This window comes from Budorcas taxicolor, chromosome 2, assembly GCF_023091745.1.
Source record: "Budorcas taxicolor isolate Tak-1 chromosome 2, Takin1.1, whole genome shotgun sequence".
NCBI lineage: Eukaryota > Metazoa > Chordata > Mammalia > Artiodactyla > Bovidae > Budorcas > Budorcas taxicolor.
The window spans coordinates 71,418,658-71,540,870 of NC_068911.1; the positions used below are offsets into that span (position 1 = coordinate 71,418,658).

The following is a 122,213-nucleotide window of genomic DNA, read 5'->3' on the forward strand; positions in this document are numbered from 1 at the left end:
AATTTAAATAATGGATAGTTGATTATGGTAAATAGTTTTTATTAATTTTGCAGATATGATATGGTATTAGAGTTATCAATAAAGGAGCTCATATCATTTATGTTAATTACTGAATTTTAATGGATGAAATAATATGATATCTGGGAGTTATTTCAAAATACCATGGAAGGAGTGAATGAGGGTGTGGCCGGGCCAGTAGTTGTAAGTTGATGGTGGAGTGAGTGATGGGTACATGGGCCTTCAGGATACTAATTTGTCTACTTTTATGTATGTTTGAAATATCCCATTATAAAAAGTTGAAAACATGATATAACCACATTTTGTTATTTATATAAAGTTTTTTGGCAAATTTTTAAATTAAGCAAATTAAAAAGCAAGACTTACTTTGAGATATATAACATATCTCTTTTATCAGTGTTTCCATGAATTAAAGTTCAAAACTGAAATAAAGCATTGCAGAAAACGGGACCATACTGAGATTAGCTTCTGGTCTTATAACCTGTGCCTGAGATGAATATCTTGTTAAGAACAGACTGCCCACCTATTGGAAAGCATAGTTTTGTTGTAGGCTTTTTACATTCTAAATGTGATTTCAAATTTTCTCTGCTCCTTTGTCATAATGTTAAAAAGTAAGATACCTCATTACTATTTTACAAAATGCATCAAAAGCTTTCCCTATAATGGAATTGAGCCTGTATTTGCTAGCCAACAGCACCCAATGTCAATTCAAATGTTTTTGATATTAATCAAGGAAATCAGTCTGGCCTCATGTATTTCTTATCCAAAATGCTTTCCCAGCTGTTATGGGAAATACAAATATTAATAATATGGAACACAAACTTGACCATCAACAAGTTTGCGATGTCTGGAACAATCATTGTTTTTAAACATAAATATCTTTATCTTCTAGATGCATCTGGATTCATTTAGTTTGCAATATATATTGACACCATTACATTGACTGAAATCTGTGAAATGTTTGCTAGCCTTTCTGCTTTTCTGAATATAATGTTCATGTCCCGCTTGAATGCAATGAAGTAAACCTGGCATTTTGATGGTTGCTTATTTTAAAACGTGAATTATTAGCTTGAAAGCAAACTGCTGATAAACTAATTGGAATTCAAAGCATCACGTGATGGGAATGGCAATATTGTTAATGAAGCCGACCTGCTTATGCAGAGCCTGTAGTGATTAGGACTAATGTGTTTAGGACTCTGGGCTTCCTCTGCAGCGGGCTTGGCTTTGATCCCTGGTTGTGGACCTAAGAGCCCATATGCCTTGACAGGGCCAAAAAAAAAAAGTGAAAGCTTATAGTCTTTAAATCTTTTCTGCGCATTGATGCTGCTCTGGGCATGTGCTCGGCTTTCTAGATTCCCTGGTACCCTTAGGAGTTTTTCAAAGCCTTTATTCCCCAGAATCTCACTACACAGCCTTTTTTTCCTTTTATCATGTTTATTGCTTCCTTCAACTGTTGATTTTCATCCCAGGTGGCAGCAGCTTGTTCCTTTGGCTGCCAGTATTTTTGAGGAACATCCTTCACCCTGAGGGCATTGCAAGACAGGTGAAACAAAGGCAAGCTCCTTGTGGTGGTTCTTCAGGGAACTCACAGATACGTCAAAACAAGTGTGAATCCTTGGGAACAAGGTTTTTTCTACTCTCTCCAATATCATGCATTCATACTTGGAATTCAAATTGCCATCTTGAAGAATACCATGTGTGAGGGGGTAAAGCTAAGTTAAAATGTTACAGATTCTCTTATTATGTTTTAGTGGCCTTCTGCTTAAATGTTTAGTGGGTTACTGTAAAGCTTTGTTTATCTTCCAGTGTTCCAATAAGGTTGATCCTTACAGGACCGTTACTCTCTACTCCTCTGACCCCCGAGTAAATGAGTAAATGTTTAAAAATGAAAATTAGATCCTATTATTCCTTTGCTGGGCCAGAACTCATGAATGTGGTTTTCAAGGTCCTGCACGATCAACCTTCCCCTACCCATCCAGCCACAGGCCACACCACTCTCTCCCTTTCTTAGGCCATCCTCTCCAAAAGCCTCAGTCTAAGTTAAATCCCTCTTCTCAAAAACCTCTTGAACATTTTCTTAATAGACTTTATGAAATTTGTCATCATTTCTATGGTTACTTGTATAATTATTTATTTATTATTGGTTCTCCTTTGGATTATAAATTTCATGAGACTGTTGCAGGAAGGCAGACCCCTTCTAGGGCCCGAAACTGGGCTCTTGTCTAATACTCAGAAATGAATTGTCCGAGGAGACACATGTGCTGACAAAGCAAGAGATTTTATTGGGAAAATGCACCCGGGTGGAGAGCAGTAGGGTAAGGGAACCCAGGAGAACAGCTGTGCCGTGTGGCTCACAGTCTCAAGTTTTATGGTGATGGGATTAGTTTCTGGGTGGTCTTTGGCCAATCATTCTAATTCAGTCTTTCCTGGTGGCGCACACATCGCTCAGCCATGATGGATGCTAGCGAGAGGGATTCTGGGAAGTGGACGGACATGCGGTGTCTCCTTTTGACCTTTCCCGAACTCTTCCGGTTGGTGGTGGCTTATTAGTTCCGTATTCCTTATCAGGATCCCCTGTCATAAAACAACTCATGCAAATGGTTACTATGGTGCCTGGCCAGGGTGGGCGGTTTCAATCAGTGTGCTTCCCCTGACAAGACTATGTCTGTTTCGCTCGTCATCTCTATCCATAGTGCCTATCATGATACTGAGCTAATAGTCGATGATAAATGAATATTTGTTGAGTTAATAAATGAAAGAAAGAGCAGATTTGGGATCAGAAGCAGTCTATTGTGATTTTTTTCCAGGGGCAACAGCATTAAGTGTCTCCTGGGCACCTGTCTACATGCTAGCAATGGGAGCAAACTCTCCTTTTCCCCTGTTCCCCCTTATATGTGTCAGGAGTATGATCCAGTTTGTTCAAGGACTGCTCTGGGATGAAGGAACTGAATGCCAAGATGAGCCAGGGGCAAGAGCAGAATTTTTATGTTCAAGATGAACTAGGAATTACCAATGAAGAAGGAGAGAAGCTAAACCCATTAGATTAAAAAAAAATTCTATTATTAAAGTATTTACAGTTGAAGTTGATTTACAATGTTGGGTTAATCACAGCAAAGTGATTCAGTTCTATTTATATACACACACATATATATGTATATGTAGATATATATATATGTGTGTGTGTGTGTATGTATGTATATATATATATATTCTTTTACAGATTCTTTCCCCTTATAGGCTATTACAAAATAGTATAGTTCCCTATGCTATATAGTAGGTCCTTGTTGGCCACCTTACACACTGCTATACTCAGTAGTGTGTGTGTTAATCACAAACTCCTAATTTATCCCTTCCCCCATCTTTCCTCTTTGAAGTTCAAAAGGCCATTAGTTTATGAAGACATATTTCTCATCAATGTTATGATGATATAAATAAAACAAAAATGTGGGCAAAAGACATTGGAGTTATGGTAAAATCTAACAGCTGTGTCAAAAAACACAGCTGCAGGCCCTTCCAAGGGGAAATTTAAAAATGTGAATCCAGTGGAATGTGAAGAAAAGAGGAAGCAGGTTCTCACTGTTGGGAGTTAAAAGTAGTTAAGGGGCTTAAAGATTTGAAGGTGAAAATTGAGAGGCAACATTGGAAATTATGAAGAAAGATATATATACTTTAAGATTGCTGTGAATTTTAGCCTGATTATAAAAGTTAAATATGAATGTTATGAAACTTAGGATATTGTAGGGGAAACAAATGGAGTTTCATGCTTGGAAAGGGTGTAGGTGTTTTTAATAATTGTTTAGTTGTTGTTAGTTGCGTAGTCACATCTGACTCTTTGCTTCCCCGTGGGCTGTAGCCCACCAGGCTCCTCCATGGGATTTCTTGGCAAGAATACTGGAGTGGGTTGCCATTTCTATACATTATCTTTTTATTGAAATACCAGTCCAATCACACATGACCAAGAATATTCAAATAATAAACCAAATATAATCAGATGTTAAAGATCAGTCCTTAAACATTGTAGTCAATCATGCCAGGCTTACCTGTGATTTCACTTATATAAAGCCATGGCCATACCTCACTAGCCACTGCACTATTTGGCACAGTCTTCTTAACTGTGAGCTATTTGCAGCGACCAGTTTGAGCACTGCTGATGATTTTTTCAGGTTCGAAGTAGTTGTAGAAGTCTCAGCAGAGGTTGGAGAAGCCAGCTTCATCGTAAGGTCTGAGGCCAAGATGTGGCTAACCCAGGCTTTGAGTAAGTCATAGCACCATTTATTAGCACTAGAGCCTTCTCAGTGAGATTACGGACAAACTGTCACCTTTAACAGTTGACTGAATTAGGTATAGGTAGTTTACAAGGCTGATAAGAATAAGGGGATCCAGGAAGCAGGAGTGTGGAGGAGAGCAGAGCTTAATGTTTTGCCAGTGTATCTGAGCTGGCAGTGACACGTCAGGAATAGGGCTGAGGGAGGAGAGGGAAGTCAGTAATCATTTAGGTGGGGGCTCACTCAGAGAGGCCATCAGACGTTGTTGGAATGAAGATTTGAGGTGAATCATTGCAGAGTCACTTAGTTGGGCTGTCTCTTCCTCTTTTTTTTCCTTCTTCTTTTCTTGTGCCATTTTCTGAATTCCCTCTGATCAAATCTTCAGAATGTATAAAATGGTATACCTGTGTCTATGTGTATTTGCCTATATCTCCTTGAGAAATAATAATGCAATTTAATTTCTGGAGCTATCTAGGAATGTAAGAGGATCTGTTAGCTTGTGTCCAGCTGGATGTGCAAGAATATCCTGGTAGTAGTGGCTTAAATAAGAAGAGCAATGATGTCACAGTACATGAAATCTGGAGGTATTTGGTTCCAGGGTTGGTTCAGTGGTTCAATTATGTCATCAAAGCCCAGACTCTTTATCTCTCCACCCTGTTGTCCCAGCATGTGACTCTTCATTTTTTTTAAGTATGTCATGTATCTCATGATCACCAGATATAATTTCTTAAGTTCTGACTTAGAGGCAAAAGCTCCAACTTAGAATATGATAGATACATTGTGAGATTTGTTTCTGCTTGGTATACATGTGTGTAGGCACACACACATACATTCATTGATACCAAAAATAAAGACTTAAAGAGCAGTCCATGGAGGGGTGGTGGTGGAAACAACTAGTGACTGTCCTTAGAATATGCCCATAAGGAACATGTGAAATCTTGAAATGAATTCCTGAGAATGCAAGCAATCACCCTTCCACGCCCAATAAAGAAGTATGTGCACGCTCAGTCACGTCTGACTCTTTGCAAGCCCATGGACTATATAGCCTGCCAGGCTCCTCTGTCCATGGGATTTCCCAGGCAAGAATACTGGAGTGGGTTGCCACTTCCTTCTCCAGGGGACCTTCCCAATCCAGGGATCGAACCCACGTCTCCTGCACCGGCAGGCGGAATCTTTACAACTGAGCCACGTGGGGATCCCGATAAAGAAGTTCATGCTCAATCATTTCAGTTGTGTCCATCTCTTTGTGACTCAAGGTACTGTAGCCCACAAGGCTCTTCTGTCCATGGGATTCTCCTAGCAAGAATACTGGAGTGGGGTGCCATTTCCCAGTCCAGGGGACAAAGAAATGAGGATGTGGCAAACAAGCAAGTATGGGGTGGGCTGTGGTTTAAAGAGAAGGACACCTGACTACAGCCCAGGATAGAAGAGGGCTCTGGGAGCCCAGGATGGGCTCTGACATACGGTCTGCTGAAACCCTTGGGCTGGATGAGAAGACAGTCTCTAGAGTAATGGCAGCTGACTCGACTTCTCCGTCAGAGTTGGCTACAAGTTGAACGTGGCTGCAAGTCCTCTATTTGGCCACATCTCAGTTTGAGGTTTGATGATCATGACCAGGGGCCCCTGGTTAATCACTCTTCATCATTTCTGTTTAAAATTGTGACATTCATAGTTCCAGAGAATAGCAAGGAGAGATAAGAAAGACTTCCTCAGCGATCAATGCAAAGAAACAGAGGAAAACAACAGAACGGGAAGGACTAGAGATCTCTTCAAGAAAATTAGAGATACCAAGGGAACATTCCATGCAAAGATGGGCTCGATAAAGGACAGAAATGGTATGGACATAACCGCAGCAGAAGATATTAAGAAGAGGTGGCAAGAATACACAGAAGAACTGTACAAAAAATATCTTCATGACCAAGATAATAATGATGGTGTGATCACTCACCTAGAGCCAGACATCTTGGAATGTGAAGTCAAGTGGGCCTTAGAAAGCATCACTATGAACAAAGCTAGTGGAGGTGATGGAATTCCAGTTGAGCTCTTTCAAATCCTGAAAGATGATGCTGCGAAAGTGCTGCACTCAATATGCCAGCAAATTAGGAAAACTCAGCAGTGGCCACAGGACTGGAAAAAGTCAGTTTTCATTCCAATCCCAAAGAAAGGCAATGCCAAAGAATGCTCAAACTACCGCACAATTGCACTCATTTCACACGCAAGGAAGGTAATGCTCAAAATTTTCCAAGCCAGGCTTCAGCAATACGTGAACCGTGAACTCCCTGATGTTCAAGCTGGTTTTAGAAAAGGCAGAGGAACCAGAGAACAAATTGCCAACATCCACTGAATCATGGAAAAAGAAAGAGAGTTCCAGAAAAACATCTATTTCTGCTTTATTGACTATGCCAAAGCCTTTGACTGTATGGATCACAATAGACTGTGGAAAATTCTTCAAGAGATGGGAATACCAGACCGCCTGACCTGCCTCTTGAGAAACCTATATGCAGGTCAGGTAGCAACAGTTAGAACTGGACATGGAACAACAGACTGGTTCCAAAGAGGAAAAGGAGTACGTCAAGGCTGTATATTGTCATCCTGCTTGTTTAACTTATATGCAGAATACATCATATATGTAGAGTACATACTTATACGCAGAGAAACGCTGGGCTGGAATAAGCACAAGCTGGAATCGAGATTGCTGGGAGAAATCTCAATAACCTCAGATATGCAGATGACACCACCCTTATGGCAGAAAGTGAAAAGTGGAAGTGAAAGTGAAAGTGAAGTCATTTCTGACTCTTTGTGACCCCATGGACTGTAACCTACCAGGCTTCTCCGTCCATGGGATTCTCCAGGCAAGAATACTGGAGTGGGTTGCCATTTCCTTCTCCAGGCAATCTTTCCCAACCCAGGGATTGAACCTGGGTCTCCCGCCTTGCAGGTAGATGCTTTAACCTCTGAGCCACCAGGGAAGCCCATGGCAGAAAGTGAAGAGGAACTAAAAAGCCTCTTGAAGAAAGTGAAAGAGGAGAGTGAAAAGGTTGGCTTAAAGCTCAACATTCAGAAAACTAAGATCATGACATCTGGTCCCATCACTTCATGGGAAATAGATGGGGAAACAGTGAGAACAGTGTCAGACTTTATCTTTTGGGGCTCCAAAATCACTGCAGATGGTGACTGCAGCCATGAAATTAAAAGACACCTTCTCCTTGGAAGGGAAGTTATGACCAACCTAGATAGCATATTCAAAAGCAGAGACATTACTTTGCCAACAAAGATCCGTCTAGTCAAGGCTATTGTTTTTCCAGTGGTCACGTATGGATGTGAGAGTTGGACTGTGAAGAAGGCTGAGCACCGAAGAATTGATGCTTTTGAACTGTGGTGTTGGAGAATACTCTTGAGAGTCTGTTGGACTGCAAAGAGGTCCAACCAGTCCATCCTAAAGGAGATCAGTCCTGGGTGTTCTCTGGAAGGACTGATGCTGAAGCTGTAACTCCAATACTTTGGCCACCTGACGGGAAGAGGTGACTCACTGGAAAAGACTCTGATGCTGGGAGGGATTGGGGGCAGGAGGAGAAGGGAACGACAGAGGATGAGATGGCTGGATGGCATCACTGACTCGATGGACATGAGTTTGAGTGAACTTCGGGAGTTGGTGGTGGACAGGGAGGCCTGGTGTGCTGCAATTCATGGGGTCGCAAAGAGTCGGACACGACTGAGTGACTGAACTGAACTGAACTGAACTGAACATGTGCCTGGACAAGTGTCATCGAGAAGCCATGAACTGGTGAATCATGTCTAGATAGCTCATCGTTTTAGAGAAGTGTTTCAAAGCTAAGTTTCCTGTTGTCATAAGGCATTGCCTAGAGTCAGTAAGAATGGAACTGGGGAGCCTTCAACAGTAATTTACAACATACAATAAAAATAATGTTCCTGCCTTCACTCTTTCACTGGTAAGAATGCTAGTTTACAACATCCACCTGGATTGAAAAGCTTATATAGAGAATTGTATCTTGGTCATATGAGACTATTGGATTGCTGTCCAAAGGTATGATTGACTGATTTGGTAAGACTGGTTCCTTGTTGCCAAGTTATGCTACCTGAAGGATGAATTGCCTTGCTTTAAGCTAGGAAGTAGTATATAACCACTCACACCTTATTTATAACCACTTGGCATAGATTACTGTGAATTATGACTGATGATTACCTACTGCCCATGCCTTACCAACCCCACCCCCTTAGATCCCAGCAAAGGAATGGTTTTCAGGACTGATAGATCACTTTAAGAAGAGAACTGTCCCACGTAAAGTCAAGACAGGAAAAGCCAATTCACCCAAGCTTCAGGCAGTCTTGCCCCTCTCCAGTGAGAAAGGCATTCATTTAACAGTTCAAGTGACTACTCAGCACCAAAGGCACAGCCACTTGTTTAAGATTTTTGTTCTGTAGCAGAAGTCTTTCTGATTTCTTTCTTCTTTATTTTTAAAAAACCCTCTGTTTTCATTTATTTAATGATTATTGAGATTGACCTTGTTTAATGCTTGTTTTTTGTTGTTGTTTTGTTTTTTAAAAATTTTTGGCCACATCTCTTGGCATGTGAGATACTAGTTCCCTAACCAGGGATCAGACTTGTACCTCCTTGGATTGTAAGGCAGAATCTTGACCACTAGACTGCCAGAGAAGTCCCTTTTTCTTTTTTATTAATTTTAGCTATTCTTCTCTCTTTTCAAATTACTGATTTTCCCTTGTAATTTTTATAACTATGTGTGCAATGATGAGCCTTTGGGGAAAGGCAAGAACTACCATACTCAAAAGCATGAAAAAGATGTGCTCATGAATGAAGTCTATATTTTTTTCTGCCAGCTTTCTTCATTAGAAAGGGAAACAAAAATAGAAATTCTGACCAAGTACTGAGTACTGAAAAGGATAAATATCTGTGGAGTTCAAAGAATTTCTTTCAGATAATTGTAAGTTACAACTTGCTTAGGGAGCATAAAACATCCAGAAATATGTTGAGGTCACTCAACTCACTGCTTGTGGTTCCCATGATCATTTCAAAGGAAGCATGATTTGAAGGCCATCCTGAAGGGTGGTATGTGTCAAGTGTTTTACTCTAGATGACCAAACAGGTAGAGCCTGAAGGAGTTCCAGGAGCCAAGGCCAGATGTGACAGATGGCTGGGACAGGCTGTCCACGGAGCCAAAGGGGATGCCAAGCATTGTTCAGATTAGAGCCAGCTTGTGGGAGAAGTGGGCCCAGGTGAGAGTTCTGGAGGGGGTTGGAGCTACCTACAGGTTTAAGACCATTAGGCCATACCACTGAGTAACAGCTTCGGACACCACCACACTGGGCTAGTCTACATAAGGATAAACCAAGATTGTGATGCAGACAAAGACCTAGAATCCACAGAACGCTTGCCTGTGATGTCCAGATGAAGGCCCCCATTTTTCTGCAGAGGCTAGAGTCTCTAGGGCAGAGAAGTAAAGATTGAACTGCAACTAGTATCTGGAGAGCACCCAGAGTTTCTAGATATATTTTCAAAACATCATTCTTAGTATACATTTTATTAAACATCCTTTTAGAGATTGCCTCTTGCCATATAGTTTATTCTTTTAATATAATAACTTGCATATTACAGATAGGAAGTTTTCTCTTATTGTATACAATTCAGAAGATACAGAAAAGCACAAGGCAGAATCTAAAACTCACCCATGTTCACATTTTTATAGCTTACAGATAATCACTTTTATATTTTCTTGTATTTTCTTCAGGTCACTTTTATATGTCTATAAATATACTAATTTGGATAGATACAAATTTTACCTCACTGCCTGCCTGGGGGTGAGTCATAGGATAAAAGAAGTGGAAGAGGAAAAATGGATGGGTTACTGGTTCACAGTGTTATGCTTTCATGCTGATCTCCAATCATCCCCGCACAGCCATGGATATCTTGACTTCTTGGGAAGGGCTTCTACTTCATGACTATCAATACCATATCTGGGTGTCAATCATGGGAACCCTTGACTAGTCAAAATAGGATTGAGAAACTTCATTAAAAAATTTTCAAACATATATTTTTCACGGCACAGCTAGTTGTAGGATGTGATTAAGGAGGGTGCCTAATTGGTGGCTTGGGGGATGTTGGTGTATACATCCACATGCCAGCCAGATAGATTAACATCTCAGGCTCTACACTAAAATTTCCGAATCTTTAAGTGTAGTCTCTAGGAGTCAGATAAACTTGGTGGTACCCATGCTGGAGGAGAAACTGCTCTGCCCCTAGATCCAAAACACTTTCTTTTCAAAGTCCAGCATATTTGCTCAGGATCTATGGCACAGGGAAGTTCAGACAGGCTTTGTCATCTTATGAAGGTGGTATTACCACTCCCATTCTACAGATGAAGGAACTGAGGTTAATAGAGATTAAATAATGTGCCCAAAGTCACTCGGCTAGTGTGTGAACTCAAATCATTGTGTTTCTAAAGCCTATGTCTTGAGATCGGTTAGCTTTTAACCAAATCTCCTGTGCCCACAGCTAGACTTCATCTCCCAGTCTCTCTGGCAGTAGGTATGGCCATGTGACAGAAAGCCCTGGCCAATGAAGTGTGGTGGAAGTGATGGCTGCCTCTTCCAGGCTTGTCCATGGCGACTGCCCACACATAATGTTCCATATTTTCTCTTCCCTTCGTGTGATGGCTGGATGCCAATGTACAAGGAGACCTTGGAATCCACATGTGGAGGATGGTGGTGCCTTGTCAGCTTGGGGCCCTGAATGACTTGTGGAGCAGAGCACCTTCCCCTGCCACCAATTTTCCTTCACTCGAAACCTATTGGACTTCATATGAGTCCACGTATCATTAGCAGCTGTCATTCAGTTCAGTTCAGTCGTTCAGTCGTGTCCGACTCTTTGTGACCCCATGAACCGCAGCACGCCAGGCCTCCCTGTCCATCACCATCTCCCAGAGTCCACCCAAACCCAAGTCCATTGAGTCGGTGATGCCATCCAGCCATCTCATCCTCTGTTGTCCCCTTCTCCTGCCTTCAATCTTTCCCAGCATCAGGGTCTTTTCAAATGAGTCAGCTCTTCATATCAGGGGGCCAAATTTTTGGAGTTTCAGCTTCAGCATCAGTCCTTCCAATGAACATCCAGGACTGATTTCCTTTAGGATGGACTGGTTGGATTTCCTTGCAGTCCAAGGGACTCTCAAGAGTCTTATCTGACACCATAGTTCAAAAGCATCAGTTCTTCGGTGCTCAGCTTTCTTTATAGCCCAATTCTCACATCCATACATGACTACTGGAAAAACCATAGCCTTGACTAGATGGACTTTTGTTGACAAAGTAATGTCTCTGCTTTTTAACCTGTCTAGGTTGGTCATAACTTTCCTATCAAGGAGAAGGCATCTTTTAATTTCATGGCTGCAATCACCATCTGCAGTGATTTTGGAGCCCAGAAAAATAGTCAGCCACTGTTTCCACTATTTCCCCATCTATTTGCCATCAAGTGATGGTACTGGATGCCATGATCTTAGTTTTCTGAATGCTGAGCTTTAAGCAAACTTTTTCACTCTCCTCTTTCACTTTCATCAAGAGGCTCTTCTTCACTTTCTGCCATAAGGGTGGTGTCATCTGCATATCTGAGGTTATTGAGATTTCTCCCTCCAATCTTGATTCCAGCTTGTGCTTCTTCCAGCCCAGCATTTCTCATGATGTACTCTGCATATAAGTTAAATAAACAGGGTGACAATATACAGCCTTGACGGACTCCTTTTCCTATTTGGAACCGGTCTGTTGTTCCATGTCCAATTCTAACTGTTGCTTCCTGACCTGCATACAGATTTCTCAAGAGGCAGGTCAGGTGGTCTGGTATTCCCATCTCCTTCAAAATTTTCCATAGTTTATTGTGATCCACCTTAACTAAATCATATAGCAGGTAGGTAGCAGAACCAGAACACTAACTTGGGTCTTGTGGCTCCATTAACCTGTGCTTTTTTCACAGTACCATTTTGCCTCCTTCTGGAATGAACAAACTACAGAAATTATACCCTTCTGGGGGAATTCCCTGGCAGTCCAGTGGTCAGGACTCCATGCTTTATTTGCAGGCAGCAAGGTTTGATCCCTTGTCAAGGAACCAAGATCATGCAAGCTGCATGATGTGGCCAAAAAAAAAAAAAAAAAAGTATTCTCCCAACAGCTGGCTTTAAGAACACAGAGCTACCCAAGGAAGCTCTAATCTAGCCATTTTTCTCTCTGCTAATCTCTGTGCCACAAAAACACAGCCAATTATGTGTTAACTGATTCAAGTTGTCTTTTTGCAGTTTATATTGGTTTTCAGGGTGGTAATGACCAAGCAAAAGAGTGCGTCATTTGTGTACATGTGCAAGCTCCCCTGGACTGAAATTTCAGTCTTACCTTGGCTGTAACTCAGCCTGTCAGCACTGAAAACCCTTCTTTACCTGTCTTTCCCTACTTAAACTAGACATCACTGTTTGCCAAGAAAACACCATTTTCTAATCTCTTCACTCAGTAGACATCTGGTCCTTCTTAATGCTGCCTGCATGTGTTCTAAGACCTTGAAGAAGTGAAAGTGTTAGTCACTCTCTTCCAACACTCTTTTTCTGATGACTCCTGTCCTGACTGAGATGTCACATTTTAAATACTTGAGAGATGCACTGAACATTTGACCTTTAATGCTATTTAATTTATATTCCTTAATTGCTTTTTACGTGAAACCTAATCTTCCTTTTAAGATTTAAACATTCTCAGGGACAACTTAATGTTGTCCCTGGACGACCAAGTTAATGTTTACAAGTTGGAAATCAGCAGAACACCCAACATGGTGTCACGTAAATAAATTTTTTAAAATTATTTATTTATTTATTTTTGGCTGTGCTGAGTCTTCATTGCTGCGCGCAGACCTTCTCTAGTTGCGGAGCCTGGGGCCTGCCCTTTAGTTGTGGTGGCTTCTCTTGTTGTGGAGCATGGGCTCTAGGCCCTCAAGCTTCCATATTTGCTGCCTGTGAGCCCAGCAGTTGTGGCTCGTGGGCTCCAGAGCCCAGGCTCAGTAGTTGTGGTGTACTGGCTTCATTGCCCTGCAGCATGTGAGATCCTCCCAGACCAGGGATTAAACTGGTGTCTTGCATTGCAAGGCAGATTCTTAACCACTGGACCACCAGGGGATCCCAATAATTTGTTTTTGAATGGTGTAAGGAAGGAAAGCAATGCAGCTTCTTTTATTTCTTCCATAGTGGGTGCCCATAATGATCTGCAACACAAGTTTTTAAACAATCGTTGGCCAAATTCTTCCTTGAGGCAGTTTGAGGCGTGATTTTGAAATGTCCAAGTTGGTCTACTGTGACTTCTGAGGCTCTACAATAGGGGTTCTCAAGCTTCAGTATGCCAGGGGCCACCCCCAGAATTCCTGACTCAGTAGGCCTGAGTAGAGCCCAGGTTTTCTGTTTCTAACGGCTGCTGCTGCTGCTGCTGGTCTAGCCCTCGCAGCCTGAGAAGCTCTGCGTACTTCCAGCACACGGATGCCGTCTGTTACTGCTTCCCCTGCTCGCCCTACTCCACACGCTCCCCTGCGCCAGGGCTTCTGCGTTTACTGTTTTCCCAGACACTCCTGCACTTTCTTCCTTATCTCAGGTCATTCCTTATACGTCATCTTTCCATTCACCTGATTTCAAATGACAACACTCTCTGCCCCCTCTCCCACCTGCCACACACACACACACATGCACACACACACGCGCACATGCTCACACATACACACTCCTTTTCAAATCCCTTTCCTGATGTTTTCCTCCATAGGATTTATCACAACCTGACATATATGTTTTCTTTGTTTTCTGTCTACCTCCTGTCCACACCAGACCATAAGATTGCTGAGGACAAGGATTCTCATTCATTCCTGTGTCTCAGAGGAATGAACAGTGTTTGGCATATAGTAAGCACTCAAACAGTAGTTGATGTTTTAACTGGAGGACAGCAGGGACTATAACCCTATAGTCTTCAGACCATGAACCATAAAGAAAACACACCTACTGCTGAAACAAAACAGGAATGATTAACATGGCATTCACTCTGCCCGGGCTGAGTTAGTCGAGGGGCTAGAGTTGAAGGAGCAAAGGAAGACACCATTAGCCCTCCCAGAAGCCCTGGACAGGTCACTGTCCTGTCCTTACTTCTTATCTATAGGATGAGGGGGTTGGATGAGGTGTCTGCAATCTTGTTTTCTGCTCTAAAACTCCAGGCTTTATCTTCCTCCAGGTCTACACGCCCCACAAAGGGAAGTTTAGGACCGAGGGACCAGTGAGAAGCTTGCTCAGTTTTCTCCTGAGCATTTTCATCCTTTGGCTTCTGTCAACAATTTCACCAAAACAAAGTTAGCAAAATTCTGCTGAGAATCTCCTCCCAATCAAAAGTATGATCCCACAGCAGTGCTGCCTTTTTGGTTTTATGTCAAGTTTTTTCTCCTGTGTCCTAGCAGAGACATTACTTTCCTGACTAAGGTCCATCTAGTCAAGGCTATGGTTTTTCCAGTAGTCATGTATGGTTGTGAGAGTTGGACTGTGAAGAAGGCTGAGTGCCGAAGAATTGATGCTTTTGAACTGTGGTGTTGGAGAAGACTCTTGAGAGTCCCTTGGACTGCAAGGAGATCCAACCAGTCCATTCTGAAGGAGATCAGCCCTGGGATTTCTTTGGAAAGAATGATGCTATAGCTGAAACTCTAGTACTTTGGCCACCTCATGCGAAGAGTTGACTCATTGGAAAAGACTGTGATGCTGGGAGGGATTGGGGGCAGGAGGAGAAGGGGACGACAGAGGATGAGATGGCTGGATGGCATCACGGACTCGATGGACATGAGTCTGAGTGAGCTCCGGGAGTTGGTGTTGGACAGGGAGGCCTGGCGTGCTGCGATTCATGGGGTCGCAAAGAGTCAGACACGACTGAGTGACTGAACTGAACTGAACTGATGCCACACCCAACATTATTCTAGCTTCATTGCCTCAGAAGTCAACCCACTCCTGGGATTCTCAAACCAGTTCAGATAGGGGAACATCAAGAAATCTTTCTCATCTTTGCTGACCTTGATATATTGAGACTTTAACACCTAAATATAATAATCCACAGAATTTGGGGCTAAATCACAAACTGTCTTATATATAAAATCCAGTAGAGACAAACAGTAGTGGAAGCTGAATTACAAAGCAAGGCTTATGGCAGAAAAATTTGTAATGTAAAAATTTTGATATTATCATTTATGTTGATCTTACTTTCTGCAAACTGAGAAGCACTGGTTGGCCCACAGCATTTCAGAGTATGGGATCAAAGAGGGTTAGCTTAGAAGGGTGAGGAGCATAGGTTCTGAAGCCACTGGTTATAAGAACTTGTGTGGATTATTCATCTCTCTGAGTTTTAGTTTCCTCCACTATGAAGTGGGGATGCCGATGACAGCACCTAACTCCTATGGTTGTGGAGAAGTCCAAATAAGGTGGTACTCTTCAACTCTTAAACAGAGCCAGGTACTCAGTAAGGGGATGACTAACGTTGGCTGTTACTATTCATTTCTGAGGATCATAGTGAGACATGTTTAGGAAAGGGTTTGCTCAGGAGAGGGAGAGAGAAGAAATGAGAGCCTTTGAGAAGATGGAAGGACCAACAAGAAGGGAGAGGAACAGATATGGGTGGCAGCACAAAGCTGTTGGAGAAGCTATATGTATTGATTTGACTTGGTTTTCCATTCGTTTAAAACTTTAAAAACGAAAGCCTTACACAGGGCTTCATTTGGCAGGTAGAGCCTGAGGTTATTGACTGTTCAGACCAGGGTGCAAGGGTCATCTGAGCACTCAGAGTTTTGAGCAAAAGTCTGTTTCAGGTGTTCTTTGAGATTATCTGTTTCCACGAAACTCTGGGCTTGGGGGACAGTAATATCAGGGCCCTGCACAAGGATTTTCCAAGAGTGATCTTTCAAATTGAAGAGGAAAAGTTTCAAGGTATTTTTTTTTCTGCCTTGTTACATTTTTAAGTAACTTTTCAAATATAATGATCTATAAGAGAAGACTTGGACGTAGCCAGAATCAGTGCTCTCCCTGGGCACTCCAGCTCCCTTCCTTTGAAGCCAAGTCAACACAGTCCAAAGCCAGTTGGCACTGTCAGAAAGCTTCCCAAGAACATTGTGTTTGTGGTTATTATTTTGAATGCATTCAACTTTTCCTCAGGTGTCACTGAACTCTGCTCAGTCTGGCCTTCGGGGCATTGACCCTTAAGCAAATAGATAGTGTTTTCAAAAAAGCTTGAATTCTGTTCAGGGCTTTAAATGAGGAAAACTGGAGCTGAAACAGGTTGGAAAACCTTTTGATTCTCTACAGTGGAGTCCATTGTTTCTTCTGGTTTCTTCAAGTTCATGTTCCCAGGTAAGTGACTTATACTGTCTAGAGGATTTGAAGATTATGTCTGCAAGCCCATTTCCTTTAAGTCTTACTTTGTGGGGTGTTGTGTTTCTGACTCATAAAGGCTGGCATCTTGTTATACACGAACAATGGTACAAGGCTTGGATAGGAACTTGCAGAATACATTAATGATTTCATAATATCTATGATATATATGATACAGATGACTATTGTTTTCTATCTCATTTATAGTACTGCTTATAGTAATGCTTTTTATGCATCAATTCTCTTGAGAGTGTGTGTGTGTGTGTGTGTGTGTGTGTGTGTGTGTGTGGTGTGTTGGGGAGTGGTATATGGGAGTATGTGATGGGTGAACAGATAATAATCTGCCCAAAGTATAAATGCTAGCAAACTTTTTAAACTTGGCTTTATGAAAATGCAGTTGTGTTTTTCACTGACCACCACAAAATCTTACCCCAGAAAGCTGCTGCTGCTTTAATCAGAACTATACCAACTCCATTCTCCTAGTTTTCAGTAATTTAGATGCTGAGCTCTGGATTCATGGCTAGAAGCGGAAATGTTGGATTCTAGAATCTAATTTCCATTTTTCAGTTTCCCTAGCCAGTAGAAATCACAGGTTGCTGATGATTTGAACACATTGATCAAATATCATTTACTTTAAGACTGAGTATGAAGTGAGGCATTTCTGAACATTTTGAGGGGGGAAGAGCCTTCTAGACATTTTGGAGACAAATTATAACGATTATCCTTAGAACTCTTAATATTGGAAACTGATAGTGGTTATTATTAAACTTTTGAAGTATTGACTTATTTACAGGCTTATGCTTAACAGAAGTTCTTGCTGTGTGCATCCACCCTCATCCCTACCCCCCAAACTCCAGACTTATACTCTGCCCTGTAACACTCCGGTAGTTATCTGTTTCAAGCTTCCATCTCCCTGCCTAGGGGATTACACTCCCCTCCCCACCCCACCCCACTCAGTTATAAGCCCTTGAATAATTAGCGTATCCTACTACTAGAGTGACAGTGACCGATATTTGACGATGAATGCTGGAAGTGGATTGGAAGCAATTTAGGAAGAAAACATTGCCCACTTTGTGGTTTTAGAAGACCTTGAAATTGCTAGAAAATGCCAAGTCCCATTTCGGTAACCAAGCATTAGGGTTATGTTGCTTTATGAAGGTGAAAGAACTATGCATGTAGAGTGCTGGGAGGAACTTTGGTGTTAAATCCTATTTTCCTCAAGAGCAGTTCATTAGTTCTTCATCTGAACTGTGACTCTGTGAAGCAGGGCTACCCATGTGCACCTCAAGAATCACTGTGTATTTCTTTCCCTTCTCCATGGGCTGTAGCCTCCAGGGCAGAAGGTCCTCAGTCTCATTATCCCTGGACTGTGTCTTTATTGACACACACGGTCACCCCACAACTTTTTTATCCGCAAGACAGTATTTTTCTATTTTTCTTGCTTTTCAGTATAAATCAACATTTCTTTCCTCCTCTGATGATCCTTGGGGAAAGAAATCATTGGCTGGGTTTGATAATAACAAAGGGTGCCCTTCCTACATCACTATGTGTCAGCAGTGAAAGACATTCCAAGGGCTCCTTTAAAAAATTAGAATTTGTGGTTTCAAAGGGGACTTGAAAATTCACCAGGAGCAGGAGCAGCTCTGGTCTCTGAGCAGCTCAGGGCAGGGGAGATCATGGTTCTAGTGGCCTTGAATGGTCTTACAGAAGGGAGGACTTTATAAGAGAAAAGCCAAGGCCCATGTTCATGCTGGGATATGGGGTGAAGGAGGCCACGTCTCACATCTCCTCACTCCCCACCACCCCACGCCTCAGCTCTGCAGTGGCTGCAAGCGTGTTTAGATCTTCCTAAACATTGAAGCCTAAATGTGGAAAAACCTTTGCTTTTTCCTCCTGAGCTCAGTCTAGGCAAGATCAACATGTTTCAAAAATAGTATTCTGAAGAAAATGAACGCAGAACAAATCTCCCTGAAGAAAATTCAAAGCCAAGAATAGTGGCAGAGTTCAGAAGCCATGTCCTAAATTGACAAGAGCCGGGCCCCGTTGGCTCGGCTGTCCCACCACACAGCCTATTTCCTTTGGCCACCTCAGGCCGGGTTGCCTGGGAGGGAGGTGACCCGTGTATGCTCTTGGCCTGGTAAGTGAGGGGGCACCACTGCTGGCTCTGGGGGATTTCTATCCTTCCCAACCTGCTCTCTTACTCTAAGAGTATGGACTTATCAGAGTGTTATGGGTTTTTTTGAAAGTATAAATATGATTGTATGCTTCCTTTGCCTAAAAGTCCTTATTAAAGGCCTAAGTCCTCAGCATTACTAAGGAGTTTGATGTCCTGAGGAATGAGGCAGCCACGTTCTCCAGAGCTGTTCCATCCACCGTCCTTCAGACTCACTGGACACCCTTGGGTCCTTGTGTATTGTCGCTCAAGTCTGGGCTTTTGCATGAGCCTGGAACTCCTCTTCTCCTGTTTCCTTGGCTAACTTGCCCCATTTTCAAGGCCTCATCTTAAAAGCACTGGCTGCAGAGCCTTCCCCAACTCTCCAGGTGGGGACAGGGCCCTGCTTGAGGGTCTTGGAGATGCCTGTACTTCTCCTTTACTCCATGTCATCGGGTTTATTTCTTACGTGTCATCTGTCTTCCCTGCACAACGTGAGCTCCATGAGGACAGGTAGGTTGGAGGGCCTGTGCTCCGTTAGATTTTTAGGTTGCTTAAATCAGGTTCTCAAAGGTTTCTCCCCAGGCTTCAGGCTGTTCTGAACTGATCTAATAATGCAGGGGTCTGCAAATATATCTGTGAAGGGCTAGACAGTGAATATTTTAGGCGTCGGTGGGAAGGTGGGAATCATCTCTGTCACAGTAGCTCTGACCTGCCATTGTAGCCCCAAAGCAGCCAAGGACAAAGCAAAAACAAATGGTCATGACTGAGTTCCAGTAAAACTGTATGTATAAAAACAGGCAGTGGGTTGAAGGCCTCTATTATTGTCCTATCCTTCAGCCTGGAAGGATTCCAGCTCCCAGGAGAACTATTTTTACCTTGACATTTCTTTTCCCTCCCTCCCTCCTTCCTTCCTTGCTCCTTCCCTTTCTTTCTGCCCTTCTCTCTTGCCTTCTTCTCTCCTCCCTCTTCCCTTCTTTCTTTCCCATTTCTCCTACACTGTCAATAGCCAGTTGCTAGTGTTGACCCAGTCTTTGGTGAAGGTCAGCCCACTCATCTGTTGCTCCAGACTGGTGTCTTGAAGTCACACCAGCAGCCTCATTGGGCACTTAGAATCTTTGATTAGCTCCTGGCATGGCCTGTGGAACCTTGGATCTCCTCCAGTCTTGACAGCCTTAACCCCTGGGTCCACTGCTTCCTTAGCCCTCTCTCTGAGGTCTGTCAATGTCCCAGGTTCACTCGGGTGACCCATCCAGGTGCTGCTGTCTGCTTACTCTCTCTCCTCCCTGGCAGTGGTCTTCCAGAATGTTGTTGCTAAAGTTCTAAGGTAGAAAAATCCTTGATATGTCTACCAAAGGGTTTCCCTTATGGCTCAGGCAGTAGAGAATCCTCCTGCAAGGCAGGAGACCTGGGTTTGATCCCTGGGTTGGGAAGATTCCTTGGAGAAAGGAATGGAAGCCCACTCCAGCACCTTTCCTGGAGAATCCCATGAGCATAGAAGCCAGGCAAGCTATAGTCCATGGGATTGCAAAGAGTCAGACTTGACTGAGCAACTAACACTATGTCTACCAATAAAGATCAGGAGACTGTTCTCTAATGTGGATTTCTGTGTTGATAAGATTACAGTTTATCAAAGAAAAAGAAACTTCAACCCTGAATAGTTCAACAGAAGCACATTGTAGTATATGAGTCATAGACCATGTGCCATTTGGCAGAGGGGGAAATTTGTGTTGGCATGAGCAATTCAGAATTGTTGGAGGATTCCATGATTAGGTGGCCAAAATCTGCTGACCAGTGCTTAGAAATCTTGCTTTCCCACTTTGAGCATCTAGGTTCTCTTAAGTTTATCAGAAGACCATATTTTTTTCTGGAAGACATTAAAAACTGAGTCTGTTTTCAAATAGATTTTTCAGAGATGAGGATAATTTACTACATAAGAAGGTGGAGTAAGGGACCTCCCTGGTGGCCCAGTGGTTAAAACTTTGCCTTCTGGTGCAAGGGGTACTGGTTTGATCCTGTCAGGGAGCTAAGATTCCTCCATATCTTGTGGTCAAAACCCCAAAATTTAAGTAAAAGAAGCTATATTGTAACAAATTCAATAAAGACTTTAAAAATGGCCCACATCAAAAGAAAAAAAATCTTAAAAAAAAAAAAAAGGTAGTGTGAAAAGGAAATAGCTTGATACCTTTTAACTCTGAGTTCTTTGTTGTGGGTTAAAGTACAATTTTGTTATTACAAACTAAGAATCTCTCATTAAAGCTTCCTGCAATGTATGATACCCAAGTACCTTCCCCACACGTCAGGAAGCTCAAGAACCAATTGTTAGCTTAGATGCTATGGATAATAGCTGAGACAGTACAATTAGATTACTTGATATCAGCTTGCACTCTTAAATCATAAATCTTAAATCAGGTGAGGAGGAGGCATATTCTCATTACCCTGTATAAAAAATGTTTGTCACTGAAATCTAGGTTCCTGCTCTTTTCAGGGTTTAGGAGACTGGCAGAGATGTTCTCCAGCATCAGCTATATGAGTTTCCCAGAATCTAATCTAATAAAAAGGGAATTAGTCAGTGGGAAAAAACATGGTCTAATGATACATCAGAGTACACGTACAATGATATGAGGCCATTCATCTAATATCTAATTTTTGAAACATTGTTCCTTTTTTTTCCTGGAAAATACCAGGGGCAAAGCCTTCATTTATTCTTTCTAGTCATTTTGATATCTCCTTGCACTTTCCCAAAAGTAGTGTTAGAAAACTGCCACTGTCTTTGTGGATGCACGCAAGTAATTAATATTTTCAACACAGTGACCTTTAAAAGCCATCATGGCCATTTCACAGCTGGCTGCAGAGAAGGCAACTAGCTCTCATTTCTGACTGAGCAACTGAGGCTTGTCTTGCAGCACTGGAGAGTGTGTGTCTTTTAAAATACAGGTCCTTAGAGCGGACTACCGAAGTTCAGAGTGATGCACTGAACTCTGAGAAAGAAAACAAACAGAACAGCTCCAGATATTTGGTAGCTGGCCTGGAACTCAGAGCTAAACTGTATTATTCCCTTATTAGAAATAAACGATCTCTGTACATAATGTATATCAGAATGCTTTTAAAGGTTAACTATATATGTCATACAAGCAAGTTGTACCTTCTTCCTTTTTTCCTCTGTGCTACACAGTATTCTCATTAGCCATCTCTTCCACACAAGTGATGTATATATGTCAACCTCAATGTCCCCACTCATCCTTTGGTAGGCACATCCCATGTACTCCACCTCTGCTTTGCAAGCAGGTTCATCTGTACTATTTCTCTAGATTCCACATATATATATTAATATACAATGTTTGTTTTTCTCTTTCTGACTTATTTCCCTCTGTATGGCAATTCCATCCATGTCTCTGAAAATGGCACACCCTGTTCCTTTTTATGGCTGAATAATATTCCATTATATATATGTACCATATCTTTATTTGTTCTTTTGTTGAGGGGGAGTTAGTGTTTAATGGGGATAGAGTTTCAGGAGATGGATGATGGTGAGAGTTGCACAAAACTATAAATGTACTTACTGCCTCTGAACTGTACAGTTAATTATGGTTAAAATAGCATATTTTATATTATGTGACTTTTTACCACACACACAAAAAACATTAAAAAACAAAAGCGTCAGGGCCAAACAAAGAAATAATTTCATAGAATACTCACTGTATTACTCAATGTGCTCTAAGGTAACAGAAACAGTAGGATTATATACAGAAAGAGATTTACTGTGCGGGATTGAGTCACATGACTGCAGAGGCTGAGGAGTTCTTGATCTGCCGTCTGCAAGATGCAGGCCCAGGGAAGTCGAGGGTATAGTTCCAGTTCAGATCTAAAGGTCTAAGAGCCAAGGGAGCTGTTGGCATAAGTCTCAGCTGGAATCCGAAGGCCCAAGAACCAGGAGAGCGAATATTGGAGTGCACAAAAAGTTGGATGTCCCAGCTAAAGCAAATGGGAAAATTCAGCCTTCCTCAGCCTTAAAAAAATTAAGGCTGACATGTATTTGTTGGCATATACCATTATGTCAGTTTAAGGCATATATATAATGACATGTTAATTTGACACATTTATATTTATTACAATATGATTACCACTATATTTTAGCCAGTAACTTTATCATATCACATCATTATTATTATTTGTTTTGTGATGAGAACATTTAAAATCTAGGCCCCTAGCAACTTTGAGGTATACAGCAGAGTATTGTTGACTGCCACCACTGTGCTGTACATTAAATCTCCAGATTGTAAAATGGAGATCACAAAAATCACTATATTCAGAAGGAAGTAAAAGGCAAGCAGACCTCATATGAACCCAAATGTATAGAATATCTGGGGAAATAGAGAGGGAGAGGGAGAGACTAGGTTGGTTTATTAGCTTCTGCTTAGTAGATGATCTGAGGAGGGCAGGTGGGGCTGGGGTAGGGGAACTTGGTTGCCAAGCCTGAAGGGCAAAGGGAGCATTCTCTGCCTTCTCCTTTTGGGACAGCTGATGTACAGATTTAGTTTCCTGTCATTTTCATACCTATCCTGCAAGGTGAATTTTACCACCATCACCATCATTGCCTGACTTAAAAGGTGGAGAAGTCAGGGCCCAGAGAAAGGTTAAAAAGCATATCCAACAACACAGAGTGAAGCTGTAGGCAGTAACAAAATCTGAGAAACTCCAAAGTTCACAGGCAAGACACTACACCAATGGCCTCTAAACACTGCCAAATATTTGCACACCATTGGAAAGAAATCTTTTGAAATGAAGCCAGGAAAAACATTGGAGACTGAATTTTTTCATAAAAATCTTATTTAAGATTAGGAAATGAAATATTATAACCATTGTTAAAGTTTTATTATTGTCCCCTTATCAAAGAGTTTCTTAGCCTCTTGAAAAAGTTTTTGGTCAAAATTTCAAAAATAGTGTGACCAGCAAACATTGCAGACTGAATGTATTATTGCTATAGTAAAGAAATTTTGTTGTTGGATAAAAGAATTTTGAATTAGGTATTTTTTTTAGTATTTGTTTTACTGACCTGATAAACAACATAATTAATGTTTTCTCACTCTACTTCTTAATATTGAGTTTATTAAAAAATTTTTTTTAATAAATCATGTTGAAAGGTACTATTATCCTGATAGTACTTTTGATATGATGTGATGAGAAGGATACTTTACCTCCATGGTCTTCCTCTCCAAAACGTACAACTCTTGTCTAATCATGAGAAAAACAGCAGATAAATCCCAATTTAAGGAACACTGTACAAAACAATTCCTCAGTACGTCTCAAAACTGTCAAGATCATCAAAAGCAAGAGAGTTGTAAGAAATTGTCATGGCTAAGAGAAGCTTACAGAGATTTCACAATTTAATGTAATGTGTTTATAGCTTCCCAATGCTTTGTACTATTGGATATTTAATCTTTGCCAGTATTTCAGTGAGCGTTTTTAGTATTTGTCATCGATCTGTATCCAAATTTATTCATTGGATTACAATATAATGATTTTTTTCTAATTTTATGAGCTTTTAAATTTTAGGAAATTAATTCTGATTAAATATCTTTTTCATCTATCAAAATGATCAAAAATGTTTACATTAGAAAATCATTGCATTCCTGGTATCAGCATTTCTCACTATATTTTTTTATAAACTACTAAATTATACTGAATATATTTAGTATTTTAAAATCTATTTTCAAAGTAATTATAGTTCTGTTTTTTTCCTTATAACATTTTTTTCTTGTTTTGATGTCAAGGTTACACTTGTGTTACAAAATGAATTAGGTAGCAGTTTCTCTGGTCCATGCTGAACTTGCCATATTCTGCATCTAGTGGCTGCATTTACAAAGGAGCACTGAACCTACCCACAGTATTTGACAGTATTTGGCTGTCATTGGTCAGCTTCACTGACCCAAGAATGTCACCAGTGGGTTGTGCCTTTCTACTGGTTTTTAGTTTTACTCACTTAAAAAAAAATCAATCAAATAAACAAGCAAACGCAGATAAGAAGAAAGAACAAATAACAGCTATCCACCTATCAACCAGAGAAACCCATAGTCGATGGTTTGGGATTATTATTTCCTAATAATTAAACTCTTTCATGGGATTATCAACTAACTAAAAAGCCTGCTTTTGTCTGAGATTGTTAGTTAAGGAAATTTCTTGAACCAAATTGTTCTTCTGTTTGGCTACACTGATTAAAGATGAGAAAATAAATAATAGTTGCAATGATTCTTTTTTAAAAAAGTTTATTTATTTTTAATTGGAGGATAATTGCTTTACAGTATGGTGTTGGTTTCTGCCGTATATCAACATGAATCAGCCATAGGTATACATATGTCCCCTCCCTCTTGAAGTTCCCTCCCATCTCCACCTGATCCCAGCCCTCTAGGTTTTTACAGAGCACTGGTTTGAGCTCCCTGAGTCATACAGCAAATTCACACCAGCTATTTATTTACATATGGCAGTGTATATGCTTCCGTGCTACTCTTTCCATTTGTCCCACCCCCTCCTCCCCCACTGCTATGTCCACAGCTGTTCTCTATGTCTGTGTCTCCATTGCTGCCCTTCAAAGAAGTTCATCAGAACCATCTTTCTAGATTTCATATACATGCATTGATATATGATATTTGTTTTTCTCTTTCTGACTCACTTCACTCTGTATAATAGACTCTAGGTTCATCTTTTTAGAAATGACTCAAATGCATTCCATTTTATGGATGAGTAATATTTCATTGTATATATATACTACAGCTTCTTTATCCCATTCATTTGCTGATGGACATCTAGCTTGCTTCCTTGTTCTAGCTATTGTAAATAGTGCTGCAATGAATATTGGGATACATGTGTCTTTTTCAGTTGTGGTTTTCTCAGGGTATATTTCTCAGGGTACTGGTCTTCCAGTGGTGAGACTGTTGGGTCATATGGTAGTTTTATTCCTAGTTTTTTAAAGTAATCTCCATACTGTTCTCCATAGTAGCTGTATCAGTTTACATTCCCTTCAACAGTGCAAGAGAGTTCCCTTTTTTCCACACTCCAGCATTTATTGTTTATAGATTTTTGGATGATGGCCATTCCGACTGGTATGAGGTGATATCTCATTACAGTTTTAATTTGCATTTCTCTAATAATGAGTAATGTTGAGCATCTTTCCATATGTTTATTAGCCATCTGTATGTCTTCTTCACTGAAATGTATGTTTAGGTCTTCTGCCTCTTTTTTGATTGAGTTGTTTGTTTTTCTGATATTGAGTTGCATGAGCTGCTTGTATATTTTGGAAATTAATCCTTTATCAGTTGTTTCATTTGCTATTATTTTCTCCCATTCTGAGGGTAGTCTTTTCACCTTGTTTATAGTTTCTTTTACTGTACAAAGTTTTAAAGTTTAATTAGGTCCCATTTGTTTATTTTTGTTTTTATTTCCATTACTCTGGAAAGTGGGTCATAGAGGATCTTGCTATGATATATGGCATAGACTGTTTTCCTCTAAGAGTTTCTGACCTTACATTTAGGTCTTTAATCCGTTTTGAGTTTAGTTTTGTGTCTGGTGTTAGGAAGTGTCTTAATTTCATTCTTTAACATGTAGCTGTCCAGTTTTCCCAGAAGCACTTATTGAAGAGAACATCTTTTCTCCATTGCATATTCTTACCTCCTTTGTCAAAGATAAGGTGCCCATAGATGCATGGGTTTATCTCTGGGCTATCTTATTCCTTTGCTCTATATTTCTGCTTTTGTGAAAATACCATACTGTTTTAATGACTGTAGCTTTGTAGTATAGTCTGAATCAGGCAGGTTGATTCCTCCAGTTTCATTCTTCTTTCTCAAGATTGCTTCAGCTATTCAGGGTCTTTTGTATTTCCATACAAATTGTGAAATTTCTTGTTCTGGTTCTGTGAAAAATGCCATTGGTAATTTGACAGGGATTGCACTGAATCTGTAGATTGCTTTTAGTAGTATAGTCATTTTCACAATACTGATTCTTCCAACACAGGAACATGGACTGTTTCTCCATCTGTTTATGTTGTCTTTGACTTCTTTCATCAGTGTCTTATAGTTTTCTGTACAGTTCTTTTGTCTCCTTAGGTAGGTTTATTCCTAGGTATTTTATTCTTTTTGTTGCAAGAGTAAATGAGATTGATTTCTTAATTTCTCTTTCTGATTTTTCATTGTTAGTGTATAGGAATGCAAGTGATTTCTGTATATTGATTTTGTATCCTGCAACTTTACTAAATTGTCTAATTGGCTCTAGTAATTTTCTGATAGTATTTTAAGGGTTTCTATGTATAGTATCATGTCTTCTGCAAACAGTGAGAGTTTTACTTCTTCTTTTCCAATCTGGATTCCTTTCATTTCCTTATAATCTTTCTCTAATTGCCCTGGCTAGGTCTTCAAAAACTATGTTGAATAATAGTGGTGAGGGACGGTAGCCTTGTCTTATTCCTGGTCTTAGAAGAAATGCTTTCAGTTTTTCACCATTGAGAATAATGTTTGCACTGGATTTATCATATACAGCCTTTGTTATGTTGAGGTAGGTTTCTTCTATGCCCATTTTTGGATGAGTTATTATCATAAATGGGTGCTGAATTTATTCAAAAGCTTTTTCTGCATCTATTGAGATTATCATGATTATAATATAATTTTTATCTTTCAGTTTGTTAATACAGAGTATCACAATGATTGATTTGTGTATATTGAAGAAGCCTTGTATCCCTGGAATAAACCCAACTTGATAATGGTGTATGACCTTTTTAATATGTTGTTGAATTCTGTTTGCTAGAATTTTTTTGAGGATTTTTGCATATATGTTCATCAGTGATATTGGCCTATAATTTTATTTTTTTGTGTGATGTCTTTATCTGGTTTTGGTATCAGGGTGATAGTGGCCTTGTAGAATGAGTTTGGAAGTGTTCTTTCCTCTGCAATTTTTTGGAAGCGTTTGAGAAGGATAGGCATTAGCTCATCTCTAAATGTCTAAGGAATTCACTTGTGGAGCCAATTGGCCCTGTGCTTTTGTTTTTTGAGGGATTTTTTGACCACAGTTTTGATTTCACTGTTTGTGGTTGGCTTATTCATAGTTTCTGTTTCTTCCTGGCTCAGTTTTGGAAGGTTGAACTTTTCTAAGAATCTGTCCATTTCTTCCAGGTTGTCCATTGTATTGGCATATAAAGTTGCTCATAATAGTCTCTTACGATCCTTTGTATGTCTGCATTGTCAATTGTAACTTCTCCTTTTTCATCTCTAATTTTGTTGATTTGATTCTTCTCCCCTTTTTCCTAGTTGAGTCTGGCTAATAGTTTGTCAATTTTGTTTATCTTCTCAAAGAACCAACTTTCAGTTTTATTAGTCTTTACTATTGTTTCATTTATTTCTACTCTGATCTTTATGATTTATTTCCTTCTATTAACCTTGAGGGTTTTTGTTCTTTTCCAGTTGTTTTAGGTGTAAAATTAGGTTGTCTACTTGATGTTTTTCTTGTTTCTTAAGGTAGGATTGTATTGCTATAAGCTCGCCTCTTAGAACAGCTTTTGCTGTGTCCCATAGGTTTTGAGTCATCATGTTTTCATTGCATTTGTTTCTAGGAATTTTTTAATTTCCTTTTTAATTTCTTCAGTAACCTGTTCATTATTTAGAAATGTATTGTTTAATCTCCATGTGTTTGTGCTTTTTTACAGTTTTTTTTCCCCTGTAATTGATATCTAGTTTCATAGCATTGTGGTCATAAAAGATGTTTGATACAATTTCAATTTTTTTTAATTTACTAAGGCTTGATTTATGACTCAAGATGTGGTCTATGCTTGAGAATATTCCATGTGCACTTGAGAAGAAAATGTATTGTTCTGCTTTTAGATGAAATGTCCCGAAGATATCAGTTAGGTCCCATCTGGTCTAATGTGTCACTTAACACTGTGTTTCCTTATTAATTTTCTGTTTTGATGATCTCTCCATTGATGCAAGTGGAATGTCAAGTGCCCTACTACTATTGTGTTACTGTCAATTTCCCCTTTTATGTCTGTTAGTGTTTGCTTTATGTATTGTGGTGCTCCTATGTTGGGTGCATAAATACTTAAAATTGTTGTGTCTTCTTCTTGTATTGATCCCTTGACCATTATGTAGTGACCTTCATTATTTCTTTTAATTTTCTTTATTTTGAGGTCTATTTTGTCTGATATGAAAATTGCTACTCTGGCTTCTCTTTGATTTCCATTCGCATGGAATATCTTTTTCCATCCTCTCACTTTCATTCTGTGTGTGCCTCTAGGTCTGAAGTGGGTCTCTTGTAGACAGCATATATGTGGGTCTTGTTTTTGTATCCATTTAGCCTGTCTGTGTGTTTTGGTTGGAGCAGTAATCCCTTCGCATTTAAAGTAATTATTGATATATACTTTCTTATTGGCATTCTTCAAAATTGTTTTTGTAGGTCTTTTCCTTCTCTTGTGGTTCCTGCCTATAGGTCTCTTTAACATTGTTGTAAACTGGTTTAGGGGGGCTATATTCTCTCAACTTTTGTTTGTCTGTAAAACTTTTGATTTTTCCATCAACTTTGAATGAGATCCTTGTCAGGTAGAGTAATCTTGGTTGTATATTTTCCCCTTTCAATACTTTACATACATCCTGCCATTTCCTCTGGTCTTCAGAGTGTCTGCTGAAAGATCAACTGTTAATCTTATGGGGTTCCTTTGGTATGTTACTTGCTGCTTTTCCCTTGCTGTTTTTAATATTCCTTCTCTGTTTAATCTTGGTTAGCTTGATTAGTATGTGTCTTGGCATGTTTCTCCTTGGATTTATCCTCTATGGGACTCTGTGCTTCTTGGATCAATTGACTATTGCTTTTCCCATGTTAGGGAAGTTTTCCACTATAATCTTTTCAAAAATTTTCTCAGACCCTTTGTTTTTCTCATCTTCTTCTAGGACCCCTATAATTCAAATGTTAGTACCTTTAATATTGTCCCAGAGGTATCTGAGACTATCCTCAATTCTTCTCACTCTCCTCTTATCTATTCTTCAGTTATTTCCACTATTCTATCTTCTAGCTCATTTATCTGTTTTTCTGCCTCAGTTATGCTGCTATTGATTTCTTCTAGAATATTTTTAATTTCAATATTTGTGTTGTTTGTCTCTGTTTATTCTTAATTTCTTCTAGGTCTTTGTTAAATGTGTTAATTGATCCTTGCAGTTTCTCCATTCTGTTTTTGAGGTTTTGGGTGATCTTTACTATCATTATTTTGAATTCTTTTTCATGTAGTTAGCATATTTCCTCTTCGTTTATTTGGTCTTGTGAATTTTCACCTTGTTCCTTCATTTGTATAATATTCCTCTGCCTTTTCATTTTTTTCTAACTTACTTTGTCTGAGGTCTTCTTTTCCCAGGCTTTAGGGTCATATACCTTCTTTTTGGACTGCCCTCGGTGGGTGAGGTTGGTCCAGTGGTTTGTGTAGGCTTTGTGTTGGGAGGGACTTGTGTCTGCATTCCAGTAGGAGGAGGTGAGTTTTTTTCCCCTCTGATGGACAGGATTGTGTGAGGTGGTAGGTTTTGGGGTATCTGTGGCAAGCTTCTCTGCTAGTGATTGGGTTTGTGTTTTTGTCTTACTTGTTGGCTGGGTGAGGTGTCTTGCACTGGGTGCTGCTGGCAGTTGGGTGATTCCAGGTCTTAGATACAGGTGGAGGTCTTCATGGGAGTTCTCAATAATCAATACTCCCTGGCATCAGTAGGTGTCTGGCAGTCGGCTGTCCTGGATTCAGAACTTCCACTCCAAAGGCTCAGGCCAAATCTTTGCCTGGGGAACTGACACACCACAAGTCATTTGTTATGGCACTAAAGGGGATTAAAACCAAAACACAAGAATAGCAAAACAAAACAAAATGAGAGACCAAAGAGGAGCCCCAGACAAATGGTAAATACAAAATCAAGCAAATAATAACAAAAACAAAGGAACACACATACACACACACACACACACAAAACCCAAAATAGTCCAAAGACAAGAAAGTACAAGAGAGTGGCTTGGCAAACAAAGGAAGCCAAAAATGATACCAACCTATTAAAAACAGAACTAACTAAAACACAAATTGGTAAACAAGACCAAAGCAGAGTGTCAACTGGAGAATAAGCAAAGAAAACAAACCAAACTAACAAACACGATGAAATAAACAAAGAAAAGGAAGAAAAGAAATAAAAGATTTATATATATTAAAGAATAACTACAGCAGGAAAAGAACAGTAAGAAAACAAACAAACAAAATTTAAAAAAGACAAAAGCCCCACAGAATCACACAAAAACAATGAAGAGGTAGAATTATATAAAGAAATCAAAAGTGTGATTAAAAAAAAGTTCTCAAAAACTTAGAGTTAATAGTAATAATAAAATCAACAACCATAGCAACAAAGAAAAAAAGAAGAAGATAAACTAGGATCAACTGCAGAACAAATTAAAATGTATGAATAATAAGTGTTTTTCTTGGATCTCAGCTGCCAGTGTCCTTTCCTTCACTGTGAGTCACCATCCACCTCTGCCTCCCTAGGATGCCCTCCAATACCGGACTGATGTCTGGACCTGCTGTGGGAACAGCTCAGACTAATCTGGCCCTATTCCTGCGTGTTCTTGCCTGCAGTGTCCACAGCTACCAGAGCTAGTGTGTTTTCTTTTGTGATAGCTCTCATTGTCCTTTTATATATTCCATAGACACAGTCTTCCTAATTGATCATGTGGATTTAATCTGCACCTTGTACAGCTGGTGGAAAGGTTTTTGACCCTCTTCCTTAGCCACACTGCCCTTGGAGTTCAGTTGTGGTTTTATCCCCACCTCTGCACGTGGGTCATCCACAGGAGTTTGCTCCTGAGGCTGCCCTGGCAGACTTAGGTCTGCCTTAGTGAGGACCGGGAGTGGAGGTGGCACAGCTGCTTGGATCACAGGGACTGTGGTGGTGCCAAGTGTGCAGAGATAATGGTGGCCTCAGGCGCAGGAGCTATGGCACTATCACAGTCTTTTTCTAGCCTCTGGCAGCTGGCATTCAAAAGGCCTCTCTGGCTGGTTCTTCTCTGTTGCTTGGTGCAGCAGCCACTCAAAGGTCTCCACTGGCTAGAGTCCTTCTCTATTGCTCTGTGCATCAGACACTCAAAGGGTAACCCTCTCTGGAGTCTTTCTCTATTGGTCAGTTGCCAGCACTAGCGTGTGTGGGGAAAGAAGCTAAAGAGATGGCTCCTCCCCCTGCATATGACTCAACAGTATCGCTTTGCTTCAGGGGCTACTCAGCATTGCTCCAAAGGCATTCTCCACCATGGTCTCCTCCCTCATGTCCCGTTGGGCTGTCTCCCAGCAGTCAACAGCAACCCTCACCCTGGGATTGCTCTCCAGTCCCTATGCTCCAGCTCCCAGCTGCTGTGTATTTCAGGAGACTTGGGTCCCTGACCAGGGTACATACGGCTGCAGCAAGGATTGTCTGGTTCTCACTCCATTCAGACAGTCACAGATCAGCTGCTTCACTCTCCAACAGCCTCAAATACTTTCCCTGAGTCTCCAACGATTGCTTCAATCTGGGGATCTGACCCCTGCTTCAGTTCCCCTCACCCCAGGTGCAGGTCCAGTCCTGCTCGTTCTCCTCTTTTCCCCTTCCTTCCTTTGTCCTACTGAGTTTTGGATCTATATATTCCTTTCCAGTGGTCAGGGACTCCTGTCTGCTCTCAGCTGGTGTTCTGCGAGACCGTCTGCATCTGAAGGTGTATTCCTGATGTATCCATGGAGACAGATGTACTGCCCATCTGGCTACTCCTTCGCCATCTTGTCTTCCTCTGCAGTCACTCTTTTCTTTTATTTTCTAGGGTTTTTTTTTTTTTTTTTTTTGCTGTGAACTGCAATTGTTATGTCTGACTCAGTAATTCTTCGCAGTGTGAAGAAATTTGGAGAGGACAATCATGGGTTTGAGTCAGACAGCTCATGTAAGTGGCCTTTTTATCTTATTGTCTCTTGTACAAAAAAAAGTGAAAACAAAAGTGGAACAAACTAGTGAAGATATTCAAGGAGCAGAGAAAATTCAGCAACAATAAGTAGAACTATTACCTCATATTCTTCTTACACAACCTGGGTATTTCTCCCAAGAATCCATGTAATATAACTGCTGAGAGTGCTAGGTAAGAATGGATAAATCTTGGGAGAGTGAAACATCTCACTATAAATATTTTTTTCCATGGATAGACTGAGGTTGTTTTAGCACTGGCTCAGATGGTAAAGAATCTGCCTGAAATGCAGGAGAGCTGGGTTTGATCCCTGGGTCAAGAAGATCCCCTGGAGAAGGGCATGGCTACCCATTCCAGTATTCTTGCCTGGAGAATTCCATGGACAGAGGAGCCTGTTGGGCTACAGTCCATGGAGTCGCAAAAAGTCAGACATGACTGAGCGACTAACACTTTCAATGCTTTTATTATTATTACCTTTATTTGTATATTGCTATAATTGATTATAGTAATATGCATTTAGTGAGCATTGCTCTCTGAGAGGACTGGTACAAAGACACTGCTGGCCAGAGTGAGGTAAAGTGGATGGGGATCCATAGCACAAGTACCTAGAGTGTGGTAAGGGCAGATGATTTCCAAAAGTCCTATGATTTTACATTTTATAGAAAAGGAAACTGAGACTTAGATACATTGTCTTAAGCTTGACAAAGATTGCGTGACTATTGATTAAAGGAGCCATAACCCTAACCCAGTTCTGACTCCCAAATATGAGAGGTTAATCTTTATCTACACTATAATGCCTCTTTACTCTGTATGAAATGAAATGAAAATGCCAGGGGAACCAGGATGTGCTGTCCCATGATGATGGCTGACATTAAAATCCTGGGTTCCTTTCACTATGGCTTCCCTATGCCCATGACCCTGAACCCCTGCTTTCATCTCTTCCCTTCCATCTGCTCTGACTTATGCTAGGGAAAGTAATATGTGGCTCAATTCAATGGCTTCTACTGGCACGGGGGTGTCAATGACATCTTATTGTCTGTATTTTATGGTCTGTATTTTAAGTAGATAAATTCTGATGTTTCTAAAAAACCAAACGATAAATAAGTATTCATTTTATTTGGTAGTTCAAAAAAATCAGATTTTTCTGTAACTAATGTACAAATATTGGTCTTTAGTTAGCATTCAGAAGATAAAAAGATTTCATTTTCTGGAGAAAATGTAGTCAAGACAGCAGTCCTATATGTGAAACAGTGTTTTCTTCTATAATACGGAGGAAGACAGAGAAAGGTGAAAAAGCAAATAATTATTTTGTGTTGTTCCATGAATAAAATAATCATAGAAATGTTTTTCCAGAGCAAAATTGTTAATGATTATGTTTCATTTTGTCATTACGATTAACTGCTTTATGTATTGTTTTTATCCTGACAGATAACAATGATAAAAAATCAAAGTAAGTGACTGCTTCAACAATGCAACACATTTTCAAAATAATTCCCCTAATATTCACATAAAAGGCACAAAGCAGAAGCAATATTTTCATATACATTGCACTGCCTACAAAATGGTATATATAATCCATTCCTTTTCTATTTAAAACAATCCTATAACTTGATTTCAAAAATCTTTGGCAATATTCCTTCTGGATTAGGTTCAAATATCCCCTATATGTCCAGGAACCCCACAGAATTTCTGACTTAAACAAGCAGAGGAAAAGTTGGACATGTAAGGTTTCATGGTTGCAGAGGAGGTTCTTTTTACAGAAGAAAATCCCAATTCTTCCCAAAAGCAAATTGTAGAAACCTAAAATGTAGTGACTAGATATTTCTCTTTAAGAGTTGAAATTCTCTTATAAACCAAAAATCAGTTTACCCTAATTTGCCATGAGGACAGGATTAATGGATTATGATTTAGAAGATAAGGAGGTGCCAGCTACGTTTCTGAAATGGAGGTGGTGGAAAGGTAAAGGCTGAAGATGTGTAAAACATTTTAAGTGTTAATACTGCACGACAGAGAGAGCTGGTGGTTGTGGCAACACTAGCTTTTCACTTGGAATGGTAGGATCAGTTGAGGACAGAAGAACCACTCTTGTCTCATTGGGTGCGAAACAGATAGAAAAGGGCATGGGTGCAGAGAAATGGAGGATGCAGATAAATGAGCTGCAGTGAGAGGATAAGCAGGAAGGTTGAGTGAGTACTCTGGTTTTTAGAGAAAATGAACCTATGTCTGCATAGATGTGGTAACGGGGAGTGAGAAGATCACAGTGAAAGTTTGATAAAGCCACTGAGGGGAATGGGAACAATCTGTAGAGGAATGAAATATCGTGCCTTGGGTTGAGTTGAGGTTGAAGACCATATTCATTCATTCATTTCACAAGTATTAATTGAGGACTTGCTGGGAATCATCTGCCTGGTAAAGCATCTGCCTGCAATCCAGGAGACCTGGGTTCGATCCCTGGGTTGGGAAGATTCCCTGGAGAAGGAAATGGCAACCCACTACAGTACTCTTGCCTGCAGAATTCCATGAACAGAGGAGCCTGGTGGACTACAGTCCATGGGGTTGCAAAGAGTCGGACACGACTGAGCAACTAACACACATACACACATGCTGGGTATCAGGCACTGGTTTAGACGCTGAAGATACAGAAAAGAAAAAAAAATAGGCAGACATCTCTGTCTTGAGGAACTTAACATGCCTTTGAAGAGTTCTCTCCTTTAGTGAGGGAGACATAATAAACACCATAAATAAATAAAATATATAGCATGGTAGATAATGATAGTTTATCATCCCCTTTCTAAGAAAAAACAATAAACATGGAAATGGAGATTTGAAATGATGTGGGGGGAAAGTTGAAATTTTAAAGACTTTGACCATGGATGGCCCCCTTGAAAAGGCAGCTTTTGAGAGAAGATATGAAGGAGGTGAGGGAGTTCTCCATTTTATTATCCGAAGAAAGAACACTTTGGTGAGAGGAAATAGCAAGTGCGAACACCCAGAGGTGGGAACAGATTTGGTACGGATGAAAGTCAGCAGAGAGGCCAGGCGGCTTGGGTGGAGTGAAGCAGGAGGAAACAGGTAAGAGAGTCAACTGGCCAGATCACAGAGGGCTTTGGACGTATCAGCAAGGGTTTGTGATTCCACCCTGAGCTGGAAGGGAAGCTTAGGGCAGCTGAGCACTAAGCACAGCAGGTGTCGGTATCTGTTTAGATGGTGGAGAGGTTGTCTTCTGTGGGCCTAACAGCCTGGCTTCAGGAGGAGAAGGAGGAACAGTGGACTGAATGCAGAGATGGAGTTTCCAAAGATGAATCTGCAAAAAAGGATTGAGGATGATGGTGAGAGCATGGTCCAAATGGCTGGCAATGGGACCTGGAATGCCTGGAGGAGGAGAATCTTTTTTTTTTTTTAATTTACTTTCTCTTTGGTTGTGGCAGGTCTTTGCTGCTTCGCTCTAGCTTTCTCTAGTTGCAGAGAGCGGGGCTTCTCTCCATCTGGGCGTCTCGTTGCAGTGGTTTCCCTTGTTGCAGAGCAAAAGCTCCAGGTGCATGGCCTCAGTAATTGCTGCTTGTGGACTCTCAAGCACTGGCTCAGTGGTTGTGACGCATGGGCTTAGTTGCTCCAAGGCATGCGGAATCTTCCCAGACAGAGATTGAACCCCTGGCCCCTGCAATGACAGGCAGATGCTTATCCAATGTATCACCAGGCAAGTCCAAGGAAGGAAAATCTTGATGGTATTTAGTGATTGTAAGTAAATGGAGGGTTTAAAGAACTAGGCTTCCCTGGTGGCTCAGATGATAAAGAATCTGTCTGCAATGCAGGAGACCCAGGTTTGATCCCTGGGTTGAAAAGATCCTCTGGAGGAAGAAATGGCAGCCCACTCCAGTATTCTTGCCGTGGGAAATTCCAGAGATAGAGGAGCCTGGTGGGAGAGTTGGACATGACTGAGCAACTAACACACAAAGAACTGTGGGTCTCAACTGAGATGACAAACTGGTATGGAAGGAGGAAGGAAGTGAGAAAACAAGATGCGTGGGTATTCCCAAAGAGCCAATGGAGTAGAGCGGTTCCTGGTGGAAATAATACCTAAGGTGTATTCGTGAATAGATAACTTGGGTGAATTAGACCTACTTGGCATTAGAAAGTTCAAGAATGGGTTAAGGACAATTTTCTGAGCAATAAATTGAACAAGAAATAGTAAGTAAATATGGTTTTAAGGGAAGTATGGGAGTTTTTGAATTTTTCATATCAGCACTATTTGATGTAGTTGCAAGCTTTTTAAGAGCTAGAAGCAATAAATTAGATAATCCAACCACCTAAATTTACTCACAAGGAAATGAAGGTAGATATAAACTAAGGGTCAACGCTGAGGTTCCACAGTTATTTGTTACTACAGCTGGGGGTGCAGAGTACTTTTTGCTTTCTCTCAAAGAGAGAAAAAACCTCTCTGAAAAAACCTCAGTGAATCTCTACTGAACAAGAGACACAGCTATACTGAAATTGCTAGAAGAGGTAAATCTGAAAGTAATAGTTTTTAAGATACCAGTTTTGGAAAGAATTTCACAGCCAGTGGGGACTTTCATTCTTACTAAAGAATGACTCATGAAATCACAATTTAGGGAGAATTTCTCATTGCTTTGGAAAGGATGGTCTGTAAGTCCCCATGTTTTTCTCTTCAGGTTACAAGATGAGAAGAAAGGTGGTAGCAGTCAAGTTGGCTTCTTTCGATTGGTAATAAAACTATGCTGATTAATGGCATAGGTTTTGCAACTGTGAGTTGTTCAGATCATGGAGAAAATGTTAATTTTTTAGTCATATTGGCAGGTGCTTAACTATAGTGATCACTTTTTTCAGTCATAAACTTTGTCTATGTGACAACATGTGGATCAGTAATTAGAAATATATTGCTGATTAAACACACACATTCTATCTGGTAGATCAGAAAAGTGTTCTAGAAGATAATCTCTAAGTCCCTAATGATCATTTTAGTAAGGAAAATTGTCACAGTAACCATGCTAAGCATATTTATTCTTGTGATGCCTTTAGAAGTTCCATAGTGTAGGTATTTTCTTCAAATTTGCAAAATGGAGACATTTCTGGGCACAAGCAGATGCTCTTCATTATCAATATCGGTTCTGGGAGCCGATTTCTACTATTGCTGAATAAGCCATATGGAGCATCTACATGGCAATAGCATCAGTGTCAGTGATTGTTCCCCTCTAAGTTGGGGATCGAAATCTAAGAACTAAATTCAGCTCTTGATGTAAAGAGAATAAATTAGAGGCTAGGAAGGAAAGAACATGAGTTAACAACGTAAGAGTTTAATGACTTGGATAATTGATGCACCGTTATTTCAGTGTTAGTGAGAACTCTACATTTCAATTAAAACAATTCCCTTAAGACTTGGTGTTGAACACTATTTATCAGACTCTAGTAACTAAAATTAAATAGTCCTCCTACCTCTCCTGCTTTTCACCCATAGATGATCTCTGAATCCTTTGTTTTTCAAGTTTCGATTTTCTTCAAAGACTGACATTTGCCTGATGTGCATGGGGAGTTTATGTGCGCTTCTCCATGGAGCAGCCTATCCAGGTGTGCTACTCATTTTTGGCACAATGACAGATGTTTTTATTGAGTATGACATGGAATTACAAGAACTCAGTATCCCTGGAAAAGCATGTGTGAATAACACCATAGTGTGGACCAACGGCTCCCTCAACCAGAACACGACAAATGGGACACGCTGCGGGTAGGCTGCTATTTGTTTTTACTTTTTTGTTTGCTCATATCTCAGCTTGTAATTCAAAATTTGTAAAGAGAACCTTACAGGAAGGACATGGAGTGGTATCTAACATGGAATGAACAGAAACAAATTTACACATATTTCTATAAATTACTCTGCCCTGAAGTTCTTATTCCACTGGGTTTTAAAATTCCAACAACAGCAACAAAATACAGAATTGAAAATTACTCATTAAATATGTACCCAAATGTCACACTTTGTAGACAGTAGGCTTGAGAATGACACTATCAATACTTAATATCATTGGAAGGTGACTCATAAATTTTGCTTGAGTGCTTGTCATTTCTCATATCTGAGACTTCCTTTTCCCTTCCTTCCTCTCTCTTCCCCCCTTTCCTCTTTCCTTCCTTCCTCTCTTCTCTTTTGTCCCCCAGCTTCTGTGGCTGTGGCTGATGACCCACTTGACTGCCAGTCTTCTCTCTACAATGGGAATTTCATCATTCCTGTGCTCTCAGACTTGGAGTAGGGGTCACTGGCCTCAACTAGCAGTTGAGTTGCTGTGAAAGAGTGACGTGGTGCTAGGAACAGAAGATAGCCGTGCAGAATTAGCCAGAGCTCACTGTGCTCCTGTTCTGTCTGTGATAAGCCTGACCACGTAATCAGTGAGTCTGCAGTATACGCAGGGTTGACTCACTGTCATAGGACTTTGCAGCCTGCCTCATGCTGCCTCAGGGCCAGAACAAGATCATTTTCACATATAAACTCACTCAGGTTCAAGAATCAAGAGCAGGGCACATCCTGGCTAGACAGACACTTGGAATGGCTCCCTCAAGTGATTCTCCACCATTTAAAAATTTTTCTGTAGGCTTGATTCCAGATTATGACAAATCCATCTAAATTACTGATATTCTTCCTTAATATTTGTGGTTAGCATCTTTCATTCATCTACTCATTCAACCAAAATTTTTGGAACACCAGTTATATACCTGGAAAATGTGTAAGCATAAAGGCTACACATTTATCTTATGAGTAGTGGTATCTTATGAGTAATGGTCCTTATCTTTATGGAGCTCACGTCTCATTGGTGAGACCATCATGAAATCAATGATCATGCAGATAAATATGTAGTTATGAACTGGTTAGCACTTGACAGAAAAGTACAGGACAACATACAGTGCACAGAATTATCCTTAAAAAATAAGCCTACTCATAAGAAATAAATTTCCAACATATAAATGTGTATATTTCTCTTCTAAATTTGGAAGTAATATAACAATTTGTATAAAAAAGAGACTGTCTGCAATGACAGTCTTTAAAATATTTTTATGTGCGCTAGGTGGCTTGCAAGATCTTAGTTCCCCAACCAGGGATTGAACCTGAGTCCTCTGCAGAGTCCTAACCACTGGACACCCAGGGGATTCACAATGACAATCTTTTATTTTCTTTCATTTATGTTGGAGAACAGAAGACTTGAACTGATATTTACAGAGTGATATGACTACAAAATGTGAACTAATCACTTCCCCCTTTGGAAAAACAAATCCATTCAGACTTTCATATGTAAAAAGACCCCAGTTGTTAATAACATCAGTCAATCCTAAAGGAAATCAACCCTGAATATTCACTGGAAGGACTGATGTTGAAGCTGAAGCTCCAAAACTTTGGCCATCCTATGAGAAGAGTTGACTCATTGGAAAAGACCCTGATACTAGGAAATATTGAGGGCAGGAAGAGAAGAGGGTGATGAAGGATGAGATAGTTGGATGGCATCATCAACTCAATAGACATGAGTTTGAGCAAGCTCTGGGAGATAGTGAAGGAGAGGGAAGCCTGACATGCTGCAGTCCATGGGGTCGCAAAGAGTCAGACACGACTGAGCGACTGGAAAACAATAACACTCGTGAAAATAAACTCAACAGAAAGATCCTGAAAGTATATCCTATAATGCCTTCAAAATTGGAAATAAATGTTAGAGGGACTGGCATTTGAGACATATTCAAGATAACAAGTGCTCTTAGATAAACTGAAGAATGAATGAAGGAGAGGAGGAGCTACCCCACACCCGAGGTCAGAGGCGGCCGAGAGGAGCAAGGAGCGGTGGCTGGAGCCCAATGGATTCCACGGACAGAGGAGCCTGGTGGGCTGCAGTCCATGGGGTCACAAACAGCCGGACATGACTGAGTGACTAACACTTAACATGTGTGAGGGGTCCTGTTTCTTCACACTCACACCAACACTTGTTATTATCTATATCTTGACTGTAGCTCCATGCATGCATGTGTGCTCACTTGTGTCTGACTCTTAGCTACCCTATGGACCGAGATTTCCAGGCAAGGATACTGCAGTGGGTTGCCATCTCCTCCTCCAGGGGATCTTCCTGACCCAGGGATTGAATCTGAATCTCCTGTACCTCCTTGCATTGGCAAGTGGATTCTTTATCACTGAGCCATGTGGGAAGCCCTGACTGTAGCTCCAGTAGGCTGAATAATGGTCCCCAAAGATATCTACGATATTCCTGTGAATGTTACCCTGTATGGGAAGAAGAGTCTATGCAGATATAACTAACTAAAATATCTTGGGGAGATTATACTGGATTACCCAGGTGAGCCCTAACTGCAATCATGAGTAGTTTTACTCGTGATGGTTACTAAAGAGACGGTTACTAAAAAGAGGCAGAAGGAGATCTGACTTTAGAGAGAAAAAGAGACAAAGGTGCCTATAAGGGACTGGAGTGAGATCCCAAGCTCAGGAATGCCTGTAGCTACCTGAAGCTGGAAGAGGAAGAAACAGATTCTCCTCTAGAGCCTTTGCAGAACGTGCACCCCCGCCAGCACCTTGACTTCAATCCTGTGAAGCTGATCTCAGACTTCTGGTCTCCAGAAATGTGAGAAAGATGGAGATATGTGTAGATATCAAAGAGCGACATAAGGAATCTTTGAATGAAGAAAATATTCTGCTCTTCATTGTATCCAAGTCAACATCTTCGTTGTGATAATGTCCAACAGTTTTGCAAGATGTTACCACTGGGGGAAAACTATATAAAGGGCGTGCAGAATCTCTCTGTAATATAGCTCACAATGGCATTAGCCATTCTGGCAATGTGCTAGCATAGTGTGAGGGTATTCTATAAAGCATCTTCACCTAGTAATAAATCATTTGTCCATAGGTCAATGTCCCATGCATTGAGGAATATGGATCCTTGATATTTTGGAAGTAGGATATGGATCCATTTCTACCAGTTGGGTTGCCATTGATATTCACTCTAATGCAATGGCCCGCAACCTTCTTGGCACCAGGGACTGAGTTTGTGGAAGACATTTTTTTCCCATGGATAGGGTGTGGGGAGGAAGGTTTCAAGATGATTCAAGTGCATTGCATTTATTATACACTTTGTTTCTAACCTAATGCTGCCACTGAGCTAATGGGAGGTACCCGTATGCGACCCAGAGGCTGGGGACCTACTCTAAGGTGTCAATGCTACTGAGTCCACAGTGCATAAGAACCGCTATGAACCCCTACAGTTCATAAAAACCCTAGTGAAAGGAGAGCTTCTGGTGAGTCAATACATCTTGTCATAAAGACCTCCTAGGTATCTTCAATGAGAAATCTAAGGCTTTAGGACATCTGAAACCTCGGTATACATTGCTGTTGTTCAGTCGCTAAGTCATGTCTGATTTTTTGTGACCCCATGGACTACAGTGCACCAGGCTTCCCTATCTTTCACTATTTCCTGGAGTTTGCTCAAACTCATATCATTGACTGATTCAATTTTATTTATCTTATTTTTCTTAAAAAGCAAGGCAAGAATCCTCATATCATCTATTTTACCTTTTCCCTCTAATTGATATTTTTCTCCCCTCTTCTCTCTTTGACAAATGTGTCAGGGCAATCTTAATTCACTCAAGTAGGCATATGTCAGTTTTGCTGTTAAAAAGAAAGACACTCAAATCACCTATAAACTTTATAGAATACTTTCTAGGATTTTATAATCACGATAGTTTTCCACCATGCAGATGATAAAGAGTCTGATGTGCAATCAAAGGATCCAAGTCAATCTCCTGTTTTCCTTCCAACAGTTTTTCTGATAGGCTTGCCCTGTTGTCCCAGAAATATTCCCAAATAGTCTTTAAAACTCTAATGATTCTTCCCAGAATAAATAAAACTGAGTTAATGATTCATCTCTGGGGTGCCTCGTGAGTGAGAAGAACCACAAACCACACATGTTGCTATCCACACCCCCCAACAGTGATGCAATTTTCCTGAACTTTGCTCCAGTAAATCCCACAGCTGAGTCAATGGGTCCTTCATCCATGACTGGCAGCTGCATTTTTCATGACAGGCACTCTCTCACCTCTGCTTACATAGTCTATAGAATAAATGCATTCCAAGGAACCTAAGTAAAACTTTTTGACAAATGCTCATAGTTTTCTGTTTCGGGGACACACAAATTTTATTTCACAAACAGAAAACCAAGAGCATGCACTCATTTATACATTAGAAATCTTTACTCATCAGTTCAGTTCAGTCGCTTGGTTGTGTCCGACTCTTTGCGACCCCATGAACTGCAGCACGCCAGGCCTCCCTGTCCATAATCAACACCTGGAGTCCACCCAAACCCATGTCCATTGAGTCAGTGATGCCTTCCAACCATATTATCCTCCGTCATCCCCTTCTCCTCCTGCCCTCAATCTTTCCCAGTGTCAGGGTCTTTTCAAATGAGTCAGCTTTTCGCATCAGGTGACCAAAATATTGGAGTTTCAGCTTCAACATCAGTCCTTCCAATGAACACCCAGGACTGATCTCCTTTAAGATGGACTGGTTGGATCTCCTTGCAGTCCAAGGGAGTCTTCTCCAACACCACAGTTCAAAAGCATCAATTCTTTGGCACTCAGCTTTCTTCACAGTCCAACTCTCACATCCATACATGACTACAGGAAAAACCATAGCCTTGACTAGACGGACCTTTGTTGACAAAGTGACGTCTCTGCTTTTTAATATGTTGTCTAGGTTGGTCATAACTTTCTTTCCCAAGAGTAAGTGTCTTTTAATTTCATGGCTGTAAGCACCACCTGCAGTGATTTTGGAGCCCCCCAAAATAAAGTCTGACACTGTTTTACTGTTTCCCCGTCTATTTCCCATGAAGTGATGGGACCGGATGCCGTGACCTTCGTTTTCTGAATGTTGAGCTTTAAGCCAACGTTTCCACTCTCCTCTTTCACTTTCATCAAGAGGCCCTTTAGTTCCTCTTCACTTTCTGTCATAAGGGTGATGTCATCTGCATATCTGAGGTTATTGATATTTCTCCCGGCAGTCTTGATTCCAGCTTGTGCTTCCTTCAGCCCAGTGTTTCTCATGATGTACTCTGCATATAAGTTAAATAAGCAGGGTGACAATATATATAATACTCATAATACTACCGTATACACTCTATCTTTGTAGGAATTTAGGATTTGAAAAGGCCTCTGATTGTGGATACTTGTATATAAGTTTATGATTTTCTAGATCTTGTTCACTCTAGGGGTCCCCTTAAATCATCAAGAAAAACTAGGAATGTGGTAAACACAGACATATTAGCTGGTTTGGAAACTGTCAGAAGGGTAGCCTAAGGCAGTTGTTTCCTTCCTCTTTAGTATTTTTCAAGTGAAAGAAAAATCTAGAAACCATTTAGTACCTACTATGTGTAACATATTGTATCAGGCTTCGGCAGCGAAAGCAAGCAGTGTTTGCTCTCAAGTCACTCATAGTTTACTAGCAAGAGAAACATGAATATACTCGAAATAAATATATTCAATAAAAATATTGAATAACAGTGCAAAATGGCAATAAAATCTGCCATGGAATAATAGTTTGTTCTGAATTAAATAAATTATAATTAAATACTTGGTCTGAATTCAGTAGAGGGAAAGAACAATTCAAACTTGGGTCACAAAAGGAAGGCTGATAGAAGCAGAAAGCTGGTAGAATGAGAACATCTAGGCTAAAGAGGATACTTTCTGATTCTCTAAAGAAATGGGTATCTAGCTTGTCTCTGTGGCTCAGATGTAACATCAACCAAAGTGTTAATTTTCTAGTGATAAAACTTATTTCCCAAAAGCAATTTCAGAATCATTTTTTTCTTCCCTTCCTGCCCCTTCCAATTCCAAACCCTGTTTCACAATGTGATAGCTTTGATGGGAAAATGCTGTATAGTTTCCTTGCTTCCTCACAAATTCTTTGACTTCAACCTTAGAGATTGTCCTGGAGAGCAAAGTTTTCTGGGCTGTGGTCAGCAGAAAGACTTGGTGAAGAAATTGTTTTTCTCTCTCTATGGGATGACAGGGGCTTCCCTTGTGGCTCAGCAGTAAAGAATCTGCCTGCCAATGCAGGAGATGTGGGTTCAATCCCTTGGTTAGGAAGATCCCTTGGAGGAGGAAGTGGCAACCCATTCCAGTATTCCTGCCTGGAAAATTTCATGGTCAAAAGAACCTGGTGGGCTACAGTCCATGGGGTCACAAAGAGTAGGACACAACTTAACAACTAAACAACAACAAAACAATGGGAAGGATGACACACACATTTCTCCCACTGTTACTCTGAGAGGAAGGAGTTGAAAGTTGTTACCTAGAGTAAGTAACATAAGTTGTTACTTAGAGTAGGTAACATAAGCCTCCTGATTTACAGCACACCTCTCTCTACCAGTGCCTTTGCAGACACTGGTCTGGCTTTTTGAAATCTTTCTCCAGCTGTGACTGTGCTTTCAGTAGTAATGACCACGAGTGAAATGGGCCTCAGTGGACAGAGCTCTAGGCTGCCATCTAGGGTCCTCTGTCTTCCCTCAACTGCCTATTAATTACTACACAACGCTCGCATCTCCACCTGTAAACACGAAGGAGGTAGGCATGTTTGCTACGATGGGTACCGTGAGGTCTGTTTGGGGATTTGGATTGATTGTAATTCTACACAGATAAAATGCTTTATCCATTTTATTTACGATATGTATGTAACATACAATGTGTATATTTTAAATATATAATATGTGTATTTTAAAATCCTCTGCACAAAGGTAATCTTTGGTACCTGTGAGTCTTACCAGTTTTTCCCCTCTTTTGAAGGTTTCTGGACATTGAGTCCGAAATGGTCAACTTTGCCAGTTACTATGCTGGCGTCGCTGTCGGAGTGCTTGTCACAGGATATTTTCAAGTTAGTGACACTTGCATTTTATTTATAGATCAACATCTGGGTTCAAAGACATGACAATGAAATGCAAAATGTGTTCTTTAAAGTTATTCAGAAGCCCCAAGGACTACAGTTTTATTTCAGGGGGATGAAGAGGATGGAAAGAATTTTTCCTCTCAGGTGGGGAGGAGGATATGGGCACTTGCATAGCAGGGTAGAGAACAGACATTCTGCTTCAGTGTGTTGCCCTCCCCTGCCCTCCCTGCTTCAGTCTCTCTTCTAAACTCAGAAATAGCGGTAGATGTTTTCATACAAGGAGACTGGGTCCCTGTGGAAAGTGGATGTGGGGAATTGGAGGAAAGCAAGCTTGACTTTCTTTTTTCTCTTGAATTCCAACCCAAATTCTGTAAACTGAACCCATATTCTAGATTTCAGTTATGGGAGGGCTTGGTGTTATTTAACTCTTACTAAGGAAGAAAAACATTTTATCTTTTGCCTTCTCATGTAGAGAAAATAATAAATTCCTCCTACTCTCCATTCACTTATGAATTCTGGGAAGTTAGTTTCAGTTATAAAGAGAAATGACTTAATCCTCATCCATCCCCACCATCCTGGCACTAAAGCTTTAATGACAGGCTTCTTTTGCTTGGGAGGGAAACCGTAGGCAAGATTCCCTGCTCATGTCATAATTTTTGTCTTACTTTTTTCTGAAAATCATTGTCCAAGAGCTTGAAAGCTGCAGGCATTCATGTTAAGTCATTTCAGGCGTGTCTGACTCGTTGTGACCCTTTGGGCCATAGCCCATTAGGCTCCTCTGACCATGGGATTCTCCAGGCAAGAGTACCAGAGTGGATTGCCATGCCCTCCTCCAGGGCTGAAAACTCTATATGCATGCTTATTGGCAGGGCTCTCAGGAGAAAACTTTACTTGGAAGTGGCATCAAAAGTAGTGATTTAGGAGCAAAATTTTACTTTTGGTGTGATGAGCCTTCTACACATGAGGAGAGTGACAGTTAATAAGGTTAACTCTGGAAGTGGTCAAGCTGGATTCAAACCCAAGTCTCTGGCTTCCCTGTTCACAGGGTTCCACCTGTCTCCACTCTCAGCTGCAGATGTCAGAGCTCACACTTTAGTTCTGAACAAGAGGCATGTTGTGAATTACTTACCTCTTTTTTTCAGCTGTTCTAGTGAAAGTATTTTCTAATGAAAAGAGAAGGAATTAATGCCTGTTCTTATCACAATGCTAAACATTCCTTGCTCCATTTCCAGATATGCTGTTGGGTAATTGCTGCAGCTCGTCAGATACAGAAAATGAGAAAATTTTACTTTAGGAGCATAATGAGGATGGAAATTGGATGGTTTGACTGCAATTCAGTGGGAGAGCTGAATACAAGATTTTCTGAGTAAGTGGCTGGTAGGATTTTTTTTCTTTTTCTTTTTTTGGCCTGCACCACAGGGCATGTGAGCTCCAGTTCCCTGACTAGGGATTGAACCTATGCACCGTGCAGTGGAAGCACGGAGTCTTAACCACTGGACTGCCAGGTAAGTCCCTGGTAGGATGTTTTAATGGACATGTGATTTTTCTCTAATGGAACTTTTGTTTCTAAATTAATGACAATTGCAGAAACATTTTCAGTTCTTTTTGCTGCATTTTGTCTCTTAAGTTGGGCTTTTATAGGAAGCGTGACTTTTTCATAGGTAATGGTTTATCAAATTATTATGTATTATAGACGACAGTTTAAAAGAAGTAGGGTTATTTGGCCTTGAAAGGAGAAACTGAGGGATGTCACAATCTATGTCCCCATAAGGAAAACAATACAATCAGAATGAATTATTAATATCTTGCTTTGTCTGTTGATGTAATTTCTGCACATAAAAACAAAAGCAAAAAATTCAAAATAATTTGAGACAGATTTAAACTGAAAACTGGATTTAAATCCAGTTTATTTCTAAATACTTTGTTGTAGTTTAGTCACTAAGTCATGTCTGACTCTCTGTGACCCCCATGGACTGCAGCCCGCCAGGCTCCTCTGTCCATGGGATTTCCTAGGTAAAGTACTGGAGTGGGTTACCAAGCCCTTCTCCAGGGGATCTTCCTGATCCAAGGATTGAACCTGTATCTCCTGTATTGGCAGGCAAATTCTTTACCACTAAGTCACCCACAAAGCCCTACCTAAATATTAGTTTGAGTCGTTAATAGCATCCCCCCCCAACCCCATGTAATTTTTGAATGAGCCAAGCCCTGATTAATGAGAACTGTTGAAACTTATTGAAATTTGAGGTCCCATGAAAGACATTTAGCAGTGTAGTGACAATAAAAGAGGACTGAATATTGGGATCCCTAGTCTCCAGCACTGATTCTGCCTTTACGTATTTTGACTTTGAATAGATACTTATCCTTGTTAGAATACAATTGTCTAATCTCTATGTAATATCTTAGATCCTTTTGCTATTAAGTCCTGACCCTTGTTTGCTCCATCTGGACCTGAGATTATGGAAGGTTTGTAGGAATATGAATTTAATGTAATTATTGTCAACCAATACTCTGGAGCACTTACCCTGTGCAAGGCATTAAGGTATACCACAGAACTCCTGATCTCAAGGAACTTAAATAGCAAATAATCAGAGCTAATATATATTGATCGCTTATAATATGCTAGGCACTGTTCTACATACTTGACATATATTAACTAATCCTCATTGCTACCTATTGAGGTAGGTTCTGTTATTATCCCTATTTTATAGATGAGGAAACTGAGACACAGAAAGATTAAGTAACTTGCCCGAGAAGAGCTGTGTTTAAATTCAGAGTCTGGCTCCAGAGTCAGGACTGTTAACCACTCTCCTATACTACCTATAAGCAGGAAGCAATAATTACATGCACATACACGAAAACATGTATATGGATTAATTGGAGGCTTCCCTGATGGCTCATCAGGTAAGGAATCTGCCTGCAATGCAGGAGACGCAGGAGACACAGGTTAAATCCCTGGGTCAGGAAGATCCCTTGCAGGAGTAAATGGCAACCCACTCTAGTATTTCTTGCCTGAAAAATCCCATGAACAGAGGAACCTGGTGGGTAATAGTTCAGTGGGTTACAAAGAGTCAGATATGACTAAACCACTAAGCACACACACACAGATTAATCACATTGCTATAATACTTCTCCCTGGAGGATTATATAAATTTTTACGAAATAGGTGGTATGTGAATAGAACTTTGAGACTGAAAAGATTTAGCATATATAAAGAAAAGAAGGGTTCTTCATGTCAGACCGGGATGTTAGCTTTCAGTTCAGTTCAGTTCAGTCACTCAGTCATGTCCAATTCTTTGCAACCCCTGGACTGTAGCATGCCAGGCTTCCCTGTCCATCACCAACTCCCGGAGCTTGTTCAAACTCATGTCCATTGAGTTGGCGATGCCATCCAACCACCTCATCCTCTGTCGTCCCCTTCTCCTCCTGCCTTCAATCTTTCCCAGTATCAGGGTCTTTTCCAACGAGTCAGTTCTTTGCATCAGGTGCCCAAAATATTGGAGTTTCAGCTTTAGCATCAGTCCTTCCAGTGAATATTCAGGACTGATTTCCTTTAGGATTGATTGGTTGGATCTCCTCACACTCCAAGGGACTCTCGAGTCTTCTCCAACACCACAGTTCAAAATCATCAATTCTTTGGCGCTCAGCTTTCTTTAAGACTCCAACTCTTACATCCATACATGACTACTGGAAAAACCATAGCTTTGTTGGGAAAGCAATGTCTCTGTTTTTTAATATGCTGTCTAGGTTGGTCATAACTTTTCTTCCAAGGAACAAGCGTCTTTTAATTTCATGGCTGCAGTCACCATCTGAAGTGATTTTGGAGCTTAAGAAAATAGTCTCTCACTGTTTCCATTGTTTCCCCATCTATTTGCCATGAAGTGATAGGACTGGGTGCCATGATCTTAGTTTTTTGAATGTTGAGAAAGAAAAAGAGACAAATAAGATGGTTTCCAAAAGCCTTTGCCTAGGTTGAGTAAACATTAGTTGGTAAAATTGGATTAAAGGCAAACTCTGTTGGCTATGAGGGTAGAGGCTTAATGACCTTCCACACTACAGCAAATTTTCCAAGACATGAGAAGCTACAAAGTTTCCCAAGGGCAATGGGATACAGAAATGGGAGCATTTAGGAAAAAAAAGGTTAAACTTTCTGGGCAAGAGATTCGAATTGACCAAATTCAGTTTTAGTGATCACAGCCTCTTTTGTTTCTAGTGATGTTAACAAGGTCAATGATGCCATTGCTGACCAAATGGGTATTTTCATTCAGCGCATGACCACGAGCATCTTTGGGTTCCTGATGGGATTTTACCAGGGTTGGAAACTGACCTTGGTTATTATCTCTGTCAGCCCTCTCATTGGGATTGGAGCAGCCATCATTGGTCTGGTAAGAATGTCTTCTCACTTCTCTCCATGGGAAGACTTTTGCACTGAGAAACAGCCAAAAATGTGAAACTTGTTTCCCTTCTCCTGAGTGTTAAGTTAATATCATTTTCACTACATTGATTTATTTTGTTTGATTATTACTCAGTATCAAATAACATTCCATTATTAAAGGTGACTGTTTTAATAACACATATATTATTATATTAGTAATATTAAAAATGTGCTTAGTCATTCAGTCATGTCCAACTCTTTGTGACCCCATGGACTGAAGTCTGCCAGGCTCCTCTGTCCATGTGGATTCTCCAGGCAAGAATACTGGAGTAGGTTGCCACGTTCTCCTCCAATAATAACTGTATTAACTGTACATTTACTATTTTGCCAGGCATTATTAGGAGCTTCATGGACATGATCTATAATTTTGCAACAATCTTATAAAGTATTAATGCCATTTTAAATATAAGAAACGGAGGCTCAGAGAGGTAAAGGGACTTTTACAGAACTGCACAGCCAGCAAGAGACAGAATGGAAGTCGAATTCAAGGAAGCCTGATTCCAAATCCCTACCCACTGTCTAGTGTACATATGGCTTCCGTGGTCTCTCAAGTTTAGATGCTTCCCTCAGAAAAACCCAGCAAATACACCTGGATCAGTACCAAGCACATACAAGAGATTTCCGCAATCACACTGTGATCTCCATCCCATGTGATCAGTTTCAGAGAGGTATCTGACCCATTCAGAGAAGTATCCCAGTCAGTTTCCATTCCCCAGATATGCAAGTCAGGAAAAAGTGTAGGAGTAGGAACTTGGGGTCATCCCCCCAAAAAACACTCCCAAAGACTGAGAAATTATTTCATTTTACTTTCAGAGCAGTCATATGAGATAACACATCATGGGATCTGGTACACTAATAATTTGCTGTAAATGAGAATAGAGTTTAAGTGGAAAACTGCACACATATTCAGATCACTGAGCAACAAGTACCAATCTCCATGACTATATTTTCTAGCAAAATATTCTCTACCCTCCACTGGCTATATTACTCAAACACATCCCAGGTAATACAGAGTGACAATAGCAAAGAGCTCACTCTACTTAAGTAGGTCACCACCTGGCTCTATCACTTGGCTCAAGAAAAATATGTTTAACCTGTCAAATGTCAGTTTCCTCCTTGTTAAAATAAAGTTAATAACCCCCAAAGTCATTGTGATGACTCAAGGCATTATCCATGTTATACACTTAGCACAGCAGTAGGCACAGAATTAATTGCTAAAGAGATATTAGCTTTTATTTTTTTCTCAATCTACTGAATCATGCAAGCTTTACAACAGTTTTTCCTATCAAATGCTTTCCAGTGGCACTCCAGGAAAGCCTCAACTTTTTCAGCGGGTTGTTGGGGACTCTGCAAACATTTGATTCAGCATTTTTCCCCTCTAAATATATTTAATCTCTTACTTCAAACCCACCATAGATTAATAATCACCCTTAAATGGCTCATGTGTCACATTTTAACATGTTGGAGACCAATAACATGGCCTGGCTTACTTGGACTCAAACAGGCTCAAAGCATAGTTTCTCTTGTCATCTTAGTGTCTATATTTCAACTTCTTGTAAATGTGTCACCAATTTGGAATGTTGCAGTTCTGCACTGGTTTCTTCTTGGATTCAGGTCTGTGCATGTTTGTGTAAAATGATGTGAGCAATTTTACAAAGCTCAATTCAAAAGCAGAACAGAAAAAGGGGGAGGGGCAATATATGACATATTAGAAGTGATTGTGGGTCTTGTATGCCTTTTCTGACTTTTATATTTACTGTAGGAAACATGATATTGCCAATATGCATCTTTTAAGCTCCTATATCAGTTTAGCTGGGGTATTAAGAGATTCTTTAATGTGATTCCCTGGTGGGTCAGATGGTAAAGAATCTGCCTGCAATTCAGGAGACCAGGGTTTGATCCCTGGGTTGGGAAGACCTCCTGTAGAAGGGAATGGCCACCCACTCTAGTATTTTTGCCTGGAGAATTCCATGGACAGAGGAGCCTGGCAGGCTACAGTCCACGGGGTTGCAAAGAGTTGGACACAACTGAGTGACTAACATTTTCACTTTTCATTTTACAATAAAAACTGATAACATTTGCAACTACGGAATTTTCTCATTACCTATCGGCTTCTCTGGTGGCTCAGTGTTAAAGAATCCACCTACCAATGCAGGAGACACGGGTTCAATACCTGTGTTGGGAAAATCCCCTGGAGAAGGAAATGGAAACCCAATCCAGTTTTCTTGCTTGGAAAATCCCACGGCAGACTACAGCCCATGGGGTCTCAAAAGAGATGGGCACAACTTAGCGACTAAACAACAATAACATGCCACCTCTATATATTTTAGAAGTACATTAGAAGAGAATTGTGGTAAAAACTGCAGTGGCATCCATACTAACCAAATTCAAATTTTAATGTTGACAAAACGATTCTCACTTTATTGTTGCCTTTTCAATCTTGTGAAATAAATATACTGGAATAAAATACTACTTGTATGCTAAAATTCTAAGATTTTGTTTGATGAGAGTTTTGCTGCTAAAAGTTTGGAAAAACTTGGAATATAAACTCCCTTAGTCTGGGTACTATGTATACTTTTTAGATTTCTGAGTCAGTTAATCTTTCACAACATTTGCTTTCTCCCCTTCCTGTTTCTTAACCTGTGTCAGTGAATTCTTTTGGTGGTTGATTCTAAATAGGACTCAATTCAAGTCCAATTTTAGAAGAAGTAACTTGTGTAATATCAAGTGCAATGTCTTTTTCTTTCCTTTTGTGAAAGGCAAACCTAGTTAATTGATCCCCTACAGTAGAGTCAAAGTGGTATAATATTCATCTGAGGTTTTCTCCTTTGGAATTGCCTCTGCATATCATATCATGTGTCTGGCTGCTCAGAACCTCTTTCTTATTCTACATTCTAACCAATATGATGCCTGCATGGGCCTTGGTCTTTGTATCTGGTATTTGTAAACTATAACATGGCCTTTGGCCAATAGTAATGAAATGTGACAATTTGACTTGAAAACATCATTAATATGGTGACCAAAGCGCTGTGGTCCCACAAAATGCTCTATCTGGGACTTAATCTGTGAGAGGTTTTTTGATGCTGACTTTTAATGGAATAATTTTGATATGTCAACAAACATCCATGAATGAAGCTTGGTGGTGGCAGTGGTTTAGTTGCCAAGCCTTATCTGACTCTTTTGTGATGCTCTCTGTTTCTGGGATTTCCCAGGCAAGAATATGGGGGTGGGTTGCCATTTCCTTCTCCAGAGGATCTTCCCAATACAGGGACTGAACCCGAGTCTCCTACATTCCAAGTGGTCTCTGGCATTGCTGGCGGTCTCTGGCATTGCTGGCGGTCTCTGGCATTGCAGGTGGTCTCTGGCATTGCTGGCGGTCTCTGGCATTGCAGGCAGTCTGCATTGCTGGCGGTCTCTGGCATCGCAGGCGGTCTCTGGCATCGCAGGCTGTCTCTGGCATCACTGGCGGTCTCTGGCGTCTCAGGCGGTCTCTGGCATCGCAGGCGGTCTCTGGCATCGCTGGCGGTCTCTGGCATCGCAGGCGGTCTCTGGCATCGCAGGCGGTCTCTGACATTGCTGGCAGTCTGCACTGCTGGCGGTCTCTGGCATTGCAGGCGGAGTCTTTACCGACTAAGCCACCAGGGGAACCCAGATGAAGCTTAACATGGCTCAAACTTGGACCAAATTCTTTCTTTGGTAAACACTGTTCCAGTGGGAATCTAGTTTTGTCTTAAGCCATACCACATGTTTACTCTGCCAAATGAACCACTGAGTGACAAGGTGACTTACCTAATTATCTGGTCTTCACATTTTATTTTCTTCTTTTGGATTTCAGAGTGTGTCCAGATTTACCGACTATGAATTAAGGGCCTATGCCAAAGCTGGCTCAGTTGCTGATGAAGTCATATCATCTATCCGAACAGTGGCTGCTTTTGGTGGTGAGAAAAAAGAGGTTGAAAGGTTAGTTAATTGAGGGACTTCCTTGTTGAGTCAGTGGTTAAAACTCCGAGCTTCCAATGCTGGGGCTGTGCATTCTATCTATCCCTGGTCAGGGAACTGAGATCCCACATGACTCGCAGCAAAGCCAAAAAATAAAATAAAAGGGGAGTAAGAAATGAAAGAAAAAAAAAAACTTAGTTAATTGAAAGGTCTGACACTTCCTTGGAGTTTGTTGATCTGCACACTACCCTGAATCTTCCCTCGTTTGGTATAAAGTGGCAGATTCACCTTGCTCTGGTACCCAGAGGGAACTTTTGTTCAAGAAATAGCTAAGCAAAATAATGAGATTGGTGAAACACATACAAAAACTCCCAAACCTTTAGCTTCTTGTTTTTGAAGATGATGTAGTTGGTGGTTTTTAAAAAGCCATTCTAGTTTGGATACTTACATCAAACTCTGATGATGTGTGTGTACACACCCCCCACATACTTCATGCCAGTTTAAACCACTGTCTTCTGCCATTAAGGAAAAGCTTACAAGATTTAAAATGCAATTCTGCACATTTTTATTGAATAGCATTTTATTCAATGTGTTTTCTTAGCTACTGTATGCTCATTTGAAGTCCAAGATTTCCATTCAGTCAAACAAAATTTGACATTGATATATTATAGACCATCATTCTAGGCGATAACTGTTCATGAATATCAAAACCTAAATGGCCAAAATAACACAATTGTTAAAACTTTGATTTTGTTTATTTTTCCATTTTTTTAGTATTTATTGAGTGTTTTTCAGGTTCTAGGTACTGATTCTATAAAATAGCCACCAACTTAATTAAACTCATTTCATATGTTGTAGATCTGGCATGATCACATTCTCAGTTGCTGCTAAATTCACCAAATGAAAAATAAAATAGGACTTACAATATCTAATTATCCTCTTTTCTTTTTTCTCTTTTGCTTCTTCTGGTTGTAGAAAAATAAGTTTACCATATTTGTCATAAAAAATTTCAATAGCCCATTTCCTCCACTATGAGAGATATTATCTTTCATACCATGTGACTTAATAAAAGAATTCAAACTCAAAGAGTGTTGCAGTGAAAAGTAAAGAAAAGGAATGAGGGTTTTTTTCTTTTTTTTTTTCCTGAGGACAAGAAGATAAAGAGAACAGTGAGAAGACCTGAACAATCCTACTTTTTTTTACTTTAACTGCTCCTACTCTGCTTATCTATAACTAAGTTTGCTTTTCTGCCCCCTTACTCTGCAAGAGTTACATATCACACCTATTATCCTTTGCTTACATTTGCAACAGCTTCTTCCCCTTGTGGTGCAGAGGTTAAAGCGTCTGCATGCAATGTGGGAGACCTGGGTTCAATCCCTGGGTCAGGAAGATCCCCTGGAGAAGGAAATGGCAACCCACTCCAGTACTCTTGCCTGGAGAATCCCATGGACGGAGGAGCTTGGTGGGCTACAGTCCATGGGTCGCAAAGAGTAGGACACAACTGAGTGACTTCACTTTCACTTTCACTTTCACTTCCCCTTGTAGCTCTTCTTTCTACATATCAGGAAGAAGGCCACAGAGCCATGGAACTGCCAAACTCAATTACTGGGTTATTGATGCTAGCATATGTTTTTGAACAAGATCCTAACACCTTTGTTTCTCATCACTGGCTCCTGACTGCAAGCCCTCATCTTATATAAGCCCCTAGACTCCTCATGGAGTGGGTCACAGTTCTTGAGGCATGAGCCTACTGTGTTTCTCTCTCTGCCGGCTGAGAATTAAAGGCAGCTTTCTATTTCCTCCAAACTCTGTCTCTGTATTTTCTTATTCCGTTCCAGTCAGCAGATAAAGTGACGCTTTTGGCCAGCAACAACAGTACTGGACCTCTCACGTCCAAATCTTTTTGTTGAAGGTTTTTTTCTCCTGGGGGCAAAACTCGCCCCATCGTACTCATCTAAGAAATCATCAACTATGAGACTTTCTTAGGCAACGTCTATCGATACATTGTCAATGCCAGCTTGAAACAAATTTCAAGAAACTACACAGATGTGATTGTTGTCTTCGTTCCCTACAGCTGCTCTGTGTTTGGAGTGATTTTATTTTCGTTGATTAAAACCACTGCATTGCGGCCTGTTTTAAACATTTTAACTTAAGCTGCTGTTGCTAAAATAGACTCAAATGTTTTCTCTTCACAGGTATGAGAAAAATCTTGTGTTTGCCCAGCGCTGGGGAATTAGAAAAGGGATAGTGATGGGATTCTTTACTGGATTCATGTGGTGTCTCATCTTCTTGTGCTACGCGCTGGCCTTCTGGTATGGCTCCAAACTTGTCCTGGATGACGAAGAATATACACCAGGAGTTCTTGTCCAGGTACTTCCATCTTGATGACCTAGACAGAACATTTCCTGCCTGTATCTGGGAAAAGTCCAGAGAAGGCATTTTGTTTATTCCGTTAGTGCCTGAGACAGGACAGCCTCAGTGATTTGATGGAGTCCATCTGCAGATACAAGCAATACTTAAGACTTTTATAGTAAAGGGATGTTGAGCATTTGAGTTGATAAGATTCACAATTCAATGCTTTTCAATCAATGGAAGATTTTATAGCTGTAAAACAAAGATTTTTCTAACTGAGTCCAAAAGATAATATGTCATGAAAATGGAAAGACACGAATCTCTCAGGTAAAAATTAAGTTTATGTGGTTGAGCTTAATAATAGCATGAGATATGTGCTGGACATAGTTGTGAAACAAAATGAGTTACTAAAATATGAAGACAATAATACCCTCAACTGAACAGATAATACAGGCATATTTTATTTCTCACTTGAACTGTAGCCAAGCTATAGCCAATGCCTTGGCTACTTTAATTTACAATATCTTTTCAGTTGTTCTTTCAAGAATTAATTATTGAACATCTACTATATGCCAGATTAATATGAAGTGCAGAGGATTCAATAGTGAGCAAAAGAAGTGTGATCTTTGCCCTGATGGAATTTACAGTTTAGTGGGGGCAGGTGAGCAATAACTAAATAATCACATCACTGTGTAATGAGAATGGTATTATATGCTACAGAGGACAGGGCCCTCAACTGTGAAGAGCAGGGTAACCAGGTGTGGCTGGGGTCAGGGAAAGCTCTTCCTCTTGCTTGCTATCCCCAAATCTGCCCCCGCTGCCACCTTTATAGCTCCTGTCCTTGTTCAAATTCTTAACTGGATGGCACTTCCCCAGTCACGTGTTCCATGATCATCCTCTCTTTTTTTTCTCTTCTTGGGGCTTCCATGGTGGCTCCGTGGTAAAGAATCTGCCTGCCAATGCAGGAGACCTGGGTTTGATCCCTAGGACAGGAAGATCCTCTGGAGAAGGGAATGGCACCCCACTCCAGTACTCTTGCCTGGAAAATCCCATGGAAGGAGGAGCCTGGTGGGCTGCAGTCCATGGGGTCGCGAAGAGTCGGACACGACTGAGTGACTTCCCTTTCACTTTTCACTTTCATGCAATGGAGAAGGAAATGGCACCCCACTCCAGTGTTCTTGCCTGGAGAATCCCAGGGACAGGGAGCCTGGTGGGCTGCCGTCTCTGGGGTCACACAGAGTCAGACATGCCTGAAGCGACTTAGCAGCAGCAGCAGGGAAAGTTGAATAGAAATTTTATTTGCAAATAGAAATGATTATTAGAGGCCAGGCTATAATCATTCTAAGCCACTGACTTTATTTCATTAAGAACCTGATAATACACTAAGAATGACTTTTAAAAAATATATTTATATATTGTTTAGCTGCACTGGGTCTTAGCTGTGGCACATGGGATCTTTAGTTGTGGCACGTGGATTCTTAGTTGCAGCATGTGGGATCTAGTTCCCTAACCAGGGGTTGAACCCAGGCCACCTGCATTGAGAGCTTGGAGGCTTAGCCACTGGACCACCGTGGAAGTGCCATTAAGAATGACTTTATAAATTTTGGTTTTTCTTTTAAAGATAAACAGTTGGCGTCACTTGAACTTTGTTTTAAAAAATTAAATATGATGAATCCTGTTTAAAATGTTTTGTAAACCTGAAAGGGATAGCATAGATGGAAAGTGTTACTGTTATTATAATTTAAGCACTTACTTAATAACTTTAATACAGCTTTGCACATTTGAAAAGCCAGTGAAAGTACTGCAGGTCTAAAATCTGATTGTTAAGTCTTTTTCTTTATTGACCTAATGACTCTTAAGAACTTCCAACTTTACCAAACCAGAAATACCTGTAGTTGACTTCAGTCTCAGCAGCTTGTATCTTCTCATTCTGCAGAAAGGCATTCATTGAGAAAAGACATTCTTCTTATGATTCCTTGACTTTGAGTAGAGGAGAGAAGTGTTCACAAATAACAGTTTCAGAGGGAATAATGAGAAAATGATAAATTGAAAATACACAATTCTGGTTGGAACTGTTGGATTAAAAAAAAAAAACCCTTGGTGAATCTCTCTAGAAATGATCCAATTTTATGGTTTTGTTAAAAGGTAAATTCAGGCATATTAAAACTTCTGGGGAAAAAAAAGTAAAAATTAAAATAAAAATTAAAAAAAAAAAAACTTCTGGGAGTTTATTTGAGCAAAAATAATTCCAGTTGGGCATATCAAACCAGGAGTAGCTAGAGAGGTTCTATTAATAGAAGTTAGGGAAAAGACTTAAACAGAGAAGAGAAGAGGAGGAAGCAAAGCCAGGAAATTATTTGGCTGGCTGTAGCTTACGTAATTGCCTTATTTTGTTGTTGTTTTAGTTGCTAAGCTATGTCCTACTCTTTGTGACCCCATGGACTGCAGCATACCAGGTGACTAGATAGCATCACCGGCTCAACGGACATTACTTTTACCTAACTCTGGGAGGTAGTTGCCTTATTTTGGAAAGCCTCTTTGGCTGTTTGTGATTTAGCTTTGTAGTTAGGTTTTGATTTCTTAGCCTTGAGGCATTCAGGGTTAGGTTTTGGTGGCTTACATAATCTGCTAAGGCATTAAGGCTACCTCAGTCTAATGGCAACCTTGTTTAAATCATTTAACAAGTTTTCACCTTCAAGTTTCCTGCCCAGTGGATTATAGGCTACTGTATACCTTCTAGAAAGAATTCCTTCTGTCAACTGATACTTCTTGAGGACTTACTATGTGCAGACATGATATGTAATATGTCTCTAACTTTCAATCATCAGTTACTAACCTCATCTCTTACTCCTTATAAGCCACCATTTATATCTTAAGAAATTTTTCTCTGGGAAGAGGAGAGACATTCTTTACCAGTATAACTGTTGGTAAGCACTCCCTTTCTGGTTCTTTCTCTTTCTTTCTCTTGCGTGTGCATGCACTTTACTGGCCATCCTCTGAGCTGTGAACTATTAAGGCTGAGTTTGCATGAGCTGAGTGTTTTTAATCCACTAAACTAATTAACAATTAGGTTAATCTAACACATTTTGTGATGCACAAAATCATTATTGGCCGCATGGTAATTGGGCCTAAATGGTAAGTAGTTCACATAAATGGCTGTAATTAGTATCACTTGTACATGGACAAAAACCACACTCTGTGATCTATTAACAAAAAAAGATAAAAGGGAACTGAATGATGCTGAAGTCTGCTCTTTCATGCCCCTTTTAAGTTTCAGGACTTGGTAATGAAAAAGTAACAGCAGTAATAGAGAGGAGCATTATTTAGTGTATACAAGGTGTCAAGCACTGAGTATTTAATATAATTACCATGTGTAATAGTCACAACTTCATTCTGTAACTGATGCCATTATGCCACCACTTAAAAATGAGATGGAGCCACGAGGTGAGAATTATATGCCAAGTAGCAGAGGGTGGGATTTGAGCCCAGATTTCTGTGATTCTGGGACCCGACCCATTAAGCACTGTTTTCCTGTTCCTGAATCTCTTCCAAAGGGCCACAGATTTCATTTTATTTATTTAATTGAAGTACAGTTGATTTACCATGTTGTGTTAGTTTCAAGTGTATAGGAAAGTGATTCAGTTATACATATATATATATATATATATTCTTTTTCAGATTCTTTTCCGCTATAGGTTATTATAAGATATTGCATACATTGATAGTTCCCTGTGTAGGTCCTTGTTGTTTATCATTCTATATGTCATAGTTTGCATCTGTTAGTCCCAAACTCCCAATTCATCCCTCCCCTACTCCCCTCTCCTTTGGTAACCACAAGTTTGCTTTCTGTGCACAGATCCCCTCTCCAGCATAGCACACCCGCAGGTACACTGTTTCTCAGAGGCTTCCTTCACCCACCTTCTTCCCACACTGACGTTTACAGGGCTAAAGAGTGTGATATTTGGATTGAGAGATGATGCTCTCCCAGGAGATGTGCTAGCTCCTGCAATGGTATTAGTGCTTGTGATGCAGGAGACCCAGACCAGATCCCTGGGCTGGGAGGATCCCCTGGAGAAGGGAGTGGCAACCCCCTCCAGTATTCTCATCTGGAGAATTCCATGGACAGAGGAGCCTGGTGGTGGGCGGAGGGGGCGGGGGGGGGGGGGGGCGGTAAGAGTCAGACACAACTGAGCAACTAACACTTTTTCTTTCTGTCTGTCTCACTCACTCTTCACCTAAGAACCCTAAGAGAGATATTCATTTCAGGTAATGCTTGCAAAAACCAGGCTGATCAAGGGTTTAACTTCAAACTTCAGTTTAGGCCACTAGTGAATTGGTCTAGACCAAGGGTCAGCAAACAATGGTCCACAAATCAAATTGAGACTGTGGCCTGTTTTTGTAAATGACATTTTATTGGAACATAGGCACCATCACTTTTTTCCTACTGTCTATGATTGCTTTTGTCCTACATAGTTGAGGAATTAAGTTGAATAACTGCTTCAGCCCATATGGTCTGAAAAGCCTAAAATCTTTACTAACAGGTCCTTTATGGAAAATGTTTACCAACTCTTGAACTAGGACATGTGGAAAATTAAACCAAGAACAAGTACTGTTCTGTCTGTTCATCTTATCACTTCCTATGTGGAATCTCACTTCTTTCATCTCCATCATCACTATTATTTCTGTAGCTGTCTTTAATCATCTCTACACACATTATCATTTAATCCCTGTAAAAACTCCTTGATGTATATGCAGTCATTTCCCCCATGTTATCAATAATGAAATCAGGGCTTGAGAGATTAAGTAATCTGCCCATGGGAGGAATACCTGCCATAATTAAGGGAAAGGACAGATGGACAGATGGAGAACAGATGAAGAGAGAATGTTTGTCTCCATGCATAGCCTAGGGGATTCAGGAAGAAGTCAAGATGCTGGCCCACAGCATCATGATGTATAGAATAGAGAGGATATTGGAGAGGGAGGAGATGGCTGACAGGCTCTGAGAAGCCCCATTGCCTGGCCATAAGGGAAAAAGAGAATGGGGAAGAATTTGGGGGCATTTTTTTCTGATGTGGTATAATCCATGGAAAGAATCCAGCTATGGAACTACCGCAGATTAGGATCACTTTATTACCTGAAAAAGACTACATTCAAGCAGGAGTCAACCTTTATTTTAGCTCAGGAAATAACTCCAATCCTCAATAGATGGCGACCGAGGAAACAGCCTCCATGTGAGTCACGCGACAAACCATCATTCTTTGGTTGAAAGGGTAGAGAGAAAGAATCCTGTGCTCATCCTAGAGGCCAGCATGAGCAATTGGCTCTTCCTTTACAAAGAGCACTGATGAAAACAGTGCTGTTGGCTAGGAACAACTGACCGTGATCAGGTAGCCTTCCCCTAACTTAGAGAGATGGCCAGGTTTATGAGTCAAAGGACGTCTTCCCCAGCTCTACGCAGGAAGCTGGCTACTCCACTTGTGTGCAGTAGCAGCAGATGAGCCTGACAGCTGGACAAAACGTGAATGGAGAAAGTGAAAGTCACTCAGTCATGTCTGACTTTTGTGACCCCATGGACTGTATATTCCATGGAATTCTCCAGGCCAGAATACTAGAGTCGGTAGCCTTTCCCTTCTCCAGGGAATCTTTCCAACCCAGGAATCGAACTGGGGTCTCCTGCATTGCAGGCGGATTCCTAACCAACTGAACTATCAGGGAAGCCCTTTATTCAAATAGTGCTCTACCACTTAATATACATTGAGACATTAAGAAAGTTAGGCAGCCTCTATACACCTCTGTTTTCTTTATTATTTTAAGGATTAAATGAAATATTACAAGTAAAGCACTTAGAAACATACCTTATTATTGTTGTTATTATTACTGGTGGTAGTGGTATAACTGTGCATGCGTGAGTGCTAAGTGGCTTCAGTCGTGTCCAACCCTTTGCGACCCTATGGACTGCAGTCTGCCAGGATCCTGTGTCCATGGAATTCTCCAGGCAAGAATACTAGAGTCCTCCTCCATAGGATCTTCCCAACCCAGGGATCAAACCCTCATCTCTTACGTCTATCTGCATTGGCAGGTGGGTTTTTTTATCACTAGCGTCACCTGGGAAACCAGGTATAGCAGTAGTTATCCTAAAAATTAGTTTACTAGTAGCAGGAATATAGCAGTAGCAGGAAGCACACATTGCACGTAACAAACACTGGTATATTCAAGCTAATAATAGTGTCTCTATTGTTTCAGCAACCCTTTCACCAGAAAACCATTGTAAGACTGTTTATATAATGAGTCAAATTCTTGCGCCATGACTCTAACCCACTCAGTGTCTATATGCTGCCTTACTTACACCTCTTCTGACCTAAAAGCATGTTATTCTTTGTAGAATAGTGATGTTCAATAAAAAATAATGTATTCTTTTAAATCATAATAGTAAAAAAATTGGAGATACTTTATAGTACAAAAGATATCCCAAGTGTTTCCAAAGAGTTATTTAGCTTTCAGACTCCTGCAGAAGGAACTTCCCTGGTGGTGCAACGAATAGGAGTCTGCCTGCCAACGTAGGGGACATTGGTTCACTCCCTGGTCCAGAAAGATTCCACATGTTGAGGAGCAGCTAAGCCCATGCACCACAACTACCAGCCCTAGAGCCCAGGAGCTGCAACTACTGAGCCCTCACAGCTAAAGCCTATGCGCCACAAGAGAAGCCGCTGCAATGAGAAGCCTGCATGTCAAATTGAAGAGACGCATCTAGAGAAAGCCTGCATGCAGCAATGAAGACCGAGTGCAACAAAGAACAAATTAATTAAAATAAATAAATATTTTAAAAAGCTATGTTGTGAGCTGTCCTATGGAGAGGACCAAGTGTTAAGGACTACATGTCTCTGACCAACAAAGACCTAAGGTGGTCTGTTCACAGCCATAAAAAAAAAAAAAAAAAAAAAACTCCCATGAAAGAATATTTCTGAGAAAATTTTGACTTTACATGGATAGCCCAAATGACAATGAACACTATTTACAAACTGATGAAAACTATGTTTCTCTCTTTTTATTTCAGATTTTCCTTAGTGTCATAGTAGGAGCTTTAAATCTTGGCAATGCCTCTTCCTGTTTGGAAGCCTTTGCAGCTGGGCGTGCTGCAGCCGCCAGCGTCTTTGAGACAATAGACCGGGTATGTAAAAGCCAAAAGTAGAGGCCTGCCGGGGTGCAGCCCTGGTGGATCCAAGGAATTCGAAGGGGAGATGGCATCAGTGAGGAGAGATTTATTTATTTAGAAATATAAAGAGAGATTAGGAAAGAATAGTGTAGTAGGAAAATTAGTGGAGAAAAGAGGCTGAATAACTTGGTTTACATCAAAAACCAATAAAACTCCGAGACAAGGAGTTTGCAACATCTACGTAGGCTACCAGCGCCGACTTGAATAGCGGAGGGTGCCCTGCCTTGGGCTCCCTCTCGCGTGGGTCTTAGAAGCCAGGGCAAATAAGTAGACACAGTGAGCCTCCACTCTCCAGATGGGAATTCAGCCAGAAAAGGGAGAAAAGAACGACATGGGGGAGCCAAGCATCGGTGCCAGACCCACAACTTTATTTTCAAAAGCAGCTTATATACCCCAAGTTGTACATAAAGAAATAATGGAATATGCAGAGTTATGCAGGGGCAGCAGTCCTGACCCTTATTGAGACCAGGTTTTCTTTTTGCATACCTTCCCATATACAAAAGGTCTTAGGTGGTTTTACATCATCTTCTGACCAGGGGGCCTGTTAACATTTTTATGGCTCTTTTCCTAGATAAATGTCTATCAACCAGAAAACTCTTTTTCCCTTGAAGTGTTTTCTCTTTAATCTGCATCACCCCCAAAGTCCTAAATAAAGTTATATTCCTGTAGAACAAAGGTGCAGTGGGTTATAACAAAGAAAGTACTTAACTCAAAGATCTAATGTTGCTAATACCAGGGCTACTACCTGTTTTTTCTACATGCCAACTATATCAACAAGTGAAAATTTGGCAGCAAGTATTGGCTCAACAAATGAAACCCTTAATCAGCCCTATTCTAATGATTTTGACTCCTCGGAAGCTCCTACATTCCTAGGATGTTTTAAGCTTTCTGTGCCTCTTGTGGTCAGGAGGCTGCAAACAATCACATGCGCAGCTGTTAACAGTCCGGCAGGCAGGCTAGAAAGCCATCAGAGGGGTTTTTGGATTGAAACACTCTTATTATGCCCAGGAGACTTATTATCTAAAAGCTCTAAATTAACTTTTTCCAGAAAAAGGTGGTGGGGGACAGCCCCCTGTTAATGTCAGAAGAGTAGGTGGAAAGCATAACACAGTAAAGCAGGCAGACTCTGGTTTGGGGGCAGATGCATGAGCAGATCCAGCGAGGCTCCCTTAAGGCCCAACTTGCCTTTGCCTGTTGGGCCCCTTAACCTCATGACCTTTGCCACAGGCAGGACTCCTCATGCTGGCTCCCGGCAGAGGCCATTAGCAAGTTGAGGGTGGGGAGAGAAATGAACTCATGAGGAATTTATCCTCAGTGTTAAAAAATATGAGGAACTATCACAACGCCCTTCATTTAGCAATACTTAATAAGTCTTGTCATGAGCCAGACCGCAGTATGAGATGGGAGTGCAAGAGTGAAATACAGCAAATAAGGCCCCTCCTCTCATATCATATGGGAAATAGGCACTGGCATATCCAAAGATAGGATAATATTAGACAGTGATAAGTACAATGGTGCCTCAGATGGTAAAGAATCCGCCTGCAATTTGGGAGACCTGGTTCAATCCTGGGTTGGGAAGATCCTCTGTAGGAGGGCATGGCAACCCACTTCAGTATTCTTGCCTGGAGAATTCCATGAATAGAAGAGCCTGGCGGGCAGCAGTCCATGTGGTTGCAAAGAGCTGGACGCAACTGAGCAACTAAGAAGCAGCAGCAAGACAGTAATGGAAATAAAACAGGTCACTGCGATAGCAGTTGGGGTAGGGGAAGGAGACTTTATATTGAGTGACAGTGATGCCACTTATGAACTGAGAACCAAAGCAGGTGAGTCAGCCATGCAAAAAAGTACTTGGGAGAGGAGTGATGCCTGGGAGGTAAGAGCAGGGAGTGTATTCATGGGAGAGACCTCCAGGTTGGAAAAGGGCTTGGTGAGTGCAAGGAACTAAAACAGTCAGTGTAACTGAACAGAGTGAGCAAGAAAGAAGATGGAGAGATGGGAAGCAGCCAGATCATACAGGACTTTAAGACCCAGTTCATAAGATTAGATTAACTTCTAAATGTGACAGAAAGTCTGCAGGCTTTGACCCTGGTAGCCTAGCTAAGATTTTCCTGATTAATCTATTGGAGCACACTGGACGTCAAGATAGAAAGATCAAAATCCAAGAACATCTTCTCTGAGAAGACGCTCAGGACTGAGTCAGAAGCCCTGGAAATCCAGACGTGCATTGTGGGTCCCTACATTGTTAGTGTTGGTGAGATTAGAATCTGCTTGAGGAAACTGTCCATCACTTTATCTGTCTTATATTTTGGGGTTTCATTTATTGGGCTATAGAAAGATAGTTGAAAACCTTGTAGAGCGATCCAAGTTCTACCTCATTCTTGGCTTTGTTGTATGCTCAAATAAGAGGTGTCTAAAAGTCCCTTGAAACTACTACAAAAAATTAAGGCATTTAAAAATTATTATTTTTACTAGAGAATAAAGAAGGAGAAATAGATGACACTGTAGCCCCAGAAAGAGTTAGGATGATGAGTTTCTCTCACGAGGGTAAGAGAAGAAAGAAGTTGACCCTGAGCGTTCTGGTAGCAGGAGGTAACCCTCACTCTAGCCTGATTATCCACCATGGTTAAGGTCTGAATTAGGCTCACTACTAGCAGCCATGGAGGTGAAATTCAGCATGTCAGTTAAAAGTTGGTGGCATCTGGGGACACCACTTGAGAACAGTCAGTTAGTGTCAGTCATCATCTACAATAGTCAAATGTAGGGTGCTATTGGGTCTTGACCACTTTAGACTCCTCTACTTCCTCAATGAACAAATGTGTATCGTCTGTCAAGTTAGGTAATGGTGACGATCACATAAAAGAAAAAACATTAAAACTCCTGTAGACTGTCTTTTTGGGTATCTCAATATTATAATACTCCATAATAGTATCAATATATTATATACCAATATATTAATTACAGATTAATACCATATATTATATTGTGATATTTTCACTATCTAAAGTATATCATAGTAATATAAAGTAAATACTAATTAAATTAAGTTAATGTGATAATGTTTTATACAAATTATATGATCATGGCAGTTTTAATTATAATTAATTATACATTATTTATGTAAATTTGGTTATATATAAATCTACATAATCTACATAATATATAATATAGTTTAATACAATTATATAGCAATAGTAATTACACAGTAAACATCTCAACATTCATTTCCCAATAAGTGTTAGTGAATATTATTACTATTATTAATACAATTTAATGTAGAAGCAGCTTATCTTTGGCAATGTTTAGCCTGATTACTGTTCTGTGTTATGAATAAATTCAAACTGAGATGGACAGTAAATGCATGTTATACATGCTATTGCTCAATCCCTTTTACATTCCACTTCAGAAACCCCTCATTGACTGTATGTCAGAAGATGGTTACAAGCTGGATCGCATTAAGGGTGAAATTGAATTCCATAATGTGACCTTCCACTATCCTTCCAGACCAGAGGTGAAGGTACGTGCCAATCTTTTTCCAGTTTTCTTCTTTGATGATTCATTTCCAGAGCCACAAATTATTTGTTTTTCTGAAGCATGACTCATTTTCCAGAAAAAAGGCACAGAGGCATGTTTCTCTGGAAGTGTCCTCAGGTCTTGTTCCTTAGGCCACTAACCACATTCCTTTTGCTAATAATAATATACAAATCTCTTTGGTAGGAACAGTTTGGTAGCACATTCAGGTTAAGTCAGCTGAGTGACACTCTGTTGAAATGAGTGGCAGGTCCTGTCACTGTGAGAGCAAGCTAAACAAACTGCAAGGCAATCTGAACAATCCAGGACAGCTGTGCCAAATATCTCTTTAGAGGCTGCAGAAGGTAGAACCCTGCATGGGTGGGGTATGAAGTGGCAAAGGAAAGCTGCTCTCTGAAATTTTTTACTTCCTATCCATGTTTACAAGGATCATTAGATCAGTCCTTAGAGGAAAGGTAATTTTGTAATCTTATAATCACTGTCTTGTACTATGCAATTGTTCTGGGCACAAGGTAATGAAAATTTACAGTGTTCCCACACCTACTGAGCAAGTGTCTTTAAAGGCAATTTACCCTACAGGAAACTTAGAATCTACTTCTCTAAAAGAACTGGCTTTGGAAGGAAAGGAGACTTATTCCTCATTTTTAACAGAGTATCTTTAGCTACCCTTTCTTTTCATTTATTTACTTTTAATTGAAAAAATAGTTGATGCAAAATATTGTGCTCTCAGCTGTACTACATAGCAATTAGATATTTGCATACATTATGAAATGATCACTGTGGTAAGTCTAGCTATCATCTGCCCCTATCCAGAATCATTACAATATTATTGACCATATTCCTTATGTTGTATATTATGTCCACGTGCCTTATTTATTTTATAACTTCAGGCTTCTACCTCCTTAACCCCCTCACATATTTCCCCCTCTGGCAATCTCTCATTTGTTCTCTGTATCTCTGAGTCTGTTTTCATTTTGTTTTGCTCGTTTGCTTATTTTATTTTTTAGATTCTACATATAAGTGAGATCATACAGTATTTGTCCTTCTCTGTCTGATATTTCACTTAGCATAATACTTTTTAGATTCATCCATGTTGTCACAAACACCAATATTTAATATTTTATGTATGAGTATATTCCTTTGTGTGTATGTGAGTATACATATGCATATATATACGTATATATATATTCATCAATAGATAAATGAGTATAGAAGATGTATATATATATATATATATATACCACATTTTATTTACTCATTCATCCATTGATCTATTTAGATTGCTTCCATATCTTGGCTATTGTAAATAATACTGCAATGAACACTGGTATGCATATATCTTTTCAAATTAATGTTTCTGTTTTTTTTCTGATAAATACACAGCAGTGAAATTTCGGGATCATTTGGCAGTTCCATTTTTAATATTTTGAGGAAACTTTGACTGTTTTCCATAGTTAGCTACTCTTCCTTAATATTTCTATTATCCCCACAGAGGTCATGGAAATGCAACTTAATTTTAATACTACATAGTTGTAACATAAGTAAATTTATATATATACACATAGAAACAAATATACATCATACATACATACTTCAGTTCAGTTCAGTTCAGTCACTCAGTCGTGTCCGACTCTTTGCGACCCCATGAATCGCAGCACACCAGGCCTCCCTGTCCATCACCAACTCCTGGAGTTCACTCAAACTCACGTCCATCGAGTCTGTGATGCCATCCAGCCATCTCATCCTCTGTCGTCCCCTTCTCCTCCTGCCCCCAATCCCTCCCAGCATCAGAGTCTTTTCCAATGAGTCAACTCTTTGCATGAGGTGGCCAAAGTACTGGAGTTTCAGCGTTAGCATCATTCCTTCCAAAGCAATCCCAGGGCTGATCTCCTTCAGAGTGGACTGTTGGGATCTCCTTCAGAGTGGACTGGTGGGATCTCCTTACTTATATATGTATATAAGATAGGTACATGTATATTCTGATATTTCTGAAGTATATTCTTGATTACAACACACATACATATATAAACATTAAATGTAAAAAGTGCCTAGTGAAATATAAATAATAAGGTAGTACTTACTCGGTAAACATTTTTGAATAAATGGCTAAAAACTTACTTTATAATATCTGTTCAGAGACAGCTGTTCAACAAATACCAGTTGAACTGAAATACATTTATTTGATTTCTGTTTTATCTTCTATTCTCAATGCCAGTAGTTTGCTTTAACAAAGTCTTCTACTGCTAAGTGACTTTCTCTCCTAAGCTAATTGGGACAGTCTCCTTGAGGTAACCTGGCATGTCAGAAATGTTTTAAATTGGATTTTGGAACATAGTTCTCGAGGTTGGCCTGGCTTATTTACTTCAACAGTGTTACCACATGTCATTTTATTTGTTGGCTATGGCTATTGGTAGTGTGCTAAATGCTAAAACCACATCCTAGCACTGTTTACTAATTTTTCTGGTTATTAGTGAAATTCAATGGCTGTTGCTATGAGGGCATAAGTAAACACATACACAGGATCCTAACAAAGTGTTCTGACTTGTAGCCTAATTGATGATGATCTGAACATTGTTCTTTTCTTTTCTCTGCAGATTTTAAATAAACTTAGCACAGTCATTAAATCAGGGGAAGTGACAGCTGTGGTAGGATCCAGTGGAGCTGGGAAAAGCACAGCGCTGCAGCTCATTCAGCGATTCTATGATCCCACTGAAGGCATGGTGTGTATCTTCTAGAAACTTCATAATACACGGGGATGTGTGCACGGATGCTCAGTCGTGTTCAACTCTTTGCAATCTCATGGACTAGCCAGGCTCCTCTGTGCATGGAATTTTCGAGGCAAGAATATTGGAGTGGGGTGCCATTTCCTACTCCAGAGGATCTTTCTGACCCAGGGATGGAACCTGTGTCTTCTGCCTCTCCTGCATTGGCAGACAGATTCTCTATCAATGAGCCACCTGGGGGTAGGAGATTGAAAATGGTGATATATTGGTCAAATACAAACACCTAGCAAACACTGACAGCACTTTGACATCTGCATAGTTCAGTTAATGATTTGCTTGGTTTGGTTTTTTGGCTGTAACCTGCGGTATGTGGGATTTTCTCTCCATTGTAGTTGTGTTCGATGAATAATCAGTCCATCTGCTCAGTGATGTAACTGAATGTACAGATACATTCAAAATGGTATTGCTGCCTTTTCAGTGAGGGAAAATTTCCATTTCTTTCTTTGTATTATAACAAAATTGTTATTATTCCCTAAAGTTCTCCAAACACTAAGTATAAGAAAGCTTACATGGCCGGAATTAACAGAGAACAGCTCTTGATTGTTACTCTGAGATGTTAGGTCTAAAAATAATTACATTAGTGTTGCAAACTACTTAGTCTCTTTCTCCTTGTGTTTGTCTGACTGTAAATATAGACTGAAATTTAAAAATATTAATAATTGCTATTTATCACATATTATATGTCAAATACTTTATAGAGATCATTACTTGTTTTCACAGCAACTTCCAAAGATAAATATTCCCATTTTACAAATGAGGAAGCAACTCTCAGAGAAATTGAGAGTTGCCCCAGATTTGAACCCAGATCTGTTGGATGTCAAACACTATGCTCTTTTCACTCTGCCTCGTAACCATTCTTGTTAATATCTCCTTGATGCCTTGAGATAGAATCATTTGACACTATATTAAATGACTTCTTCCATGCAATGAGCTCTATATAATGCAGGTACTGTCAGAGTGACATGTCAAATGTGATGAGGTTTTCTTCTTTCACAGACACTTTACTCTCTGATTGGGTATTCTTTGCTACATACCACTATAATTATACTCTGAATATATAGATATCATGTTTTTTATATAAAATGTTTATATTTTTGCTAATCGTAATGTTTATTTACTTATCCCATTTATAGTTTCAATTGCATTTGAACACCTGTGTGTCATTTGATGAATCAAGCCAGAAAGTAAGATTTTGTTCTGAAACATACACATATATGCAAGATAGAGACCACTGGTCATTTTCTTTGTATCTTTTGAAGTTCATTTTGGCTTCAAATCAAAAGATAGAAATATTTAAAATATGATGAATAACTGACCGTACTCTTCATTGAGAAATTAAAACTTTTTCTATTCTTGGGCCAATCGAGTTAAACTGAGTAACCTTTATATTAATTGTGTTTCTACAATGAATTGTCCTACAGCTATGCTTGATTTCAACTTATATTGTCATCCTTATATTAACAAATACATTATAAGAGGAATTGTTTTACACAGTCTTGTGGGTCTCGTTTTTTCTCCTCATAGATCAAGTACAGCACAGTAGTAGTATTCAGAATCTTGAAGGATTCCAAGAGAAGTGATGTTGTGGTTTTTGTTCTCTAGGTGACCTTGGATGGCCATGACATTCGCTCTCTTAACATCCAGTGGCTCAGAGCTCAGATTGGGATAGTGGAGCAAGAGCCTGTTCTGTTTTCCACCACCATTGCAGAGAACATTCGCTATGGCAGAAAAGATGCAACGATGGAAGATATAGTCCGAGCAGCCAAGGAAGCCAATGCCTACAACTTCATCATGGACCTACCACAGGTACCCCTAGCCTCTCATTCCAGAGGGAAACCCAGAATTCATAGAGGGAAAAAATTACATAGTAATACGCATTGCTTTTCATTTGCATTCTAAATGATCAATGTCACGTTTTCATTTTGTGCCTGGAAATGTACTTTGAATTCCCCTCTTTGTCTGAAAATATGTTGTGGTTAATACATTAAAATCTACCAAACTGCAGCACCTTCTTTTAGAAGCTGGCTTTAACATAGATACAGTTTCCTTATTCCACCTATTTAAACATTTGTCTAAGCAGATGATAAATTTGTCATGTGGTAGTAACTTTCACAGTGCTTTTGATGTCTGCAACTATTACTGTTCTCAGATTTTCTGGTGTTTGGGCTGTTAATACTGTGTCTTCAGTACTGTGTCTCACATATTCAAAATTTCCTCATTTATCTTCATTTTATATAATAGCAATGACAAAAAACAACTCAGTATTATACTTGTATGGATTTCTTGGCCAATGGTCTGCTAAATCAAAGAAGAATTATTATTACTATTTAACACATATATAGTGCTCACTACTGGAGAAGGCAATGGCAACCCACTCCAGTACTCTTGCCTGGAAAATCCCATGGAAGGAGGAGCCTGGTGGGCTACAGTCCATGGGGGCGCAAAGAGTCGGACATGACTGAGCGACTTCACTTTCACTTTTCGCTTTCATGCACTGGAGGAGGAAATGGCAACCCACTCCAGTGTTCTTACCTGGAGGATCCCGGGGACAGAGGAGCCTGGTGGACTGCCATCTATGGGGTCGCACAGAGTCGGACACAACTGACGTGACTTAGCAGCAGCAGCAGTGCTTACTACATATCAGGCACTTTTCTAAGCACTTCACATCTATTAGTTCATTTAACTCTCCCAATCATCCTGTCAGGCAGCTATATTATTATCTCCATCTACAGATGGAGAATTGAGGTTCCAAGAGGTCAAATCACTTGCTCAAGGCAAGGTTCTCATCCAAGGTGGTCCTGGTTCCACAGTCTGTGCTCTAGAATATGTCCTTCTCAGCCTTCCAAAATGCTTGCATGAATAGGATTCCAGCTGTGTGTATGACATAGTCTAGTGGTTAAACAATATAAAGCTTCAGAATCAGACCGCCTCTGGACAAATCCCACCTTCTGCACTTTTAAGATTTATGAGCTTGGACAAGTTACTTTACCACCTTAGACTACAACATTACTTTATCTATCTGTTAAGGAGAATAGCAGTACCTGCCTCATGGCATATCAGTCAGGACTAAATGAGATGATATGTGTAAAGAGTTCAGATCCACGCTTTCTACATGGTAAATTCTCAACTCATGTTGCTAATATAAGTGAGATAAAAGACTGACCACATCGCCCCATTGTGAGATTCCAGTGTAATACTGGGCATGCAAGATAGTAACTATTCGCTGTTCATGGTAGTGATTATAAAGCTACTTTGATCTTTCATTCATAATATATAGACAACTTTAGTGTTGTGTTTTTCTGTGTTGTCTGGCTAGAAGAAAGAGACAAGGAATTGACATATGCTTTAATCCTCTAAGATGGATTTTCAGGATACTGATTAACTTTTATTGTGGTGGAAACATTTTACTTGAAGTTGAGCTAAAAAGAAACAGTTTTATCATCCAGAATAAAAGAATAAATCAATATCTTTATTTTACACACAAATATTGATTAGATAATAACCTGTTTCAGGAAAGGATTTTTTTTTTTTTTAAGTGAAAGATGGATGTGTGAAAACTCCTGCTTGAGGAGGAAGCTAGAAAGGACCTTTGTAATGAACGGATCACTGTCAGGATCCATCAAATTCTTGCTCTTCATCATTGATGTTGCTTTGTTATGAATGGATCACTGTCAGGATCCATCAAATTCTTGCTCTTCATCATTGATGCTGCTTTGTAATGAATGGGTCACTGTCAGGATCCATCAAATTCTTGCTCTTCATCACTGATACTGTTGATGTTGCCTTCTTCCTAGCAATTTGACACTCTTGTTGGAGAAGGAGGAGGCCAGATGAGTGGCGGGCAGAAACAAAGAATAGCCATCGCCAGAGCCCTTGTTCGGAACCCAAAGATCCTGCTTTTGGACATGGCCACCTCGGCTCTGGACAATGAGAGTGAAGCCATGGTGCAAGAGGCACTGAGTAAGGTTTGTTGAGAGTCTAAGTTCCTTTCATAAGTCCGTGTGGAAATTCTTGTGTTGTAGGAAAGGCCTCTGTGAAGAGAGGAGAAAGAGAGACAGAGAGAGACAGTGAGAGAAGGACTACATGGGCCATTGTATCTTTTTGGAAAATATTGGCTCACCACAATGTTCCTCAGAGTTGAACAGAAGACATATGATTTGCTTCTAAAGGCGGCACATGTAAAATTTGTTACGTCTAACTCACAATATGTGATTTAAAAAATTTACATTTTGGGTGTAAGATGTCAATTAATAGCAGCACCTGGAGCAACGCGTGATGTGCTTATTAGCCACAAGAAAGTACGCTGATATTTTCTAACGTCTGTTTAGCCTATTTAAGAATCTTCTTAGGGATCGAGCCTCTGCCTTACTTGTGGATTCTGAGACAGTCCAAATGGCACTGTCAGCTTTATCTTACAGTCTGACTCGGTGCACTGTACATTCTCACAGGTTCAGCATGGGCACACAATCATTTCTGTCGCTCATCGCCTATCTACAATCAGAAGTGCTGATGTCATTATCGGTTTTGAACATGGTACAGCAGTGGAAAGAGGCACCCATGAAGAACTGTTGGAAAGGAAAGGCGTTTACTTCACTCTAATAACTCTGCAAAGTCAAGGAGACCAAGCCTTTAATGAAAAAGACATAAAAGGCAAGTGCCCTTTCAGTTATGCTTATACATTATGTTAAATAATTAGCATATATGATGTTTTTGGATTTCTATGCATTGTAATATATAGTGTCTTAGTTGTTTTCCTCAAAGCCCTGGGGGACATTACGTAGATGATAAAGGAAAGAACAGACACTCAGGAGGTTTAGTTATTGATAAGTCATAGTGCTAAAACCCAGGTCTACTGAGGAAGAAACTTCAATTCCATCCCCTTTTTCCGCCTCACACTTTGCAAATAAGAGAGTCTTCCTAGAATGTCCTGCACTCAGCATGAGCTCTCTTCTTATTGGTTGAGTGAATTAAACAATGACTAAAAAGTTTTATGCATATTTTCATTAGTGTAGGTAGATACTTCAGGTCCTAATGTACTTGCTCCTTTTCAATCTGAATTTTCTTTTTTTTTTTTTGCCACATCATGTGACATGTAGGATCCAGTTCTCTGACAAAGGATCAAACCCATGCCCCCTGCAGTGGAAGCATGGAGTCTTAACCTCTGGATTTGGTGGTTTATCTAAACCTATGTTAAGCATCCATTACAAACTTTCTCTCCCATATCAAATCTGGATTTGTTAACACTATTGGGTAAAATGACTGTATACATTGAACATGTGATTTATTCTGAAAAGATTTTTTTTTTAATTTGGTTCATCTACTTTTTTTTTTTTTTTTTTTTGCCACCTCTAGTGGATTTCTCTGACTTCCTTGGTGGCTCAGACAGCAAAGAACCTGCCTGCAATGCAAGAGGTCTGGGTTTGATCCCTAGGTTGGGAAGATCTCCTGAAGAAGGGAATGGCAACCCACTCCAGTATTCTTGCTGGAGAATTCCATGGCTACAGTCCATGGTGTCAAAAAGAGTTGGACACAATTGAGCAACTAATGCTGTCACTTTTTCTTTTCAGTAGGTTTCTCACAAGATTTTTCTGTCATTCATATCAGCTATAGCTATAGGTATCTATTTCTGTGGTGATAACACATAGGCTGCCATATAATTCAAAAGATTCAATCCTGCTGAGTATTTTTAATTTTTTTATTGTTAGAATGTGCTGGACAAATGTTAGCTTTTAGTTATTGCAATAAAGTTAACAGGTTGTTTGAGATCAGACACAGTAACGATATGCTATGCAAATATAGTAAATAATCTTATTTTGCTTTGATTCTGCTTATTGTATACACTAAGGGATCACTCGTGTTGTATTGAATAGGAAAAGATGAAACCGAAGATGCCTTACTTGAGAGAAAACAGACCTTTAGCAGAGGGAGCTACCAGGCTAGCTTAAGGTAAGCTCAGGCAACGGGGCAGATTTTAAAGTTTTCAGATGCTTTCAGGAACCCTCTGCAGCTAAGATCTTCTGGCAATATCTCAGGTACACTTGGAAAGCCCTTACACACAGCCCCAGGTCCTGTGTAATAGGTCGCCGTACTGACATTTCTGTCTCCAACCCATAGAGGTTTTCAAAATTTGGCTTCTCATTTTATTGAGGGTAGGGGGTCATGATAAAGACACTCTGTAGTTAAAATGTTGTTTATTGAGCTTAGAAAGGGGATTTTAAAAAATCTGTGTTTAGACTTATCTCCCAGAGTTAACTGTGGTATGAAGCACTGTCTTAAATGGAAGTCAAATTCATGCCTTTAGCTCCATTCTTTAACCTACTGAGCTGCAATTGAATTACAAATATTTCTGTTGCCAGAGTTCCCCATCCAAGGTCAAATCATTCTTTAACTAGATGAAATATGAGATGTGTCATCTAACACTTAAAGCATATTTTCCTAAACATGAACTTTTTTTTTCCTGGGTCAATCTGTGGGTATTGACTTCCAAAGCATATTTTTGGAGCATGCTGTAGCAAGACTGTAAATTTAATCTTTCATTCTGGTTTAAAAGTTTAAAAAAAAATAGTTCCATTAATGTTAAAGGTCTGTATATTAAGAAAAATTCTGCCCAGGGTATTTGTGTGTATTTCTGAAAATGTTATTCAAGATCTTTTTTCCTTAAGTTCGGAGACTATTTGTAGGCAATAGACTGACATTTCCCTGCCTTGTCCCTTATCATTTCTAGGATATTTGATTCAAGGCTGTGCTCTAAACAAAGGCTCAATTTATGACTTGCTCATTCAAGATAGCTAATTGTTTATTGAAAAATGGTTAAACAGGCTTAAAATATAATATTCTAGAAACAACTCCAAGTAGTTCAAACACAGATTTGTTTACTTTTAATATTCAAAGACTAGTTAACTGGGTTTTATGCTTAGGGGTTTTATTTTTCCTTTTAAGAACAGGTCTATTCAGAAAATTTCAAGAAATGCTAGTTTCATTGAATTTTTTCAGGTAATAAACAATAGTTCAAATGTAAAAGCTATAAAAATTGCCAAAATTGTTGGGTAATTTTTAAGGACATCTAGCATGAATTATTTCACCATTTTTTTTTCTGATTGGAAGGAAAAAAATTATAAAGGTCATCAGAATCACAGTTTGAAGATATCAACTAACTTCTTAAACCCAGAAAATGACTAGGCATCTCTTTTGATCACTAAGTTAAAGGTTGCAAAGAGGAATGCATCTCATGGTGAGGTCAAAAGAAAATAAATAGTTTCTTAATTTTTCAGATGAACAGAATTTTCCCCATTCTAAGTAGTTTACTTAACAGTTTGCTATTAGGCCCAGATAACTGTTTTAATATAAACATTTCTTATTTGGCTATTAGTTCTTACAAATTCTACATTTTGGTGACTAGGGAGAGAAGCCAAGAAATACAACCTGTACACAGAAAGTAGCTATTAACCTCCTACAGAGAAAGATTTATAGGTCTGAGTAAGAAAGTCTGTTAAAAATATCTTATTGTGTATGCTGACAGATTTTTTTTTTAAGAGGACTAATTGAAATGTTAATTTGTATCTTATTTTCTCGGTCTGATGCCTAAGTCTCTCTTTGGTAATATATTTTAGATTCAAGAACAATTTCCATGGATGACAATAATTTCCTAAATAATAATGTTGAGAGAGTGAGAACATATATTCCCAAATTAGCTGTTTTTGTTTCCCATGAGAAGTGGTACACAGCTTCTGAGGAAGGGAGGGGCAGCCGTTGCAGGTTCTACAAAGGGGAGTGACAGAATTCTAACGCTGGTGTTTATGGTAGACCAGAGCGGGTGGGTCGGGCCCCTGCCTCGCACCCTTACTGTTCATGGTCTCCTTGGGGCAGCTTATGCTAGACAGGTAGAATGCTGGATGAACGGGCAACAGGGAATGAGAGAAAGAGAGATTTAAGAAACATAAGATTAAAGTAGTAGAGGGGATAAGGACTGATGTCTTCCCTGCTCAGAACTGGGAGGTAGTCAACTATATTTTGATGCCCTCTTCTTCTCCACATACTCCTTGTCTGCCAATGCTCTGACTGTCTTTTTTAGGCCCATAACCTTCAGTCTCAGCCCTCTCTTGCACTCAGCTCTCTCTAGCTGACACAGAGCTATCCCTCACACCTTTAGGAGTTGAGCTCTTGACCTCAGTTACCTAACTTAGAGAAATGACTCTATTGCTGCAGAGTTTCAGGCCACATGGGATGGGCTTGGGTGTCCCAGAAGCCAGTTTGGTAGCAGGAAGTCTGAGTGGGGTGTGGTTTCATGCCTGATCACAATGAGAGTTTGAGCAAGAGCGAGAGGGAGGACTTGACGGAAATGCACCTGTTGAACCTGGTGACTAAGAGGATCAAGATGCCGTCAAATGAACGTGGGAATAAGTGAGGGTCATGAACTTGATGCACGGCTGTCTTCTCAGGGATAGGCGAGCATCTGTAATAGGCAGGTGCCACCTTGGTGTTCTAGTCTAGCTTAACCTGAATACCAGAGAAGGCAATGGCAAGCCATTCCAGTACTCTTACCTAGAACATCTCATGGACGGAGGAGCCTAGTAGGCTGCAGTCCATGGGGTCGCCACTAGTCGGACACAACTGAGTGACTTCATTTTCACTTTTCACTTTTATTGGAGAAGGAAATGCAACCCACTCCAGTGTTCTTGCCTGGAGAATCCCAGGGACGGCAGAGCCTGGTGGGCTGCCACCTATGGGGTCGCGCAGAGTCGGACACGGCTGAAGCGACTTAGCAGCAGCAGCAGCAGCAGCAACCTGAATACAGATGATAGGAGACTTATGAATAACACCATCTGGATTGCACTACCACAGCTGATGCAGATCTCCTCGTCACTACAATCTCCCTCTTTACACGGTATTTCTTCAGGCTAAGTGCTTTGAGAATGTAACTTCCATCCTTCCAAGTCTTCAGGATTACCTTTACCACTTAGCAGTCTATTTGCAAATGGCTAAAAACCTCAGCCAACCTGGTTTAACCTTTAAAGGGGAAGAAAAACAACATAACTTAATAGTTCAAAGAGGCTTTGGCTTCAGGCAAGACTGGAGCTTCAGTGACTTGGTCAAGATACATACAATTTCTTTTTCTTCCCTTCTCAGCTCTACTTTTTTTTTCAGTATTCTTTTTTTAGGAAGCTTCTTTTCTTGACATAATTGCCAACAGCTTCCAGTGTCACATACTTTCAAATTTAACCTAGAAGAGAGTAGAAATCTCCTTCCCAGAAACCTCAGGGAAAATCAAAACGACTTGAATCACTTCCTATGTCTGCTCTATACTAAGTTTTTGTAACTAGTAACCATATCTCCATACTTCTCTTTATATCATTCTGTCAATCAGCAATGCTCTTTCCTCTAGCCTACAGATACCCACAGCCTACCTTAGCCACTTCCTCCATGAAGCCTGACATATGGTCTTTTATCCTTTAAATTTCCATACTGTTTATTTAAACCTGCTTTATAGCACTTATTACAGTCTTCCTTATATTAGGGTTGCTTACATGCATAGTTCTTCTATGATACTTTAAGCGCCTTAAGGGAGAAGTCTGGAATTGTCCGGTCTTTGTGCCCCTTCAGAGCACCTAACTTTGATTTGTACGTTGTAGGTGCACAATCATCTTCTGTTGAATGAATCAGTGAACACTTCAAGCTAAATTATATTTCAATAATATATTTGTTAATTAAATCCATCCCTAAAGGCTGTATGTAGCCTGGAGAAATTTCCACTAGGGTCCCTGTTTCCTCCTACTAGTCTATTTGTGTCCAGGAAAATCCCATGGATGGAGGAGCCTGGTGGGCTGCAGTCCATGGGGTTGCTAAGAGTCGGACACGACTGAGCGACTTCACTTTCACCTTTCACTTGCATGCATTGGAGAAGGAAATGGCAACCCACTCCAGTGTTCTTGCCTGGAGAATCCCAGGGACGGGGAAGCCTGGTGGGCTGCCGTCTATGGGGCCGCACAGAGTCGGACACGACTGAAGTGACTTGGCAGCAGCAGAATTATGCTAAAGCAAACATCAGGGAGAGAGAGAAAGAGAGAGATCAAAACTCATCCTACAGTCCTAAGGGAGGTAATAGTGATGGGCCATTGCCATTGCAGCAATAGCAGAACCGTGTGGGTTTGGGATAGATTTGAGTCTTGGATGCCTTTTTTTTTGGTGGACTAGAGAAACAACTCTGTCCCTTCTCTTCCTCCCTCTGTGTGTGTACTCTGAATCAGGGTTTAGCTTGGCGCGGTAGCAACCCGACTGATAGTTCTGTCAAACCCACTCAGGAAGCTCCTGCCTCTGACACAGGTGATGTAAACTTGGAGCCAGTTGAGTCCTGTTCCAACAAGCCACAGACTAATTCATCTTTCTTTTTACTTACAGAGCTTCCATCCGACAACGGTCCAAGTCTCAGCTTTCTTACCTGGGACATGAATCGTCATTAGCACTTGTAGATCATAAGTCTACGCATGAACAAGACAGAAAGGTCAGACACCAATGGCTCATGTGGGGATGGAAGAAGTCTCTCCTGGGGACTGTCGTATGCCCTTTAAGCTTAGAATCTGAGTTTTCAAGGCCTTTATTTAGTAATATTTCACTGCTGCTACTGCTGCTGCTAAGTCGCTTCAGTCATGTCTGACTCTGTGCAACCCCATAGACAGCAGCCCACCAGGTTCCACCGTCCCTGGGATTCTCCAGACAAGAACACTGGAGTGGGTTGCCATTTCCTTCTCCAATGCGTGAAAGTGGAAAGTGAAAGTGAAATTGCTCAGTCACGACCCCATGGACTGCAGCCCACCAGGCTCCTCCGTCCATGGGATTTCCCAGGGAAGAGCACTAGAGTGGGGTGCCATTGCCTTCTCCTATGTTTCACTAAGTCAAACTAAATGGGAGGCTCCATTAAGACCTGAATGAAGCTCTAAATTTTATATCATGTTTTACATAATATTTTAAAAGAAGCATAAATAATAAAACATTTTTAAGAATACATGGTAACTAAGATGAAGTATTAAAAGTTCACTGATAATTCTTATGTGAGCCATTCTAATAAACATAATTACATGTACTTAGCAGACTATTTGATTATGTAGGAATCCCTTTCAAGTTCTTAAGACTATCTGAAAACTTTTCTTTGTAAAACTTTAAATCTCCTTCTTAAATAATTATAATAATTATAAAGTGTTTGATACAAGTTACTGCAAATTTTAAATTAATGGGGACTGATTAGGTTTTAGAGACATTTGTTTACTTAATACAATTTTATAATAATTGTTTTAGGGTACATTTTAAATTAACACTATTAATTTTAGCACTATTCAAAGCAACATAAAAATGAAATAGATAGGAGAAAAATCAACACATATAATGGCGCCCCACTCCAGTACTCTTGCCTAGAAAATCCCATGGGCGAAGGAGCCTGGTGGGCTGCAGTGCAGTCCGTGGGGTCACTGAGGGTTGGGCACGACTGAGCGGCTTCGCTTTCACTTTTCACTTTCATGCATGGGAGAAGGAAATGGCAACCCACTCCAGGGTTCTTGCCTGGAGAATCCCAGGGACGGGGGAGCCTGGTGGGCTGCCATCTTTGGGGTCGCACAGAGTCAGACACAACTGAAGCAACTTAGCAGCAGTAGCAGCAGCAGCAACAATATTCAACTTTGTTCATCAGGATGTCCACTGCTGCAGTGGACACAGTCTAACCTTCATATAAGGCGACCATCCCTCCTGCTCAGAGCCTTTCTTAATCACTGAACTTTATTCTTCAGCTCTCATCCTCTCATTTTCAATCCCCCATTACTCTTCATTTCAGTCTTTTCATGGCAATTTTCTTATTGAGGCTTATTTCAGATCATGTTGTCTTATCCCATTACTAAATTACAAGCTTCTTAAAGTTAGTAACTATTATTTGTGTTTGTATCAACTTGGGCATCTTGCTTTGCCTGGAAACTCCTTTATCTGGTTACCATTAGCCTACCAGGCTCCTCGGTCCATGGGATTTTGCAGGCAAGGGTAGGGAGTGGGTTGCCATTTCCTTCTCCAGGGGATCTTCCCGACCCAGGGATTGAACCCGGGTCTCCCACATTGTAGGCAGATGTTTTACTGTCTGAGCTACCAGGGAAGTTCTGGTTACCATGAGACCTAGCAAACATTTCTGTTTATTTGCCACATGTAAACCTAGAACCAACTGAGTCCTGTCCCAACCTTGTCATAATCTACAGACTCTTTCATCTTTCTGTTTAGTTACAGAGCTGCACATGGTAGGACATCAAGTGATTTTTAAAACTAGGATGAAAAATTAACTTTTTATAGTAAAATAAAGTCCAAACCACAAGATTTATCAAAGAAAATGAGTCAGAGAATATTTTAATTACAAGCACATCCATTATGCATGATGTAATTTCAAATCATCTTTAAAACTTTCAGTATAAGAATCCTTTTGGGGAGTAATTATAAACACTGATTCACAATGCCCAATTTGGAATAAAGTACTACGTACGATTTTATGACTATGATGGAAGGATTATTAAGGCTCTCTTTTGGTTTTAAGATATTAATAATAAATAGCATTCTTAATTATCTAATGTTGTTATTGTTGTCGTTGTTCAGTTGCTAAGTGGTGTTTGCCTCTGAATAGTTCTTCAGTCGCTAATTGGTATTCGACTCTGAATAGATAGTGTTCTCAGTATCTAATATAGCTGGTTTAAATAAACTTCATAGAGGAACACTTTGTCTCAGGAACAGCAGGGTGGATCCAAGGAGAGAAAATGTTTAGCAAGCGTGGTTGCTTACTGCATCTTGCCATTAAGGACTCAGCACCTCTTCTCATTCTAGAAATAGTTTTTTCATTTATATCTGTGGTACTGCCACCCATAAGTATAAGAGGCATTATACAAGGAGTTTAATAAGCTTCAAGGAAGAAAGAACCAAACACTACATTGACATTTCAAACATAACAGCACCAATTGTATTCAATTTTTTGCATTTTTATTTTTTCCCCTAGTTTCTGGGAAAATATTTGACAACAAATACAAGAGAATTAGGAAGAAAAAGAAAATCCAATTTTATTATTGTTGAAGCTGGTAGATGGCTCAGCACTGTTGCAGAGAACAATCAGTTTTCCTGAAGATCTGACGATCAGGTTCCCAGACTTCTGATGCAGGGAAAACTCAGAAGGGAGTTATTTAAATAAAAGGAAATCTAAATCAAATACAGAGAGTAGTTTCAGAGAAAACAAAACTACTCCCTAAGTATTCTACTCATCAGCATTGCCAATTAGAATATAATAAATAACTCAATTAAATGGAAACCAAGAATCTGCCTGCAATGAAGGAGACCCAGTTTCAGTTCCTGGGTGGGGGAACAATCTCTTGGAGAAGGGATTGGCAACCCACTCCAACACTCTGCCTAGAAAATCCATGGACAGAAGAGCCTGGTGGGCTACAGTCCATGGGGTAGCAAGGAGTTGGTTGTGACAGAGCATCTGAGCAGAGAGAGTGTGATTTTAAAAGGATGACACTTTGATTTCTTTCTTTAGTTAAGGGAGGAAAAGGGAAAAAGTGACAGAGAGCCAATGTGATTCTGCTAAAGGCAGAAGTGAAACAGGCCTTGTGCTTATATTAATACTGGTCATTTGTATGAAAATTATCTTAGAACTTTTTTGATTTAAAAATTAAATATTTTAAAAAAGGAAACAGCAGAATCAGTATTGGTAGAATTTAATATAAGGACTTCCTATTCAGAGTAAATTTTAAAGTATGTTAGATATTTAGGTTATTTTAATCCCAAGTAAATTTTAAAGTATTTTGATAGTTAACTAAATTCTTTAAGATCAAACACTGGTAAAAAAGTTTTTTTTCATATTTTGATGAAGAAGCTCTAACCTGACTGTTGTTTGGGAATTGTTCCATTTTGTGTGGCAAGGCAAAAAGGTTTACTTATATAAAGGCGTTATCTCCACCTTGTGGTCTCTTTGGGTTTTGACTCTGAAAATTTGAGATGGTTTCAAAAGTCTGTGCTTCCAAAGTGTAAGTGGGGTGTCTGACCCAACGTTTCATAGCTAGCTGGTGACAGAGCCAAGACTATAGCCTGTTTTCTCTTGGTCTCCAAGCTATACTCTTGGCTTTCATAAATCACATCACAGTTATAATGCTAATAAAATTGAGATTAGGATTAGGGGAAAACTGCAGGCTAAAGCTTCCAGTCTCTGATATCCAGGCACCTCTTTCAGAGGAACTAAAAGATAGAATATGTATGAGAGTATGTCAAGGTCAAATATTAAAAACCCATCACTTCATCACAGCTAACTTATAGTAGGGTTTAGGGATTGGTTAGGAGCTAGGACAGGGTTTCCCAGGTGGCTCAGTGGTAAAGAATCCACCTGCCAATGCAGGAGATGGGAGTTCAGTCCCTAGCTTGGGAAGATCCCCAGGAGAAGTAAATGACAATCCACTCAAAAAATCTGGAAAATCTCATGGGCAGAGGAGCCTGGAGGCAAGGTCCATTGGGTTGCAAAGAGGCTAACATGACTGAGTGACTGAGGACACACACACGTAGGAGATAGGACAGGAGATCTATAAAAGTGACTGCTAGTATTCGATCATTTGGAAAGTTCCTGTTTCTTGGTCATAGTTACCATTTCCTATCATCATATCTTAAAGTTGTCATCAAGGCAGGAGACCGCCTATGGGTTGGCATGAAGAAATCGATGTAACAAAATATAGAAATCTGGACATGAGATTTAAGTAGGACGTTATATTTTTACCTGAGCTACACAGGATATGGATGGCAGGAATCTGGGAAAAGCCCTTTGTTAAGCATTGAACCATCTACCTTGTAAGTAAGTGATCAGTATTTTTTTAAATAAAAATTTTTTTTTGCATTTATATGCCACGAGCATAAAAGCTTCATTCATTCTTTCATCCAATGAACACTGACTGCACACCTAACAAGTGCCAGATATTGTCTTAGGGATGCAAAGATGAGCAAGAGCACTGTCCTTCTTCCTTCACTGGAGCTGCTGGCAGGATACTAGTTACGTGTGATAAATAAGTGAGCACTGTGCAACTTATCATTGATACAATAGAGGAAGGAACTGCAGTGAGGAAGCGGATATAAACTTTTATAATTTTGTCTGTCTGTGAGTTACTGGTTTGCTGTGAATTTACTATATCTATGTATATATACTTATCTATGTGTATATATATACACACCTATATATATTTTGGGGCTTCCCTGATAGTTCATCTGGTAAAGAATCTGCCTGCAATGCAGGAGACCCCAGTTTGATTCTTGGGTTGGAAAGATCTGCTGGAGAAGGGATAGGCTACCCACTTCAGTGTTCTTGGGTTTCCTTTGTGGCTCAGCTGGTAAAGAATCTGCCTGTAATGCAGGAGACCTGGGTTTGATCCCTGGGTTGGGAAGATCCCCTGGAGAAGAGAATAGCTACCCACTCTAGTATTCTGGCCTGGAGAATTCCATTGACTGTGCAGTCCATGGGGCTGCAAAGAGTCAGACACCACTGAGCGACTTTCACTTTAATACATATCTTTAGCCTTTTAGCTTTTTTTAGATGAGTTAATTTGTCTTTAGCTTTGCAAAATCCCAGAGGAAAAAACCCTTCTGTATATAATGACTTCCGTTTTCTTTTGTTCTTATACTACTTTTAGTTCAGTTGCTCAGTCATGTTCAACTCTTTGCAAGCCCATGGACTGCAGCACACCAGGCCTCCCTGTCCATCACCAACTGCCAGAGTTGGCAGGGCAAAGGCTAACAGAGTTTTGCCAAGAGAATGCACTGGTTACTCAGACTCATGTCCATTGAGTCAGTGATGCCATCCAACCATCTCATCCTCTGTCACCCCCTTCTCCTCCTGCCTTCAATCTTTCCCGGCATCAGGGTCTTTTCAAATGAGTCAGCTCTTCACATCAGGTGGCCAAAGTATTGGAGTTTCAGCTTCAACATCAGTCTTTCCAATGAATATTCAGAGGTGATTTCCTTTAGGATTGGCTGGTTTATTCTCCTTACTGTCCAAGGGACTTTCAAGAGTCTTCTCCAACACCACAGTTCAAAAGCATCGATTTTTCAGTGTTTAGCCTTCTTTACGGCCCAACTCTCACATCCATACAGGGCAAAGGCTAACAGAGTTTTGCCAAGAGAATGCACTGGTCATAGCAAACACCCTCTTCCAAGAAGCTATCAAGTTAGCCTGAAGCAATTTTATGGATGCTGGAGAGTACATAAGAGCTGTGTCAGAGATGAAAGACTTTACTCAGAGCATGAGCGGGAGCCAGTGCACAGCATTTCCACTGACTCCCCAGCCTACCCTGACTTCTCAGCTGATGAAAGAGAAATAGGTGACACCAGCAAAGGAGGGGGAAGAGGAATCCTAGGCTTGAGAAACCTGGTGTTTTTATAATGGACGGTAAGCCCTTGTCTTAGGATGGAAGCACTATCCCCCTCCTCCAAGGCTATTTGCTATACCAACATTCTTGCGAAATTCTTGAGAAAACAGCCTCAACAAAGGTGGTCAGTTCCTCTTTTCACCAGATGTGCAGAAACACGAGAGAGCCATAGAGAACTTTGTCTATTTCTTTCCTTCTGAGGAGGAGAAGGCAACTGAGCCCCAGAGAGCCAAAGTGCTCAGTGATATATTCCACTAGTGGCCACGTTGGACTCATCCAAGAACCACATTCTTTCCACATGCCCGTTTCCCCCATGCTTTCACAGGCACCTTTCTTCCTCTCTGCATTGATTTCCTAGAGTTGAGTAAGACATCAGAGATGAAATTATTGAAGGATTTGCTGCATGAGTGAGTAGCAACTATTGAGGGCAGACCAAGAGAGAACCTGAAATGGAGGCATTGACAGATCCATCACCAAGCAAGCTCTCCCTCCATCCTATTTGGCTTGCAACTAGAATATGGACACCAGGCTTTTATTTCAATTAAACTGGTAATGAAATCTTTGACTTTGGAAGCAAAAGGATAGTATCTGAAGTTCCTTACTGTTGTCTGTTCCTGACAGTCAGCTCCTTAAGGGGTAAATAACTGTGTTAATGAAATAGAACACTAACAGTTCTGTAGTCAATTTGCTGTAGACATTTTTAGTATATTTTAATAGAAAAAAATTTTTTTAAATCAACACAGATCTATGTAAGCCACCTAAAATCTTTTCTCAAACAAAGCAAACAATAAATTTAGCAAATTATTGAAGAATGGGCCTAACGACCAAGTACTGAAGAATATCATTAGCAAGGAAAACTGATGGTAAAGATGATGAAGTTCTGAATATAATTTTTGCCTTCAAGAGGCTAAAAATTAGCTAGCTCTGACACTTTAATGGCAATTAAAGAAATTGGAATGGGGAAATTTTAAAATAATTTGTATTCCTTGTAAAGAACATGCACAATTTAGAAATCCAAATTGATTACCATTTACTTCTGGGCACTAATTAAAGAAAACCTTCACAGAAATACACAACTGATAACCATTGTCCCCAGTTAATACATTTTAAAAATTATTTTGCGTTGTTTAGATACACTGGCCTGCCTTAGGGCTTGAGGCAGTCACTAAACTTTGACATTTATGAAGGACATATCTTGAAAATTTCACAAATCCTAGAATATGTAAATACCACTCACTATAGCACAAAGGGTTGCAAAGAGTCAGACACAACTGAAGCGACATAGCACTCACATACTCACTATAGCACAAAAATGGTTTTAAATTGGGAGTTATTTTTCTTATAGATCCAGCTTATTTACTACTCCCCAAGTGTTAATATCTATGCAATTGTGAAACGAGAACTACCAGCTCACCTTCAGATGAGCAGACATCTAAAATCAATCCCATCCAAGGCATAGCACGTTGTTGCTGTTTAGTCCCTAAATCATGTCTGACTCTTCTGTGACCCCATGGACTATAGCAGCTCACAACGCTCCTCTGTCCATGGGACCAGCCAGGCAAGAATACTGGAGCGGGTTGCCATTTCCTACTCCAGGGGTTCTTCTCGACCCAGGGGTTGAACCTGTGTCTCCTGCACTGGCAGGCAGATTCTTTACCACTGAGCTAGCAGGGAGCCCCAAGTCATAGCATGGCGGCAAGCAGTTCAGAGCCATCTCTCACAAAATATCGTATCACCATGTCCTATAGGTCTTCGAGGTCACTCAAAACCAATCAAACCATGACTCAACTCTATGAATGCCAAAGGGACCACTGTATAATAAAAGAGTACGTGCAAACATTTAAATGATTAATGTAACCTCCTCTCCCCTCAAGGACAAGAACATTCCTGTGGAAGAAGAAATTGAACCAGCCCCAGTGAGGAGGATTCTGAAACTCAATGCTCGAGAATGGCCCTACATGCTGGTAGGGTCTGTGGGTGCAGCTGTCAATGGGACAGTCACACCCATGTATGCCTTTTTATTCAGCCAGATTCTTGGGGTAAGCAAGCAGCTGGACCAGCTTTACTCTCCTTTTACCTTTTGTCTATCAGTGGATGCTGTCACTTTTGATAGGTTGGTTCTTTGTTGTAATGTATTCAACTTTTTTAAAGTTTTTTTTTGTTATTGTTGTTCTTTTAGTTCTTTCTCCCCTCCTCTCATCTCTAAAGAATTAAAAATGTCTCAAGTCTCCAACAAACAGGAGGTGAGAAGACAAAGGGGAGACTCTCATTTGGACTGGCAGTACACTCTGACAGTCACTGTGTCTGTTAAAAAAAAAAAAAGACAAAAAAGACTATGGCTGCAAACTTAGTGTCAAAAGAGGGCAGTTTACCCATATGCAAGCCAAATAAGAATGCAAAGCAAGTTCACTGAATGATATAAAAGGATTTGGGAGCCATTTCGATCTTGCTGATCAGCTGAGGTACAAAGCTTGAATTGTAATAGCAAGTGTTCCTGCACGTCGCATAGTACTCTGCTCTTCTGCTCATTGCACCATTGAAATGGGCAGTTGGGGGAGAAAACGGGAAAAGGAAGAGAGAACTGAAATAAGGCATGTACAAAGAATAAACTTATTTCAGTTTTTCATCTCCTAAGAGTTTTGATATTCTCCATCTGATATTATTGCTGTAAAATAATAATAATAATATTGATGATAATAAGTACAAACATTAATTATGCACTATCTAAGAAATTTATATATAATAGTTTACTAAACTTTCCTAATAACCAGCTATGGTAGGTATTCTTATTGTTTCTATTTGACAAAGGAGCAAACTAAAGAACTTAGAGGAGTAAGTGATGGATCTGGGATTCAAATCCAGGCAATGTGACTGCAGAGCTGAGTTCCAATAAAATCTTATCATTGAGAAGTCAGTTCTCGAAATGTTGTCATATTTTCTCAGTTGAAATTCACACACACACACGAATCCTATGAGATCAACAAGGAGGAAAACCTAGAATCCTAGAGAACTTATGAACTTGTTCAAGGTCACACAGGGTCACAGAAGGTGGTGGGACCAGCCCTATAACCAGCTTTTCCGAAGGCTAGCCTAAAGGATGTGTAAGAGTCCCAGGTTTCAGTTTCCCCCTCTACTTTTCTTTCACTTTTATGGTCTGTCTGGCAGAGATCCTGACCAGAAAATTGTCCCAGCAGGATGTAGAAAGACCGGTAGAGCCCACAAACCAAACCAAATCAATCCTAAGGGGAGCGCCCCAGCCCTTGCTTCAGTTTTCACACTGCCCCCTTGTGGTAAGTGCGGAAATCACCATAAAGGTAGGAAATGGAAAACACAGAGATCAGCTCTGGTAAATCAAATTTCTGGTTATGCTGAAAACATCTTGATAACTAATTTATATTCCTTAATATGTAGGAAGTACAGTACCCTAAATATAATAGCAATGTCCTTTTATTCACTTAACAGATACTTGTTGATTATCTCCCCTGGCCTAGGGACTGGCATGCTAGTGAGGGTGCCTTCCCTAATGGAGTTTCCAGTCTATGTGGAAGACAGACGTTAAACTGAAAAATCCACTCACATTCACAAAATAGTTACTGATCACTTACTGTTTCCCAGACAATGTTGCTGGTGTTAAGAGTACAGTGAGGAACAAGAAAACCAGAGCCCTCCCTGCTCTCAGAAAGCTAACAGTCTCCTAGAGAGAGGCTCCAGAAATGCATTCACTCAGCAGTGATGTAGACGCAGAGCGTGTAGGGGATGGCATTGAATCTGTTAAGACCCAAGGCCCTAGACGTTTGCTTTTAAATTAAAGCCAGGATTCAGCGCCTTCGCTTTTCATCTCTTTTTCTCATGAATGCAGAGTAAGGAATGTGCTCACTCAACTTCAAACCCTGTGTATGAGCTGCTTTGCAAAGAGTCCTGGATTACCCACCAGGAGACTCCTTTACTGCCCTGGAGTCACACCATGCTACTTCTTTCATGATATCTCAGTTTCCTTAACTATAAAAGGAAGGATTGACAAGAAGGCTCTGTAAAAGATACCCTCCAGCTCCTGTGGGCTATTGAGTGGCCAAGTCAGAAAAAAATTGATGATTCAAATGATAACACCTGCCCTCCAAGAGCACCCACTTGGTTACTGATGGTGAGACTATTCTCTGTGACTCTTTGGGTCACAACCAGAAAATCCTAGCCTAAGCAATTGAGGTTTTTACCTAAGGACCAAAAGGATTGGAGATGAAATCCAAAATCTGTTCATCACTGATGTTCTCACAGGGTTAAGTTAGCTAGGAGAATAAAGCTTTATTCTTTTTCTTCTTTGATAAACAAGGTTGTTTTTGTCTCTTAGCATAATTATCACAGATTCATCAGTGGGTTCATGATGCTTTCATCTCATAGGGTATAATCATGAGTCAGATAATAGTCTGGTTTTAATTGTGCTACTGTCATTCTGACATATCTAAAGGGCACAATATTCGCATTTGGTATTGAGACCATAGTTTGTAACAAGGGTACAGCAAAAAAGTTGGGCATTAGGAGCCTGGTTGCTAATCTTGTGAAGCCTCAATGTATATGTAAGTCTTACTTTCTCTGGTTCACTTTCACTGGGTCTATTTGGCTTGGAACAGTCGTTTGGATGTAGCATGCTGGGGAAAGGGATTCCCAGATGGCGCTAATGGTAAAGAATCTCCCTGCCAATGTAGGAGATGTAAGAGATGCGGGTTTGATCCCTGGACTGGGAAGAACACCTGGGAGGGCATGGCAACCCGCTCCAGTGTTCTTGCCTAGAGAATCCCATGGACAGAGAGCCTGGCAGGCTGCATAGGGTCACAGAGGGTCAGACACGACTGAAGCGACTTAGCGCACAGCACACACCTATGCTGGGGAAAAGCTTGAATGTTGGAGTCAGCCAGCCTTGGATTTGCTGCATTCTCTGTCCTGTACTGTTTGTGTGTGTTTAGGCAAGTGGCTTCTTCTTGATGAGTCTTCGTTTCCTTATCTGTAATATGGGACAAGAAAAGCTACCTCACTGGGTTGTATTAAGAATCTCAATTTTAAGGAAATCCTCATTTAAATTAAAGTAGATTAACTAATACATTTGTATCTAGTAAATAGCAGGAATCTAATTAAATTTCATTTTCTCCCTAGACTCACCTTTACAAGATGGTGTAGATGTGTGTGCAAACTATAGCTGGTCTAAAAACAGAGAAACCTATGGATGGGCAGCCCTTGGGGGTGCATTTCAGGAAGAATGTACAAAGGACTCACGCAGTAGAGTTTAGGGGTAAAGGTTACAGATAGGTGATGCGCAATCTTGAATTTAATATTAGCCAAACATTCTTTTTTTTAATACTGAGAAGATGGATATTACCCAGAACCAACAGAGTTGTGCCCAGAAAAAAAAAAACGTTGCACTAGAATCTGGAAAACAGGCATTTCCTTCAGAGTGCCTTGAAGAATTATGAATGGACGTTCGTAACATTTTACAGGAGGTGGTGATCAAGACTATCCCCAAGATAAAGAAATGCAAAAAGACAAAGTGGTTATCTGAGCAGACCTTATAAATAGCTGAAAAAAGAAGAGAAGTGAAAGGCAAAGGAGAAAAAGAAAGATATACCCATCTGAATGCAGAGTTCCAAAGAATAGCAAGGAGAAATAAGAAAGTCTTCTTCAGTGATCAATGCAAAGAAATAGAGGAAAACAATACAATGGGAAAGACTAGAGATCTCTTCAAGAAAATTAGAGATACCAAGGGAATATTTCATGTAAAGATGGGCACAATAAAGGAAAGAAGTGGTATGGACCTAACAGAAGCAGAAGATATTAAGTAGAGGTGGCAAGAATACACAGAAGAGCTATACAAAAAAGAGCGTCAGGACCGAGATAACCATGATGGTGTGATCACTCACCAAGAGTCAGACATACTAGAAAGCGAAGTCAAGTGGGTCTTAGGAATCATCACTACAAACAAAGCTAGTGGAGGTGATGAAATTCCAGTTGAGCTATTTCAAATCTTGAAAGATGATGCTGTGAAAGTGCTGCACTCAATATGCCAACAAATTTGGGAAACTCAGCAGTGGCCACAGGACTGGAAAAGGTCAGTTTTCATTCCAATCCCAAAGAAAGGCAATGCCAAAGAATGTTCAAACTGCCACATAATGGTACTCATCTCACATGCTAGCAAAGTAATGCTCAAAATTCTCCAAGCCAGGCCACAAATAGCATGTGAACCATGAACTTCCAGATGGTCAAGCTGGATTTAGAAAAGGCAGAGAAACCAGAGATCAAATTGCCAACATCTGCTGGATCATCGGAAAAGCAAGAGAGTTCCAGAAAAACATCTATTTCTGCTTTATTGACTATGCCAAAGCCTTTGTGTGGATCACAACAAACTGTGGAAAATTCTGAAAGAATTGGGAATACCAGACCACCTGACCTGCCTCCTGAGAAATCTGTATGCAGGTCAAGAAGCAACAGTTAGAACCAGATATGGAACAATGGACTGGTTCCAAATTGGGAAAGGAGTACATCAAGGCTGTATATTGTCACCCTGCTTATTTAACTTATATGCAGAGTACATCATGAGAAACGCTGGGCTGGAAGAAGCACAAGCTGGAATCAAGATTGCAAGAAGTATCAAAACCTCAGATATGCAGATGACACCACCCTTATGGCAGAAAGTGAAGAAGAACCAAAGAGCCTCTTGATGAAAGTGAAAGAGGAGAGTGAAAAGCTGGTTTAAAACTCAACATTCAAAAATCTAAAAGCATGGCATCCGGTCCCACCACTTCATGGCAAATAGATGGGGAAAAAATGAGAGACTGGAAACAGTGAAAGACTATTTTGGGGGCTCCAAAATCACTGCAGATGGTGACTGCAGCCATGAAATTAAGACACTTGCTCCTTGGAAGTAAAGTTATGACCAACCTACACAGCATATTAAAAAGCAGAGACATTACTTTGCCAACAAAGGTCCCTCTAGTCAAAGCTATGCTTTTTCCAGTGGTCATGTATGGATGTGAGAGTTGGACTATAAAGAAGCCTGAGCACTGAAGAATTGATGCTTTTGAACTACGGTGCTGGAGAAGACTCTTGAGGGTCTCTTGGACAACAAAGAGATTCAACCAGTCCATCCTAAAGGAGATCAGTCCTAAATATTCATTGGAGGGACTGATGCCAAAGCTGAAACTCCAATACTTCGACTACCTGAGGCGAACAGCTGACTCATTTGAAAAGACCCTGATGCTGGCAAAGATTCAAGGTGGGAGGAGAAGGGGACGACAGAGGATGAGATGGTTGGATGGCATCACTAACTCGATTGACATGAGTTTGAACGAGCTCCGGGAGTTGGTGATGGACTGGGAAGCCTGGCGTGCTGCAGTCCATGGGGTTGCAAAAAGTTGAATACAACTGAGCGACTGAACAGAACAGAACAGAGCAATAACCACCAGCTAAACAAACCTGGCGGAGAAGGCAATGGCACCCCACTCCAGTGCTCTTGCCTGGAAAATCCCGTGGACGGAGGAGCCTGGTAAGCTGCAGTCCATGGGGTTGCTGAGACTCGGACATGACTGAGCGACTTCACTTTCAATTTTCACTTTCATGCATTGGAGAAGGAAATGGCAACCCACTCCAGTGTTCTTGCCTAGAGAATCCCAGGGACAGAGGAGCCTGGTGGGCTGCCGTCTATGGGGTCGCACAGAGTCGGACACAACTGAAGCGACTTAGCAGCAGCAGCAGCAGCAGCAAACAAACCTGAACAGAGGACTTGAGCTTGTGGGCTTTAGTGTCCCATCTGTAAAATAAAATGGTTAATCTGTAGTGCTATAGTCCATGATTATAATAAAGAACCACAGGGAGGAATGAGAGTTATGGCATCACAGTTTAGGGTTTGGGGGGATTTGTATAATGTTTTTTAAAACCAAACTGAAATATAAGTTCTTTTATTTATAAACTGTAAAATAAACTTACATGAGTTATTCCGTGCTGGGATGAATGACTGTGGCATCTTGTGAACCCACTTCATTCATTAAGAATGAATATATCTTTTATTAGTAAGAGCTATAAAGGCCCCAGAAACTCTGTCCTGGAAACAATACATCTCATTAATTTAGAACACCTCCTCCCATTTCGAAATTTGTGATGATTTCAATGGGTTACTTCTGCTTCACAAAAAAGGGCTTGTTAATGGAGAAGTAAACATTGCTTTCAGGAGATTTATTTGGCATACAGCAGGCACTCGAATATTTATTGAATAAATGGTTTGCTTTGAGCAACTGCTTGCTGGCATTGTTCTAGTTATTCAAATTAATGCAGAGCAATCAATAAAGATTTATTGTGCAGTTCTCTAATGAATAGTCTTTCTGAACTCTCACAGCTCCCTCATGTAGTCTGAATTAGGAAGGTTTTGTTGTACCTAAAACCTATTGTAAGGCGATGTTATTAAGAGTATGCAGCTGTTCTTCACATTTTCTTGTTGCAACAGCTTGGGCTATTGTTAGTTACTTGAACATGTGCCTCTAAGTTCAGAATATACCTATGAATATAGTTTGCCACTTATTATAGACTGGAAAAAAACCCACTCATAATTTCCTTAGTATTTTTTTGAGGGGGATGTTTTCAACTTCGGATGATTTAGAGGCAGCAACTTCAGCCTCTGATGGATGAAAGCTTTTCTGTCCTACCCAATCCCAGTCAATGCCTTGATAGCTAGTAGCTTTGGTGTGGGTACATGCCAGCTGCTTTTTTAATGATGCTATTATTTGTATATATATATATATAAATACTATAAAACTAATACTAGGAGAGAATATTCTTAGATTCTCAAGTAACTTCCCCACTTCTTTCCTTTCTTCTTTTCTTTTTCCCTTACCTTATTATGTAAAGACTTTGAAGCATTCATCATATTTTTCATCTGTATCAAAGAAAAGTCAATAAAATTGCCTACAGCAGGCAAAGAAGCAAGGTAAAAATTCTTTAAATCACAACTAGTGGTTTCCATTCACCAGCCTTCCTTCTCCACAGATAAAGTACACATATTCAGAGTTAACTTTGGTTTAATACTAGTATGTTTATAGTGAACTTGTTTTTAATCCAATGCCTAAGAGAAATTTCTTTTAAACATATTTGAATTTATTTCTTTTGCTGTTGTTTGTAATAATAAAGTGACCTCCTTGCTTACTGTCTTGCAAAGACTTTCTCGATTCCTGATAAAGAAGAACAAAGATCGCAGATCCATGGTGTGTGCCTGCTCTTTGTGGCAATAGGCTGTCTCTCTCTTTGCACTCAGTTTTTGCAGGTAAAGAATTTTATTTTTCAGCAAGCAATTTAGCTATTTTCTGCCATTGCAAGTTAAAATATCACTAAAGATTCCTTTATGTTTTAGGGATATGCTTTTGCCAAATCTGGGGAACTTCTGACAAAAAGGCTACGTAAATTGGGTTTCAGAGCAATGTTAGGGCAAGATATCGGCTGGTTCGATGACCTCAGAAATAGCCCCGGAGCCCTGACAACAAGGCTTGCTACAGATGCTTCCCAAGTTCAAGGGGTAAGCCACGGGGGAAACCAGGGATGTCGCAACTGGAGGAGACTTTCTTTCCTTTGCGTATTCTGATAATTACATACGTTGTAATTGTTGTTCAGTCGCTCAGTCATGTCTGAACTCTTTGCAACCCCATGGATAGCAGCACACCAGGCTTCCCTGTCCTTCACCATCTCCCAGACCTTGCTCAAACTCATGTCCATTGAGTTGGTGATGCCATTCAACCATCTCATCCTCTGTGGTCTCCTTCTCCTCCCACCTTCAATCTTTCCCAGCATCAGGGTCTTTTCTAATGAGTCAGCTGTTTGCATCACATGGCTGAAGTATTGGAGTTTCAGCTTCAGCATCAGTCCTTCCAATGAATATTCAGGACTGATTCCCCTTAGGATTGACTGGTTTGATCTTCTTGCAGTCCAAGGGACTCTGAAGAGTCTTCTCCAACACCACAGCTCAAAAGCATCAATTCTTCAGTACTCAGCCTTCTATATGGTCCAACTCTCACATCCATATATGACTACTGGAAAAACCATAGCTTTGACTATACGAACCTTTGCTGGCAAAGTAATGTCTCTGTTTTTTTAATACACTGTCAAGATTTGTCATAGCTTTTCTTCCAAGGAGCAAGCATCTTTTAATTTCATGGCTGTAGTCACCATCTACAGTGATTTTGGAGCCCAAGAAAATAAAGTCTGTCACTGTTTCCATCATTTCCCCATCTATTTGCCAAGAAATGCTATGGATGCTATGGATGCTATGATTTTAGTTTTTGAATGTTGAGTTTTAAGCCAGCTTTTCCCCTCTCTTTCACTTTCAAGAGGTTTTTTTAGAATTACGTAGGTATTTCATATGAAATGGGAACTCTTGGGACTAGGGTACCCCAAAGCCACATTTTCTCTCATTTCCAAAGCTGACAAACAGCAGTGAAAGCAAACTGTCTCCTCAGCAGTGCCGAGAATCAGTGTTACAGCATGAATCGAAATCTGTCAGGGTTTCGGATTTCCTGCAAGTTTAGTAACAGAACTTTTCCAAGTCTCCTTTCTCAGATTATTTTTAGGCCGAGGCTCGGATTACACGGGACTTAATAGCGCCCCCCAGAGGGCGTATAGGTAAACGCCTTCTTCCACAGGTGCTCGGGGTTATAAATTAGTTTTAGGAAAAGAGAAGTTGTTCTGAGCAGTTCAGGAAATCAAGGGAGAGATGGAGATGATCGCTACCTAGAATCCTGACACATTCCAAAGCCTGTGTATCTGAGTAATGGAGACTCAGCTGTGGTTTCTTAGCCCCAGAACCTGTTGCCTTGTTCAGGAGACGTACCCACATGTACAAGGTGAGGCTACACCTTTATAAAATCAAGCATTTGGATTAAAGTGATGAGAGATCACCTTGCCTCCCAACACTTCTACTCGCTTTCCATTATAAAAAGGCAAAGAGGAAAAAAGTCATGGTTTGCGTGTGAGGCTCTTTCTGGAAGAAAAAACTTGCTGGATTGCCGGTGCCTTACTGTATGTATATCTCAACTCCTACCAGTTCAACCAACAATGTGGACAATGACATGGAGATTTTCAAAGGAATATAGAATCCTTTTACTGAGAGGAAAGTCCCTGTAAATTTTTCGTGTTGATCCTTCTAGGCTTTTTCTCTGGGACTTCCCTGGTGGCTCAGACAATAAAGAATCTGTCTGAAATGCAGGAAACCCAGGTTTGATCTCTGGGTCAGGAAGATTCCCTGGAGAAGGGAATGGCTACCCACTGCAGTATCCTTGCTTGGAAAATTCCATGGACAGAGGAGACTGGCAGGCTACAGGCCATGGGATTGCAAACAGCTGAACTGAGCGACTAACACATGTTTACATAGGTTTTTTCTGTGGAAATGTGTTTCTCACAGTCTTTGGGTTACACTCTGTGTATCATTTTGTAATCTTTCTTTTTTTCCGTCAAGCAACCTAATTTTAGCATATTTTTGCCCTTATATATTCTTCTATGGGAGAAGGAAGTGGCAACCCACTCCAGTGTTCTTGCCTGGAGAATCCCAGGGACAGGGGAGCCTGGTGGGCTGCTCTCTATGGGGTCACACAGAGTCGGACACGATTGAAGTGACTTAGCAGCAGTAGCATTCTTCTATGATGAATTTTTAATGACTATATAATTCATTATTTTTATATATCACAATTTCTTAAAGAGTTTCCCATTTAAGTCTCCTCCTTGTAAGTAATTTATATCATTTTATATCAGGCTTGGCATATTCTTGATTATTTTTTTAGTTCTTAAAATGTAATCATTGGATCAAAATGTATAATCACTTTGAAAGGTTTTAATATGCATTATCTAGCTGCTTAAAGAGTTTATACCAATTTTACTCCTACCATCTGAGTTTCTGGTATCTAGTTCACCTTATTCTTGACCTTAGACTAAATAAATAAGCCATAAGCTCATTTCTACTATTTTTGCAAACTTCAATCTTCAAGTTTTATAGGTTATTCATTATCACTAGAATTAATCTCTCACTGACTGCTCTAGCTCTGATACCCATGAAATGAGATTAGTCAATAGATGAGCTCCCAAGAAGCTGTGAATAAGATGTAATACTTTTATTAATCCGGCGTTCAAATGCTCTACGGGGGTATCATTATGTAGAAGATTCTCCCTTTTTTAAACATAGAACTACTACTATACGATCAGTGATTTCATTCCTAAGTATATATACCTGAAAGAATTGAAAGCAGGGACACAAACAAATACTTGTACACCCATGTTCATATCACCATTATTCATTATGGTCAAAAGCTGAAAGCAACTCAAGTGTTTATCAACAGCAATGAATAAACAAAATATGGTATATACTCACTATGGAATATTGTTCAACTTTAAAATAAATAAAATTCTGATGCCTGGTCTAACATGGATGAACCTTGAAAATATTATGCTTAGTAAAATCAGCTAGACATAGAGGGATAAATGTTGATGGTTTCGCTTGTATGTGGTACCTAGAATTGACAAAGTCACAGAGACAGAAAATAGGATAGAGGTTAACAGGAGCTGGAGAGAGGGAGGAAGGGGTGTTAATATTGATTGGGTATAGAGTTTTTGTTAGGGATAATGAAAAAGCTTTGGGAATAAATATGGTGACGGTTACATGACATTGTGAAGGTATTTAATACCACTGGTTTATACTTTTAGGAATGGCTAAAATGACAAACGTTATGTTTTATATATATTATATATTACAATTTTATCAGAATAATTTAAACAATCTATCTTTTTGCTATAAAACAACCTTCTCATAATGTTTAATCAGAGACTGCATATCTGAGATTGTTTGATTGCTTTTGGTTTGCAGGCTACAGGCTCTCAGATCGGGATGATGGTCAATGCCTTCACTAACATCGCTGTGGCTATGATCATTGCCTTCTTCTTTAGCTGGAAGCTAAGCCTGGTTATAGTGTGCTTCTTCCCTTTCTTGGCTTTATCGGGAGCCATACAGACCAGAATGTTGATGGGATTTGCCACTCATGACAAGGAGTCCCTGGAAGTAGCGGGACAGGTAATCTCCTACACCCACTGTTCAGGCTGCTTATGGCTGCATGGCTATCAAACTGCTAAGGAATAGTACAAATAGGCCTAAGGAAGCTGTTAGCCTGCAATCACTCATGGTTAGAAACTTCCCATTAGCCTTTATCATATATGCCTCTGATGCTATGAGATTGAGCAGATGTGGAGAAATAGTGGGGCAAACACAGAGGTTACATGTTCCGTTTACTCCCATACAGTTATCTTTTCCCACATCCCAATTTGGCATAGTATCCTCTTTTGCAGGAGTGGATGGTTACCTTTATTGTCTGTTCTTCTTCTTTTTTTTTTTTTTCACCTAATGGTTTCTCCAGGTCATACTACCGACATAGAAAGGAATTACCATCTTTTTGGCACACACTTTTAACTTTCACACTTCAGTGTCTGCTAGACTTGTGGCAAATATCTTTCCCAAAGAGAACCATGAGATACATACAGCTTAGATCCTGAATACACTTAAGCTGCAGCTATGCACTTTGAAGACTGTTCTAATTAAATCTGGCATAGACATTTATCAGGGACAAGAAATCATCCGCACACACTTAAATACACCCTCCCCTTTTAATAAATTTACTCTCAACTAAGGTTTGTCTCTTTGAAGAGGAAAAGTTAACATAGCCCAAGTAGGTAGAAGCCAAAAGAATTTTGTATGCCAGTGATAGAAGGTAGCCCACTTTTGTACCTTTTTTGGGATAGGACCCTAATTCAGAAATAGTCATTATTTACCCTAGAGTTTTCATTCCAATTCTAAAGAAAGGCAATGCCAAAGAATGTTCAAACTACCGCACAATTGCACTCATCTCACATGCTAGTAAAGTAATGCTCAAAATTCTCCAAGCCAGGCTTCAGCAATACGTGAACCGTGAACTTCCAGATGTTCAAGCTGGTTTTAGAAAAGGCAGAGGAGACACAGATCAAATTGCCAACATCCACTGGATCATTGAAAAAGCAAGAGAGTTCCAGAAAAACAGCTATTTCTGCTTCATTGACTATGCCAAAGCCTTTGACTATGTGGATCACATTAAACTGTGGAAAATTCTGAAAGAGATGGGAATACCAGACCACCTGACCTGCCTCTTGAGAAATCTGTATGCAGGTCACGAAGCAACAGTTAGAACTGGACATGGAACAACAGACTGGTTCCAAATAGGAAAAGGAGTACGTCAAGGCTGTATATTGTCACCCTGTTTATTTAACTTATATGCAGAGTACATCATGAGAAACGCTGGGCTGGAAGAAGCACAAGCTGGAATCAAGATTGCCGGGAGAAAAATCAATAACCTCAGATATGCAGATGACACCACCCTTATGGCAGAAAGTGAAGAGGAACTAAAAAGCCTCTTGATGAAAGTGAAAGAGGAGAGTGAAAAAGTTGGCTTAAAGCTCAACATTCAGAAAACGAAGATCATGGCATCCGGTCCCATCACTTCATGGGAAATAGATGGGGAAACAGTGGAAACAGTGTCAGACTTTATTTTTGGGGGCTCCAAAATCACTGCAGATGGTGACTGCAGCCATGAAATTAAAAGATGCTTACTCCTTAGAAAGAAAGTTATGACCAACCTAGATGGCATATTCAAAAGCAGAGACATTACTTTGCCAACAAAGGTCCGTCTAGTCAAGGCTATGGTTTTTCCAGTGGTCATGTATGGATGTGAGAGTTGGACTGTGAAGAAAGCTGAGCATCAAAGAATTGATGATTTTGAACTGTGGTGTTGGAGAAGACTCTTGAGAGTCCCTTGGACTGCAAGGAAATCCAACCAGTCCATTCTGAAGAAGATCAGCCCTGGGTGTTCATTGGAAGGAATGATGCTAAAGCTGAAACTCCAGTACTTTGGCCACCTCATGCGAATAGTTGACTCATTGGACAAGACTCTGATGCTGGGAGGGATTGAGGGCAGGAGGAAAAGGGGACGACAGAGGGTGAGATGGCTGGATGGCATCACCGACTTGATGGACATGAGTTTGAGTGAACTCTAGGAGATGGTGATGGATAGGGAGGCCTGGCATGCTGTGATTCCTGGGGTCGCAAAGAGTCGGACACGACTGAGCAACTGAACTGAAATGAGGGACTGAAACAAATACAAATTCATAGTATAGACTGAAAAATAAGCTTTATACTTAACTTTTCTTACATAATATTTTGTCAGGATAATTTTAAGAAATAAAATCTAATATTTTAAATTTATATTATGTAAACAATCTTCTGTCTCAGACACATCTAAAGAAACCATTTTGGACATTTCAAATGAATTCATAAAGAGAGCCTTCTGTACCATTTTTCTCCCTCTCCTCTCTTCCTCAACAGTTAGAGGCAATGAAGCCATGTTCTCTTCAGTTCAGTTCAGTCACTCAGTCATGTCTGACTCTTTGTGACCCCGTGAACCACAGCCCGCCAGGCCTCCCTGTCCATCACCAACTGCTGGAGTCTACCCAAACCCATGTCCATTGAGTCGGTGATGCCATCCAACCATCCTATCCTCTGTTGACCCCTTCTCCTCCTGCACTCAATCTGTCCCAGCATCAGGGTCTTTTCCAATGAGTCAGCTCTTCGCATCAAGTGGCCAAAGTACTGGAGTTTCAGCTTCAGCATCAGTCCTTCCAATGAACACCCAGGACTGATCTCCTTTAGGATGGACTGGTTGGATCTCCTTGCAGTCCAAGGGACTCTCAAGAGTCTTCTCCAACACCACAGTTCAAAAGCATCAATTCTTCAGCACTCAGCTTTCTTCACAGTCCAACTGTCACATTCATATATGACTACTGAAAAAACCATAGCCTTGACTAGACAGACCTTTGTTAGTAGTGAGTAGAACTTGAACTGATAGGATGTCTCAGGGTCTAGTCAAGTTGATTTCCAGCAACTGCTTTGTGTTCCCAGAAGATGTGATGTGTATCACCTTCTGCCATTTGCACTGGATCTAATCCATGTAACCACTGAAAATGTCATGAAAGTAGTTAGCTCTGCTCTTTTATTTCTAAAGCTCTTTTTCCTTCTTCAGATTACAAATGAAGCCCTCAGTAATATCCGTACTGTGGCTGGGATTGGAAAGGAGAGGCAGTTTATAGAAGCGTTTGAGGCAGAACTGGAGAAGCCATACAAGACAGCCCTCCGAAAAGCGAATATTTACGGACTCTGCTTTGGTTTTTCCCAGTGCATTGTGTTTGTTGCTAATTCTGCTTCCTACAGATATGGAGGTTACTTAATTCCCAATGAAGGGCTCCATTTCAGCTATGTGTTCAGGTGAGGAATGTCTGGCTAAAATCATAAAAGATCAACATTCAAGGGAGGAATAGTCTGGTCCGATTTGTTAGTGGCTGCCATTTAAACCATCCCAAACTTGGTGTCTTAAACAGCTGAGATTTATTATTTCTTAAAGATTCTGTGGGTTTTCAGGGTGGTAATAGTTCTGGACTGTGCTGATTCAGTTAGGCTCCTGAGTGGCCTTCTGTCTCCATGTGGCCTGTTAGCAGCCTGTTTTCTTTGCTTTGTGCTCTTGGAAGACAGAAGATTACCAGCCCCAGTGTGCACGTGCTTGCCAAGTCTCTGCATGCATCACATTTTCTAACATCTCTTTAGCCAAAGAAAGTTCTATATGACAAAGCCCAGATTCAAAGGAAAGAGGAATGTAACCCATCTTTTGATGAGAGGGTCTGATAAATGTTTCTCCTTTCTGCCCATGCTGCTATCACACAGCACTGACACTGGGTGGACGTCCTACAGTTCAGTTTATACTGACACTGTTTACCTGGAGGTAGCACGGGCTCCTCTCGCAGGTTAAGGACTTGGTGCTACAGGACTGCCTCTCCCTCAGTCCTCCATACCAGCGCAAGCCTAGGTCACCTCCTGTGCTTCTCACCAACCAGCTAGAGACCCAGGGTTCCCATGACATCCTCTTCAGCTTTGATTTATATGCTAGAGTGTTTCATAGAACTCAGAGGAACACTTTACTTCCTAGATTACCAGTTCATTGGGCTTCCCGGGTGGCGTAGTCATAAAGAATCTGCCTGCCGATGCAGGAAGATGCAAGAGATGTGGGTTCAATACCTAGGTGGGAAGATCCCCTGGAGTAGGAAATGGCATGCGACTCCAGTATTTTTGCCTAGAAAATTCCGCGGACAGAGGAGCCTGGCAGGCTCACAGGGCCACAAAGAGTCTGACATGACTGAACACACACAGCACACAGCTCAGAAACAGCCAGATGGAAGAGACCCAAAGGGTGTGCTGTGTGGGAAGGGCTTGGAGCTTTCATACTCTCTCCAGGAACGCCACTCTCCCCAGATCTCCACATCTTCTCCAAACCAGAGGCTCTATGAACTCTGTCTTTGGGGTCTTTTATGGAGGCTCCATCTTGTTAGACCTGATTAGTTAAATCATTGACCATCAGTCAAAGTCAATATCCAGCCTCTTCCCTTCCCTGAGGTCTGAGAAGGGACTGAAGTTCCATCTCTCTGATCACATGGTTGACTCTCCTGGCAACCAGGCCCCATCCTTAGGTTGTGTGCGTGCGCTTAGTCACTCAGTCGTGTCTGACTCTTTGGGACCCCATGGGCTGTATCCTGTCACGTGCCTCTGTCCATGGAATTTTCCTGGAAAGAATACTGGAGTGTACTGCCATTTCCTACTCCGGGGGATTTTCCTGACCCAGGGATCGAACCTGAATCACTTGCCCATCTCTTTTGCATCTCCTGCATTGGCAGGTGGATTCTTTTCCCCGGTGCCACCTGGGAAACCCATCCTTAGGTTATCCAGAGTTTTTAGAAAAGCCAGTTCCTTAATGTAACAAAAGACACATTGATCCTCTCAAAATTGGGGAAATTCCACAGGTCTAGGAGCTCCAAGCCAGAAACTGACAGAAGACCAAATTTATATTTCTTACTAGAAGTCCCAATATCAGAGGAGTAAAAAGTCATATTGCAAAGGAATGTGTATAGAGTAATAAGATTAATTAAGCATTTTCACAGTCTACCATATGGGTTAATGCTGAGAAAGCCTAGAAGCCTAAAATAAGATGGTTCATAGATCTGCTTCATTTGAACTCTACTTCTTGCTAAGAAGGCAAGTCTCCAGCTGACTCTTCCTAGGTAGAGAGAGCAAAGACCCAGTCAGGGGAATCATGTTCCTTTCTTATAGCTGGGGTCTGCTCTTCTAAGAAGATTAGCTTTGAGTCCAGTTTCTCACATTTCCAGAGCCTGAGGGTGTCAGGGTACCAAGGAACTGGGTGTACATGCATAGGAGTGTGATGTGATGGGGTGGGGGACCTCGAAAGAATGAGGGGGAGATGGTCTGAGAAAACCCTGGAGGACATTAGGAAAATCAGCCCTAGTAAAAGTCTGCTCTCGAGTCATGAACCAGTTCTGTCTTCTTGCCTTCTATCTTCTCCTAGAAATAAAAGAAAACTTTTCTCCTGCCCCACTACACCCCCCACCCACCAGAAAGTATCTTTTCTAAATTTTTGTGTATTTAGAGCTACTAACGCCAAATTGGAAATCACAAACTGTTGACTTATTTAGTTTAGATAAGATTTTTGAAGAATTATTTGCCAACATGTGAAAATCAGAGACAATAGAAAACTCCTGATTTCTGCCTTCACTTTAAAAACTGAAAGATAACCTCCCATCACTTCCTGTTTTATTCCAGGTGCTTGTCATTGCTTTAAGCTTTGAACTGGGATCCTAGAGATGTTTGGGTTTGCAGATCTGCCCTAAAACCGTTTCTGCTTATAAACTGAGCAGTAAAACATACAAAGAGTTGGACACAACTGAGCGACTAAGCAACTAAGCACAAGCACACACAATGTGCATAAGCTGGGATGCGCAGAAGGATTCAGGCAATCACATCTTTCTCATGCTGTCTGAAGAATGAATTACATGCTTGCTTGGCACAGAATTGATGCTTATATCACCAATCATTTTCACACACTGATCATAGATTCATAGAATGTTAACATTGTATTGGATTGACCAAAATGTTCATTTTGGTTTTTCCATAACAACTTTGAAAAAGTTCCAATGAATTTTTTCATTGCCCCTAATAAAAAAGTCCAAGGCAATCTGGTGATCTTTCAACTACTCTTTTTTTTCCCCCAAGAAGTCTTTTTCTCAAACAACTTTGTTTTAAAGGCTGCTCTACTTGAAGCTGGGTTTGGAAGTTTGAACTCCCTTGTGCAATCCTCCCCTCACCCTTTCTTGTTAGAACACAACTTAAACACCATTCATCTCCCCATCTTCCCATTCCCAGATAAGTCTAAAGAGACCTGTTCAAGGCTTCTTAGTCCTTTCCAAGGCTAGACCCCCCAGACTCTGGCCTCTTAGGCCACCACACCAACCACACTGCCCCCTTTCTAGCTGGGTGTCTGTCTGATTGCAGGGTGATCTCTTCAGTTGTACTGAGTGCAACAGCTCTTGGGAGAGCCTCCTCTTACACACCAAGTTATGCCAAAGCTAAAATCTCAGCTGCACGCTTTTTCCAACTGCTGGACCGACGACCTGCAATCAATGTGTATAGCAGTGCAGGTGAAAGATGGGTAAGTACTGGAGGTGGGGTAAGGAGTGCAGTGTGTGTCTGCTGGACAGCATTGGGGCTGCTTATTTAAGACCACTTAGCTTTGAAATTGTGTAGTAGATGGGTGCATTCGTATGCACTCAGAATGAGCAGATAGTAGATTTATCAATGTAAAGGAATGAAGTACATTAGCATTAAAATTATTCATAAAGCTGGCATTTGAATAAGGCAATGCTATCCAGTGAATACTTGTTTTATAATACACAGTCGCTATAAAACACACTTAATTCCAGAATGAATGAGGCTGTAAGTCTTTGAGACTTGCACAATCACTGTGATTTTACTGATGTTCTGCTATGGAATGTAGAAAAACCAGTTTCTCCTGTACTGTAATACTGACTTATTTCATGTTTATCTCAGTTCCACATACCTTCATGTGGACGCTCAGAAAATCAATTTGATCTCAATGAAATATCACTTTTTCTGATTAATAGTTCCTACAGGTGTCTTTTTAGGTCTTCCTTGCTTGATTTTTAATATCCCAGTATGTTCAAGAGAGCAAAACAACCTAAACTCTAGTAAAGTTAACTAAATTCAGAAATCTTAAAATTGGTCAAATGCCCCATTTCTCCTTTAGTTCAGTAAAAGGCAAGTCTCTGTGTAGTTTATTAAATGTCTATCCCTTTCTAGAGTTCGCATGTCAGATAGTACAACTAAAGGTTTTCACCTTTGCAATTCAGAGTTCAAGTAACTTTCTGTGGAGGTCATTTCAAGTGTAAAGTTATTATTTTAAATATTTGGGGAAACAAAACTGTAGGAGTTTGCATAGTTACTGGCTTCTGTGATGTAATCATCTCTTTTCTTCTCTTCCATGCAGAATGACTGACAAGGAAGTCCCCTTAGGTTATAATGGGAATATTTGATCTCTTGATCAAATATCTTTAAACTCAATGCCCCACCCTCCATTTATTCTACATCTGTTAAAATAGGGAATAGAATGCTGTTTCATTAAGTTGCTGTCCTTATACTTTGCATTTTGGCAGCTTGTTGTTAAAGGTATCTTAAGCAAGGATTTAAAACTCAGGTGCATTCTCAACAGTCTAGATACTAGCAGGAGAATATATAATTCTAATCTTTCCATCCACAGGACAACTTCCGGGGACAGATTGACTTTGTTGACTGTAAATTTACATATCCTTCCCGCCCTGATGTACAAGTTCTAAATGGTCTTTCAGTGTCTGTTGGTCCAGGGAAAACCCTGGCATTTGTTGGGAGCAGCGGATGTGGTAAAAGCACCAGCGTTCAGCTGTTGGAACGTTTCTATGATCCTGACCAAGGGAAGGTGGTAAGCAATGCAAATGCCTTTGAGAATTTAGCATTCTGCAGAGGATCTCCAACTTCTTACAGGGGGTCTTCAAGGTTGTGCCTTACCAGACTCATTCTGAAGCGCTTGCCTCGGGCAATATTCTCCAGTTCCAGTCATTTGCTGCTTGACCTGATTCTACCTCACAATTTCTAATGTTAGATTCATTCTTCCCAGTTCCAGATGGTCTCCTGACCAGACAGGCAAAGAAAACTGCAAAGCTGGAGATGAATGTATTTAATAGAAGCATTCACTTACCTGTAAATGGGGCAGAAAGTGCAGACTAATCAAGAAACTAATGACTGGGAACAGAAAAAGTGGGGGATGATGAGAAACACAATGATAAATGAGTAAGAAAGGGAATTTAATATGAAAAATCCGAGACAATCCTGGTTCAAGAAGCTAAAGTCTAAATAATATAAGGGTCTCAAATTGGTAGTCACGTGCCTTAAATCTTTGGTAAAGATATTTGAAAAATTGGTGGCTTGCTTTGTTGCTTATTTTCTACAGAATTTCTTCTCTTCTTTTCTTTTTCCTTTCTATCTTTCCAAATAATATCTGCAGAGGAGTACAAAGTAAAATAAGAAATATTTGTAAAAACAAAGCAAAACAAAACAAAACCAACCTTTTAATCCACCATTTCCACCCCACCCCCCTTTTTCTGCTCAAAGGCAACTATTTTTAATCACTTGATGTTTTTAGATCTCCCAACAATTACCTCAGTGTCCCTAAATAATATGCTCATGTTGCTATTTCTTGATTTAACAAATTTAGACCCTCTGTTGATTTATTTGCAAGAGATGGAAATTTAGCTGCCCTTCCTCCTCTCCCCTCCTTTGACCCTCCTCCTCCCAATATGGTTATACTACTTTTAAAAGCTCTTCTTTTTGGAAATTTAATGAATACAGTTTTGTTTCTTTCCCATCACCTGCAGGTAACATTTCTTGAATCCTCATTTTCTAAGATGAGATTAGCAATTCTACCTCTATTTTCACTTTTTCCTCCCCCTCCCTTTTTTTTTTTTTGCCTCTCAATCCCTAATAGCTACACTTTTATTTTATCAAGAATATAAAATGCTTCCATTTTGTTTATACTATTTACAGCTTTTCCTCTAGGCTGATTCTAAAAGTTGAAAATCTATTAACTTTTCTTATGGCTATGGAAATATCGTTCATCTCACAGTTAAAAAGTGAGGTACATTAGCATCACAGTTTCTTTTCTTGCTTTCCTGAAAGACTTTCTTTCTTTCTTGTATTCTCTGCCTTTATAAAATCTTTAGGTTCTTCCCATGTTCTACATCGATACTTATTCTGAGGAGCCTGCTTCTTTCCTTTATTTCTGCCACAGCCTGGACTAATTGCATCCTATATCTGTTCAGCAATTGTCAGTCTATGAGTTTCCCGCAGTATCTTTTGGATTCGGTCCATTATTTCCTAGTTCATGTATTTTCCTCTTTCTTTGGTTTCCCCTCTTATATTGTTGGAGTGCATCTGTAAATAGTTTTCTAAGAAATGATTCAGAGGTGTGAGTCTGATTGAATCCACATATTTTGAAAAAGGACTTTCTGATACCCCTGAATAATGTAATTGTCACTACAATGAGGATAGAAAACATGATGAAGAGAAATGCTGAGGGAAATTTGAAAGAGGTAACTAAAGTTTCCTTTGCATAAAGCAAAACAGGGAAACAAGCAAACCGATACTGGTAAAATCCAGGAAATTATGAAAATAAGGAGTAAGAGTTGATTATCTGAAGATTATAGTCACTTCTTTTATTAATTTTAGGTATAGGGATTTTATTTGTTTGAAATTATTTGGTGATTGATGACTCTAGGAAGTCCATGGCACTGGGGGTCTGATCTCTGCAAAGGAGAGGATCCAGTTTAACCAAATGTCAGATCTTTCATGACTGTCACCTGGGTAGACTGTGAACTAACTACATGACAGGCAGGAATTCGAATCCTTCATGTTCAACTTCTTTAACATTAACTTGCATATTAAGCATATTTCTCTGAATGTACTCAGCGAATGTTCTGGTCACAGATAGAAAGCAATGCCCATGAAAAATATCAATATGTTTCCTTGCATTTCATAGACACAATGTATTTTATTACATCATTGTAAAACTTTCTTACAGACATTTTTCATTTAGAAAAATACCACCTTTAATGCAATTTTTAAAAATTCTGTTTGCTCTTATGGAAGCTAACAAACGCAGGCATTCAACGTTTTTAGCATTTAATTGGGTGCCTATGTCAGATTTGTTGGAGAAGGAAATGGCAACCCACTCCAGTGTTCTTGCCTGGAGAATCCCAGGGACGGGGGTGCCTGGTGGGCTGCCATCTATGAGGTCGCACAGAGTTGGACACTACTGAAGTGACTTAGCAGCATGTCAGACTTTATTTTTTGGAGCTCCAAAATCACTGCAGATGGTGACTGCAGCCATGAAATTAAAAGACGCTTACTCCTTGGAAGGAAAGTTATAACCAACCTAGATAGCATATTGAAAAGCAGAGACATTACTTTGCCAACAAAGGTCTGTCTAGTCAAGGCTATGGTTTTTCCAGTGGTCATGTATTGATGTGAGAGTTGGACTGTGAAGAAAGCTGAGCACTGAAGAATTGATGTTTTTGAACTGTGGTGTTGGAGAAGACTCTTGAGAGTTCCTTGGACTGCAAGGAGATCCAACAAGTCCATTCTAAGGGAGGTCAGCCCTGGGTGTTCTTTGGAAGGAATGATGCTAAAGCTGAAACTCCAGTACTTTGGCCACCTCATGCGAAGAGTTGACTCTTTGGAAAGGACTCTGATGCTAGGAGGGATTGGGGGCAGGAGGAGAAGGGGACGACAGAGGATGAGATGGCTGGATGGCATCACTGACTCGATGGACGTGAGTTTGCCTGAACTCTGGGAGTTGGTGATGGACAGGGAGGCCTGGCGCGCTGCAATTCGTGGGGTCACAAAGAGTTGGACATGACTGAGCGACTGAACTGAACTGAACTGAACTGATGATGTGCCCAGATTAGTTCCTGTGGGAAATTCTAAGGAACATGAACCATGTCTTCTGTCTTCTGGGAGCTTACTCTCAGAATACTCCCATATAGATAACAATCAGCAAACAGTTCCAGTACTTAATTAAGTATTAGTGCTTTGCAGTGTGTAAGTACTATGGAAAATGCATAAAGGAAGAGGAGCAAGGGCTAATTGTTGGGGAATGCCATATACTTTTTCTAGTAGTGTTTGCGTTTTATGCTGCCAACATATTATCTAAAATATAGTATATCCATACTACTTAACATAATCTTTTTCTGAAATCATGGGGCTAAATACTTTATAGTAGTACGTTAGACATACTATCCTTTTGCTGTCCTAGGTCTTTTAAGTGGAAGAGCTCGAATGGTGGATATTTGAATTCCTGTGCTCAACTGCCTAAATAAATCGTGTTGTTGTCATTGTTGTTCAGTCACTAGGTTGTGTCCTACTCTTTGCAACCACATGAAGTGCAGCTCACCAGGCCTCCCTGCCCCTCATTATCTCCTGGAGTTTGCCCAAGTTTATGTCCATTGAGTCCATGATGCTATTCAATCATAAAAATAGATCATGAGTTCCTAGAAAATAGAGATTTTTTTTTTCTATATTATACCAAAGACTGCCTAGCATGGTACCTTTGTGGCAGGTTATTCTGTATATATCTGTTGGTTGACCAAGTGAATAAATATACTTCTTTCTTACTGGGATTCATTATCTTCAATCATTCAGAGGTTAGTATCATTGAAATTAATGGGTTTGAGTCTTATATTGTCCAATAGCTTTACATAGGAAACCCCATTTCATAACCCATGGAGTCTCAAAATTGAGCAATTATGTGTACTTGGAGAGGATGTGCTACACCCGAAGATAAGGGAAGTTTCTGTTTTCTGAACTAGATAATGTGCCTTTCTTGTTTGATATCACCTGTAGAGCTAGAGTTTGGGAAACGAACAAACAAAACCATGTCTGACCGCAACTTTGACACCGCTTCTGGCAGACACCACCTCCAGAGGTCAAAGGCAACATAATTTATTTCCAAGAATCCTGAGCTTGTTGTCTCTTAAGCAAAGCACGCACTTGCATAACACTAACTCTAGGACGTGAGCTTTCCTCACTGCTGGAATTCTAAAATTCAGGGCTCTGGTTGTCGTTTCTGTTGGCAGATGATAGATGGGCATGACAGCAAAAACGTAAACATCCAGTTCCTCCGCTCAAACATTGGAATCGTTTCCCAGGAACCAGTGTTGTTTGCCTGTAGCATAATGGACAACATCAAGTATGGAGACACCACCAAAGAAATCCCTATGGAAAAGGTTATAGAAGCTGCGAAGCAGGCTCAGCTGCATGACTTTGTAATGTCCCTCCCAGAGGTATGTGCACAGTCAGAGTCGTTCCTGATGGGAGACAGGGAGAGAGCAATAGAACAACCAGAAAGTCATTATGACTGTAGCTCAAGGAGAAGGTCAAAGGCAACACAACTTATTCCCCAGTGCCCTGGGATGGTCTCAGCCTTTTAAGCAAAATAAATGTCCTTCATCAACATAACCTTTAGGGGTTTATAAAATTTTTTTTGATGTGGACCATTTTTAAAGTCTTTATTGAATTTGTTACAATATTGCTTCTGTTGTTTGTGTTCTGGCTTTTTTACCTTGACCGAACCCACAATCTCTGTATTGCAAAATGAAGTCTTAACCACTGAATTGCCAGGTAAGTCCCTAATCGTTAGTTTTGAACAGTATTATATTATCCAATGCAAGGTATGTTATAGAACTTGTTGTACAAAAAGTAATACCACATTGAGCATCAGCTTGCCTGTGTGTGCTTAGTCACTCGGTTGTGTCCAGCTCTTTGTGACTCCATGGACTGTAGACTTCCAGGCTCTGTTCATGGGATTCCTCAGGCAAGAATACTGGAGTGAGTGGCTGTTCCCTTCTCCAGGGGATCTTTCTGACCCAGGGATTGAACCCAGATCTCCTGCATTGCAGACAGATTCTTTACAGTCTGAACCACTAGGGAAGCTCTGAGTATCAGCTTAGCATAATGGAAAAAAAAAAAAAAATCCTGAGATTTGGAGCAGACATTGATTTGAATCCAAGTGAGGTCACTTTCTAGTGTAAAGTTACTTCTGTAACTTTGGGACAACTACTTTTCTTTTCTGAGACTCAGTCATCTACAAAAAGGTAAAAGATAACTTAGAATGAAAGAGTATACAAAATAGCCACAAAAAAGAAAGCTGCTTCTGTTATTACTGTCATTGTCATTCCATTACTTGGCAGCAACTATTATACATGTAGAGTAAGCTGCACTCCGTTTGGAGTAAGTCTCACTTTCCCAGAGCCAAGTCTGAGTGCAGTGTAACATTGACCCTAAATTTTTCCATCCACCAATGCTCTTTCTTGGTGTTCAATCACAAAGAAAATGAAAACATGGAAACTGAAAAATTTTCAAAAAAGAAACTGAAAAATAGGTAATAAGGAGGAAATTATTTCTGTGAACATTAAATGATAATCTGGCTAGAGTAGTTAGTACCATACCTGATGCACAGTAAATACTCTGTGAATGTAACTTATTTTACAAAAGCCTTCATCAAGGGATTCTCTTCCATAATTTCATAAAAATGACAAATATGTGAACTAGTTATTAATATCTAAATTGTCAGATGAGTTTTCAGCTCACAGAAATTTAAATAATTTGTTCATGATCACAGAGCTAGGATATAGCAAGAGTGAAATTCAAAGCAAGGCTTGCCTTCCAGAACAATGCCACCTCAACAAGGAAATGGATGAGAAGATCTCCCAAAGGTCCTGACATTCTAGGACCATTCTGTCTTGGAAAGATCTTCCAGACAGGAGATTGGAAATCAGGGAATCTTACATCAGGGAGGATCTCATACTAAGGAGAAAGAGATTAAAAAATAAATACAGAGAAAAGGATACAAAGTCCCCTTGTTTTCCAGCATGAAAGGTCACAAATGCCATATTTTTTTTAGATCCTAGATGGATTTGAAGTCCTTTATAGAAATGATTCACAATTTCATAAAACAACAAATTGTTTAAATCCTGAGGAGTCATTGATGGGGGCTCCATAAAGCACAGGAGCATGCTTCTGGTTCTGAAATTTACCATATGTTTTCCAGAAATATGAAACTAATGTTGGGTCCCAGGGGTCTCAACTGTCTCGAGGAGAGAAACAACGCATTGCTATTGCTCGGGCTATTGTACGGGATCCGAAAATCTTGCTGCTAGATGAAGCTACTTCTGCCTTAGACACAGAAAGTGAAAAGGTAGGTATTGATTTTCTAAGCCTTAGACCATTGTAAATAAGTCTCTTGCTGTAATATTTGTCCTTATAAAATGGTAGTATTGTTAATTTTCTGATTCACAGTAGAAATGGCTACTCCTTTGCAGAACCAAGAGACAATAGTTTAGAGAAAGGATTTAAAATAGGATTGCTTCAAATAAAAAAAATTTTTAACTTTAAAATAAGAATTGTTTTTAAAATTGTTTAGGTTAGGTGACATTTTTTTCAAGGGCAAATGATTAGCTATCTTAAGTAAAATAAAATAATCCTGGCTATCTGTTAGGCATTTCATATTTTACAGTTCTAAAGTTCTGTGGCAGAGAAGATGGGAAGCATACAAAACAAAGAGGTGGTTTCTGACATGCATTTTGCATAAAAGCAAATGCAATTGGGCAAAACACAATTATGAAATTTACCATTTATAATTAACTCCTTAAAAATTAGGATTCTGTTTTGGAGACAGCTAAATTGTCCTCAATGAAGAATGGTAGGGAATGACCACCTAACGGCTACCTTACATTGTTTTCCTGGTTTTATTTTATTAATATTGAACTAGACCATTGAGTAATATAAAATTACTTCATGGTCTCATCAGGTTCAGTGAAATTTTTCAGCCTGTGGACTGCCATTTAAATCATTGATGCATTGCATTCAGCAAGTATTTTTTAGACCTCTCTCTCATATCAAGCCCTGAATATAGTGATGTTACTCAGGTGGCATGAAGCAGAACTCAGGCAATAGCAGACTAGGGAACAAACATATGTCTTTGCACCAACTTTCCATCTTCTCTTTGTAGACAGTGCAAGTGGCCCTGGACAAAGCCAGAGAAGGTCGAACCTGCATTGTCATTGCCCATCGTTTGTCCACCATCCGGAACTCAGATATCATTGCCGTCATGTCACAGGGGACAGTGATTGAAAAGGGGACCCATGAAGAACTGATGGCTCAGAAAGGGGCCTATTACAAACTTGTTACCACAGGCGCCCCCATCAGTTGACCTGACTTATGAGATTCATGCACAGATGGTACACCAACTACAGGAGTGCCAAGGACTGTTTTTTGTTTTTTTGTTTTTCTTTAAGCAGAAATAATGATATTTTACTTTTACAGACATACATTGGAACTGAGCTAGTTGACCTTCAATAATAATTTAGTTTTAAATGTTTGTATATAGAAAAGGAAAGAAACCAGGGTCATCGGCAGTAAGAATCCAGTGTCAAGCAGCCATCATCCAGTGCTTTCACCAGCCCCAGTTATTCCATGGGAATTAGCGAGACATCGTGATGTGGAGGAAATAAGACTTGCAATTCGCCAGGGGCAGAGAACCATCCCTTGCATTTTGAACACTTGAGGTACACAGAGCCTGGTCTAGACTAGACACTTGACAAATATCTACTGAGCTGGACCAAGGTCATATGGAGAAGAACAGAAGGACTGAAGACTGGCTGTTTTTTGATTGAAGTTTTCTTGCATGTGAAAGCAGATTCATCCATCTCTAAGTATGAGGAGAGGAAGGAGGACTTATACTTTGGACACTCTCAGACTGAAAGGGGCAGAAAAAGACAGGTATTAAAAAGGGTTTACCAGTCAGGAATGTTGATTTATAGATTCAAGGTGTAGTACGTGGGTGGTGAAGTCCTCATTTACTGGACTAGGTTCTGCCATGCGGCTGGAGCAGGGGGCTCTATCCTAGGTCTTGTACTCCTCTTCACCCCTGTTCACATGGGTTGCTGTCCTTTTGTTTCCCCAAGGCCCAGCATGAAGTGAAAATAGTGGACTTTACCTTGTGTGAGTGTTTTCTTCCCATGGCCAACAAATGAAATTCTGCCTACAAAGGAAGCCTGAGCTATTATATCGAGGTATATTATTTATGTCTCGGGTCTAGTGTTTCCTGGTGAATAACCACGCAGGTGGTTTAGCAGGCTAACTAGTTGCAACAGAAGAACGGATGGTTGTGAAGTCAGAAAGGGAGAGGGTAGAGGGCAGCATTCTACTTATGACAAACGGCAGTGATAAGTTGCAGAATAAAGATGCCTTCAAGAAGGAATTAAGCTTTGTAGGAAGCACGTGCTTATCCTGTAATACTGAAGAAGAAAGACCAACATCCATTTGTTTTAAGTTTTTGTTTCAGAAGAAGAACATAAGCTATGTGCTAGGAGGCTGCCAGTTTCCTGGAATAGACTGGATGATTAAATTATTTTTAAATAAGATACTTCGAAGTTTTTGATGAGAGGGAAGAACTTGACTGGAGAGGGTTTGAAATGATTTGCGAAAACATTTGAATTACAACTTCAAAAATACAGAAGTAAATAAAGTTGCAAGTTTATTTTACAATGTCAGGGACTGCCAATGTCTTCATTTTTGTCTTATATCCTGTACCACTCGTGAAGATTTGGTTTCTATAATTTTGCATTATTGTGTCTCAGGTGATGGAAAGACTTGCTTAATCTGTTGTGACTGACATTATCTCAAGTCTTTCTGTAATTTCTAACGTTTTCAGGATGGGTTCTGTTGTGTTCAAACTCTTTCCATAACCCCAGTTAATAAAACTTGATGGAAGAAAAAAATACAAGGATTGGAAGATAAAGTTGGGAAAATTTTTCTGAGGGTAGGACAAAAAGACCTGAAAAGTAGAAAAAGACTTAGAGGAACAATTCAGGAGATGCAATAATTAGATCTTACCTGGGCACACCATTATGCAGTTTTGGAAAACTGAGGCAAAGGAGAAGATACTAAAAGCTTCCAAGAGAAGGGGAATGTATAATAAAGAAGCATAATGACATAGGACCTCTTGGCTGTGACACTGAAAGTCAGAAGACCTAAAGATTTGCCTTCAGAATTCTGAGGGAAAAATTATTTCTGTTCTGGAATTTTATTCCCAGCAAACTATTCTCAAGAATGAGAGATGCCTAAAGAAATTCTGCTGTGTAAGAGTTTCAAAATTGTATGGAAGCAGGTGCCTATAAACCAGAAATGTTACTATTTGAGAAAAAAAATAGAAGAACTGACCTCCAACTTTTTGTCTAGAAACACTTTTTCATGTAGTTACTCTAGGTCTATTCTACCTGTGCTCTTGAGAAATTATTTCAATAAAAAGACACTTTGAATTTAATGACGCAGTCATGCATACAATTTTTGGCAACTGTACACTCGTTTAAAACTGTAAATCCAGTAATATTTTGATGTTATGTCCTTAAAGAGGAAAATACATAGGATCATAATTAGATATAGTTCACTACACATTTTTTTAATGCGTTAAAGGTAAGGTTCCTATCCTAAGAAAATATCAGAATTTTCTCATCAGTCTGTTTTAGGATCCCACATTATATTTCCAACTAATGAGTTGAATTTATTAATATGTCTTATGCATGTAGAATCTCTCTGCAATCAGATCAATAAGGATATTAGTGGGGATAAAAAATTGCAAATTTGGCTGCTCTTTCCAAACATATTTTGAGATAAATTTACATATGCGTGTGTACCATTATAAAAGAAGCATTATGTCCATTTGTATTGCTTAAATTTCCAGGTCAAGTGAACAGTCTCACCGGCCTACAAGAGATGGCAGGTGAAATTAACTGAAATCCAATTCCAATTTCTTTCACACTGTGTTCAGTTAAATACCCAATTAATTTAAATGGATAGACTGTAAATAAAGCAATGCACATGATTATCATCTAATTAGCACTGGCCAGCATTATAATGTGCTCATTAGTGAGTTGTATGGGATCCTAAGGCTCATAATGAGTAACCAGGGTACACGTGACTGGCATGTAGCTGTCTGAATGCAGCTACTAAACTCGATAAACCATCACTAAGACAGAATGCACGGTAGGAAACGGAAGAATACACAGCCAGACAGTAAGTTGACAATTTCTTTCTTCCTATAATACAAGGATAGCTCCTACTCTCAGAGACAAAGAGATAAATGTGAGGGCAACAGAGCAGCTGGGAATAGAAAGGGAACTGTTCACTCAAGGTGACCCAAAATGAGTATCTGTAATAATTAAGAATGATTATAGACAAGAAAGAAAATTGTGCTATCTTATTGGTTAAGAGTATATATTTCTTTTCTTCTTATAAAACTTATTTATTTTTTAACTGAAGGATAATTGCTTTATGTAATTTTGTTGATTTCTGCCAGACATCAACATGAATCAGTCATAGGTATGAGAGTATATATTTCTGATAGATCAAGTATGGAATCAAAGTAACAGATGAACAATGTTTTCATAAAATTCCTTAGAAGTTGAAAATTCAGTGGATCATTTAAATATACCCTGTAGTAACATTCACAAAGCATTTCATAATTTAGAAGCCACTTTGCCGTCACAATTTTTGTTATTGTGAAACCATTTCGTAGTTTGCAGAGGAGGAAGGCAGCTCTAAGTTGCATTCATTGTTATGTACATAAGGAGTTAAGTTGACACCCAATCCTACACCCTCTCCCCTTGCATGCTTCTGTTTCAGAAGTCGGAAAGTAAAATACTTACCTTCCCAGACTCTTGCAGCTAGAGGAGGTCATGTGACTACTGTGGTCAATGAAATACAGGCACAAGTCTCTGTGGAGGCTTTCCCTTCTGGAATAAAGCCTGGGTTGAAGAAAACACATTTGCTTTCCCCCTTTCTTCTTTCCTGGATGCACAATGACCATGCTGTGACCACTTGGACAGAAGCCATCCACTGTGGATGGCAGAGCAGGAAGACAGACTGAGCCTGATTCTTGGACACCGTTGAGCAGCTATTGCAGCCTGGACTGCCTACCCCCAGCCATCCTGTTAAACACATACAAACACCTTTCACTTGTTTAAGCACTGAAGTGGTTTGTTACAGTTGTAATTGTTGTTGTTAATTATAGATTAACACACTCAGTAGATAAAGATTTTTATTAATAAAAAATGTTCAAACATAAAGATAATAAAGCAATGTTGAAATACTGATGTATTCACAGATGACCTCAAAATATGACCTTTAAATCCAGAGGTATTCCACAAACATTAAGTGAAAGAAAGAATTAATATGTCTTTTTGCAAATGTCACTGCTATGAGAAGGAAATGTCACTGGATGGATGTCCTTTGCAGCTCATTGTAGTTGTTTTCTAGAAGCATTTCACGTACCCTGCTTCATTATGCTTTAAGCAAAGGAGACTTTACTTAAACACTTGGTGCTTTGTTACTATGCTTTCTCATCCTCTCACATTATTAATATAAAATTGGTGCCAGACTGGGAATGGCCTGGCTTCCATGGGCGGGTTATAGACAGACTTGAAAAGAAAGTGATTCAAGAAGAGGATGAATTTGAAACAGAAGGGACTAGAATAGATGGGGAATCAAGTCACCAGCTAATTTGCAGCTAGAGACAGTCTCAACCCAATTCTTCCAAGCCCACAGGCTGGAGATAATCCAGGCTATCCAGAGCCTGGACCAAAGGGATATATTGAACTCAACCTTATATCTCTATCACCGAAAGGAATTTAATAAGTGTTTCTCAGGTGTTTGGGGAGGGTGGAGAAGTTAGAGAGGAAAAAAAGAAAAAAAGACAGAAGGGGCCCTGTTTCAGCCGGAGAAGATTTTTAGAGCTATGGGGAACTGAACTTCTAATTTAATTTAGTGTGGTCATCCTCAAAAGTCTTGGCATCATATAATTTGATGTTAGAGTTGTGTTGTAGTCAAGAAGTACATTTCAACAGCCATAAGAATTATAAAGTAAACATTATCGTTATGTCTTCATGCTATGCTTAGTTGCTCAGTCCTCTGACTCAGTTGCTCAGTCATCGGTCTCAGCCTATGGACTGGAGCCCACCAGGCTCCTCTGTCCGTGGGGATTCTCCAGGCAAGAATACTGGGGTAAGTTGCCATGCCCTCCTCCAGGGGATCTTCCCAACCCAGGGTTCGAACCCAGGCCTCCTCTATTGCAGGTGGATTCTTTACCATCTGAGCCACCAGGGAATCCCAAGAATACTGGAGTGGGTAGCCTATCCCTTCTTCAGGGAAACTTTCTGACCCAGGAATCAAACCAGGGTCTCCTGCATTACAGGTGGATTTTTCACCAGCTGAGTTACCAGGGAAGCCCCTTATGTCTTTGAGAGATCCGTAATTAGTTCACAACAAACTTACTAAAATGCTATTTCAAAGTTCTAATCACTTCCCTCATATAGCAGGGTTGGTTAAGTACCTCCAAGCCTTCTTCACACAAAGGAAACTTTTGTCCTTCCCCTTCTTCTCAGTCAGCCTGTTACCATACATATCCCATTAGTATTTCTTCCAGCAAGAAGAATATCCTCTTTAGGATGTTAAGGAAAGGGAAATGGACTGGTGATTTAGTTATAGAATCTCTTTTGTAAGACAGGGGCTTTATTTTTTTTTTTTTCTTTTTTGTTAATTAACAATTTTTTATTGAAGGATAATTGCTTTGCAGAATTTTGTTATTTTCTGTCAAATCTCAAGATGAATCAGCCATAGGTGTACATATATCCCCTCCCTTTTGCCCTCCCTCCCATCTCTCTCCCCATCCTACCCCACTAGGTTGATACAGAGAGACAGGGGCTTTCCTGGTGGTTCAGATGGTAACAAATCTGCCTACAATGACGGAGACCCAGGTTTGATCCCTGGGTTGGGAAGATCCCCTGGAGAAGGGAATGGCTACCCATTCCAGTATTCAGGCCTGGAGAATTCCTTGGACAGAGGAGCCTGGTGGGTTACAGTCCATGGGGTCACAGAGAGTCAGACAGGACTGAGAGACTAATACTTTCTTCCTTATGTAAGATAAGCAAGTAGGAAGTCTGTGAATATTTTCATGTGACTATTTTGGGCCTCAAACATCAATTACATTATTTCATATCTCCATGAATCAAGGCGAATTGGAAGTGGTCAAACAGGAGATGGCAAGAGTGAACATCAATATTCTAGGAATCAGCGAACTAAAATGGACTGGAATGGGTGAATTTAACTCAGATGACCATTATATCTACTACTGCGGGCACGAATCCCTTAGAAGAAATGGAGTCGCCATCATGGTCAACAAAAGAGTCCGAAATGCAGGACTTGGATGCAATCTCAAAAACGACAGGATGATCTCTGTCTCCAAGGCAAACCATTCAATATCACAGTAATCCAAGTCTATGCCCCAACCAGTAACACTGAAGAAGCTGAAGTTGAATGGTTCTATGAACACCTACAAGACCTTTTAGAACTAACACCCAAAAAAGATGTCCTTTTCATTGTAGGGGACTGGAATGCAAAAGTAGGAAGTCAAGAAACACCTGGAGTAACAGGAAAATTTGGCCTTGGAATATGGAATGAAGCAGGGAAAAGACTAATAGGATTTTGCCAAGAGAACGCACTGGTCGTAGCAAACACCCTCTTCCAACAACAAAAGAGAAGACTCTACACGTGGACATCACCAGATGGTCAACACCGAAATCAGATTGATTACATTCTTTGCAGCCAAAGATGGAGAAGCTCTATACAGTCAGCAAAAACAAGACTGGGAGCTAACTGTGGCTTAGATCATGAACTCCTTATTGCCAAATTCAGACTCAAATTGAAGAAAGTAGGGAAAACCACTGGACCATTCAGGTATGACCTAAATCAAATCCCTTATGATTATACAGTGGAAGTGAGAAATAGATTTAAGGGACTCTATCTGATAGATAGAGTGCCTGATGAACTATGGACTGAGGTTAGTGACATTGTACAGGAGACAGGGATCAAGACCATCTTCATAGAAAAGAAATGCAAAAAAAACAAAATGGCTGTCTGGGGAGGCCTTACAAATAGCTGTGAAAAGAAGAGAAGCGAAAAGCAAAGGAGAAAAGGAAAGATATAAGCATCTGAATGTAGAGTTCCAAAGAATAGCAAGGAGAGATAAGAAAGCCTTCCTCAGTGATCAGTGCAAAGAAATAGAGGAAAACAACAGAATGGGAAAGACTAGAGATCTCTTTAAGAAAATTAGAGATACCAAGGGAACATTTCATGCAAAGATGGGCTCGATAAAGGACAGAAATGGTATGGACCTAACAGAAGCAGAAGATACTAAGAAGAGGTGGCAAGAATACACAGAAGAACTGTACAAAAAAGATCTTCATGACCAAGATAATCATGATGGTGTGATTACTCACCTAGAGCCAGACATCCTGGAATGTGAAGTCAAGTGGGCCTTAGAAAGCATCACTACGAACAAAGCTAGCAGAGATGATGGAATTCAAGTGGAGCTATTTCAGATCCTGAAAGATGATGCTGTGAAAGTGCTGCACTCAATATGCCAGCAAATCTGGAAAACTCAGCAGTGGCCACAGGACTAGAAAAGGTCAGCTTTCATTCCAATCCCAAAGAAAGGCAATGCCAAAGAATGCTCAAACTACCTCACAATTGCACTCATCTCAGACACTAGTAAAGTAATGCTCAATATTCTCCAAGCCAGGCTTCAGCAATACGTGAACTATGAACTTCCAGATGTTCAAGATGGTTTTAGAAAAGGCTGAGGAACCAGAGATCAAAT

The 122,213-nt window shown here is 40.2% G+C and overlaps 1 protein-coding gene across 1 annotated transcript; it reads left to right on the plus strand.

The window, feature by feature from the left end:
* The first annotated feature begins 32,740 nt into the window (after window positions 1–32,740).
* Window positions 32,741–114,710, plus strand: ABCB11 (ATP binding cassette subfamily B member 11). Its single transcript, XM_052635862.1, has 27 exons — window positions 32,741–32,816; window positions 34,263–34,284; window positions 37,505–37,556; window positions 38,336–38,574; window positions 45,660–45,747; window positions 46,992–47,125; window positions 49,970–50,141; window positions 54,027–54,151; window positions 56,326–56,500; window positions 63,537–63,650; window positions 67,099–67,209; window positions 69,818–69,943; window positions 71,609–71,812; window positions 73,801–73,971; window positions 74,455–74,656; window positions 75,877–75,952; window positions 80,402–80,504; window positions 88,290–88,454; window positions 95,606–95,710; window positions 95,798–95,959; window positions 99,290–99,493; window positions 102,522–102,763; window positions 105,890–106,046; window positions 107,172–107,369; window positions 111,577–111,783; window positions 113,550–113,696; window positions 114,510–114,710. The coding sequence occupies exons 1-27, from the start codon at window positions 32,741–32,743 to the stop codon at window positions 114,708–114,710; spliced, it is 3,978 nt and encodes a 1,325-aa protein (XP_052491822.1).
* The last annotated feature ends 7,503 nt before the right edge of the window (window positions 114,711–122,213 follow it).

Coding starts and splice junctions, on each gene's coding strand:
- ABCB11 (XM_052635862.1), top strand. CDS start 32,741: ATGTCTGACTCAGTAATTCTTCGCAGTGTGAAGAAATTTGGAGAGGAC. Junction 56,501..63,536: donor CACCAGGAGTTCTTGTCCAG/GTACTTCCATCT, acceptor TTTTTATTTCAG/ATTTTCCTTAGTGTCATAGT. Junction 102,764..105,889: donor CATTTCAGCTATGTGTTCAG/GTGAGGAATGTC, acceptor GTCTGATTGCAG/GGTGATCTCTTCAGTTGTAC.